The sequence below is a fragment of the Emydura macquarii genome, unplaced genomic scaffold (assembly GCF_026122565.2).
Source record: "Emydura macquarii macquarii isolate MOO-44397 ecotype Brisbane River unplaced genomic scaffold, CSIRO-AGI_Emac_v2 contig_2676, whole genome shotgun sequence".
Lineage (NCBI taxonomy): Eukaryota > Metazoa > Chordata > Testudines > Chelidae > Emydura > Emydura macquarii.
Window position 1 is genome coordinate 26,732,172 of NW_027132813.1, and position 144,179 is coordinate 26,876,350.

General features: G+C 42.8%; 4 protein-coding genes across 12 annotated transcripts; 2 read left to right on the top strand and 2 right to left on the bottom strand.

Moving 5' to 3' along the window:
* The first annotated feature begins 10,194 nt into the window (after positions 1-10,194).
* On the top strand, positions 10,195-44,714 carry RHOQ (ras homolog family member Q). Of its 3 annotated transcripts, none has more exons than XM_067565091.1 (6): positions 10,195-10,216; positions 11,551-11,926; positions 12,479-12,537; positions 34,528-34,692; positions 39,467-39,562; positions 40,251-44,714. In XM_067565091.1, the coding sequence occupies exons 2-6, from the start codon at positions 11,785-11,787 to the stop codon at positions 40,404-40,406; spliced, it is 618 nt and encodes a 205-aa protein (XP_067421192.1). In that variant the 5' UTR covers positions 10,195-10,216; positions 11,551-11,784; the 3' UTR covers positions 40,407-44,714. The 3 variants fall into 3 exon arrangements, with proteins under 3 accessions (XP_067421192.1, XP_067421191.1, XP_067421193.1); XM_067565090.1 differs by lacking the exon at positions 10,195-10,216 and adding an exon at positions 10,679-10,737; XM_067565092.1 differs by lacking the exons at positions 10,195-10,216; positions 39,467-39,562; positions 40,251-44,714 and adding an exon at positions 36,628-37,526 and having other exon boundaries at positions 11,377-11,926.
* Positions 40,598-73,989, bottom strand: PIGF (phosphatidylinositol glycan anchor biosynthesis class F). 7 transcript variants are annotated; one of them, XR_010922995.1, is made up of 6 exons: positions 72,672-72,817; positions 72,212-72,462; positions 70,712-70,748; positions 70,298-70,389; positions 69,428-69,544; positions 40,598-40,922 (listed from the first exon to the last, which is right to left on the bottom strand). XR_010922995.1 is itself a non-coding variant. In XM_067565088.1 (5 exons), the coding sequence occupies exons 2-5, from the start codon at positions 72,437-72,439 to the stop codon at positions 40,655-40,657; spliced, it is 705 nt and encodes a 234-aa protein (XP_067421189.1). In that variant the 5' UTR covers positions 72,440-72,462; positions 73,910-73,989; the 3' UTR covers positions 40,598-40,654. The 7 variants fall into 7 exon arrangements, 6 of the variants coding, with proteins under 6 accessions (XP_067421189.1, XP_067421187.1, XP_067421188.1 ...); XM_067565088.1 differs by lacking the exons at positions 70,712-70,748; positions 72,672-72,817 and adding an exon at positions 73,910-73,989; XM_067565086.1 differs by lacking the exons at positions 70,712-70,748; positions 72,672-72,817 and adding an exon at positions 73,820-73,989.
* Positions 73,990-74,096: 107 nt separating this feature from the next.
* On the top strand, positions 74,097-79,672 carry CRIPT (CXXC repeat containing interactor of PDZ3 domain). Its single transcript, XM_067565093.1, has 5 exons — positions 74,097-74,230; positions 74,746-74,811; positions 76,097-76,151; positions 77,003-77,106; positions 78,452-79,672. Exons 1-5 carry the CDS (start codon positions 74,215-74,217, stop codon positions 78,514-78,516), a joined length of 306 nt encoding a protein of 101 aa, XP_067421194.1. The 5' UTR covers positions 74,097-74,214; the 3' UTR covers positions 78,517-79,672.
* Positions 79,673-106,161: 26,489 nt separating this feature from the next.
* LOC137164312 (GTP cyclohydrolase 1-like) lies at positions 106,162-117,290 on the bottom strand. Its single transcript, XM_067565095.1, has 6 exons — positions 116,849-117,290; positions 114,821-114,930; positions 113,500-113,555; positions 111,898-111,929; positions 111,001-111,085; positions 106,162-107,815 (listed from the first exon to the last, which is right to left on the bottom strand). Exons 1-6 carry the CDS (start codon positions 117,141-117,143, stop codon positions 107,689-107,691), a joined length of 705 nt encoding a protein of 234 aa, XP_067421196.1. The 5' UTR covers positions 117,144-117,290; the 3' UTR covers positions 106,162-107,688.
* Between the last annotated feature and the right edge of the window lie 26,889 nt (positions 117,291-144,179).

Below are 144,179 nucleotides of genomic sequence, written 5' to 3' on the forward strand. Positions count from 1 at the left end.
ACTAAAAATAGGCATATAAACATTCCCAGTTGGGGTGGAATTCAGGCTCTGAAACTCAGCAAGAAAGGTGGGTCTCAGAGCCGGGTCTCCAGCGTCAGTAAGGACATCTACACAGCTATTTTTAGAGCAGTAGCACCAGCCCTGTGAGCCTGAGTCTGTAAATCTGGGCTCTAAGACACCCTGTAGCAGGTTATTTATTTTGCAGTGTAGACATACTCTTACATTCCAGCAGGGGAGCTTCATTCAGTTTCAGAGCCTTTCCGGCAGTATGGCCCTAGAAGACAGTAGGGAGCCCCCATGTGGACAGATTCCAGGCCATTTGGGACTTTTAAGGTTAAAACCAACACTTTAAAGTCCACCCAGAAGCCAAAAGGCAGCTAATACAGATCATGGAGCACTGATGTCCCTGTGTTTATGGCAAGACGCTCCCCTCAACACATGAGCTGCTTGTTGATCAGTGGTATAGTCAATTGCTTGACCACACTTTGGTTTGTTATGAAATGTACTTAAGACACCAAATAACCAACGTCAAGTCAGGTTTATTAATATGGTCCAGGAAAACGGTTCTATACATTGCCAGTTATGCAGAAGGTGTGCTTCCCAAAGTTACACCTTTAAAGCTATCATTTTATCCCTACTTGTTTACCAGTAAAAAGTACCATATGCGCCATTTGAAATGTCATTTGTTAGGATACAGTTATGTCTCAGAGGTCATGGAAGTCACGGATTCTGTGACTTTCAGAGACTTCCATGACATTTTCCACTTCAGCCCTGGGGAGGCTGGGGGCGGGGGCCCTGGAGCTCTGAGCTGCCGTGGGCGGCGGGGATCCCACATCTCTCAGCTGCCGCAGGCAGCGGGAGGCCCCAGAGCTCTGAGCTACCACGGGTGGTGGGGGAACCCTGGAGCCCCAAGCTGCCACGGGTGGTGGGGGGAACCCCAAAGCTGTCAGCCACTGCCACAGTGGGTGCTGGACCCCACTCCCCCTGCATCCCACAGTGGGGCTTGGGTTCTCATACCCACCCCTGCTCGGGCTTCAGTCATCCCCCTGTCAGCCCCATTTTGTCATTGTTATTTTTAGTAAAAATCATAGACAGGTCATGGGCGTCTGTGAATTTTTGTTTATTGCCCGCAACCTGTCTATGACTTTTACTAAAAATAACAGTGACAAAACCTTAACCATAGTCATTTGTAACCAATTAGCTTTTTATCTTATTTTTCTGGTATCATGGTGTACCGCTTATCTTTGTTCTGAACCCACCATGCATTTCAGGTCATGATGCACCCATATCTTTGTTCTGGGTACATGCATTCCAGGTACTAAGGGACATGGCCTGTGCCAGGATAAATAGGTTTATGAGGGTAACTCCCTTTCTGTGTGTATAAGGAAACAAATATATGTTCTGATACTGACAGTTTTCCTATCTACTTAAGCCAAAGTTTACCTCAGCTAACGCAAGGTACCATGGGATACATAGCATAAGTGAACAGGATTATAATAAAAGTACAGAGACAAAGTGAATGAGGTACTATCTTTTACTGGACCAACCTCTGTTGGCAAGAAAGACAATTTTTCTAGCTACACAGAACTCTTCTTCAGGTCTGGAAAAGTTACCAAGAGTGTCAGCTAAATACATGACTGAACAGATAGTTTAGCATAAATAGTTATGCTAAACTATCTGTTCAATGTATTTAGCAGATGTGCTAACTACTTATGTTAAACTATCTGTTTGATCCTGTATTTAGCTGTGAAACTCTTAGTACCTTGCCCAGAACTGAAGAAGAGCGCTGTGTAGCTCAAAAGTGTGTCCAATAAAAGATATTCCCTCACCCACCTTGTCTCTCTAAAATCCTGGGACCAACATGGCTACAACAACACTGCATACAATAAAAGTACAGGTCAGTTTGAGCTATATAACTGCGATAATATTTGTGCTTAATGCTTTATATATATATATATTGCAGATAATACCTATTGTCAGTGTAATGTATATGTTAGCCAGCATATATTGGTCAACAATATGCATTTTGAACTTACTTCAGCTTCCAAACTGATTTAAAATCTAGACTCACTCATAAAGTAATCTAATCTCAAAATGCCCAAAGCATGGATGACAGTAACAAAGTCTGCATCTAAAAGGAAAGGGTTAGACACATGGAAAAAAGCTGTTCTGGTCAGACCTGCTCTTTGATCATTGGAAAGCAGGTGGGGCCTGAAAGTTACAAGCAATGGGTGTTCAAGGCCCACATAAAACTCCATTTCTTTTGTGAGGCCCACAAGCAAAATTTTAAAAAGATGGTATTGTGACAATATTCTTGTTGGAATGGGTCAGCAGTACTCTAGATTACAACATAATAAAGGAGGAACATAGGTATCTTATCTCAAGGACTGATGTGACAGAAGATTTGCTGATACATATGAAAAAGTCATAAATTAGTGGTACCTTGATATCCTAGGTAGACGTTTCTCATCTTCTCTTCCCCAATTTCTTCTCTCCTTCCTCTTGCCTTTTTAAACTTCTGTTCCCCTCCCTGCTGCTATCCCTTCTTCACCTGCTGACATTGACCCACTTACATCTGAGGGTAGACCTACACTGCAAAGTAAGGTGTGACTGCAACTCAAGCAGGCATACCCACACTAGCTTTAATCTAGATTACAATAGCAGTGACAAGATGGAGGCATAGAACCCAGAGCAAGCTAGTGACCATAGTATGTACCCAGAGTCCCTAGTGGGCATGTACTCAGGCCACAAGCCTGTGCTGCCATGTCCTCTTCACCACCCTGTTACCCGTGCCAGCTATATTAAAGCCAGCATGGTATACCTACCCCTGCTGCAATCATAGTTTCATTGAAAGGTGATAGGACTGAGACATGATGGTTGATACACAAGCCCTTGCCTGCTTCTTTTAACGTCCTTTGTTTCCTCTTCTCAATTCATTTGCATACTGCAATCCAACAGGCTGAAATAAATAGGCTATCTCATTTGCATATAGCAGTCCTATAGGTTGAGATGGAATAAATCAGAGCTGGAATGACCCTGTGCCTGGAGTATGTCTATACTCAAATGTAGAGTTGTATTTTAAACTAACATGTTAAGTAACATGTTTTAACTAGCATGATAGTAAATTCTAGTGTAGATCAGTACAACATTTGTTGCTAGTGCTATTTAACTATAGGCTGTAGGCTAAAATTAAACATGACTAGGAACAAATGTTTGTGTCCAGGAACAAACATTTGTATAGTGTCTACACTAGGACATACAATCACATTAGCTAAGACCTGTTAACTAACAAGTGTTAAAACATGGCTAAACATTGAAGTGTAGACATACCCACAGAGGAGAGATAGGCCTAAGATGCAAAGCTTAGACTCAGAGCTGAACTTCCTCAAAACTCATCATGTTGTTTGCTTCTGGGGTTTTGGTTTGGCCCATTATAGCAGCAGAGGGGCAGCTGCAAAGCTTAGTTCTGAACCTAAATCCAGACATTCCCAAAGTCTGGGGGTGTCCAGTTCTGGGCTTTTGATTTGGGCTCATCTGCAATACAGAAAAGATAGAAAATAATCAGGGCTTCTTCACATAAAGAGGTTTAGGATTTTTCTTTCTTTCTTTATTTTTTTATTTTTTTGTGACAGAAGGGTATCTTTATTAGAATTTGTTAATAACAATAAACACTTAATTACATCCAAGGGAAACAATCTGCATTGGTACATAAAAAGAAAGCTGCTAAGATAAAGATCACTCAGACCATACAACAACCCTGTATATTAAAAATGGACTTTATGGCTTGTTAAAGTTTGGTTTTTTTAATTAAATGGCTGGGTGACTCATTCCTCCAAGAGCCACCGCTGAGATGATCCGTGGCATGCAGGAGCAGCTGGGATAAGAAACAGCTGGGAACTGGGCCTCCTTTGGCAGACTGAAGCACAGAGATGTAGGAAACAGGAGGCCTATAATCTTGAAGCCTAATCCTACAGGGTGCGGAGTGTCCTCAAGCAAAGTCAGTGGCATTGGAGGGTGCTCATCACCATCCAAGAGATGCTCAGCACCTTACAGGATCAGTCCCTTAATAGGATTAGCTTAATTCAAAAATGCATGTGAATGGGAAGGAGGGCAGCATTTTCCAGGTAAATGTTGTTCCATTGCTGTAACAAGAAATCCTCCTTTTCCTGTCTATTCTCAGTCTGGAGTCAAGACCCCCAGTACATTCTCCCCTGCTACATACGAAGATGCATAACAGCCAAGTTGGACTATAAAACCTTTGTGCACCAGAACAAGACAGAGAAGGGCATTTTCCTTAGTTAGACTATGGCAATTAAATGGATGCTACTCGGAGTCAGACCTGTATATTGAAGGGACAATATACTGAAACCCGACCGTATTTAATAAATTACCATACAGTTTTTCTCTCTCCAGAGGAAACTCATGCCAGGATGGGATGAATACCACTATACCAATTTATCCCCAGCATAAGGCTCTGTGGGCAGGAGCTGACCTCACAGGAGGACTTCTGCAGCCCTTCATGCCATGGAGAGGGACTGCCTGATGAAATCATTCTCAGAGAAATGCATCTTTTCACCATCCTGCTACCTGTTCCCTTATAGGACACACACTTACAGCCCTCTGCTGCAAGGGGCCAAGTGTCTCTTGCAAGGTGCTGACAGCTGTTAATATCCCCCAAAGCTAAAGAGACTAATGGTTAATCACTAGCTGCCTACTCAGAAGACTGGTGTTCAATTCCCAGCTCTGCCACAGATATCCTCTGTGAGCATAGGCAAGTCACCCCTGTACCTCTGGTCCCTTTCTATAAAAAGGCAGACACCGCAACATGTGTTGTGAGGATAATTACATTAAAGATTCTGAGGTGCTCAGACACTATGGTAATGAGGGCTCTATGTGTACTTTGGATAGAGGACATTAAGTGCTTTGGAGGAGGTGGTTGACACTTTTTCTGATTGGGTCTCTTCTCTGTGCCTTGGTAGTGTGGTATCTGGTGCATATAAATATCATAGTGAGACAGACATTTTTCCAATAAGATGTCCCATGAACTGTAAGAAATAACACGAACAAGTTGGCCTGAGGAAGAAAACTGCTATTAAAACTGGGATTTTCCAAGGAAGTTAGATATCCAAATCCCACCAAATTTCAAAAGGATTCAGGTGCCTAATTCCCTTTGTCTCCTTGGAAATGCCCAGACTAATTGTTTAACTTACTATGGCCCCGTTCAGGAAAGCACTTAAACACATGCTTAACTGTAAGTATGTGCCTAAGTCCCATTAAGTGCTTTCTTGAATCAAGGCCTCTGTCTCTGCTCCTTCTTTTTTCTCATCTTCCTTCCCCGCCCCCACTTCCTTCACTTCAGTTTTTCTTTCCTTACTTACATTTCTTCCTCTATCTTTCAGTATCTGTCATTCTCTCTTTCATTCTCTTTCCCTCCATTTTTCTCACTTCCTTTCCCTTCCATGTCTCCATGTTGCATTCTTCCCCCATTCTTTGCTTCTCCTCTTATGTCCTTTCTCTTTCATCTTCCCATCCCAAACAAACTCTTCTTCTCCCTAGCCATCTTTTCTTCCCTCATCCCCAATATTCCCTCTCATCTGCTACAAAATGAAGGGAACGCAATGGATGCAAACTATCTGGAATGTAATGAGACGTCTGATACAGCATCAGGCTATCTCAAAATTAATTCAAACCGGCTTGGTTATAAACACTGTCACATGAATTGACAACTGGCTGGTTTTGGACCATAGGCAAAGGGTAATGCTAAATGGGAATGCACAGAACTGGGGTGGAGAGTGCCCAGTAGAGTAGCATCTGAGTTCATTGTTAGGGCTTGTATTGTTTAACGTCTTCATTAATGATCTAGAAGTGGGGATAAAGATTATGTTAATGAAACTCACAAAAGATGCTCAGTTGAGAGGTGTTGTGAATGCCACCGAAGGCAGAGGAGGAAAAGGATCCAGAAAAGTTCAGTGTATGGACAGAAAATAACAAAATGAGGTTTGACCTGGAGAAATGAATCTGAGGAGAAATAATCCAAAGTATAGTTAATCAAAGGGAGAGAGAGGAACTTGGAAAGCGTAGTGCTGAAAAAGACCTGTGGCTAATAGAAGACAACACGAGTGGGACATGTAGCAACTGTGCATACCCTTGTGTTTCTATCACTTTTAGCCCTGTCCTCACTTTCTCCATTTGTTTATTGTGCCCCCTTCTTACATTTTCTCTTAAATTAGATTGTAAATGCTCCAAGACAGGGACTATCTTCTACTTTGTTTTTGAACAGCACTCAGTGAAATGGAGCCCTGATCCTGACTAGGGCTTCTAGGCTGTACTGGAATGCCATAATCCTTAATAGTGGAGCTTGCAGTACTTTATTGCTGCAAAAAAGTCCATGTACTTTTGGGCTGCATATTCAGAAGCATCATATCACAGAGCTGGAAGGTAATAAGCCCTCTGCACTCTGGTGTCACCACAGCTGGAGCAATGCATTCAATTCTGGGCACCTCACTACTAGAAGCATTTTGACAAATCCATGGAATGCAGCGACTAAAATGATCAAGGGCTGAAGGGACTGGCTTATGAGAAATGTTAAAGGAGCTAACTGTGCCTACTGTAGCTTGGATAAGCCATGACTAAAGTGAGGACCTGAAAACAGAGCTGTGCAGAGGAGGGAAATTCCATTTCATGAAGGATTTCTGCGTTTGGCTTCATTCTGATTAGGAACAAAACATGTACATTTCAAAATTCTCCCCAAAAGAAAGTTTTGGGTGGTGGAAATCATTTTGAGCTGATTGAAATGTTTCATTTTTGCAAAATCAAGATGTTTCATTTTGATTTCTCTTTTTAAATTTTATATTATTTTATAAAAGAGTCACAATGGAATGTCATTTCTAAATGAAAAATTGAAGCATTTCATGCCAAAAATGTCAAAACAGGACAGTTCAACATTGTCAGAATTTTTTGCTCTCGGTTTTTCGCTGACATTAAATTTTGGCAAAATGGACCCAAAGCATTTTGACTTCAGTGGAGCAGCATTCTCTAATAGAAAATGGTTCCATCACAGATTTTCCAACCAGCTTTACAATTATTAAATCACATAGGACCAGATCCAAAGCCCATTGAAGTCAACAGAAAGACTCCCACTGACTTTAGATCAGGCCCATCAATCAGCACCAAGGAGGGAAAGGAATTATTCAGGGTGGTAAACAGGGTATCATTAGGAATAATGGGATAAAATTACTAAAGAGATCATTTAAAATAGGTATCATGAAGCCTTCCTTACAGTGAACTCTGCTGATTGTGGAATAGGCACCCATCAGGAGTAAAAGCCCCATTGCTAGAAACCTTCAAAGTAGAGTGCAAAGAGAACTAGAAACAACACAGCCAAGACCAAGCCTGCTATGGCAGTGGGATAACTACTGTGAATGACCTAATATATTTCATCATCTCTCAACCTGATTTTATGTATCACAGGTGTTTAAACAGAAACCATTGCCATGGTGTCCCATGATACTGAAGTATGCCATGAGATCATACTTGGGGTCGCAAACACAGTCCAAAGCATTTGAACTGTGAGAAAACTGGAACCAAAAATCTTCCAAATAACGGAAAACATATTTGGAATGGTGTTGATTTTAATACCCAAAAAAATCACTTCTGCAGCTATTTTACTGTCTGAAGATCTCTGCACATTAGCACTACATCAGTTATTTCCTTTATATTTAGCAATAAATTAAAATAATTTTCTGAATTACATAATCTTGGCTAGAATAGCAGGATGATAATTGTTTGATTCATAATTTGTACAGTTTTCTCACCATTTATGACAACAGGAAATCCCTTTGATTGAATTCTAAACCTGCATCTGGTTCAGAGCTTGTAATTATGGTACTACCTTCTGGCATTTGCATAAGGCAAGGAGGGCTTTGTTTGAATGTGGGAGGTTCATTTGATGATGAGAAAAAATATAATATGCTGTAAACACTGCACATGGACAATGCTACTTTTTTGCTTGATTGATTCATAAATGATGTAACTCCTTTTGTAAGCTTAATTGTCCTTTAGAGAATAACAAATTATGGCCCCAGTCCTGCAAACACATGCATGTGCTTAACTGTAATCAAATTTGTAGTCCAAATGACTCAAATGGGAATTAGTCCTGTAAATAAAGTTAAGCATACATTTAAGCTTTCGCAGGATCAGGACTGAGTATACTCGTATGTATATAAGGTAGTGCTTGATCATGCATTCCTCAAATATTCAAAACTCCCATTAGGATCACTTCATCTACCATTGAAAGGCAATCACTTCTGTGATGGGACATGGCAGCTATTACCTATTGGTGCCAGAATCACTACACAAGAGTTCAGGGACAGGAAGTGATGAAGAATGTGTTATCCACCAAAAGGAATAAAGAGATTTAGACAGCTGGAATATAATTATCCACCATGGGATGTGCTTAGGACACTGGGAGGGGACAGCAGTAATAATAATGCATACATTATATTTAGAGATGTGCAAGCACAAGATTTGTAATGGATTAGACTGATTTTAGTATCTTTTTGAAACTCACTTGGTTTAGCCATATTGGCATAACAGAAAATAGTATTTGATGAAATCATTGTATATAAAATGTGTGTAAACATAATACACATACAAATGCACAAAATGGTAGCTTGTGCTACTAACATGTGAGAGTAACAAGAAAATTGTATGTAACTGAGAATGAAACACCCTTACAATTAAGTAGCCCAACATTTGAATTAATTTTATTTTTTTCTTACATCTCTTTGCATAATCTGTGTAATTCTTTGTATTTAAATAAATAAATAAATAAATAAGGCAAATTTTTTATGCCTAAAAGGAAAAATAAATGCTACTTTCTAGCGCTCATTTGCAACCTTACAATATCAACCCACTGCGGAAACTAGAGTGGGGCCAAAAATCTCTGTTGAAATGTAATTTCCATGAAAAACGGAAAACAATTTTCCTGAATTTTTTTGGAGAATCTGTTTTCCATTTTCCCACCAGCTCTAGTGCACACAGAATGGGTGGAACTTAAAGTTTACAAATCATGAAGAAAATGCCTTACCTTGCACTTTAAAACTTACAACTGTTTTACATTAGTAGCCTAAGACTGAAGAGAGGAAAAATCAACACAAATTTGTACCAATGGAGCTAATATCTTAAACATTAAGATTTTGAAATTCACATTTGCAATCGATGAGTAATAATTTTAGCATTGCTGCAAAATGGAAATATATTTACTGTAACTTCGGATTTTTGATATGTCTGAAAGAAGGATGTGATTTCTGATAAGGTAATGTTTTACCAGATTAAGACTTTGTTGAATTTTTCAGTGGAGCAGATTTACATCAGCTGAGGATCTGTCCTTTCCGGATACCAGGGAAAAAAATCTATTTAAAAGAGTTCCCAACTCTAATGTTTTCTTTATTGTTCTTCCCTCATTATTGCACTATTATTACCACTTGCATGAAAACAGGGTTTATAGATGGTGAGCGATTAGTGCTAGAAGTGCTAGATGCAGACTGTAATGCACTGAAGCAATTTGAGATCTTATTCTACATGGCCCTTTTCCTTTCTTTTTGGGAGACTCCAGAGAGCATTACTGGGCAATTGTTCATTTGCTATCAGGCTCTACAGGGTTTCATTCTATCAGCCACCATTCAACATGATTATGAGCCATTGGGCGTGTTGGCAAGGAGGCCTGTGGTTTGGGATTTCAGTATACTGAGGGCGCGCAGTTATGTATCTCCATGATTTTCTCCAACCCATTAGGTGCAGATGAATGATTTACCCAGAGTCTAGAAGAGATCGGGGCATGGATGAGAGCAAGCTGACTGAGTTTCAACCTGAAAAAGGCTGAAGCAATGCTTATAGAGTAGAGGAAGCAACTGTAAGGAATGGTGACATTTACATAAAGTGCCCGAGACCCATGGCATGCATATATGTAGGCCATTTGTTACTCAGGTTCACACCCTTGGGTCTTGTTGAAATACCTAGCTCCTCCTGGATATCTAGCTAGCAGCTGTTGCTAAGTGCACCTTTTTTATGGCAAGCTTGATAAAAGGGTTACGGACTTTTCTCTTGGATGTGAACCCCACCGTGATCACCCATGCCATTCTTACACCTAATCTCATCTATCTAGGAACTAACACCATGGAGTGCTGCGTGCATCTCAAAAGTTAAAAGTTACAAGGTCAGTTTACTACAATGTACCACACATGGAGCTACTCCCTAAATCCACTGAAACTGCCACTAGTGCATAATGTAGCTGCCTACCTATTCTGCAACACTTCTCTGAGAGAGCAGACAGCACCTGCGCTTTGGGATCTGCATTGGTTACCAACTGAATTCTGGTAATGTTTAAGGAGATGGCTTTGACTTTCAAAGGCCTAAACAATATATTTAGTTACCTGAGGAACCATCTCTTGCCCTGTGTGACACTACAGCAGTTTCTAGCAGCTCAGACACTTGAGCTCCCAGTCCCTGATTGAAACAGGGTGGGAATGGTACCAAAGTGTTCCAGAATGTGCTTCCACACTTCTGGGTCTGCCAAAGCTTGTATTTAATTCCTTCAAGATGTGCTTTGAGACTCATTTGCTATCCTAGCCTCTTTTAATGCTGGTGGATGGGGAATTGGGATTGGGGCAGAGGAATGGAAAGCAGATAATTTTGGATGATGAGGCCATCCATTTGTGCTCTGTGATGTATTAGGTGGTATGTTTTATTATGATTCTGTTGTGCTCAGGACTTTGGGAATAAATCTGAAAATAAATTAAAAAAATAAAAGTAGGCTTGGAAGGATTTGATTTTTATCAGTAAATTCCATAACTGAAATGTACACATAGGCAAAGTAAGAAAAACGCTGCTTGAGTACTTCTTAGAGTTTGAGGTCAGAATGTGTATTTTGACAGGTGAAGCTGACAATTTGTGTTTTAGTGCTCATAAAGCTTTAACCTTTTGAATCTCAATGTCTACTGCCATTACATAATTATTGTCTAACCCCTGCATAATCTCCTCCAGCTGTGAAAATTTAAACTGATAAAAAAAAATCCATCTAGCTAATCTAGCTATTTTAAAACTCCCTCTTTCAGACAGCCAGCTCACCCAGGAGACGAGCAGCTCCCAAATCAGCTGGCATGTGATGTGATGTGATGATTTTATCTGGGGAAGGGATTCCTCCTTTTGCTTTTTCGTTCCAGCAGGAAGCCCGGGGAGCACTTGCAGAGCCTTGCACGTTTCTAAGAGCGGCCGGCTCTTTGGAGAGGAGCCCTCAGTTGCTCTTCAGCAATTTGGCTTTGCTCCTCCTTTCCCCTCTCTGCCGGAGTCAAGCTAGTCTGAGATTGCAGGGTTCCGAAGTGGTGGCTGAAGCCTGGACAAGTTGGGGGAGGGAAGGAAAGTGCAGTGGGATCCTCACCCCACTGGGCTTGGGGGAGCGCTGCCCGGCCCCTCTCTCCGGGGCGGCCCCGGGCAGAAAAGTGTCGGGCTTTGCACTGCTTTTCCTGCTCAAAAGTTCCTGTTTTTTCGCAGCGCGGCCAGCCTCCTGCTTCATTGTGTCATCGCTGGGGGCGAGAGGAAGGCAAATCCCTCCGAGCCAAATTTGGGGCTGGCCGCGGGGGGAGACGCGCCCTCGTCGGCGAGGAGCTGCTGCTGCTGCTGCTGCTGCGGCGCCGGCCAGGCAGAGGCAGGGCGAAGATGCGGGCTCGCCCTTCGACCGGCAGCGCCGGGCGCTGAGCCCTGGACCATGACGGCTGGCTGGGGAAGATGGCCAATGGGAGCGGGGCGGTCATGCTGAAGTGCGTGGTGGTGGGGGACGGGGCGGTGGGGAAGACGTGCCTGCTGATGAGCTATGCCAACGACGCCTTCCCGGAGGAGTACGTGCCCACCGTCTTCGACCACTACGCAGGTAAGCGGGCTCGCCCCGGCTGAGAAGTGCTGAGTAACAGGCTCCGCCTCTGCCCCGAGAAGAACTTGAGCGGAACTTTGCTGGTTTTCCCACCCCGAGCCTCTCTCTCTCTCTCCCCCTGGCACCTGCCTGGGCTCGATCCCCTTCGCAAAGGCGGCTTTGACCCCTTCTTTGCCGGGCCTGCCCGCCCCCCTCCATCTCCTGCTGCGAAGCATCCTCCCGGGGAAAGTGCGTTCAGAGGATGGGGGGTGCTCGCTGCCCGCGGGTACACACATGTCCCAACAGGATTAAAAAGGGCCTGGAAAGGTCTCAGACGGGACTTCGGGGGGCTTGGCATGGAGCGCCATAAATATTCCACCCATTCTCTCTCTCCAAGTGCACTGCAGATGTGCTCCTCCACCAGCTTTTTTAGACCTGGGGTGGGGTTTGTTGTTGTTTCTTTAAAACGTTGAGTCTGCCTCTATCCTTGAAAACACTGGGCTGCCTTCGTGTCAAAGTGCTGCTTAGCTGACATGATGAGCGACACCTTTTCTTTTTTTCCCTCTTTTACAGTCACTGTTACAGTTGGGGGCAAGCAGTATCTGCTGGGGCTCTATGACACTGCAGGACAGGTGAGTACTGTCAGATCCAGCCAAAACACTCATCCAGCACGGGAGGGTTTGGTTTTTTTTAATGTTTATCAAAGCTTAAATAAAGTGTTTTCCAAAGCTTAGTTATTTTCATGGCTGTGTACAGACACTGAATAATTCAGAGATGTTTGTTTATGTTGGACTGTCTCACTGCACTGACTTGTAATAATCACCCTGTGTTGCCGTGTTTTTAAGACCTATGATAAACACAAGATGTTGGGTGTAAAAAAATTATTAATCAAACTTTTATTCCAATCAGCTGTGATAGACTTTATATTTAGTTTTAAATGGCCAGGTCCTCTTGAATTCTCTGTCTAGTTCCTTATTGGTGCCTGAAGTACATGACTATAGGGTTCTGATTGGTGGGTAATGGCATCATCTAATATTATGGGAAGGCATTTTGTCTGGTTATGTTTATTACAGCATTGCAACACATCACTTGAATTCCTGAAAGCATCATTCTGCGTCCAAACAATTGCAATGACTTCTGTAGTCTGTCTAGATTTGCAACCATCTTTCAATTTATATTCTGAATGGCTGTATGCAGTGTGAGTGTTTCTCTTCTGTTTCAAGCACTCTGCATCAGACAGAAACCCAGGTTATTGCAGTCTCTCTTGATCATGCTTAATTAACAACATTTAAATAACTAAAAAGTTTTCCAATTTAAAAAACCTGAAAAAAACACTTAAAATGACTCAGTGTCACTCTTCACCACCTCATTTGTAATAATTTATTTGGTCCCCCAACAAAACAAACTGAATAACTGTATTAGAAAGCCTCCAAATACAAATCCTGTTGTGAAAGGTGCTTTGTCCACCTATAGTGTTTTATTTATTTATTTTTTCAATTGCTTATGGCAAACAAAACCCGCTTTGAAGCCTTAGGGATCCGTGGCATTCTTGTATTGATATTTGTGGGTTCTGTTGTTAAGATGTCAAGAAAAGATATCAATAACTATTGAGGTTATATTAAAAACGCCTACTTTCTGTAGACGAAGAAACTGTCTCACTAGTTAAATTACATGGAGCTGCTTGTGTTTGCTTATCTAAAGCAAAATAACTCAGAAAGGGCCTGACGCTCCAATGTCTTGAGCCTCTCACAAGGAGGCGCTCTGCATACTGCAGGATTGAGGCCAAATTTATTTTTTAAATGGTCCAAAATTTCTCACTGCAAAACCTTTTGGGACATGACTCTGTTTTTCATTTCAAATATACATTTCATAATTTTTTTTATTAAGATAAAGTAGTCTGATCTGCATAAGACACGCCATAGATGTCACCCTGTGATTTCTATATCTAGCCCACCCAACTAATGTTTGAACTAGAGCATATGTTTCAGACAGACACCCATCTTAAGCAAAGTAAACCATGTTCACCCAATTATCTATAGTATGTTTTGATTGGGCATGAATTGAAGGTAAAACTGCTACTAGCAGAGGCAGCAGAATCCTAGTATTTGAACTGGCCTCATTTCCAGCTAGGGCAAAGTCAGGTCTGAAGGGTGTGGTTTTTTGTTTTGTTTTTAACCAGAAAGTCATGATTCACAACTGTGATGCCATTGATGCAAACACAGGCTAGTAGTGCACACGTAAACTAAAGTCATTTGCTGTTTCCTCTATCGTAGTCCTACTACCCAACATTCAACTTTCGGTAACTGTCTTGTTACTGTCAGACTGGAATGAAGCCTCTTCTATAATGCCAAAACTCGAATACATGGTACATTTAAAAAATACATTCAGGAAAATAGGGCATTTGATTTAATAAAATATTTTGTTAACATTCTAAAATCAATTTAAAACACAGTACAGAAAATATAGTAGTACTGGTTTTAGTGTTAGGTGACATCTGAAACCACTTGGTCTTGGCTTGTTATTATTATAGGGGGTTAACAGTGCACAATTTTCTCAGTCTTGCAGTATTCTATGTTTATGTATTGCAAGCATACAAATCTCGAAGCTGGGTGCCCTGTGTTCTCCTGTGTAACTAGTGGGATGCACCAGTTATACTAGCAGTCAGGCAGACTGAGTTACTCCTGATTTATCTCAGGCTGGCTAGTGTTAGGGGTTTAGACCTTGGAGTAGTAAGAAAAAGAAACTCAGATTTGTAGTCCTCAAAATTTAATCTTTAAAACTCTTGTAATGTGATGGGACTCCTCTGCAATCTGGGGACCAGATCATTGGCCTTTACTCGAGCAGGGTGACTCGCTTGTCTTAAGGTCACCGAATCTGGCCCTAGCTTTTTATGTGTACCAGCCCATTAAAAAAGTAGCATCTACAATATCCTGGTAAGGTGACTAACAGTGGGGGGAAGGAGGAAATTGTGTTTGGCTCCCCTTACCAGATCCATATGCAGATCTCCCCCCATCTCCCATTTGTGATGAGGGCTAAGTTGCCTTTACATCACTGTCCCCCATCTTCTTGTTCCTTTGCATCCTTGGAATGTGCCCACCAGATTCTGGATCTGCTCAAGGGAGAAGGGGGAGACGAAGTGGGCTGGGGACAGGGATGAGTCCTCCCACTACTCCTCTGGAGATTCTGAGGAAAAGGTCAGAAAGCCTCGGGGTGTGGTCCTTTTCTGCAGGGTTCCCTGTGTGGTGGGGAGCCCCATTTAAAGGGTGGGAGAGGGATCCCAGGGGCAACTGTAACTAGGGGGAGTACCTGATAGCACATTTCCACTTGTGCCTGGCTAGGAGGTGCTGGTGAACAGAGCTACAGCAGTACCATGTATCTCTTCATGGGTAGTAGCTCTGGCCTCCAGTGGCTTCTCCAAGGGTGTTTGGATGGGTGTCTTTGGCTTTCTCTAGGGTGGGGTGGCAGGAAGGGGAGCAAGCATCTCCCCCCTCTTCCCCCCCCGCCAGAACAATCAGAGAGGAACTCCGTGAGGGGAACCTTGCAGAGGCTTCTCTTCCTCTGTGCTCCCCTCCCAACCGATCCAGTGTGGTATTTTTGTACCGTCTGCTGGCTCATCAAAGCAGTTATCTGGCAAGCCCTTCTTCTCAGAGTTATGATGTCATCTGAGATTATGCTGGTGCATAAAGATGGAGATTTTGCTACGAGCTGCTGTATAAAGTGGAGGTTCTTAAGCCAAAATAGCCATTTTTATTTCAGTTCCTTGAAAACAGTAGTGGGGCTGTGATGAGGCCAGTGTTTTGCCAAATGGAACAGGAGAAACAGGCTGGGGACAGCAATGTTCCTTTAAAGCTTCTAAAATAATATTCTTGAAATAGAAAATAAAACTATTTTAAAGCAGTCTAGAGATTACTTGTGGCTGCCTTGTCTGTGTCAGTGTGATGGCAGGCTGCTTCCTAAATACGTCTGCTGCTGCCTGCTGATTTAACAAGATACTTTACAGGCTAGATCCTCAGCTGCTGTAAATAAGAGTAGTTCCATTTGCTGATTTACACCAGTGGAGGATCTCTCTCCATATTCTGACTTAGTGGTGCAGGTGATTTTTCTCCCACCCCTCACCCAAACTGGCTTGCTATAAAATACTGGGTCAGCCCCATAGCACCTATCTTCTCAGAGCTTTCTCACAGTATGGCAATTCATGTATGTTGCCCCTATTACCATCACATCTAAGCGTCTTACTATCTTTTGATGTCGTTATCCAGACAACACCCCTGTAAGGTGAGGACTATAGTATTTACCTATTATACAGATGGTGATCTGGGGCACCAGAGACTAGGTGATTTGCCCAAGGAAGTCTGTGGCAGATCAAGGAATTGAATTGAGGTCTCCTGCTAGAGCCCTAGCCACTGGGCCCGTCTCCCTTTACAGAGCATGAGTACATCAGGAGGCCTGAAATTTTTCTTGACAACCCATGTGTCTCTTTACTCAGTCCCACGCTTCTCCACCTGTGAGAGGTGTTGGATCGCTGGAAGGTTCAGTACGCTTTCAAGTTACTGGATGTGCTGTGAAGAAGCCAGTTGGAAATTAATAGTGGATTTCTTAATCGCAGCAAAGTACACAGATTACTTACTCCTTCAAAACCTAGTTTGAATTAAAATGGGTTGAAAGACTAACTCTGGTATCTTCATAAAACGATTAGAGGATAAAAGTTCCATTGGTTGGGAGAGGGAGAGGGGAGAGAGAGAGAGAGAGAGACACACACATACACACACACACACACACCCCTTGGAGGCTAGCTCCTATTCCCAGGAGGAGGGTGGAAACTGTGTGGCCATGCCATGCTAGATAAGACATTACATAGTCCGTTCCTCTCAGAGGTGCCCTGCCGTCTGTTGCTCCACCGAGCCCTGTTCCTGTATATAACAATTCTCCTCAGTGAAGCTGAAGAGAGAGATTTTTGACCATCTGAGTTGTATATCTGATCCTCAGAATTTGTAGCTAATGTTGCCCATTTTTAAGTTGCCTAGATTTTCTCCCTCATGTTTATCTTCCCTCATTTGCTAGCAGCCTCTCCCTTTCTGAGGGGATATGCCGGTGCAGAATGGACAAGTAACAGTGTGCTACAGTGGTGCTCATGGGTGGAAGGGTGTGCGGCACCATTTTCCAGGGTGGCTGGATTTCACCTAGAGTTTAATGTTAAAACCACCTCCATCTTGCAGCCAGTCTTTGAACTTTCCTTGCTGAGGTTCAGCCTGCTTCCAGAACACAGACTGCCCCCTCCCTTTTGAGTAAGGAGCAAGTTGAGTCCAAGGCTGTACGTTTCCGAGATCTTCAGCTCCCACTGAAATCCACAGAAGTTGAAGATGTTGAGCCCTTTGTTTACCCAGTTCAGATAATGATGGGGATTTATATTCTAGTAGCACCCAGCTGCCTTAAGCAGGATCTGGACACTATTGGACTAGGAGTACAAGCTAATAGAGAGTCTGCTCTCTTGCAAACACTTAGGCACATATTTAACTTTGAGTATTCTTATGGGAAGTCAAAGGCACTTTATACATTGTCTTACTGTAGGCCCTGATTCTGGAAATTCTTTTCTTTCTTGAAGTGAATATGACAAAGGGGCTAACAGTTAAGCATGTGTTCAAGTGTTTGCAAGACTGGGGCCTAAATTAAGACCAGGCACAAAATCAAGTGAGTTTAACTAAAAAGCTGAGGGCATGCATGAGGCAGAATGAGGGTAACGGTGACGGAAAGGCATGGTTAACATGGACTAGCTGGGTACACAACTTGCAGAATGAAATTTGTTGTTGCTTCTATAAATAAATCAAGAGATATTAGTGATATCTATAATCCTTGCTGGCCACCTGTCTAGCCATTATCGGGTTGTCTAGTTCAGCCATCATTTCTCCTTTCAACGTGATACTGAGTTGATGATAATGCAATACATTTTTTCTGGCTAATATACGTATGTGTGTTGAAATACAGTATTCCTCCCTTATGGCCCATTCATTCTTAGCTGGCCCTGAAATGGAGTCATAGGGCCAAACGCAATCCTGGAGAATGCAGGTGCAATGTAATTAAACACAGGGCCCATAACAGTTAACAGCTGACATCTCAATTATTGTCAAACTTGAAATAACTGGCAGTTTATTTTAGTAAATAAAAAAAAAAAAAGACCATTTCTCCCTTTCTAGTTATGCCAGTTGCAGCTGGAAAGCTGTGTCAACTGTGCCCATGTGTGTTTCTGCCCACTGCTATAAAGCACTGGACATGCTCCCTCGAGCGGTCGGTGTGTGCATGGGAATGATGTCCCCAGCCAGAGCCTATAGAGCTCTCCAGCAGCAGCTAGCATGTGAAAATGGGTGTGTGCAGCTGACATTAAAATGAAAACATGCCAAATGTGCTGTGTGCAATTTAAGCCCTGCAGTCTCTTCAGGGCCACACAGACTAATATCAACACAAATTTGTGACTTCTCTTGCTGGATCAGGCTGAGAATTATAGAGAAGAATGCTTAATGAAAGACTGATATCCTCAGTAATTGTAAAGTGAACACTAAAAACTACAGGTTGATTTTAAAATACTTTTTGAAGAATAATACTTGTACAGCACCTTCCATCTAATCTCAAAATGATTTGCAAACATCAATTCAGCAAGTCTCCCAGCACCCCCGTGAGGTAAGGTAGTATCACCATCCTCCGTATATAGAGGGGGAAATTGAGGATAAGAGATTCTAAGGCCTACATTTTCAAAAGTGCCTATTAATTTTGGGTGGCAAATTTGAGACACCTAAAGCATTTTTTCCCCCTCAATGTGTGCCAAGAAGTAAGGGTTTTTTTGAAAATCAGGCACTGGGTATCTTAAATTTGGATACCCAAATATAATGGATGCGTTTTGAAAATTACAGACCTAACTGATTTGACCAAAGTCAGTGGCGAAGCTGAATAAAGACCTCAGGGCAAATTAACCCAGTGTGAGAGACCCTTCTGTAAAATCTCTATAACTAAAGAATACAAATGAGATGTTTGAAATACATTTCTGGAATCTTTGCTAATTGAGACACCCCACTGCTAAACTGAGTATTTCACACTGACTGCACAGTCAAATAAAAATTCCAATTATTTTAGAATAGTAACCAGGTATCCTTGAATTTGAGACCAAGATCCATATGAACTCCATTCTTTATTATTTCTTTTAGGTTTTTGTGACACCATCTAATACTTATGCAGTTCCCATAAATTAAGACAATATTAAATACAAACAATATCATTGATCTGCCAGTACAACATTTGCACGTTTGTTTTTAATTGATTTTTAACTTTCACACATCTGCACTCATTTGACAAAGGATAATATGTACTTATATCAAATAAAGGGCCAATCTCATCCCTCTTACCTAGTTGAGTTGAGGTGGCAAAACTAGGTCCAGCTTTTCTGGTAGAGATTATACCAAACTTTGAGAATTTCAGGCAGGTTTGTAATTGATTTTCCTGATCTGAATCTCTCCTCACTTTGGTTCTAAAATAAAAAGGGACCCATTTTCTGGAGCCAACTTTGAACCCCAGCCTAAACCTAATATGGACCTGAATACAGCTTTTTCAATTTGCATCTACTTTCCATAGTTGAATACCTTAGATCAGTGTTTTTCAACCTTTTTGATACCAGGGACTGGCTTCCTATACTGTTTCAGGGAGATCTCAGGGACCGGTGCCATCCATGGATCAGTTGTTGCGAAACACTGCCTTAGATCATGTTACTTGTCGTCTTGATATCTATATGGGGGCTGACCCAAAGTTCTTTGAGGTCAACAGGGCTTTGTATGAGGTTCTAAATCAAGAGCACACTAACAAAATGGCTGTCAAAATTTAATTTGCCAAAATATTAACTGCCAATCCTAAACATTCAATAATCATGAGTCAGCCCTCCCCAAATCATGAGACTTTTGAAAAAGCCACTCAAGTTCTTTTCATTGGTCTTCTGATTTGAGCCTTAGGGTTAATGCTTTCAAGTTTTTCTCCACCTGTGAAGGCTAGAAACTCACCTTTGCCTTAAATTAAAGCTGTGAATCTTATGTAATCACAAGTCCAGCAGCTGGGGCTTTAAAGAAAAAAACAAAAACCTAAACACTAAATTTCATGAGACTTGCAATAAAATCACAAGAGTTGGCAATACTGTATTCTGAATATTACCATTCCTAGAATGCATTCTTTTGGACAGAGCCTCAAGACTATTCTTTCTAACTCAAATTTTGACACAAAACCCCATCATTACCATGTTTTTTATAACCTTTATTGAGAATCTGGAAAGAATGGGAGAGCAGTAAAAAGAGTCCATTTCATATTAGTTTGGGTTTGGAATTGAATGACCTGTTTTGAAAAAATGGATTTGAATATTAAAATAACACTTAACAGTTATGGAAAGGCTGTCATTTGACTCATGGAGCTGCTACAGTAATAATTCTTCTTTAATGTTCTATGCTGAATCCATTCTGTGGCAGTAAATGCAGTAATTCTTCTTGAAATAGCCAGCACTTGGTGGTTTGCCTATAACAAAACACTATTTATATTCCAGAACAAAGGAATCTTTCAGTATCATAGGTGAGCATAGTGCTTTATAGACAATGACAAAATCCTACCTCGAGCAGCTTGCAATCTAAATTAGACATAGCACAGCCAGAGATAAGAGTGAATGCTGAATGATCATCAGTGTTGCTTAGTGTTAAGTATCCATCTTGTTAGTTCCTCTTGGGTATTGGTTTTCATTGAAATTTGGATACAGTGTCTGGACTGAATGCTGGGGTGGAGATGAAGTGACCTAGGCTGTCTTTACTAGTAATACTAACTTAACACAGAGGCAGGACTGTGCAGAGATAGTGAGAAGGTTGCTAACAGTAGAGACCCATGGTAGGATTTTCACATGCACTCAATATTATGCTAACTCTGCTCCCACTCTTGACCAACCCACACCCCCAACACATAACATTGTGCAGAAGCATCAGGAAAACACATCCCCTTTAATTCCTGAAAGATAGTCACAATGCTGTATCATAAAATTTGCATGAGGTGGCACTGGTCTTACAACTTTAGTGCCATTCTAGATCTGCTGATATGCAGCAATGACAGGATTTAATCTTAAGGAATCTGTGTAAAGAATCATCTATCTTTACAAGAAGTGTTTTATTGTTAGAACAATCATTTTTGTCTTTATTTGAAATAGGTCCTTTCCCCCTGCTGGTCTATTAGATGACTGAGTCCATCTCCCGGCCTGTGGAGGATATAGTTCCCAAACAGAGGACGTGTACAATATTAGATAATACATCACCCGGCACACTTTTTTTTTTTTTTTGTTCCATTCCTTCTAGAAAAGGCTGATTGAGCTCCATATTCTACTACAAATTGTAATGAGTGCTGGTACAGTAAAGGGAGCTGTTAGACATCTGGAGTGCACCCAACTTCCCAGGAGAAAATAGCTGAGTTGAAAGTTAGGTTTTTGACCACCCCATAGTTCTCATCAGAATATAGCATTTTTGCATTACTGTTGAACTACTGGGTGAGTGTCAAATATTTTAATTTAAGTCCAAGGAGTAATGGTTGCTAGTTAGTGTGAGATTCTTACAGGGGATGTCACAGAATTCAGTGGGATCTTACTGCTTTTCCTTTCTTGGAAAAAATCTGCTTGGTACTTGAATGACTTTAGCAAGCATTGACCCCATGTATGACTCCCATTTATCTCAGTTTGGTGCCAGCATTGTTGGAAAGGCTGCAGATTCAAACATTATGTGAATCAAGCAGTGCTGGTCAGGAAGACATTAAGCATCACACATCACTGAGGCTAAGAGCTTGTTTGAGAAAGCTGCAGACTAATTCCACTTCATGCCAGATCCTCAGCTGGTGTAAATTGTCCTCTACCACCATAGTACTGGAGTGTCTTAGTACAAGTTTGATACTCAAATGTAGCCCCACCCATGGAGTACATGCTTGGGTGTTAGCCAGCCATGATGTGGAACATCTATAGAAGCATTAAACCGACCTCCTTTCTCAGCTATCCATGTTATGTTGAACAGGAACACTGAGTTGCTCTGTCATTTCTAACTCTCAGATAATGTAAGAGCTATTAGTGCTTGGGTCCAGATCCTCAACTGGTGAACATGGTCACAGCTCCTCTGAAATCCATGTGCATCTGGCCCCCTTTGGTCTTGCATTGTGTTGCAGTCTGCAACATAAGAGTCTGTCATTGTGGATTTCTGTTATGGTCATCTGTTATTTAGTGACTGTCTCTAATTCACAGTGGTGGAAATACATGCCACATTAGTGACATCCCCATGAAACTGTTATCCATGAAGGACCAAATCCTGAGCCCAGCACCTCCTCAGGCGGGGCAGAAGAAATCCTCCTTCAAGCTATAATGGCAGAGCAGTTCCATAGCTGCCATATGAAAGCTGCCTCTCCCCAAAGTAGACTTTGGTGGCTCCCCTTGAGGAAAGGCTGGAAAAAATCCACACAGGGAGCTCCCTCCCTCCTTGCTGAGCAAGAAGCACAGGCAGAAGCCATGCACAAAAGGCACGCCCTCATCCATTCCCCTTTTTCCCAAGAGAATCACGCCAGTTTCACTGCCAGGGGGATCTCCCTGGCTACAAAGGAGGTGGTTGGATTTGACCCAACACTTAAAATTTACCTCCCCCAACCCCCGTTCTATTCACAGTCCAAATAAACATCAGGGTTTGTTCTTGGGAGTATCCTGGGGGGTTGGGAGCAGAATCCACTTCTGAACATGGGGGTAGGGGCAGTTCTGCAAGCCACTCTATCACCCCATCGACCCGAAATAGTAGCCATGACCCTTGCACGCCTCCTGAGTGGAGATGTGTGGCTGTCGGCGCTGCATAATGGTGACTGCAGGGAGTGGTCCATCCCAGTGCTTCGTGGGGAGCTATGCACAGCAGATGCAAAGGTCAGCTACATCAAATAGAGATGGGAGCAGAGTGTTCCTAGATTCATGGCCATCCTACCCGCTTGTATGCTATGCAGCATCATGGCTCTTCCATTGCATTAGGGGAGCTTCTGTTGTCATGGTGTTGGTGGGTAAGTTTCTTATTACAAATGCCCCTGGTCTCTTCAACTACATTGAAACTAAGCTGAACAGGCTGCTTCTTCCTGCTGGATATTTGTCTTTTGTACAGGAGCTACTCAGGCATGTAACCAATCCTACTCTTACAATTTTATTCTGAAGCATTTGTATCAAATCATAATTTAACTAGCCTTTTTCAGTGTGTATTTCATACCTGCTCTAAACAATCCTGCTCATCCCAGTGTGGGGGTGGATTTGGATATACTTATTTCCTTCTATAATACAGTGAGCGAGCACTTATCCTGTGCTCTCAGGGTCTTTGCCATAAGTTATAAATACATGACGGACACAAACTGGCAGCCTCTCGCCTTCCCCATGAAGCTAATATTAACCGACCACAATCTGGGCAAACAGAACAACTCCACTTGCTCCATAAACACAACCAGAAACCTGTGAAATTACAGGGGATTTACAGTGTGATCTCTCCCCCAAACACTTGTCATAGGTCAGAGCTTGTTTTGCACATATAGAAAATAAAGTTTGAAGATTTCAGGAAGCAGGAAAATTAAGTGGAGCAGCCACAGCCAGCACAATGGGGCCTTGGACCAAATTGATGTCTCTGAGCGCTGCAATAAGAGGAATAATACAGGCTACCATCAGGGCAAATTCTGCTTTCATTTCAGGCCAGATTGGGACCTGCCTACTGAGTTCAACAGTTGGCTACTCTCCCTCTGGCAGTGCCTCCTGCAGCAGCTTCTCCCCTTCCATGCAGGTGGGCAGGGAGTAGGTCGAGCCGAGGTTGAACAAACTCAGATGAGCCTATGTACCAGGGGAAGACATTTGTGCTAGGTATAGAGCTACCACAGACTACTTTCCCCTCCCCTTCAGAACAAGTGGGGAACTGGAAACCAGATAGTGAGTGGTTGAAACACAATCCTGCTCCTAGGGCAGCACAAATATACACTGACCCTTATGCAGGGTTTGTAGCAAAACTGCAACTTAGCTCGAGTCTGGCTAACTCTGTTGAAGCCAGTGGAACTATCCTGGATTTATCCTGATGTTACTCACAGCCCAATTTTGCTGTCTGGTGTGCACACCAGATACTAGAGATAGTGCTGTCCACCGGCTTATTGTTTAACAGATCTAAAAATATCACACCAGCCCTTTTTTAAATGGAAATATACTTAGCCAGGAAGAAAGCTATCGGCGGTGTAATCTTTCCTTAGCTCTTCAAGGATAGCTTTGAAACGAGCACTGAAATGATAAAAGTAATACAAAGTGACTTGTATCAAGTGAGGATTTATAGACTGTCATTACCATGCCCTATTAGGGAAATGGATTATTATTTAGACTTGTAGCTGGTCTTCTTCAGAAGCCAGCTCTAGTACGTGTGTGTGCTTCTCTGATACCCTTTCAGCAGCAGTAACAGTTACCCTTCATTGGCTGAAGGTTGGATTCCTCCAGCAGCTTTGCCTGGTATCTATTTTTGGTTTGCCTGCTAAAAACAGATGGTTCTGATTGAGTGCCTCCTCCTCTGATTGCTGCTATAAGCCATGAAAGCAACAGATGATTACAAACAGAGATCACAAAACCGGAGTTGTCAAGTTGCAATTTTTCTCCCCAGCAATGCAAGTTTTTATGATCTTAAAAAAAAACTTCTCCACTCCACACTTTCTGCATTCCCATGGTATAAAAGAAATAGTCAAAGTAGACCCTGCATTAATGTTATTATAAATAACTGGAGACTTAACATTAAATTCCTCCCCTAGGCAGCAATATAGAGGAAGTGTAACGGGATGCACTCGCCTCTCGTGAGCGCCCCCTGTTGGGTTGGTGTGAACCTGCACTTTCTTTCTGCTTGTGGTGCCCCCTGTTGGCTGTTACCCTTGTCGGGCAGGCCTTCAGGGGCTCAGCGCTCTGGCTAAGTCATACACATTCTAAACACATGAAGGAACCCCTTCCAGGGTAAAAGGTCCAACAGGTCTTTCCCTGTGCCCTTGGTAATTCTGCAGCCCTATCTCTGGGCTCAGTTCTCAGCCCTTTTTGGGCTAGCTTTAAGTCTGTGTCTGCCCTGGTATAGAGCAGTGCCCCCAGGGCTTTCTCTTTAAGTTCTGCCCTCCACTTGGGCCTCTAAACCAAGCCTTATCCCCTTCTCAGGGCTTAGGCCACTTCCCCAGTGGCTGGTGGGAGGGTCCCGGGACCACCCACTACTCCAGGTCCCAACCCAGGGACCCTACAAATAACAGCCATGTGCTACTTTCTTTAATAGTTACTACAGCTATTCCCTGGCCCACTTCCCACATAGCCCCTTCCTTTTCACCCTTACCTCAGGGTCAAAGTTCTTTCTCATGGCATGCCAATGTCACTGGAACCTGTCTTCGGTTCTACCTTGTGCTCCAGCAAGGAGCGCCTTCCTTGCCCCTCTGGTCCTCACTAGGAACTGACCTACTCAGGCCCAGCAGCTCCTTTTAACTGAGCCTGCTACACGCTGATTGGCTGCTTCTCTGCAGCCTGTCTAGGCAGGTCTGGGGCACCCATCTTTACTGCTCCTTTTCTGGGGTGAGGTGTGATTAGGACTGCAAGGCCTCCAACAGGGGGTGTCAAAGGGCCTGATACACCCTGTCATAGGAAGGTATTAACTATTTTTCAGTGCCAAAAGAGAGATAGTAGATTGGATTAAGCCATAATCACTATGAGGCCTGTGCCTAGAGCTCCAGTTCCTGGAGTCATGTGATTACATCAGAAAATCAGCTTTCATTTAAAGTAAAGTTTCTCGCCATCAGTGTTGTGAAGAAAAACTTGGAAAAAGTTACCTAAATATAACCAGCTCAGTGACATCGGTCTGAGTCTGCAGCCAGCCTGAAACAATAGCTTTGAGAGGTGTGAACTATTCCATGCATCTCAATGAGGGGTTAACTGCAAGACTCTACTCAAGAAGGTTTCCCCAGTACCACCAGACAGTGTGCATGGGACAAGAGGAGATGAGCACAGCAGCCCAGACTCGCCCATCCAAGCAGATAAACCCTGGATGTTGGGGGAGAAATGTACTGGGGGGCGAGGCTTCCAGGGGAGTGCTGCTAACACCTCTTCTGGGGAAAAAGGGAGGAGGACCTCTAATGCCACTCCTGGGGCGAAGCAGGCACTGTGCTCTTGCCTCTCTGGAAGGGGAGTGGGTCCCACGACCACAACCACTCTAAGTTGAGCGCTGGGGCCATGGCATGGAGGAACCACAGGAGCCCAATGTCTTGGTTTGCCTCAGGTTCTCAGTCCAGCTGTGTAGTAGGTACTAGGAAATGCAATTTACTGCAGTCCTAGGGGACTGTCCAGATAAGCGTTAGTGGAAGTTTGTTTTTATTAAACAGATTAAACCTTCTAAGTATAACCTGCTGTCAATGAAATGTGTACTTCTATTGTTCCTTTCTTCAAAGGGTCTCCGAACACTTCACAAACCCTAATTCATTAACCTTTACATGCCCCTGTGATGCATCCTAATTTTACACGTGCACAAATTGAGGTACAGGGTAGATAGTGACTTGCTCCATCTTGCACAGCAAGTCAGTGGCAGAGGTGGAACAGAACTTGCATCTCCTGACTCCCAGACTGCTTGTTTTAACAGACCACCCCTCTCATCTCCCATCTGTCGAGTCAGGCAAAATATCAATTTAAAATCAACTTTACACAGTGTTAACAGATCTCCCCTGAAATCAAGCGTACAATCTAATTAGTCTGAGCTGACACCTGAAATATATTACACTGTTTCTGAATTGCAAGCCAGTCCCTCACAGTACACATTAAAAATTGACTGACACCTCTGCTTTGGGACAGTGAAAGGAGAGCAGGCTGTAGATAGGAGAAATAGTAAAGTTTTGGATGAGTCAAAACAAATCTATCCAAAATGTGAATGCACTGAAATGCTGCTTCAGTGCCTGCCTACAAGGGGACACAAAATCTCAGATGTGCAGATAGAGTAATTTCCAGCTACCATAAAGAAAAGGAGACCAGACACAAAGAAGAGCTACCCCAAAGTTAGAGCAGAAGAGAAGGTGAACTTCTTCTTTGAGTGATGGTCCCTATTGTATTCCAGAATTCACGTGGGGTTACACGTGTGCCCGGAGTTGGAGAATTTTAAAGTAATGTCCATTGGTCTGCACATGTGCCCTGGCTTGCCTCGTGCCTCCAACCAAGGTGATAAAGGGCAGTGTGGACCGACCACCTCTTCAGTTCCTTCTCATCGCCGCATGGTCCGGATTGGAACCTTTAGCATCCTCAACTCCGACATCATTCTGCAAAACAATATTAATCCAGTTGTAAATAGTTCATAGTTTTAATTGGACATGTCCCTGGTAGATTGAGGAGCCGATATAGGCAACCACATGGCACAAGGAACTTGGATGTCTCAAGAGTCCAAAATGCACATCAATATCATGGAATTACATGCAGTAAGAAAGGCATGCCAATCTTTTCTTCCATTCATCTGCTCTCACCAGGTCCTGAAGCAGTCAGACAACACTAAGATGACAGGCAAGGGGGGGGTGAGATCTGTGTGCAGAGGCACTCACACCAGTTCCAGAGATTATCAGAGCAATCAAATCACCCTAGATGCAGCCTACCTTCCAGGGACGCAGAATGTGCTCGCAGACTTCTTCAGCAGACACTTCCCAATCAACCTACGAGTGGGAACTTCACAACATGGTGTTGTATGACATTTTCATGCAATAGGGAACCCCAACCAGAGATCACAAGAAGTGTGCCACGTATTGCTCCAGAGAAGCCTTAGGTTACTGTTGTCAGGGTGATGCTCTTCTTTCCTGGTCAGACCTGTTCAGCTATGCCTTCCCTCCCCTGCCACTATTACCAGGAGTGCTACGCAAGATCTGGCAGGACAGGGCAATAGTCAATCTCATCTCCGAGACAGTTCTGGTTCCCCGGCCTCCTGCACATGGCATCTCGGCTGCCAATTATCCTCCTGACATTTCCCAAGCTCCTGACCCAATCCATGACTGTTCCACCTCAGGTTGTGATATTTGAATGTGCATGCTCCTCAGCTGTACAAGACATCCTCTCTAATAGCAGAAGGGACTCGACTAGAAAATGTTACCTAGCTCAATTAAATTGCTTCTTGTCCTGGGCACAACAAAGAGGAGTTCTACCAGAAGTTACAGATGTTTTTCTCATCTTAGACTCGATGTCTTCAAGGATAGGATATAGTCTATCAGTCTGCCCCTTGCGAGTCCACTTAGCAATAATCAGTGCATTCCATCCATCTACTCAGGGCTTATTCCATCTTCACACCCACACTAACCAATAAATTCTGGAAAGGCCTGATAAGAACTTTCCCACCTCCTCAAAAGATTGAATCCCAAAGGGACTTTAATTTTGTTCTTTTGGTACTGACAAGGTCCCACTAGGAACAAATACCTAAAGGTTCAATGTCCTTCCTCTCCATAAAGGTCACCTTTCTTGCAGCCCTCACATTAGGAGAGGAGGTCTGTGAACTCAAAGCAATGATGGCAGACTCTTCGTACACTGTGTTCCATAAAGACAAAGCTTCTTTACACCTACCCCCCATATTTATCCCTAAAATGGTTTTGGAATTTCACCTTAACCAATCCATTCACTTACCTGTATTCTTCCCAAAATCACACATATCGGCAGAATGTAGACGCCACTCCCTTGATGTTCAGCAAGCCTTGGCCTTTTACCTGAAGGGAACAAAACCAATCAGGAAGTCCCAGAGACTGGTGGTTGTTATAGCGGAGAGCGTCAGAGGGCACGCCATGTCCGTCCAGAGACTTTCCAAATGGATCTCTGGTTGCATTCTACTGTGTCAGCTTTCGAAATTCCCTTCCGCTACAGGGGTATGAGCTCACTCCATTAGAGCTCAAGCAATGCCCATAGCATCTCTTCAGGACGCACCTCTCCTAGATATCTGCAAAGCAGCCACATGGCGCTCCATCCACAGGTTTGCAAGGCATTACGCACTGGTACAAGATTTGGCTGCTGATGCCTTCTTTGGGAGGGTGGTTCTCCACTCAACTCTACCATCCTCATCCTTGCACCCTCCTCCTACTGAGGTACTCCTTTTCAATCACCCACAGTGGAGTACAATAGGGACCATCACTTGAAGAAGAAGAGGAGGTTACTTATCTGTAACTGGAGGTTCTTTGAGACGGGTGGTCTGTTTGTATTTCACTACCTGCCTTCCTTCCCTTCTGCTTCTGATCTTCTCGGATTGGCAGTGAAGAAGAAATTGAAGTAGTTGGTCTGCCCCGCCTTTTATCACCTCATTATAGATATTAGGTGAGCCAGGGTGCATACACAGACCAACAGATACTACTTTTAAATTCTCTAACTCTGGGCACATGGTGCGCGTGCGTAATCCCAAAGTGGAATACAGATAGAGACCACACATCTCAAAGAACCACCAGTAAGCAACCTACTCTTTCCTGGAACACATTAAAAACAACTGCAGGAGTATTTTCAATAAAGAACTATGCCTACACAATTTGTCACCATCAAAAACACGTGTCTGTAGTTGAGATGCTGAGATAGACTATTAGCAGCAGTTCCTTATATCCTGTGTCTTTTTATTCCTTTCACTTCCTATTGGCAGCCACTTCCTTTGGCTACCACAGTAACACCCAGGAAGGGATGGCAGTGTCTTACTGCAATTAATAACATAAAATACTTATCTAGTGCCTTCCACAAGAGGCATTCAAAGCACTTTACAGATATTAAACAAATAGGATGCAACTGTACTGGCTTAAAGTAATTATTTTTATTCTTTTCCTATCCTTTTTCTTCATTTATATTTGGCTGCTTTGGCAGATGACATATGGGTTTGCTTGCTTGTTTTGGTTTTTTTGGTTGTTTTAAGCTCATAATACATCTCTCTCCACTTAGAATGTCAAACAATTGTACTGCACCATGTTGGTCTTAGTCGTCTTCTTTCTTCTCATACTCTTGCTTCTTAAAATATTTCAGTCAAATTCTTCAAATGTTTTTTTAATGCCTAAATATACACACTGCCTCCCCCAAATTAGAATGAAAGTTTTAATTGATGCAGAGTGTGTGTGCATGAACTTAAACTGGAATTTATGTTGACTTTTGATTAGTATAATTAGATTTTGGAATAAAGTAAATTTCTCTCCTGTATACTGATGAATTCAAATAATAAAATTATAGTGTGGCACACTGATTTTTTTTCCATGCTTCTCAAATGATCAGTCTAAACACTGATAGTATTTCTAACTGGTCCCATGGAATTCAGACATTATTTAGGCTCCAATACAGCAGAAGTAATTTCTCACGGTTCCTAACATGGGTTTAGCTCCCTTGGTGTTAGCAATGTTGAGGGTCATAGTGTAGATGGGAACCTGCTGCTGTCAACATTGTAAGCACCATGTCATATTACCTTGCTTAGAGCTGGTCTAATTGACATGGTGCTGAAACTAGTGGAAGCAGCCCCAAATGTAGACCGATGGCCAGCTATCTATGTTGCTAATGCTGGTAGAGTTGAACCAGCGTTAGCAATAGTGGGACGTTTTTGAAGAATTTCCCTAGCATAGACAAGGCTCTAATATGGGATACATAACAACATTATGCTAGTTTCAAGCAGAGGACTATGTAAATATAGAACCAAATTCTCTGCTGATGTAAATGGGCAGAACTCCATTGAAGGCAATGGAACTGATACCATGTCAGCAGGCACTTGTAAAATATCCAGACAAATGTATTTTGTCTTTAGTTTAACACCTTAATTATACAGGGTGGATTTAGACATGTAGGCCTCCCTGTTGTAGAAGAAGCAGAGCATAAAGTTACATAAATAGATGCAGAGAGCAGAAAGGAGAAGTTTATCTGTGTAGGCTACTAAAGGAATAATAGTAGTGCTCACTTCTAAAACAACTACTAGCCAGTTTTTCAGAAGGAAGGCATGGTACCAAGATGTATCTAACTACAAGAGGAATACTGTCTAAGATTAAAAAAAAAAAAGTTAGTCTAAATTTTCATGACCACTGCAAGTTTTCCCACAGAGCATGCAAACGTAAGACAACTTTGTGATTGGAAAATGATTAATTCATCCAAGCTGCTCGCAAAAAAGAACTTGACTTAATTCTGTTTCAAGTGACCAGAATGCATGGCAATTCAATTAATTAATTATTTTATTGCAGTAGTGCTTCAGCAGGGATGGGCAACTGGCAGCCCAAGTGCTGCATCCAGCCTGCCAGATCATTTTATTTGGCTCGCCAACCAGGGGCATAGCCACAGGTAGGCGTGACTGGGCTGTGGCTCACCCAATTAGCACGCAGGGTCACCCAGATTTGAGCCTGAGAGTAGGCAGCTCTAGCACCCCACCCCCTGGAGTGAGGGAAGGGGCGAGAAGCTGTCACTGCAGCGCAGAGGGTGGTGAAAGGGGGCAAGAGGCAGCTTTTCCCACTGCCTGGAGGAGAGGAGGCTGTTTGTTCCCCAGCACCTGCTGGAGTAAGGGCAGGAGGCGGCAGCTCCTTGGTTAAAGCCAGCTCGCTCGAGGATGGCTCTGACGGACAGCACGGGGGGTTACTGAATAGAGTCAGCATGTCCCCAGCAGCAGGGACCAGAGCAGGGGTGGTGGCGGAGGGAGCAGGCTCATCTGACTTTCTGGAGATTGTGGAGTTGCAAATGTGGGCAGGCAATTGTGTGTGTCGCAGCACAGCACTGTGGTGTTGGTGTGGCACTTGCTGCTCTGGTGCATGTTCTCTCAGCAGCAGCTGGGCAAGCTGCGCCAAGACAGCAAGGATCACTTTTTCCTCAACTGCCATGGCTTCCTCTTCTGCTACATCCTGGAGCCTCTAAAAAAATAAATGCAAGGGCCGCCAAAGGGTTTCAGTGGATTCTGTGACCCTCTGTTACCTTAAAGTTGCCCATCTCTGGCTTAGAGGCCTCATCTACTGTCCAAACATGTAGTAAATGACTGTCCCAGTCCAAAAGATCTTCAGTGGAAAAAACAAGATGAAATAGCTGCATGATAAAACAAGTGGGCTGAGGGGAAGATAATAGGATGCTTAGCAGAGGCTAGCTGTGGGCCCTGTTCTTAGCTGACCACTAGCATTACTTGGTTACTATCACAGTAATATAAAGTGATCCACTATTTTAAAAATGAATTGATCAGTTTAAATATTTCTGTAATGTGATCAGGGATAGGATAATTCAAGAATATTCTGACTCAGCAAGCACATGCTAGTTACCCATTGTTGCTTTAAAATTTAGCTCTCTCTCCTCCTCGGCAGGGTTTTTAGAAGCCAGTACACTAAAAATGCAAGTAAGCAATCTCTTGTATCTTAAGTACAATCTAAATATATGGCTATTCCCCCTTTCCTACACAAGCCTGGGCAAACATGACTGAGTTGCGCCCTTAAAGCAGCACACAAGACAACCGTACATCAAGCCCTGTTTGTGCATCCACATCTCCCTTATTGCCGAATTGTTCATATCAGTGCATTGTGGGAAATTCTGGGCTGTTGTCTTAATCTGCCTCAGCATGGAGCAGAGAGCAGAACATGGGGCAATGTAGCCTGGGATGTCATCCAGAGAGCGAGGATGAATGAGGACCAGCCAAATGGGCTAAACAGTGGTTAGCAGGTCCTCTCCACACAGCAGTAAATGCTAAACCAGTAACTGGAAGATAGTTATATGGCAGCCTAGGCCACTGAACACTGCTAGCTAAAGTGTGTGGACATCAACCATATGTAGAGTTAAGTGTGCACTAGCTGGTTAGAAGCCTTAGTGTATGCGGATATGGAGATATGACAGGCCTTGTTACCTTTACAGTGAGGAAACCATTCTCATCCAGCTTGAGAACATGCACAGGAAACCGTATGTGGAAAGTAGCATTTTAGGAGTGAGCAAAACTGGGTTTATGATGGAAATCTAGTTACAACCTTAACCTTAACTCAATGGGGCACCGTAGCTAGCTTCTGGCAGATATGTGGCCAGAGTTGCATGCATTCTGGCAGTCGAAGACACCTGCCTACAAAATGCATGTCAGTCACAGATATTCCATTCAGTTCTGCAGCCCTAGCATCTCCTAGAATCTTGGTGTTTTTGCAAAATTATGAAGCAATATATGGTAGGAGTGAAGTGCCTGCATCCCTTAGCTGTTCATTTCCAGACTTCTGAGGGAGACAGGCTTGGTAGAACTATTCAGTGGCAACTCACACATTCTCTGGGACTCCATTGACACACTTTTAACTATAACTGTTTGCTAATGCTTTTTTTTTTTTTTTGTTTACAAGTAAATATGTACAATCTGGCAGTTACAGTTGCCAGGGAAACTATAGCTGAATTTCCCAACATGTATGTAGTGTTGAATTGCATCAGAATGTTTTCCTTGAATGAATACATAGTTCTGTTTGCAGGATTTAATTCAGATGGGAGTTTTTATCAAGAAGCTTGCAGCAGACTCTGGTCAACCTTGCCTTGGTACTCATTGTAGAGAGAGGGGATCAAGAGTCTTCCTTGTGCAGTGCACGCACAGTACCAATTCTCAGTGCAAAGGCTCTGAGGCTAGTGATACTGAGCGCACTAAAGTCTCTAAAATAGGAATGGCACCAGCATGGCCTGCTCTCTTCAATGCCATCTAGCAGAACAAGTCTCAGAGCGTTAGGGAACAGGGAGGGAGGAAGCATGCTGTAATCTATCAAAATGTGTAACTGCAGCCACATTCCCCCTAAATGGCTGGCGGTACTGTGTCTATTTTACAGTGGGCACAACGATCTATGAGTGCTTCTGATTGGCGCCTTCCAAATATGGCCAAGCAGCTTCGATGCTATGGCTGTAAAAAACTCAGGTGTGGATGGACCCAGCTGTTAGAAGGCCTCTAAAGGAGCGTCTGTCTTTTGGGTGGTCTTTTTCCTCTAGAAAACGTTAGTGCTCCTTAATGCCAAATTATCCCTGGTGTTTGGTGGGTGCACTGTGGTAAAGGAGAGTTTGGATAAAAGAACTTCGTTCTGATCCCACCCTGTCCCCCAGGAGGAGAGAATCACCAGTAATAGGATATAATTTTCAGCTGCCACCTCAGAATGCTAGGACAGGGCTCAGATATCACTCACACCCAAGGTCCAAGAGGGAGTGGTTTCTTGATTAGGTGTATAGTCACAAGCAGCATTATAGACTTCTCTGATTTGCCCCACCCATTTTGCTTTGTGCAGGCAGAATCATGGCTCTGGAATCAGTATGTGTCTGCTTATTTCCCCTCAGCATCCCAGGGCAAAAGCTAGCCTTTATGTTTAAAATGAGGCTTTAAAGAAGTTTAACTTTCCATAAATATTGTATTGCATAAATAAACAATGTAACTACTGGGAGCAACCTTGCCATGGTTTTCCACTTGCCTTCATGTGTGTGGATTTTGATCTAACAGTCATGTTAATTGACAGGATGTAGCTCTAAACCAGCCAAGTAAACGGAGTCAGTTTAAATGAGCTTTCTATTTGTCAGATATTTGAGCACAGTCTCTGAATGTAACTGTTACAATAAACAAAATACGAGCCTCGGAATTGCCGATAACAACATTTTTCTTCCTCAGGAAGACTATGATCGTCTGAGACCTTTATCTTATCCTATGACCGATGTCTTCCTTATCTGCTTCTCAGTGGTAAATCCAGCCTCATTTCAAAATGTGAAGGAGGAATGGGTACCGGAGCTAAAGGAATATGCACCTAATGTACCCTTTTTATTAGTAGGAACCCAGGTATGTCTGGTTTTACTTTGCTTGTTTTATTTAAATAATCCAGATCATCTAACGTGCTTTTTTTGGGCCCAAGGCCCCTGTAGCAGGATCCAAATAACTCCCTTTCTCTGACTTCAACTGGAAAAGTTAGACCTAGTTTACACCTCTCACTTGGGTAGACCCCGCTATGGCACTCGGGCCATGAAAAATTTCAATCCCTGAACACTGTAGGTAGGACACAAGTACATAAGAATGGTCCACCTAGCTCGGTATCCTGGCTTTTGACGATGGCTGCTATCAGGTGCTTCAGAGGGAATGAACGCTACAGGGCAATTATTGAGTGATCCAGCCCTTGTTGTACAGTTCCATCTTTTGGCAGTCAGAAGTTTGGGGACACCCAGAGCATGGAGTTGTGGCCCTGACCATCTTGGCTAATAGCCATTGATGGACCTAGCCTCCATGAACTTATCTATCATGAACTTTTTTTGAACCCACTTATATTTTGGCCTTCACAGCCACCCTGTCAGAGTTCCCCAGGTTGACTGTGCTTTGTGTGAAGTACTTCTTTATGGTAATTGAATAGGCAGCAGGTTTAAACTAATTGTGTGACCTCTGGTTCTTGTGGTATGTGAAGGGATAAGTAACATTTCCCTATTTACTTTTTTTTTTATCCATACCATTTATGATTTTATAGACCTCTATCACAGTTCTCTCTCTTTTCTAAGCTGAACAGTCCTAGTATTTAACTTCTTTGCATATGGAAGGTGTTCTATAGCCTAATCCAGGGGTGTCAAACAGCCGGCCCCTGGGCTGGATACAGCCCACCAACCTTTTTGGTCCGGCCCCTGGAGGCAGCACTCGCTGCCACGAGATCTCGCGGCGTTGTACTCGGGCAGCAGCGCGCGCTGCTGCGAGATGTCGTGGTGTTACGTGCTGCCGTGAGATGTCGCAGCGTTGTACTCTCCGGAGGCAGTGCGTGCTGCCGTGAGGCATCGCACACTGCCACCAGAGAGTACAACGCTGCAAGAGCTCACGGCAGCACACGCTGCCACCAGAGAGTACAACGTCATGCGCTGCTGCCACAGATTACAATGCCGCGAGATCTCGCAGCATCACGTGCTGCCACGAGATGTGTGCGCTCTGGTGGCAACGCGTGGAGCGCTGTGTGCACGAGACTGCGCTCCAAAAGGCAGGAGAGGAGAGAGTGTGGTCTTGGGGCATCGCAGGGGGCAGAACTGCTTCTTCGCAGCCCACTCACTTCAAAACACACACTACTTTCAGCTGCAGAAAAACCTTCCTACTGCTGCTCACAGTTTACCATTTTCTCCCACTTCAGTTGCTATTGCCACCCATACATCTTTCCAGAAGAACTGTCCCAAAAATACATTGGCAAATAGCTTAGGAAAGACAGAAGCCAATTGTTATATTAGATTTGTTCAGACTGAAAGAGAGATGCTCCTTCTCCCTCTGGTGCCTAGTAAAGGGACATCTCTTCCACTGCATAATTTTGGGGTTACTCAATTCTCCCATAGAACAAGAAGTCTTCAAAATATCACTGTAGCCCTGCAAAGTAAAATACCATCAAATTGTGATAGTTCCACACACAGTTCTACAGATGGAGCACCACAAATGGTGGGTAGAAAAGCTGGAGTTGCTGCAAAGTTAAAGGAAAAAGTGCTTGCTGTCAATCTGCAATATCAGTTTTGTAATTTACATTGCATTTTACACCAAGAAGCACTGTGCAGTAAAACACTGAAACTGGATAATGTGGTTATAAAAACGGTTACTTTTATATGAGCAAGAGGCCTTAACCCCAGACAGTTCAACTGCCTTTTGGAAGTAACTGAGAAACCCCATGGGTTACCATATCACACTGATGTTCGTTGGCTAAGTCGGGGGGCTGTACTGAAACGCTTTTATGAATTGCATGGTGAAATACAATTGTTTTTGAATCAGAAAGGAAAGGTTATGCCTGAACTGCAGGATAATGAATGGCTTCAAGATCTGGCTTTTATGGTGGACATCACGGAACACCCGAACTGCCTCAACACAAAGATGCAGGGGCGCAACAAATTGGTGCCAGATGTTTTTGACAGTCAGTGCTTTCGAGATTAAGCTTCAGCTTTGGGAAAAGCAACTTTCAGATGATAATCCCGCACACTTTCCAACTTTAAAATCTCGACGCAACACAGCTGAGTTTCATTGTGATGCTCTCCACAAAAAAGTACAGCAGCAACATTTCCAACTTAAGAAATTAATTCCAAGCCAGGTTTTCTGACTTCACATACCTTGAGAGAGATTTTGCAATTTTCCATAACCCATTTTCTGTCAATGTGCACGAGGTCTCAGAGGAGCTTCAGATGGAAATAATCAAACTGCAGTGTGATTCTGTTCTGAGGGATACGTTTTTCAGTGTTGAAGTTGGAACATTTTTCAGTATGTAGGACCAAATTATCCCAGGCTGAAGTCTTTTGCTTCAAAAATTCTGTCTATGTATGTCTGATCAGCTCTTTTCTGTAATGAACATCAACAAGTCAAGATTTCATTCTCAATTTACTGACGCACACCTGAACGCAATACTCAAGCTTGCCACAGCCCAGTTCCTTGCTCCAGACTTTGATGCAGTGGTCCAAAGTAAGAAGTGTCAGGCATCAGGAAGCAGCAGTAGCAGTAAATAAAGTACTATAATTCTTAATCATTGATCGATTCTTTTAATCGTAAAATAGCAGTAGTTGTAGAAGTGAATTTACTGCAGCCTTTATATCACTGATATCTAGCAAATAAAATATACTACTACATAAAAATGGCTGTGCCTAGTATTTCGATTTATGGTATGTATGGTCCACTTGAAGTACATTTAATTCAAATCTGGCCCGCATAGCAAATGGGTTTGACACACCTGGTCTAATAATTTTTGCTGTCCTTCTTGGTCCTTTTTCCAATTCTAGTACTGTACATCTCTTTTGAGATGGGGTGACCAGCACTGTATGAAGCATTCAAGGTGCGGTTATACCATAAATTTATATAGTGGCATTATGCTATTTTCTGTCTGACCTGCCCTCTTATTAGACAACCTAACCCCTGATGTAGACACTGCTAGGGTGATGGAAGTATTCTTCCACTGACCTAGCTATTGTCTTTCGGAGAGGTGGATCAGTTAAGTCGATGGAAAAACCTCTTCCACTGATGTAGGTAGCATCTATACTGTGATACTGTAGTGATTGTAGTATAGACATGACCTTACTCACATCCGGCAGCAGGAAAACAGGGTCACTTGTGTTCTAAGTACACCTGCATAGTGCTATGTGAATAATCAAGTCTTCAGTTTGTTGGCCATACTGAAAAATTTAAAATTACATTGAGTAGATTTTAAATGAATTTTTTTCTAAATTTTTGGTGAACTAAAAGTCGAAGAAAATATTGCTTCAGGGTCATACAAAATGTTTAGTTTGACCTTTTAAAATCTTTTTTTTTTAAATAAAACAAGTACATTTCAAAACAAACTTTAGATTGTATGCAGTTCATTTAGAAAATGCCAAAACAAAACGTTTCAAATGTTTGGGAATATTTTTAGGCTTTTTTCCCCCAAATACCGCATGAATTTGCAAAATGTTTCCATCAAACTGGATCTGCATTTTTCAGTGAAAAGTTTTCAATGAAAAATTTCACCTACCTCGAGAGTTACCTTCATTCTCTTAAAACACAAAATGCAGCGTGTTCCATAAGCACTTGGGCCTGTTGAGCAGAGGTCTGGGTTTATAAACATTCTTCCAGGTAATCTCACTGAAATCAATAGGACTACTGGTGTGAGTAAAGACTACTCATGCCAGTAAGCATTGCAGGATTGGCCCCCACTTACTAGCATAACCCTGGGCCTTGACTAACAGTCCTATCCAATAACCATTGAAACTAATGACTTGATTTCAATGGGCATTGGATTTATAAGGAACCAGGGCATAGGCAGTCTGGCTAAGCGGTCATGGGTGGAGTGGTGTCTACACATCAAGGATGGCCATGAGGCAGTAATCAGAGAGCAGGGATCAGAGTAGTTGCTAGAGCTGGTATCAACAGGCAAGAGTCAGGCTCAGTCAGGATGGGGTTGGAGGCCAGAGATCAGAAAGCAAGGTGAGGTTTGGAGTCACAGCATGTCAGAAGTCTGCATGGTTGCCTAGATAACTTCCTGAGGAACCCTCCAAGGTTACACAGTGAGCATGGGCCAAATCAAAAGGCCACAGGGTGCTGTCACTCTGGACCCTGTGAGCAGTATTTTCTGTGGTACCTAATCTCCACAGTGCTCCTTGGATATGACTCTGCATGGCCTCACAGTGGTTGATGTGGGAATGTCAGATGTCCTAGGCTCTGCAGACCCAGGTACTAAATTCCACCGATTCTTAAAGGATTCTGGTCTAAGCAGAAGCAGTTCAAGCTTCCCCAGTATGTACTGAACTAATCCTGCCACTCCTGGATGTGCACTTTTGTTTATTGGTGATTTTGGAGCGGACATGGTGAAGTTAAGGAAAAAGAGCTGGGAATAAATACTTCACCTACCCTTCCTCGTGGATAATCACACAATCAGGAATTAGGGACTTGATCCACATCTTCAAAGGGCTTTGGATAAGACCCTAAGCAAGAATCCACACTCTGGGCCATAGATCTACCTCAGTGTTTTGTAAGTGGCTCAACCCATCAAAACCGGTAAAGTGTTATGCTTAAAAACTGAGGACATGAGATGGCTCAACGTTTTCTATTTGATGTGAGTGTAATCATGCAATATTATTGCCATCTTTCCTCCTAGATTGATCTTCGTGATGATCCAAAAACTTTAGCAAGATTGAATGATATGAAGGAGAAGCCTATATGTATGGAGCAGGGACAGAAGTTAGCAAAAGAGGTAAATCAGACATTTAAAAAAAATTACTGCTCCTACCTAACTTATTCTTGACTGCATTTTTTCCCCTCATTTTCTATTTTCATACTTATTTCACCAGTCTAGATAACCAGCTTTTTATAAAACCACTATGTTAAATACTGCTAACAAGCAGACTCACTTAAGTGTTTCCCTTCCAATAACAGTGTAAATCTTTTCAGGATGGAAGTCAACAATGAACATGAGTCAGATAATTAATTAAAACGTGGAATATAGCTTTAGGCCATTAATCAATACAAAACAAACTTTTTTTTTTAAATAGGTATATGTTAGGCGTTTTTATTAACTCATTTTTCAGAAACTAATCTCTAGAAGTTGGCTATATAATTATTTCTTCCTGTTAAGTTGTTTAGCTGAAGCACATAATACTATACAGTCAACCCAAAACAAGCTGCTTGTAACATGCTTTCTTCAGAAACAGAACCTAATGAAATGACTTCCCAAACTATCATCAAAAGACAAAGGAAAGGAATAATTTGCTTTACGGGACAGGGAACACATTGGGATGATTTTTGTAGGTCAAAGACAAGACTTTGGGGTGTTTCTATAAAAATAAAAAAATCCAATCACTAACTAATAGATCTGAATATATATACACATACATAGCTATTAAATTCATTTGGTTTTTTTTTTTTTTTTTTTTTTTTGACAGATAGGAGCCTGCTGCTATGTGGAGTGTTCAGCTTTAACACAGAAAGGACTGAAGACTGTTTTTGATGAAGCTATAATAGCCATTTTAACTCCAAAGAAACACACAGTGAAAAAAAGAATAGGATCAAGATGCATAAACTGCTGTTTGATCACGTGAGATGCAATTGACAATGGCCAGGCCTACTGTGAAATTCTATCAAACGTAAATGATACAGTGCATAAGTATACAGAACTTGTTACAGATCATAAGTTTGTAAACTAAACTTAGGAATCCAACATCTGAAATCAGTGTAATCCAGAAGAACAAAACAAAGCAGATCAACAAAACTCTAATAAGAAGCAGCCATCGTCTTTTACAAATCCTTTATTTGGACTGGAAGGTAAAATCTCTCAGGGTTATATAGGTTAGAGCAGGCAACAACAGCATAGAAACAACACTGTAAGTGGCGATGCTTGACCCAAAACCACTTCAAAAGATCGTCTTTTGCTTTGATCACATAAAAGTTTCTGCCCAGTCTGTATGGAATCTGCACAAAGAAATACCTTCTCTTTGCCCCAGTTATCTGCTTTTGTATGTAAGCTGCTTCCTATTCCAGTATATCCACAGAGGTGCAATAATGAGGCCAGCCACATAGCCAAAGGTAGCTCCGAGGGAACAGGAAATGGGCCATATCTGAAGGAAGAAAACATACAGTAAAAACAGAGAAACAAGGAAAATATTGTTTGAGCACAAATTCTCAGTGTAATCTAAACGCTGAAAGGCGGTACAACCTCTTATTTAAAGCTTGACGTGCTTTCCTAAAGAATGCAAAATGTGTAACAATCATACATGCATTTATCATGAACACTAAGTATTGTACAGTTTTTAAATAATATACATTAAAATCTAACCAGACTTCTGGCTACTGCAGACTTAGTGTGATATTCACAAAATCATCAGAGAAACTTAGGTATTTGTGTTACCTGAAGTTTGGACCAGATTTATTTTTTTTTAAAAATTATTCAGTTTTTCTGCACATTTTGAGATTTAAACAAAAAACCCTGCATATTTTACAACATACACATCTCCCTTCTGCATTCTTTCTCTCCATGGACCTTCTAAGAATACCAAATGAACATAAATACTAAGATGGGGACAGGGTTTGGTTGACTACACATACTAGCATGGACCTGAAAAACAGGCACAGGAATTTCACAGTTCCCCTTTGACTAGCACTAGGAAGGAAGTCTTGATGCTGACTTCACATTTTACACACAGTCAGCAATCAAGAAGCAGACCCAGTTAAAGGCAGGCCCCACTAGGGTTTAAATTCTTAGAAAAATGTTCTAGTACAAGGACAGAATTGTCTCAATATGATCAACTCGTTCTCACACTGCCTCAGGTAATGGGGCAAGTAGTAGAGTGGATTTTTTTCATATTTGAAGATGGCGGGGGACGGGTAGAAATAAAAAAAGTTAAATTTGAAGCCCTAATCTAGCCTAGGATGTGGTGGTTAGAGCATCATTACCACCCACTTACATCCCATCAATGAAAGGCCGCATTATGTTGGTGACAAAAATCCTTACTTTAAGATGAATTTAATTCCTATTGCTCTTATAATGATTCCTCCATCTTTGCAAGGGCAACCCTTACTATGCCTGCTGACCAATGGTCTGCATTTTGAGGCAAGTATACATTATATTGTTCTTCTCCTGTCTTCAAGGTGATGACTGAGGAGAAAACTTGGCATCATAGAAACGATAAGTGCCTCGCTGTCTAGCTTTTCGCTCCTGCTCTATGTCTTGGCTTGTGATTCATGAGCAGCAAAAAGTGAACTTGCTCTTTATGGTATTATTCTTCCTTCTGAAGCCAGCTTTTCCAAGCTTTGAACCTGGTCCCTTGCATCCTTCTGGTTTGGGGAAGCATATTTCCCTCCTATCCTCTGATCCTGGGAAATTTAACTGCAAATAAGTGTGCTTTGGTCCTCTGCTGTTTCACCTTCACATTCCTTATTGTATGCAGTTTTGTAAGTATTACTTGTAGGTCTTTAGGAGTGTAGCAAAGATGACAATACCTGTAAATGAGGTGCCTTAGGCACTCTTTCTGACCTTGATTCACTTTCCATTCATGGCCACTAGTTCTGCTATTTGGTACTTTTGTTCAACAATGTTGTGGCTGCTGCCTCTTTTAAACCAAAGACTTGCTCATTTTCACTCATTATCATCATCACTGCATCTCTTTTGTAAAAAGTTTTGATGTTCTCACACAATAAGGTATTACATACACAAGGCCACAAAACATTTTTAAATGTAAGATCATGCTTCTACTGAATCTTTGCATTTCCACTATCAGATTGAAATCAACTGGAAAATCCTCTATCCAGGACTTTATAGGTCATTATATACGTTTACAAAGGACAAAGCAAAAATCTCTGCAATGATATAATAAATGTGTTACCTTCTGTATATAAGCGCCACTTGCAATGCCACTAATGATAAGAAGAAACCATTTCTATTTCAGCCAAACCAAACACCTGTCTATCGACAATGGCTTGATTAACTTGGCAGTTTTCTCTTGCATCTAGTTCACTAACTGTGAGTGATCTGTAATCCTTTATTCAAAATCTCTTACCTACATTAGGTGAATTCAAGTCTGTAGGTCCTCATCTGCTTTTCACAAGTACAAGCTGATGCTGCAGGTGTTCTTTGGAATTTTTTATATTTCCTCTTATGAATCATTATCCTTCACAATCTACAGCAACTTTTCTTTGCCCTATACAAGCTCTTTCTGGGTCATTCAACTGCTACGATGACTTCAGGAATTTTTGGTGATTGTTATAGCTTCTCCTGGTCAAACTGCAACCCGGTGTAAAACTCTACATTAAAAATCCTCCTGCATTCTCAATTTTTTTTTTTTTTTTTAAATACTGCTTTCACTTTCTTTAACTTCAAGAGCATTCTTCCGGGTTTCCTTTTAAACTTGTGCTATTGTCTTGCAGAAGTTTGCAATATATGCCATCGATATGCAATCCAGGGCTCTTTTGATTTGACCTCTGGAATCCTACCCTGGCTTCTAGCAGCTGGCAGCAATGAGGGAGGAGAGAAGGAAAAAACCAAACTTTTCCTAGCAATTAAATGGAAGGGGACAAAAAGAGAGAGAAGGAACACCATCCACTCCCCTTTCAGGGGCACAGAAGGGAATGACACTGGGCCAGATCATCAGCCTCACTGCAGTCCCTTTGTACTGCTCCAATGGCAAAAAAGAACTGAAAAGCCAGCTTTACTTGACCTCCTGAGGATTCCCCAAATGCAAGGGGAAGATCCCCAGCATGTTCAGATTGAGCATAGTTACATTGTGCTCACCTTCCTCAGAGCCGCCAGGGGCACAGCTGGGGGTTGGGAATATTGTCAGAGCCCCTCTGCACCCTTTTGACCCTTATCTGATGGAATGGCCCTGTAGGGCCAACATGCAGCCAGGTGCAACTTATAGGAGCCCTAAGGCTGTTTTAGGTTGTATTAGCTGCTGGCTGGCCCCAGGACTGAGAAACTGCAAAAGTGACACAGTGACGTCTGTCCCCCTGGACTACTGTGTTAATTGGAGCCACAAAAAACAATCACAGAGCAATTTCCTCTAATTGTGATATCTATTCATGGCATAAGTGACACACAACACCACAGTCATGACACAACACACACAGCAACTGTAACTTCACTGATTCCATAAGGGTTTTTCTGGTCTTTCAGGCTGGGTATCACTGCTCTGGATTGTTTCCTGCACCCTTTGTCCCATGGGTTCCAATCATTTTCTGTTTTGCCTTTTTTAATCAATTTAAGTTTCTTGGTCAGGTTGGATTCCCCCTGATTTTTGCATTTGCCTCCTGTATTTGAGCTGCTGTCCCTTTACTTTCCCATGCCATGTACCATATCTCTTTGGTTACATGACAAAAAAAAGCTAAGCAATAAATACTTCTGTCTAGTTAAATAAAATATTTTGTTCCATTTATTCTAAAATGTTTGCAAGTATTAAGCTTGTGCAGGTTCCAATTCCCTCTCAAAGTTCCTAGCCCTTAGAAGATTGTACACAATTTAGTTTATTTTCTACTCCCTGCCCAACAGGAGTTAGGCACCAGTTTCTGCAGCCCCTATCTACACCCCCCTCCCCCCCACTGGTTCCCACATGAAGGTTGGGTGAGGAACAGGTAGATGGTAAGGAAGGTAGGCTGCATCAGGACTTCAAGTCAGTGAGGGGGCAAGTTTCTGGTTGAGAGGTGAGGAAAGCTAGGACTTCCTTCAGACAACTATCACAAACTGTTCTGCTTCTCAGCTGCCAGAACAAACACCAACCAGCACCCTCCCAAAACCCATGAAAACAGCCAGTTCCCTTATGATATACATGTGGAAGATGGCCAGTTCTAAGGTGTGTGTAATTATGAATCTGCATTGAACAGTAGCTTGAAAAAAAAAATCTAACATCTACCCACCCAATTATTAGCACATAAGCAGCATTGTTAGGGAGGGAGCATTGTCCAGTTGTTAAGCGCACAAGACAGGTGTTCTGAATTCTATTCCTGGCCTGGTCACTGCTTTGCTCTGTGACTTTGGGCCAGTAACAATTTCTCTGTGCCTCTCTACTTTCCCATCTGTAAAAGGAAGATAGTACTTGCCCTTCTATTCAGTTAAGACTCAAGAAACCCCTGTGAGAAGGCACTATAGGAATGCAAGGTTACTAACTGATAGGTTTTTATCTTAATGAGTCTATTACTAAGTATATTATATTTTGGATTGTATGGTGTGCTTGCATTACACTGCCTTGCTTGTGGATTTGGGCTAATCCAAAGGTGTGTTTAGGTTCCCTGGGACCGTTAGCAGGCAGCATATAGTTGCTCTGACTTACACTGGGTACCTGGCCCTGCACTCAGAAGCCCCAGGATTTGGGGAGAGCAAGGTAAGCATTATTCCCCTCATGCCCCTGAGTTGCACTGCATGCTCGTTGGCTGTAGCTGGGGCACAAGGGGTAAACATTTCATGGTGGTGATTAGCGTCTCTTGCTTATATTAGGTCTTCTACAAAAACATGCAATCATTCAGATCCTGAGCCAGGGTCCTGTCTTGTAGGGTGCTAGGCACCTGTCAACTTCCACTGCCTTCAGTGAGAGAAGAGGGTGCCCGGTATCTCCCAGGGAATGCTTAGCAGTTTGTAGGATTATATCGAAGTAAGTAGCTCTGCAGAACCACATATCTGGATAATAAAAATGGAACTCTGACTTTACGGTTATTGTGCCTGTTGTTAACATGTAACTCATCACAGGCAATTGGAGTTGCACAGCAGCAGTGCTGGCAGCAATACCTATAGTTAAAGTGCTCAATGTAGTGGATATAAAGTGGGCAGCTATCTACTAGGAAAATAGGTGTTTAATTTTAAAGATGCAAACCGTAGACCATGATCTACTGTAAGCGGTACTTACACTTTTTAATAAATTAAGCCCGTTCTTTAGACATTGTATAAGTGCACTTTGATTCCTGAGCTATAACTTTCATTTTTGTGCTTACTATTTTACAAGATGCGGTCTACAGCTGTCAATTAGGAACCTATGTAAGTAATTTGATTACATAGGTTTCAATTAAAATTGATTGAATAAATGTGCACAATGATTCCCCCCCACCCTTTGGCTCCTAATATGCCTTAAATGCTTTATGTTTAACTTGTAATGTTGTTTCAATATATGCTTTAATTAATTTTTTTTTTTTGGCGGGGAGTGGGGAAGGGTTTTGCATGCATTTCTTCACTAGACCATGCGTCTGGTCACATTCTGTATGTACAGGATGTATATATATTGACAAGTGCATGATGAGCTGTCAAGAACTTTTTATTTAGAAATTGTGGCTATTAAGCAGTTATTTTTAGTGCACAGAAAGTTTAATTGGTTCTACAAAGTTCTCCAGATCCCATTATTAAAGACTGACATTAGTTAAGGAAATATAGCCATTAAAAAACAAACCCAACCCATTTAAGGGAAACACGGTCCACACCTCCTACTGCATCTCAAAGTACATTTGGATCCTGCCTTTCACTCTTTCTATCCAATGCCCTTTTAAAACAGACTCTATGCCAGGTAGCAAACCCAAAAGTAAACACAATAAGGCAACCCCCTGAGCTCAGCAGAATTGTGCGAAGAACTAGAGTACGTCTAGTCTAGAGTTTGTGGTCCCGTTTTAACTCAATTTAACTGATTGCCTCTTAGCTTGAGTTAACAAACACAGCTGTGCTCAAGATACTCCACAGAGGTTTGTATCAGATGGCATCTAGGCATATTTACAGTCAAGTTAGTTAAATCAAGCTTGGTGGCAATCACTTCACTTGAATTAAAGCAGCATCACAAACTCAAGATGTACCCAAAAAGGCATACTGTATAAACAGGAGTAGCATGAAGTTCTCCACACTCCTTTCTGGTGTTTCTATGATAGATCTCGCTTACTATGGTTATTTCTATTTCAACATCATTTATTAGTGATAGTCAACTTAGATAAAGACTATACTAGGTAAAACCAGATGTGTGTTAACTCAGGAACAGATCTGACAGCTTCACAGTTTGGTGTTGAAAAACATCATAAAACCAAGACTGTCACTTTCAAAATCCAATCTCTGTCAGGATATGTCTATGCTTAGACCTGATCTACATTTAAAAGTGATGTTGACTCAGCTGCATCGCTCAGGGGTGTGAAAAATCCACACACCCCTGAGCAATACAGTTAAGTCAAGCTAGCTACTGCCTCTCAGGGAAGATGTATTACCTACTCAGATGGGAAGATGTATTACCTACTCAGATGGGAAGATGTATTACCTACTCAGATGGGAGAAGTCTTCCCATTAGCATAGGTAGCATGTATGCTGTAGTGTTTCAAGTGTGGACAAATCCCATAAACACTACAGCTGTGCCTCTGTAGTGCTTCAGTATAGACACTCTACTGTAGTGATGGGAAGGGTTCTTCTGTTGCTGTAGTTAATCTGTCTCCTTGAGAAGCAGTAGCTACATTGACAGAACTGAGCTAGTGCTGCCTACAATGGGGCTTAAGTCAGTATAGCTATCTCTCTCAGGGATGTGGATTTTTCACATCTGAGACACACCGCTATGCCGAGAGCAAGTTTTCGGTGTAGACCAGCTCTTGGTGAAGTATGGGCTGCTACGAATACTAGCTGTATGGCATTTAGAATGTGCCTGGGATGTTGGTCTGTAGCCACACCACATTGTGCAGCCACTGTCAGATCTCACAAGCTCTTCAGCATAGGGTTAGCTCAATAAGGTATCCAAGTAACATCTAGGTGCGGCAAGAAGTCATGCTGGTGCTTGAAATGGAACTCTTCCCTTTGAACTGGTATTGAATCTAGAGTCTATTGTGCTAGAGAGCACTGTGCTCCTCTAGATGTCCTCTTTCAAGTGAAACCTAAACAGAGGGCCTACCCTCTGTGGGGTCCTTCTAATAATGAGTAACTTGAAACGTAAAAATTAAAAGTAGCTTTGGGTACTAAATCTTTCTCCTGCCAATTTGTTTTTAATCCCATTTTCCTATTTTTAAATATTTTCTCCCCCTCTCCCATGTTGCTGTGTAAGACTACAAACAGACTATACCCAATGTGCTGTCAAAGACACAAAGTAAAACTAAGAAAATATTGAAGTAATTTTGTCTTTAGCTTTAACTATTTCTTGTAGCAGGTACAAAAAAAAAAAAAGCCAGGCACCAGTGAGATTATTTTAAGATGACTGTATCCTTTTAAAGATCTCACAGAAGTTTTTATAAGATGAAATATGTTAACCCCAAATGCCCGGCCAAATTCCAAATACACTAATTATTTTGCCTATTTAAATTCTACCTATTCCACCAGTCTACACTGTCCATCACCATACTTGATGCTTGTGTACAACTGCTATGTGTTAACAGCTACCACACTGCACCTCAGAGGTGGTATTTCCATAGTGGGTAAAAGTGTTTCCCCTACCTCTAGCAGGAGGGTTTTGTGAGGTTCAGCGTAATTAACCAGTGTTTGTAATACACCTTGAAATCCTGGGATGGAAAGTATTGTGTGTCCCCTAAAACTATTGTCAACTGTAGAAAAGGAAGTTCTTTCCATTTTTGGTAGAGCTATCACTATATTACCATCTTGTATAATGGAGCTTAGAGGCAACTAGATTTTGCATACACAATTCTTTGGATCTTTTAAAAACCTAGGGTAGCTTTACTTAAAGGAATACAACTCACAGAAACACTGCACCATATAATTCTTAATATAAAGTTTAAAAATACTTGTGATGTATGTCAAACACTTAATCTACTATTCTGGCAGTCTTGTAATGTGCTTAAAGATTTATCCTGAGAAACATATTGCAAATATCTTTGGCTTTTATAGAAATTAAGTTTACAAAATAATGGCCTGATGTGCAATCCTTGCATCTATGGAAATTTTGCTCGAGTTAGTACTGCAAGATTGGGCCCTAAGCCTATGACTAAACCTTGCTATTTTCATACATAAAAGATACGTTTATTTGAAAATATTGGAAAGGCACTAGGCACCAAATCACACAAGAATTTGGTTAAGCTTTATTTCTGATTAACAGAGGGTGTAATGGAAAAACATTTAATCATTAGGACCCCAATTTTGATTTTCCACCATATATTCTGTCCCACTAAGAGTGCTTTACATGAATAATTTTTCATTTCCATTTTGAAAAATTGTTCAGACAGTGAAAGAATGTTGACGCTTTATTTTTAAAACCATATTCTGTTCCTGCTAGTGAAACTGATGAAAAATTGCTTAGAATATAATGTATACTCTTTTTTAAAAAAAAGCATTTTCATGTATTTTTTCAGATATAAATAGGCCCACTAGTCTGCACATCCCCTTATATGCAATACTTTTTCAAAATGTAAATCTGAAAAATAAAGTGGAGATTTTTTTGAGACACTTGTATTCTGTTTTTATTTTAAAATTTTGGTTTTGCTGTCCAGATGACACAAGCAGAGCAAGGCAAAGAACTAATTTGTTTGTCTAAGAGCAATGATGCATCCAGCTTTCCAGTTTTAGCTAATAACATGGGAATCTGGACTTTGAGAATACAAATCTTTCCTATTTAAATCCACTGTGTAAAAGTTTGTAGTATTTAAAAAGCATTAATTCTGGTGAAATACCAGAAAAACATCCAATCTTGATTTAAAAATATCTCAGTCATGGACTTCCTTTGTGACTTATCTTTTCTTTGCTTCCATTCCCCATCTGTAAAATGGAAACACTTACTTCATAGGGGTATTGTGAGGATAAATACCCTTAAAGATTATGAAACACTTTTGAGATCTATTGATGAAGCACTATAAGAAACATGCCTTATTATTTATTTATTAAATCTTAGTCACTGCACAGGTGAGACAAACAGTGACAATACAAACTTCCTCCACACAGCCCCTGGCAGATCTAAAGAAAACCTCTCTAGCCATTCATTCCTCAGCCTTTCTACTGAGATTGCTGATTGAGGGTGGCAATGTTGACGTGGACCAGTGTTCACAATGAATCAGACTGACCACCAACTCACTTAATATAGTCACTTTAAAAAAGTATCGATGGAACTGATCTTTCAGTGGTAGCATGAGCATCCCCGTTTTGACTGCAGAAGCACACCCGTGTGTGTGACAGAGAAAACGAAGGGAGAGTATTCTACTCAAATGAGGTACACTGGAATCTTCTATTTAAACAATAAGGATGAAGAAAGAAGGAAAAAAGATGGAATTAACTGCCCACTCATACTGGCTAACTTGACTTGAGGTCACTTCCGTAGGCAAATGATGGATGGGAACTTCAGAGATAAAGCTGGAGATGATATACTGTGGCTCGCAAGTCCAGATAGTCTAGAAGAGGAACATGGACTCGAAGTATTTTCAAAATCCTTAGCTAATGGAAACACACATCTGTCAATTATACAAGGTTTATTTTGGTATGTACATCTGCTTATGTTTAACTGCTCTAACTTCGCTAAATAGATACCATTTAATCCCAGGACTGTGACAGAGCCAAAGGTCAGCACTTAAATTCCGCTTGCGATGCCTCTCCGCAGCCCTAGTTAAACACTATCTTACTATTAATGTACAGTTTGGCCCTGCCTGCAACACCCATTAAAGAAAGAATGGTCTGAATCCTAATGTATGACTACAGTGCTGTACGCCATTTTATAATGCAGACCGGCCTCTACACTAGCCAATGGAAATCTGTTAGCACCTTTTTGCAACAGCCAAGTTTAAACGCAGTTCACTGGAAAGGTACTAGCAGTGTGTCAAGTCTTGCTGTGGACAAGCCAAATAAGTAATGTTTCTGATAATCCTAAGACTGAATTAAATTTAAGATGAGCAGAATTTACCAAATTCTTGTATAAGGGTCATAGTATGGCAACTTTCACAAGGAGTGAGTTTTCGCTATCAAAGTGTTTGGATTTATGACTTTCTTGTTTATATAACTAAGCCTAATGATTGCAATTCCATAAAGCTGAAGTACACAGATAGTCTAGATGTGTACAGTAGTTGAGGAACAGGTTTTAACCACCAACCTACTACTGCAAAACAGACTGATATTTAGTATGATGTATCTATATATGGAAAGCTATTTATATTTTTAGCGGATTTAATTTTATTACCACTTATTTCATAGCTCATCTTGCATTATAAATAGCCCTCTCTCTACAGAAAATACTCTTTGCTGAAGATTGCATTTTTAAAATTTTTAAATGCAGTTCACTGGCAAGCTACTAACAGTGTGTCAAATCTAGCTGTGGACAAGCCAAACAAATAATGTTTTATTTAAATATGGGGCTTTTTGCTTGAGTGACACAACTAATCTCATTTGTTGTGGTGTCACAGTGGGAGAGAGGTGATCCCCAACATCTTAAATTGTACCTGGAAACAAACTGAAAGCTTGTGCTCCTCATGGAGCACAGGTATAATATTGTTCAGAAAGCTCTGAAACAGAATCAGATGGAACTGAAAGATACATAGGTCATTTTCATTAACAGACCATAAAATATAGCATGAAAAGCACCAGTCAGCCCTTAATTGGCCTATTATGTAGGTTTTAGGTCAGGGGTAGATACCAGTCCTGGAAATGAAGATCATCACCATGTTCACTTCAACACTGAAACCCAAGTTTGCTGTATAGCAGTGCAAGTGCTATCATTTTACTGCTAATCATACACGAACTATAAACCACTTACATCATTTCTGTGTACAAGCTGTTTTGCATTAAAAAGGCTTCTTTCACTTTCCCCTATAAAAGGGGAACATTAACATTTAAAAACCTTGTTCCCCAAGCAGTTTCTTATCTATGGCGTACAGGGTTGATAAGCTGCCTGCTGTATGGTTACTCCATGAACTTCCCAGGAAGAGATGATTTAATGGGATAGTCAAGTACTTTAAGACGCAAATTTCAGGTGAGATTCTCACCCCTGCTCAGGCTGCCATATACTGGGTAAATGGGCCAGAGTGATAAAGGAGCTCTGGAAGCCCTAGATTACAGCCATGGGAGAATTCCCCTGGCACAGGAACTGCGGAAGGTAGCCTCAGACTGAGTTCTGTGGACCACCTCACAAGCCGCAGCGTAAGGAGCATACCAGAGGGGAGGGTGGAAGTGGGAGGTGAGTGTCAGGAAGAGGGAAGTGTGCAGCCACTGTGCAGAATGCTGCAGAGGTTCTGGACAGTACTGCTGACCAAAGACATTCAGTGACAAGCTACTGTAACTTAGATAACTGCAGATATTCAGTGTCTCAGTTTCAGGGCAATTGCACCTGTATTCTCTCCTATTTCCTGGGGTCCATTCCAGGAGTGCTCAGTAAGATCTCAGGCCTCCGGCCATCACCAGTCTCTGGGCAGGGACCCTTGTCCCACCCCTTATGATAAGGGGGGAAGGGAGATGGGCAAGATTGCAGAGCTCCCTGCCCAGCCTGTGATATCACTAGCAAATCAGTCCGCCTAACCCCACCCCCCACTGCATACAATCCCTGGCCTACAGCAATCATTCACAACCTTAATACAATATGTTCACCCAAAGATACTATATGTAGTTGCGATATTTGTCACACTCAGCATCTCTGAATAGCTGCCAACATCTATCAGAATAGATTCAGGAGTTCGACTTCAGTCACTCGTGTTTGAAAATTCTGGCCCAAGTCTCTATTACCTCTCTCCCTTCCCTCCCAGTTGCTGCCAAACTTGGGTCTCCCACATGTCAACATGTGGAGCTGTATAATCAAGAATTATATTTATTTACAATAGCTGTCTTATCTAATTAATAGGTGTGTCTTGTTCATCAGAATCTATTCTTTTTTATGTTTCAGCTCATACTATATAAGACAGACAGTTGTGTATATAATTTATTAGTAAAGTCTTCAAGCCATACATTATCTAATGTAGGCTCTCTATTCTGACTTAGATTGTGTGCAATACTGTATTAATGAAGTATTTTTCAAGTACACAACAACTTTAATCCCACAATAGACCAAAGTATATTGCTGGGGTCAGAGTCTTTGTTGCATTCCACCTTGCAAACTTGGTTATACCAATTCAAAGTGGATGTAAACTGTTACCATACTGATTTGGTAGCAATTTACACTCTTTGCATGGGTGTAAACAACCTAAAGATCAGAGAAATGCAAAATCTGCCCCAATACATACAATACACACAGTGAAATGCAGTTTTCTCTGGGGTGGAGAGCTTTATACGCACAGATTGGTGCACACTATGACAGATATAGCAATATGCTGTACGATCTTTGGGAGCGCTAACTGAATTAAGTTTAAATAGCTTTGGAGTCCATGGTATTATAAGTGCAAAGTTTTGTACTGTTATGGGATTGTATGCAACTTCTGTAGAAGTGAAACATGGCCAAGGTAAACCCTGGGAAGTGTTATGAATTTCAAAAGGACTATTTTAAAAAAATGTGTCAGACAAGAAAGACAAAGTTAAAAAGGGTTTCCCAGGAAATCTCTAGGCAAAGGGGCATGCAAACGTACCCCCGCCAGTAATGCAAGAACTCTGCTTTTTTGAAGGATTAACCATCTGCCAGAACCCTAGTTGGAGTGGGGTGCGGGCAAGAGGGTGATCTCTGGTAAGTTAATCAGTCTGCATGCAAGTTTTTATTGTTTTCAATATATTTTCTCTGTAATACTTTCACCTTAAGAATAAATATGCTTGCTTAGAAAGAGCTATGTGGCAATTTATAGTTGTGGGCAATTATTCTGTTCACAGCCTCTGAGGAGAAAGTAAAGTAGGCCTGCGTAGGCAGTCTGTCTTGCTGGGAAACTCATAGTGTAGGCAAGGAACCATGCAGCCTGGAAAAACCCTGGTCACGAGGGTGACACTAGGATCTCTAGGCTGGGGTGCATTCTAACCCAGGGTACTAGGACATGACTTCTAGAAAATGACAGCAGAATGTTAATTAATGTCAAACAGGGAAGGCAAAATCTCCTTACTTATTCCTGCAAGATGCCAAGCATTCTCAATCTCCACTAATGTCAGCAGGAAAGGAGGGTGCCCACATGACACACTTCACAGGATTAAGCCCTTCGATTTTAAGGTCTCATCAAAGAAGCCCCATAAACAATACACTAAATGGTGCTACCCTCAGGAGGAGGGAAGGATGAGATATGCTGCAAGGCTTAGAATATGTGGTTGCAGGGAGTCAAGTCAAACTTTATTCTTAAACTACTAAACCACTCAACTGCTATTCTGACTTCTTAGGATATTTAAGACATTTTAATAAAGATGTAATGATACTGATGTAAAGGAAGGTTTCTGACACAAAAGTAATCTGCTATGCTGCTGCTGGAGAAAAACCTCCAGTATGAGCATAAATCACCAGGCTTCAGGAGGATCAGAGAGACTGGAGTGCTGGCTGCCCTACTAGCTCTGGAAGAAGAGACTTCTGAACTCCACTGGTCAATAGCATTATGGGGTTGGCAAATACTGATGGATTTAGTGGAAACCGTTAGCACCTTACTAGGATGGAATGCAGCAGTGTTTTCTTTCTAATTACACCAACAACTATCACTAAGAATCATCTCAGAGAATTTACATATTTAGATAACAACTAGAGAGATCATTTCCCCATGTCAATTCAAGTCAAATGGAATAGTGCAGACTGCTGAATTTACAGATTTTTCTGCAGTGCCAGCTTCCGATTTTTTATTGTGCAACAAAGTAGCTGCTACTTGCCAGTGCTTCCTTTGAAATCAGAAGGTAAATTTTCAAACAGGGGTATTTGGCCACACAAACTCCACAAATCAATATTAAGCCAACAGCAATTTTAAATGCATTTTGTTAAGTGCTTTAATGGAAGGTGCAGGAAAGCTAAAACATTTGGAAAGCATCTCTCCTTCCCTCCCCGTACACAATAAAAGCAGTGCTTTCTACCCACAAACTGAACTTGGATACACTCCCTGCCATATACGTCATGGTGCTCTTCTCTTCCTGCTTGTGTAACTCCCCAATATCAAACTCTTTAAATATTTCCAGAGGGGTAGCTGTGTTAGTCTGTATACAGCAAAGACAATGAGAGATCTGTGGCACTTTAAAGACTAACAAATTAATGGACATAAATTTAACAAATTTAAAGACTAACAAATGAAATGGACACAAATCAGACATAAAAAATAACATCCATAAACCAGTGGGAGAACACTAATTCCCCAGGGCATTCTGTCTCTGACCTGAAAGTTATTGTACTTCTCCAAAAAACTCCAAAAACAGACTGCAAAGAGAAACTGCTGAATTAAAAATGATCTGCAAACTTGACACATTCAAACTGGGTTTAAACAGAGACTTGGAATGGCTCTCACACTACCGAAGGTAAATTACTTTGCTCACCCATTCTCACCTCCTACTCAATGGTCGTCATTAGGTCTTAAGTACTGGACTCCACCTCCCCCCTTGTTCTCAATGCACCTTGATACCTATAAGATACCAACTCTGTGTTAACTATTTTCTATATTACTGCATCTGAAGAAGAGAGCTAAGTCTCTTGAAAGCTTATGTCTACAAATATTAAATTTGTTAGTCTTTAAATGCCACAGATCTCTCATTGTCTTTAAATATTAGCTTTCAGTGCTATTTTCTGAAAGAATCTACTCATAAAATCTGTACATGAACAATCACACACACACACACACACACACACACACACACACACTTCAAACCTATTTAAAAAGGTGGTAAAAACCACTGCATGATACCTCTTTTCAAGTACACAAGATGTATTTATAATAAAGTTCTTAAATGGGATTCAGCTACATTACATAAATAGCTCCATGACAGCACCTCTAATGTACTTTGTCTGCCTGTTTTTTTTCAGTTCTCACATTGCAACCAACAAATGTGTCTACCATAATAAAAGGGATGGAGACTAACCTGCCAAGGCCGATCCCAATCCAGAGGGATAGGAAATGCTCCAAGCCATGCTCCCACAATGCTACACATCGTGGTAATCTGTAGACTATTATCCCAGATGGACATAGCTCTGTAAGATTAGCACATATTACAAGATTTCAACAGCAGAAAAGTCATCCTTTCATGGCTTTATACCTACTGAACTGATTTCTGCCAAGCTCTGCAAGTCAAACAGCAGATATAAAATGTCAATTGTATTTTTTTTTTAAATATAAATAACGTATAGATTACCTGACTCACTGTACCAACCTTTTCCCCACCCCTGGCATTTTCCATGGTTTTCAAGAGGTTTGTTAGTAAGGGACATGTGTCACTTTTCCCTTTCCCCACCTTAACCACACACCTTACAGAGAGGGGCAGAATGTACTATCTCCATACCACTCCCAGCCCCTCACAACATGAGAAGTTACGTATCAGGCACCCAATCTGGGGCTTCAGCATTCACAGCTTACTTAAGGTTTTATATTTTAAATATAGTGTACAAAACTGCTATAATGTTAAAACTAACAATTCCACTAATGCCACTGCCTACATTCAACTCAAATCCCTGGGGAAATGTGACAGACAAAAACATTCAAACTACTAGCAGATGTTACTGAACGCTGCACCATTTAGTCTTCTGATGGAGGCATAACAATGAAATATGGAAGTTATTTAATAAAGCTTTATGGACCTAAAACAAGTTTTATTTTTTCCAAAGGATGCTTAATTACTCCTTGCGGCAACAACAAAGAGGTTACTTGGATTTTTGCATTCAAACTGAAGCGTATCATTATAGGTAGGCTGAAGATGTGGAACACAGATTTGTATTAGGTTTTGGCTAGGATTCAGATTTTAGGTTTGAAGCTGATGGAGCTAAAAATCCTGTGAGCTTACTGAGTTATTTCCACTATCTTGAGCCAAATCCAAACCAGATCTGTGGTTCACCCTAGACCAGCTGGTGCTACGGTACATACAATATTCTCTGTCTATGCGGAGTTCCCTGTTGTGTTTAAAACTGTGTTAGTTACCACAACTCCCAGGGTCCTAACATGCTGTAGTTTCCCAGAACAGATAAGCCCTAAGAGTCTGCTTAGCAGCCTCATATATTTCATCCTTTTGTTAACAGATCAAAGATAGATACCTCTTCTGCAGTTGCTGTCACTGGAATTATGAAAGGCCTCTTGCATTTGACAGCTGTGCTGAAAAAGCCTCCATGTGTCAAAAATTAATGTTGTTTTAACCTTTTGAGCTTGTGACCCTTAGGGTGAGCCATGACTAAGGATAAGATTTGGTCACAGAGGTCATGGAAGTCACGGATTCTACGATTTGATGTGACTTTGGGGCAGGGCCCAAGTAGCTGTCAGCCCAGGGACTGCCGATGAACAGCTGATCAGCCAGCCAGCCTGCTGGAGCAGTTGTAAGCCCTGGCAGCTCTGTTTTTGTCCCTTCCCTAAGGTAACTGTCAAGGACAGGTCACGGCTTTTGACAATTTTTGTTTATTGCCCATGACTTGTCCCTGAGTTTTACTAAAAATACCCATGACAAAAATCGCAATCTTAGCTATGACTAGCTGACACAACACGACAGTCCCTGCGTGCATAGAGTGTTTTACACTATGTCATTTACCATGATTCCTAAGGGTTGTAGTCTAATATGAGTAATTTCCCTGGGTAGAAAAGCCCTTAGGAAGTTATTTTTAACCCAAGCTGAAACAGGAAGAAACAGAAGTTGAGCAGATTTTGTACAGAAGCTGTAAGAAAATATAAAAGGGACTTTTCACATCAGTCAGCAAACTTCTTCCTTTGTAAGTGTAGGTCTTTCTAGCACGCAACTTTCAATCACATAGGAGGACTCAGGTTAATGCCATTGTATCAAATACTAATGGGGGCATGCTAATGTTGGGGGTAGGGTGGGGGGAGGGTTAGCCAGTTAGCTAGTTCTGGCTTCAGCTATAGTAATCTCAACAATTGGTCTATCATGGGTTTATGGGGAGAAATAGCTGGAGGTATAGGCAAAGGATATTTTCTATCATAGAATCACAGAAGTGTAGGACTGGAAGGGACCTCAGTAGGTCATCTAGTCCAGTCCTCTACATGCACAGAAGAACTAAATAATAATTCCTGACAGGTGTTTGTCCAACCTGTTCTTAAAAACCTCCAATGACGGAGATTCTATAATCTCCCTAGGCAATTTGTTCCAATGCTTGTCTACCCTGACAGTTCAGAAGTTTTTCCTAAATGTCCAACTTAAACCTCCCTTGCTGCAATGTAAGCCCAGTGCTTGTCTTATCCTCAGAGGTTAAGGAAAACAATTGTTTACTATCCTCCTTGTAACAACCTTTTATGCTCTTGAAAAATGTTATGTTCCACCTCAGTCTTTTCTCTAGACTAAACAAACCCAATTTTTTCAATATTCTCTCATAGGTCATGTTTTCTAGACCTTTAATCATTTTTGTTGCTCTACTCTGGATTTCCTCCAATTGGTCCACATCTTTCTTGAAATGTGTCACCCAGAACTGGACACAATACTCCAGTTGAGGTCTTATCAGTGTGGAGTAGAGTGGAAGTATTACTCCTCATGTCTCGCTTACAACACTGCTGCTAATACACGCTAGAATAACGTTCACTTGTCCGCAACACTTACACTGTTGACATATTTAGTTTGTGATCTGCTATGATCCCCAGATCCCTTTCTGGAGTACTCCTTCTTAGGCAGTCATTTCCATGTTGTGTGTGCGCGCAACTGATTGTTCCTTCTTAAGTGGATTTACTTTGCATTTGTCCTTATTTCTTCACATTGTCCAGCTCATTTGAATTTTATTCCTATCCTCCAAAGCACTTGCAATCTCTCCCAGCTTGGTATTGGTTGCAAACTTTATAAGTGTACTCTCTAAATTGTTTATAAAGTTATTGAACAGAACTGATCCCAGGACCGATCCATGCAGGAACTCACTCAATACGCCCTTTCAGCCTGACTGTGAACCAGTGTTAACTACTCTCTGGGAATAGTTTTCCAATCAGTTATGCACCCACCCTACACTAGCTCCATCTAGACTATATTTCCTTAGTTTGTTTATGAGAAAGTCATGCGGGACAGTATCAAAAGCCTTAGTGAAGTCAAAATATATCCCATCTACTGCTTCCCCACAACCACAGGACTAGTTACCTTATCAAGGAAAGCTATTAGGTTTGATTGATGTGATTTGTTCTTGTCAAATCCATGTTACTGTTACTTATCACCTTATCTTCTAAGTGTTTGCAAATTGGTTGCTTGATTATTTGCTCCATTATCTTTCTGGGTACTAAAGTTAAGTTTACTAGTCTGTAATTGCCCAGGTTGTCCTTATTCCCCTTTTCATAGATTGGCACTATATTTGCCCTCTGGAATCTCTTGTCTTCGATGAGTTTTGGAAAATAATTGCTAACGGCTCATATCTCCTCAGTCATCTCCTGCAGTATTCTTGGATGTATTTCATCAGGCTCTGGTGACTCAAAGACATCTAACTCGTCTAAGTAATTTTATACTTGTTCTTTCCCTATTTTAGCCCCATGTCCTACCTCATTTTCACTGGCGTTCACCATGGCAGATAGCCGATCGATACTAACCTTTTTGATGAAAACAAACAAAAAAGTCATTTAGAACTTCCACCATTTCCACATTTTCTGTTATTGTCTTTCCTCACTCACTAAACAATGGGCCTACCACCCTGTCCTTGGTTTTCCTCATGCATCTAATGTATTTGTAGAATGTTTTCTTGTTACATTTTGTGTCTCTAGCTAGTTTAATTTCATTTTCTGCCTTGGCCTTTCTAATTTTGTCCCTACATGCTTTTTTTTTTTTTTTTTTTTTTTAATTTTCATCCTTTGTAATTTGAGCTAGTTTCCACTTTTTGTAGGACTCTTTTTTGAGTTTCAGATCATTGAAGATCTCCTGGTTAAGGTAGGTGGTCTCTTGCCATAGTTCCTATCTTTCCTATGGAGTGGGATAGTCTGCTCTTGTGCCCTTAATAATGTCTTTGAAAAATTGCCAACACTCTCAAACTGTTTTTGCCCTTAGGCTCGCTTCCCATGGGATCTTACCTACCAACTCAGAGTGTGATAAAATCTGCCTTCTTGAAATCTACTGTCTTTATTCTGCATGTTTCCCCTCCACCCATTCCTTAGAATCATGAACTCTTATTTTGTGATCACTTTTACACAAGCTGCATTCTACTTTGAAATTCTCAAGCAGTTCCTTTGCATCTGTCAAAATCAAATCTAGAACAGCCTCTCCCCAGTAGCTTTCTCCATCTTCTGAAATAAAAAAATGTCTCCAATGCATTTCAATAACTTTTTGGATAATCTGTGCCCTGCTGTATTATTTTCCCAACAGATGTCTGGGTAGCTGAAGTTCACCATCACCACAAAGTCCTCCTGTGCTTTCAATGACTGTTAGTTGTATTGACCACCTTAGAGACAGCTGGGACTGTACGAACCCACTTCTTTCACTGACTATTCCATAAGGGCACTGCTACCATACCTGTGGAAGCACCCATTTCAGATACCTTGAAATAAAATCCCTTGGGTTTTCCTGGACAGTCTCCAAATCAAAAGGAAAAACCTTAGCATCTTCTTCATAAAATGGGAAAAGATTAAATAATCCTGGGGAGAATCACCTTTCTTCACCTTCCCAATGGAAGCACACTTTACTTATAAACAATGAGATTCCCCTGAAGTAATGGTCCTGTTCCTTTCCCTCAGCAATACCTCCACCCTCCCAGGCAAGTTTTCATCATGTGCGGAATCAGTTTTGGGGCTGGAAGGATCAATGCTGCTAATATATGTACATACACTGGTTGTGCTGAAGGCACCAGTATGCAGATCATCTAAAAGCTGCATACAGGATTCCAGAGCATGGATTTGATACCAACTCTCTCAAAAACTCCACCCTGACAAGGATACCAATAAATGTACATGTTAGTACAGTATCTTGCTTCGGTGCATTAAGATCAGTGAAAAGACCATCACACTGATGCAAATTTCTGAAGAGATAGCATCATGACTATTAATGAAGTATGTCTTGCTGCATCTGAGGATCCATTATATAGCCCAGCGGTTCTCAACCGGTGGTACTTACCGGACGGCTGGGTGGTACGCGCGCCGTTGAATCCGCCGCATGTGCCCTTCCACCCGCCCCTGCGAAACCCTGCCGCCGAAAATGGGGAAACGGCGGAAGGGTTTCGGCGGCGGGTATTGTTTCCGCCGTGAAACCCCGCCGCCCGTCTCTCCCCGCCACGGTGAAACCCTGCTGGAAAATCCTCCCGCCACCGCCGCAAAACCCTGCCGCAAGTCCCCTCCCTTTTTTTTCCCCGAGTGGTACTCGGGGGAAAAAAAGATTGAGAACCACTGATATAGCCCATCTGTGCCAGCATTCCTGAATTTCTGGGAGTGGAATAGCCAGTAACAATGTGCGGGTGTTTTAGGAGCTGACAGTCAGCTGCAAATGGGGAATTGTCTGGTTCCCTCCTAGCACAGGCAGAAGATGATGCTGATGTGGCTTGGCCCCATAACTAGACTAGGAAAATAGGTTGTGTTTGAAAACTTGCTAGCCAACCCATTCTTAAACATGACTTTGCACCTAATGTAGACACAGTTTAACACCCTGACAAATATTTTTTACTGGTCATGACTGATCTTAGGGGGAAAAATGTGATCTGCTTTCCTTGTCTACACATACCCTTTGAGGAATCATGTTGAACATCACTAGTTGGGTTACTTGAGCACTTGAGTCTGGTAACAGTCCTATTAGGTCTAGCAGGCTGGCTTCATGGCAATCTTAACAGACCAATTAGAAAAGGCCAGAAAGACTTTGAGGTGTTCACTCTAGGACACAGCGATCTTTGTGAAAATACATCACACGCTGGCCAGTGATGGTGCTTTTTGGGGCATAAAGCACAGTAGTCATGGATGATGCACCAATGCCAATAATGAGAATTTCAAAAGCAGCATGAAGAGAGACACTGAAGTGTCCACAAGTGTTCCAATAATGCCCAAGGACTCTGTTCAGAGATATATGTCACTCTGAAGAATGCAAGGCAAGTGGGCACAAGGCCCTCAGTATGCTGATGATACAAATGACCCTCCATAAGGTGCTCAAGAGGGAGTGGATGAAGGAGGCAAGAATCTCCAAAGTGTGTTGACAATGCAACTGAAAGTCCATACATTGTTTGAGAGGAGAAGGTGAAGAGTGTATGTAGCCCCATGAGGATAAACACTGGTAACATCCCCAAACTCTGCCAGCTATTCAATCAAAGAGGTTGGGTTGTGGTTGTTTGTTTGTTTTTTTCTAAAACTGAACACACCAGTGAGACAAGAGGATGGATTTAAACAGCCACTGTGGCCCCACATGAGCTCCTTCACCAACCAGAGAATAGAACTGATCACCAGGGTACCTCAGTAGACAGCATGCCCCTCTGGGTAGCACAGCTTAGACTTTTTAGTTTAGGCAGTTCCCACCAAACCTGTGCTCTGGCACACCCTCCGTTGGGTTTCTATCTGTTAAGACGGGCATCTTAGAAGAATCTCTCATGTTCCATTGCAGTTTTCCTTTAGCATTATGCAGTTCTCATCTGCCATATACTTTTCTTAATGAACCTCAACAGGACACAGAAAGGATCACAGCTAAATAATTCTAACAAAGGAAAAAAACTAAGGTTTTTAATATCTTAGAACTTGAATCTAATCAAGGTTCTTGTGTAATAGCTACAATAATAGTGCCTTGACAGGTTGCAGTGCTAAGTGAGGAAACATCAAGGCTCTTGCTCTCTGGAATGGGAGCCAGATGTATCTGGAGTGAGCTCTGCTGGAATTAATTTTTATTTACTTCTTACTTGCTGGATTTTTATTAAAAAGTTCTTTGATTTCTTGTTAAGAAAACATGCTGAAAACAAAAAGACTGATGTGACAAACTGCAGCAATTCTCTCAACCTACACCAACAAAGCCAAAGAGTTGGTACTATTACTTGGTGTACCTTGCCATATGAGACATGTGAATGATCCCACTTTTCACAAGTTACATGGTATCAACAAGGCTAACAAAAATAAAAAAGGCTGGATACTTTACAAAACACTATTCCCCCCACAAAGCCCAATTTTGAGACTTATCTGGGGATAAGAAGATTCTTCTGCTCAAAGCATCCTTGAGGACACTTTCTCTTATTACTGCTACTAATTGGTTCATATGCAGGAACACTATTCCCCATATAGTAAGTTTATGTATTTTGTTATGAAGCATATCAATCGACACACAAACATTAACAACCCCTGCAAGAGCTCTTATGATGGCAGTACAACTGGATATTTTCCTTAGATAATTTATATAAAACAAAGTGTGGAATAACACACCAAATATACAATGTGTATTTTGGCTATATTCTGGTTCTTTTTGTACTGTACATCCTGAAAATTTTTCTCTTGGGAAGCCTACTGCAAAGTCTGGTTTACTTTATTCAGGAACATGCTCTTTTAGCTTGGAGTGTGGTTTAATTTGGCAGTGATTGTGGTATGGTTTTTTTCTTTTAATTTGTGTAAGAGAACACAAGTAAAGCTGCAACAAAGTACTCTACTCTGTTGGTGATTAATTTGATGACTGAAATGGAATTTGAAATTTAAAAAAAAGACTGCCATGTGAATATCCCAAAGCAAACTTTCATTAATTAAAGAATGCTGCGACAAGGTGAATGGATCTGGCATGTTGCCAGTCAAACTAAGGACTGAAACCAGTCTGAGGCACCTAGAAGTCCAACAGCTGTCTCTTATGAGGATTGCCAACATTCCTTAAGAAACAACTGCTGGTTTATTAGGACTAATTGCCAGCAGAAACCTGAATCTCTTGAAGTGTGGTGATATAAACCTTAACAGGGGCAAGTGGTGAAAGATGGTGTAAAAGCCATGCTGGCTCACTGGCTTTGTCCCTTAATGAAGGCTCACAAAGCCCCTTACCTGTAGGAAAACTTAGTTCTTTCAATTATATTTGGACACTGGCTGAAGGATGCATTTATTGTGTGTAAAGGAATAAAAAGTTGCAGAGTCTCGTTTTCTTCTTTCCCTATACAACCAGCTGCTACAATGACCTGAGGCTCTGGGTTCACTTAACTAGGATTCAGATGATTTGACATTTGGCTCCAAAATCTTGAAGATAGTCTTTTAACACAACTGTTTGAGACATCGAGCCTACTGAATAGCACCAAGACTGTTACCACTTTAGAAGACAGACGATCAAAAGACAGCAAGCATTTTGTTTAATGTATACAGCTTATGCAGATCTCAGCACATGCAACAATTTTTAAGGATTTATGGTCTGTGGTTTCCTACCATACAATTTCATCCCAAGTGACAGATTGCATCCACAAAAAATATGTTGTGGATGAATCTTAACAGGTCTGAGGCAGGATTTCATACTTCTGATACCTGTTATGGAAGGATATCTTCAAGAAGAAATGACTACAAGTATTTTTTTTGCCACTTAACTATACAACAGTAACTTTTTGAACTGGAAGGCAGACAAGAGTCTGGATAGCTGAAACAACTAAATGAGAGTCTAGCACACCTTTCTAGGATTATGATTCTGCAATGTCAGACCACTTGTTATAGCAACAGTATAGTGTTAACGATTTTCAGCTACACATCTGTTTCCCTTATAATGCTCTGCTTTCACATACAATTCAGGCTGAATGTATCTTGCTAGGTCTCTAAGCAAAGAGGGTTTTACTGTTTTTTTTTTTTTTAAAGTTTTTTTGGTAAATTTATGGAACTGTGTGTGGGAGGGAGGGGACTCTGGTAAAAGAACAAGCCTAACTACACTTCTTTGAACTAGGATGGAATACAAAAGTCTGAAACTCTTGTGCATATGCATTATAATACACTCTTTAATTACATGATCATGTATTTTTTTCCACAAGACTCCTGCCTCATTCAGTACACAGGATGGAAGGTACTCATGGAATGAATTGGGGTTATGTAGTGAATGACACGTTTTGTAGAATCCCTGTCTCATTTGTTGGAGAAAATAGGAGGTAAGTAGAGAACCACAGTAACGGGGAAGGAGGTCTTCTGCTTAAGGCACGTGAATACCTCAAAGGGAACTCCGTTTTATTTCTGCCTTTGCCAAAGAGTTACTATGTGATGCTCAGCAAGTCACAAACTAAAACTGACAAGCAGACACTAAGAGCATGTTCCACAAACTCTGGTTGCCCAGCTTGAGTCACCAGGGCATAACTTGCTGAAGTACTGAGCACTTGCAATTGCAGCTAAAGTCAACAGAAGCGGCGTATTCTCAGCACCTCTGGCTGTAAGGCATTGTGGTCTGAAGGAATGAGCACAAGATTGGAAATCAGGAGATCTTTCATTCCAATTCTGGCTCTGCCACAGGTTTTAAGCGTGGCTTCAGGAAAACTCTTATGAAGCAGAAACAAATTCATTAATGTCCGTGAGATGCTCAGATACCAGGGTGATGACTGCCCTAGAAAAGGCCGTAAGGAATTAATAATTCTGTATTCATTGCAGGCTTTGAAGGGCATGCAGTAAGACAGGCCGTGGCCAATAAGGCTAAACATTTTGAATAGCAGCCTCATTCTCTGAGCATCATCTATCCTATGCACTGAATGAGGAGGGAGAGTCCTGGGGAGGACATAATATATGATCACATATCAATGGCTACAGACAAGGGGCAGGGTTAAGGTTGCACAGGCAATCTACATTCTGGAATTTCCTACCTTTTTTGAATGCTTGATTCTACAGCCTAAATAATGTATTCTAACAAAATTTGTTTATGTAATTGCCTCACGTTTTTAGAAAGGAAAATATAAAAACAAAGTCTATTATGTGCAATAGTAACAACCTCACATCATCAGTAGGGTTCAAATCCTGAACCTGCAGCAGCAGGTGGCAGCACAAGAAAGCTCCAAGGGCCATTTCCCTCCCACCATGATAACAGCTATGGGCTGGAGTCTGGGACAATATGACATGGTGAGCTCTTTCCCCATGTAGTGCCTCCAGAGAGGGATGAGACACTGTGGCCGTGTGCTGGGTTGGGTCTGGTGTAGGGACTAACAGGGTGACTCTAGCTCTCTCCCCACAACTCTGGGCCAGTGTAGTATGCGCTGCTGCACCTTTCATAGCAGCAGGGGCCCCAGCCTAATGTAGAATGCTCATGTGCAATTACAGTTTTGGCATGCTCTAATGTAGTACATCTGCAAGAAGGACACTTCCAAGTCTCAAGGACATACCACACCATATAACTGAGTAATTAAGTTACTTCTTACAGGAAACTAAGTACTTTTGTTTTCAGAATCAGCACCAAATAAAATCTCCTTCTCTCTACTCACTTTCTATAGTATCATATGTCAACAATGCAACTAATGCCAGCTAGGGAGTTTCAACATAATCATTCAGACTAGTGGCTTGAAACAAACAAGATTCACAGCAGTAAGAATCAGCAATTGCCAGCTGATTCCTAAAGTATTTTACTCCGGCTGCTATTTTAGCCAACAATTACTGAAAAGCCTTTTAAATAGCAGTTTCCTATCTCCATTAATGCTGACAACCTTTTTATAGTTCTTCTTTCCCACTATCAGCTTGTGACAGCACATGACAGCATGTGATTAGCTTAGTGACACTAGTTGCAATACTAGATGTGCACACAGAGTTCAGAAGCAACTGGCATAGGTAACCCGCTCTGTGAATGCAGAATTAGAGAAAACTGGAGCCCGGATTATAGGTTATTTAAAATTTGGAAAAGGATGCCATGAAGTAGAATACAGTAACTTATTCACATATCTCAAAGAGACCCCTTGCATATGTATACTATAAATACTGTGCTAACACTGAAGTGTTCCAACTCTTAAAGTATCACTTTATATTCAATTTTAAATCAAATACTAGAAGGCTAAAACAAACATTTTTCCATAATTTTAAACTCTAGATTTGACAATTACAATCCAATGTCACATTTTTTATTTGAGAACATTGTGTCCACAATTTTTCACTGTGCACTACACAATGAATTTTATGCATAATGGAAAATTCTAAAGCAACTTTTGATTATTTTATAATACACAGATCTGACCTATGTGATTCTTATAATTTTTGAAGCCATTACAAAAGGGAAACATTCTTCTAAAAGGAGAGACCTTAAATTAAAAATTGATGCTGTAATAATTTAATTCACAAGTGATCTTGTAAAGTGGTGAATGCTGGTGGAAGCGCTACCAATAGCAATTGAGGCTGGTACTGCTAAGCACCCGAGGAAATATTAAAAATCTTGCAGGATCAGGCTCAAATATGTAAGTAAGTAGTAAGGGACTGATTCAACTGTAACTATACCAATACAATATAAAGCATTACATGTGATAAGAAGTCACTTGGAAGGCCCTTTTAGCCCTGTGGTGGGTCATACTGAACATGTTATAATAGTTATGTGAAAAGATATTCACCTCACAATCTTTATTTTAGGAGACCACTAAAAATAGTGGAAAGATTTCACAAAGATCCAAAGTGAATAATTTAGCAATATGAATGCATAACACAACTCTAACCCTTTTCAGGCTAGATATCTGTATCCATTAAACTAGACTTCTATAGCTTTCTAATTTCAAGTAGACTTCTTTTTCTGTCACTGCTATAATTAATATCCTCTTGCATTCACATTACAAACACATGCACCTTCTCCAGAGCTTCATATATTGATTTTTAAAAATCACATTGGTGGATGAGGGTTACAAAAATAAGGTCACATGGTTATTTAGGGCCTGATGCACTGAACTCAATGAAAAGATTACCTCTCCTGTTCTAAAATACATTCCTAGTATGTACAATTCTCTCCCTTTCCCCTCCCTCCACAACTCAACATACTACACTTTTTAAGGCAAAAGTATCCCATCCTTCCTCACTATTCAACCTTCCACTCTCCCTCACCATCCAATCACCCACTCTTCGCTCCACATGGTAAACCAAGTAAATCAACCTGAGAATACAATGCACCTACAATCAGCCCCTTCCTCTGTATAAGTCCCTCTGCCTTCCACCTCACTCCTGGTGTCAGAGGCTCCCAGGCTGTGAGCCTGCATAGTCCCAGTTAATAAACTGAAAACTAAGGAATTCATTACCGGAAAGGAGAACCACTGAGATACTAGCTGACTACAGATTATTACAGTAGTTCTTTGTAATGGATTTGCAACCAGTGGATAATGAGTCAAATCAGCTGCATTATGTTGAATGAAACATGTATTTTACTTTAAAATATTGTGAGACTGAAAAGGAGATATGAACGGATGTGATCTGGCCAAGTAAAACTGCCAAGACAAGGCAAGGCTGCCTCCTACAGCATAATCCAGCCATACAAGTAATTATGCTCAAAACAACATTAAAAAGCTAGACTGAATCCTAGAAAAGAATGTAACTGAGTTAAAGCTGAAATTTAACCTAGCAGAACAGAGGAAGTTACTGTACAATATGTGCCACAAACTCACCAATTGTTTGGAGAGCTAAAACCTCTCAGCATAATGAGGTGGATTGATAACATTTTTAGTACTTAGTCTCTCTTTATTTCGGCTAAAAATATTCCATATTTTTTATTAAATCTTTCAGAGGTTTAATTTCTGTTCCCCCATCTACACTTTAGAGTGAAAGAAAAAGGTCTATGCAGCTGATGTGAATAGGATGGTTAATGACTGCCAAAACCCATACACAGCTTATATGCTAATATTAATACAAAGGTCACTACATGGTAACTATTACACACATTTGGTCTAATTTTGATTTTCTCTACACTAGTATAAATCAGAAGTAATGCCACTTAAGTCAATCGTGAGTCACTTAAATTTAAAAACGTGTGTGATCAGACTTCACAGCCTTATGAACCTATAATGTGATATGCAAAGTAAAAAATCTTTGTGTAAAGAATTACTACGTTTGCAGTTTTTAAACTTCAATGTCTCCATCTTCTAATTGAAGTTATTGGTTATCTGGGCGCAGGTTGGCGGGTTAAGTGTTTTTAAACTGAATAAAAAAAAGAACTCTGTGCTCAATACAGCCAAATGTAATGACCTACAGTATTTTATTATGCAACAAAGCTGATTTTATTTTCATTATTTAAACTAATCAAGAATGACACCAGAACATTTGAGTTTTCCTACAATGAAACAGTTTTCTTTAAAAAATTGAAAGATTATTGATAGGCAAAAATTATGTGCACCAAATTTCTGCCTAGGGTCAATTACATTTTTCCACAGTTAAGTTATAAATACTTTAGAAGCAGGTGGTGGGAAGTGTTACTTTAAAGTTGTGTAACTGCAACACTTACCAAGTGAGGAAATGTCAGGTGATGTGCAAGATTATCCCACAGAGCTCTGTCATGGGCCTCTTCTATAAAGGATGATGATCATGCAAATGGTACAATGGTTTTGCACTGTGGACAAATGTCCACTTAGAACCAAACTATTTTAAATGTGTGCAAAACTAGATTTTGAACTCTGGAGGCCAGAAATGAAAAGTTAGCTCACTAATCAACTATACCATGCAGATGCTTTATCAGGGAAACAATGACAACCCTAAATTATGGATGTGATAAGTTTGACTGTTAGAATAATGACCTTGTACATTCATTGGGGAAACCTTATCTTCTTCATGAGAGACTCCAGGACATGTTACTTATTGCAATCACATCAATTTACATTACTGTAAATAAAGAAGGAAAATGAAAACAACTTACCCATTTTTACTGAATACTCTTATCCATGCTTGGATGTTTGGTCCCAGCATACACAAACAGTGTAAAGTAGTAAATGTAGACAGCAGGACTGCAAACAAAAATGTCTCAAGCACTGACCTATAAAAGAGGGACATAATGTAAAATTAACTAAAATAGACTCATTGCTCTTAAAAGTCTTAAGTTTTAAAAAAATGCCAGCTCCATTAGCAAATGTGCACACCTTCTTAAAACTAGTGTAGCAAGAGCAGTTTCTCCACTTCAGCCTCTGGGAATAAAGGGAAAGGACTACAATATCCCCAGATAGCCCCCATTCCCTAAACAAAATAAAAAATGTAGTAATTCATGTTTGGTTCCTACACAATTTTAACAGACATTGGTAATTTGTATGGACAATCGCTTTTTGAAGTATAGTGCCCACTGATTTTTACTTTACCAGGCCTTTCATCCCTCTAGTTTGACTTTGTGGAAGCAGATGAGATTGACCTGCCTGATGTCATCGTTACTCAGCATTTCAGTGCCGCTTCCAAACAGTAGCCATGATAGATACAAAGCAGGTTTTCCCCCTCTAACATACATCCCAAATGCTAATATGACAAGGAGAGACAGGAGGATATGGGATACAACTACTGCAACTTTCCCATGCAATTTTTTCCTTGATCAAAAAGTGAAGTGGTCAGTTGTCTGTTTTTAATTCCTACTAGTGCCTGCCTTAAAATATATAGACAATAAGCAGGGTTCTGGCTCTATTGAAATCAATGGGAGTTTTGCCATTGACTTCATTTGGAACAGGATTTAATTCAAAGTCTTTTTTACCAATATTTGTAAGGAGCTTTTAAAGCTTTTAGGTGAAGATAGGATTTTCAGACTTACTCTATTAGTGGTGCTCCATAGAGAACAATAATTCCATGAAACAGTATACATGATATGAAGAAGTACACACAGCATTTTAGAAATCGGGTTACCTAAAAAAACCCAACATTAAAATATCAGAATAATGCTCAATAAATAGTACATTAAGCAATATACATTCTTCATTTTATCAACAGTGTCCCACTATACTTGTCTTGGAAACATGCAATGAAGTTATTACATCGGGCTATGGTTGAAACTAATTATTTAATATGCAAGTTTTCCTGTGTTTAGTGTTTTAAAGCAACATCAGCTTAAAAAATAAAATTACACTTCAGGTTGAAAACATGTTCTATGTATTGTATTACTATTACAGGTAATACCTAGGATGACTATAACTGAGAAGGATAACATGAAAAAATACTTGTTTCTCACTTTGCTTCCTGTGCACCTTTGACAGCACTTCATGAATCTTTCAAAAAGTACCAGGGGAGATTAAAAAAGACGTTTTTTAAAAAGGAAAATGTGATTGTAATAACACAAAGACTGGCAGAGAGACTCAGACATCATAGTATATAAAACTACATCTGACTCCATCAATTACATTTTAAAACCAACTAGACTTCAAGATGGTAGTGCCACTCTCAGAAATGGGTGTCTACCTTTCTACAACCCTTTAAATATATAAAATATATCAGTTTAGATGGTACTCATTTGTTACCTGTTTTTGTACTGTAGTATAGGAGTTTGATGAGCAGTTTTGATTAAAGAAGCACCACCCAAAGCTGAATGGTTCTATTCAAAAGAAGTCACAAAGGAAAACTGCCTATATTAATTAAGTTTCAAGCTCCATGTAAGTTTTTTAGTTTTTTGTTTTTGAAGTCACAAACTCTAAAAAGGGTTTTTTTAAATAATTTTTGTATAATTTTTTTGCCCTTATCAACAGTAGAATGGAGGAATCCATCAAATAGATCAATGCCACCCGACCCACTATATGTGCAAAATTATTGCTTTCAAGATGTTTGGATTGTCAAGCTACTTGAACATTACCAAGTTCTTAGTAATAGTGGTCTAACTGCTTGGCTCAGCAATGCAGGTGCAGCAGAATGGTGGTTTCAAGCTGCCTTTGTGCTTCCCCAATCCTGGGTTTGCTGGGTACTGATCCAGAGCTCCAATGCTAAAACTAATTTCTTGGGATTCACATTCCCAACATCCCACATGCAAAATGTAACATTATAGTGTCTTCGATGAAATTGCAGTGCCTGTGGGAGCTGGCTTGGTTGTTCAAGTGACCTTACCAATCCATTCCAATACTTTCCTGCTACACTTTACCTTTATTTAAATTTCCATGGGTTTGATCTTTTTTTTAAAAAAACACTTCAAAGTTATTTTACTGTTTTTCTTTCTTAAATTATGTATTAACAACTATTAACTGCAGAGGAGAACATACCTCTCCATAGGCCCTGATCCTGCAGTGACCTTTAAGTCCCACTGACTTCTGCCAGTCTTCTACCAAGGTCTTAGGCTATAAACCACCAGTTCTTGAAAACATGCTAGGACACCTCAGCCAGGATTCTTGGGTTTGCTGACAGTGTCAGAGGTTTTTTTTTTTAAAAAAAAAAAGCCCAGCTGGGGTGGAGCTAGCAGCATCAGGACTCCTGGGTCTTTTCCTGGCTCTGGGAGAGGAGTGGGGTCTAGTAGTTAGAGTACAGTAATGCTCTCCGCTGAAAACTTCAGTGGAAGAGAAAGTTTAACACTCATGAAGATACAGAAAAACTCATTTCAAAAAGTAATGTACACTTACTCAGCTCATTTACAAAAGCCAAGCACATGAATGTATTTTGTCCTTTCACCTTCCTAGTTCATTCCTTCAGTAAAAGATAGTCAACCCTTCCTCAGTGCTACTAGCATTAAGTTAATTATACAAAGTCTTACCTTGTGAGCAAATGAAATTCTCTTAGAAGATGGATTGGGCTTAAGTATTATATACAAGATTATATTTACAGTAGTTACAGAAATAGAACATATACACAACCAGATAAGGTGTGTTCCCAAAACCGAAAAGTTCTCCAAGAAGAAAGATGGAACAACAGTTGTTAGGATAATGGAAAATACACAGAAAACGTGGGCAGACAGCAGTCTCTTTATTTCTGTATCTTTCATGGTGTTCTGTCCTGAAGATCCACCTACAACAAAGCAAAGTACATTCATTTAGTTAATTACTGAAAGGTTTAAGAAGGAGTAAAAAATATTACTTTTCCTGGCTAGAATACATAGCAAGATAAATAATGTGTTGTTCTAAAACAGAAAACTCAGTTTAGGAGCAATTACGATGCTTCAGTCCAAAAAAGTTTCATAATAAAAAAGCCAGTGATAAAATACTTTAATTGATTACCCAATGGTTCAAAAGCTAGCTGAACTGAACACTTGCACAGACTAGATGATGCTGATCCACTGCTGATTAATTTGATTTTGAGACAACAGGAACAGTTTGATGACTTTCTAATGTATAATGTTCCCCTGCAGTGTTCTAACATTGTGATATACTGCTTCCCACAGCTGAACACAAAGAGAAAATACATTTAAACAAAAATGAAATCAAGCATTTTCATTCTCCAGGGGAACAAAAGCGCACACACAGTAAACAAAAAGTTAACAAATAGCATAAATAATGAAAGCAGGCTTAAAGTGTTATAACATGGAGACATTGAAAAATATATATAATTTTTAAGTTGATGGAAACCCTTTAAAGAGGAGGTGCAATTTTCAACCTTAACTATATTCTTCTATGGATTAGTATATTCAACATAAATTTGTAACTGTTCGGGAGATAGGGCATTCAAATACTTTTAACCTTACATCAAGGCAAAAAGAAATTCAAGAAGCTAACACTTTATGCCACCCTCTTATGATTTCCTCAGAGATCTGGAGAATCCTGATTTTGTTCGCCAAGACAAGACAAGACAAGACAATTAAAGAGTCTCTTATGATACACGGGGGAGGGAAGGGCTCTTGCTCAATATCATTCAGTAACGCTCACTGTAACTTGCCATTGGCAACAGATCACTGTTTCCTGCTACAACATCTGACATATGGGCCACGCCGACAGTGATGGTCTGCACCACATGCTTTGTGCCTTCGGACAGTTTGCAGAGGGGCAAAATGTGATGGATACGCAACAGTACTTGCAGGGGGACGAAAGCCCGCGGGCTGAAGTGGGGGAGGGAGAAGGGGAATAAAGCCTGACTCGCTTATTTGGGAAATGCATAGAAATAACGCCAGGCCAGGTGGTGGGGAGGGAAGCACAACCTGGAAGAAGAGGGGCAGCAGAAGAGCAAGGGGAAAGAGGCACCCGGTGGGGGAAGGGGCAGTGGAACGGAGGGCGCGGGGCAGAGTAATGGGGGGGGGGCGCAGGGGGGCAGCCTGTAACGGGCAGTGGGCGGGGCGGGGCAGCCTGCGGGGGGAGCTGAGCCGAGCAGAGGGTGGGGGAGGGGACACCAATGGGGAGGGGGGGAGGTCAGACCGCCTCGGCCGTTTTCTTACCTGAGCCGTATCCATAAGGCGGGTGGGGGCGGGGCGGGGCGCACTGCACCGAACGCGGCGCGAGGTCAGAGGTCACAGGGCTCCGCTCACCTGCCGCTCCGCTCTAGTCCCCGCTCCCTGCCTACGTAGCCGGCAGCGGCGCGCGCGTTGCTCAATGCGCAGGAGAGGAGGCCAAGAGCCGAGACTGACGGGAGGCGGCAGCCAATCAGACCAACGGGGGCCGCGATTGGGACAAGCCGATAGGCTGGCTGCGAAGGGCGGGACAAACGGGGGGAGGCCGGAAGAGGAAGCGGATAGCCGGAAGTGGTGGTTTGTTTACATTTTTTTTTTTGACAGCCGCTGTTGTCGCCCTGCTCAGGCGCCCGGGAGCCGAGCCTGGACGCTGCTGGCTCACGATGGTCTGCGAGAAGTGTGAGTACTCGCGGGCGCCGGGCCGGGACAGAACCAAACCCGCCCTCCCCCCTCCCCGCCGGGGCGCGTCACGTCACGTCTCCCGGCAGCGCCTCAGAACCGAGGCTCTGCGGTGGGGAGTCGCGCATTGATCTGAGTCACGAGGCCGGCCCCGGCCCCCTGCCGTCTAGTGACCGAGACGGGCATAGCTATGGGCTGGAAGGCCCGGGCTGGGCAGGTGTGGAGCACCTGTTGCTGGAAGCCCACTCAATGTGTGCAGCGCTGGTTTCTTCGCTCTCCCTGCTCTCCTTGCCTTATGTCCTGATCCCCATGTCATTGCGTCTGTCGGTGACTTGGCATTTGTCACACAGCGGATCTGTGGATCCGGAGCACAGCTTGGCTTCTGATAGGGAGCTTGCTGAGCCCTGACTCGAGAAATATGTATTCAGTGACATTTGCAGTCATCAGCATTTGCTCAGAAGCCTTAATGAACACTAGGTTTAGTTTCCCCCCCCCCCTTGTATGTTCTGTTATAGGTGAGAAGAAACTTGGCACTGTGATTACACCTGACACATGGAAAGATGGAGCAAGAAACACTACAGGTACTGCATTTGATAAAGAGTTACTTAATTGAGGAAGATGTTACACTCTTATTACACAGAGACTTTTAAACCAATTCCATACCAAAAAAGGGAAAGCAGCCTTAAAGCTGAAAATGTCAGTAGATAACAGGTCTCCCACTGCTTTCCTTCCCTTTAGTCTACTGCGGATTCTTTCCCATGATAATTCAATCTATTGGGAATGAAACTACTATGATCTTCTGCAGTACTGTATGTGTTTCTGCTATGTCCCAGTATGGAATAACAACGTGTAAACATGAGAAGTCCTGTAGTCTCGGACCTTAATCCTCAGGGTACCATATATTCATTTTTTCCACCCATTTATTTGCTTTAGTTTGCTCACTCTTAGCAGTTTACTTTGCACCCACCTTCAGGCTAATAGTCCTGGTCGGTATTTTATTTGGTTATTCTTGGGTATTTATAAGTATTGAACATATTTTATATTATATTGTACTATTGCATATTTAGCAGCTAAATGGAACCAGAACACCAAACTAAAAAACAGTAGATTTAAAATGGGATATTGGAGTGTAATCAAATATGACTGTTCATCCTTTTGGGAGGAAGAGAGAAAGGAAAGGATTTCCTGGTGGTTAAGGCACAGGACTGGGAGTCAGAAAACCTAGGTTCCATTTCCAGTTCTGCCACAGATTTTTCTGTCTATTATTGGGCAAGTAATTAAGGCCCCAATTGTGCAATGAGCTCTGTGTAATGCAGTAGTCCATCCATCTGGGGCTTTACATACCAATTCTTGAAGTCAGTAGAAAAAGGAGTCAGATCTTTACCTATTTTGTCTTCCTTGATCAACACCTGTAGCCAATTAACTGTACAATACAAATTCATATATTGAGACCAAATTATAGTTTGTAGAAATTCTCTAAATGTTTCTGTAAATGTTCAAAATATTGAGTATGCAGCCTCTAAGAGTTATGTTTTAATATACTTTCTGGGCAAGCTGATTGAACTGAGTCTTCAGTTAGTCACAATTGTTCGAGTCCAGTAGATAACTTTTCATTGTTTATAATATAGTGCACTTCTTTGTCATTTAGTGTATAGTAGGAGTAATATGAGAACTTAGTGTGTTCTATTGGACTTTCAAGATTTATGATGTTCCTGGGCTCTTGTTTTGAATTAACTATTTCCCCCTTATTTGACCAAACCTGGCAGGGACATATGGGTGTGGCTTTTGTCTTTAATTTGTCAAATAAGCTTTTTACAAATGACTTTTATATTGGTCAGTACATTGGTTTATTTTTCCTCTATAAAGAAAGTGGCGGACGAAAATTAAATGAAAATAAGGCACTGACTTCAAAGAAGGCAAGGTTAGTATTGCAATTTTACTTTACTTAGATAAGAATAAAGGTCTCACAAAGTTTGTACTGGGGCCAAAGCTTGTTTCATGTATCGTTGAGTAATTTTTAAAACTGATATACAATTCTCATTCTATTTGTCTGACAGAATGCAAGCTATCTGAGGCAAGGACCATGCAATATTATCATGCTATAAATATTTGTAAAGCAAACATATGCATCTTCAGACTCCCCTGGTATTGCTGTATTCTAGGGAGAACACAGGAATATCATGCCCCAAACTTTGCAGTGCTCAAGTCCTCCCTAAACTTTCATATATCTACCTAGTTGTACGCTACTGTCTGATTTTAGATTTGGAGAGGAAGAGTTGGATATTGTTTAGGAATTGGGAGATCTGGGTTCTATTATTGCCTCTGACAAGACTTCCTGTGAGACCGTCACTGAGAAACCTCTCAGTGCCTGTTTGTCCACTTGTAAAATAGTGTGATAGTGTTGACCTCACGGAAGTGTTGAGCCTTAATTCACTTTTTCAAAGTGCTTAGAGACCATGAGGTGAAACATATGAAAGTGCAACATTTTTTATCATTGCTAGTTTACAAATAAAGACTTGCAGTGAATCAGCTTTGTCTACACAGTGCAGGGGTGTGCAGTGGGCCATATTATTAGCTTCCATATGCCATACGTGGCCTTTAAGACTTTTTGAATGACTCTCCTAGACTATAATCTCTCTCAACATTTCTTTATTCATAGTCATTCTAAGTTCAATGATTTTGCAGTTATCATGATGAGGCAGATGGAAGTATTTTCTCCTATGGCTTTTACATGAACATCTAGTGTGTGGAATATTTTATTTTTCGTTCTAGATTTGATCCTTATGGGAAGAACAAATTTGCAATATGTCGGATTTGTAAGAGTTCTGTTCATCAGCCAGGGTCTCACTACTGCCAGGGATGTGCTTATAAAAAAGGTGAGATTTATGTGACATAACTTTTCCTTCCCCATCCAGTTCGAATTTACTGCACAAATGGAACTCCCTTTTTTTAATTTGGAGCATCAGAAATAGTAGATCTGAAGAATAATTCAAACTTACCTTGGTAGGTCTATGAAAAACTTAATTGAAATTAAAGGTTGCTGTTGCTGAGCAACTTCATGCTCTTTCCCAGTATAAAATAATTTGATTGTGTGAAATTCATTTAGATTCATAGATTCCAAGGCCAAGAAGGGACCGTAATGATCATCTAGTTTGACTTCCTGTTTAGCACATGCCATAAATTTCCACCCCAAAATTCCTAGAGCATATATGCAGTCTTAATTTAAAAATTCCCAGTGATGGAGAATCCACCATGACCATTGTTAAAGTGCGCCAATGGTTAATTGCTGTTAAGAACATGTACCTTATTTCCAGTCTGAATTTGTCTAGCTTCAATTTCCAGCTATTGGATCTTGTTACACCTTTGCTGCAGTTTTCCCATATAGTCTTAAATTTTAGTTTATATTTAATAGTCTCACTCCTCAAGAAGTTATCTTTAGGTGCCTGTAGCATACAAGCCTCAGAAGGCCTCTGATTCTGGCTGTGTAGCACAATAAGCAGAGAGGGGAGCCCAGTTTGTGAGATAATTGAATGATGGTGGTTCTTGAAGAGCGCATACGTCAGTGGCTGTCTTTGGCTGACTCTGACTTCCAATGAACTCAGTTGCAATTTGTAGCAACCATATGCCACTGTCAGTAGAAAGATAATGCAAATTTTATTGGCAGAGACTTACTGGTCTAGTTATACAAGTACTTGATTATAAACCAAACTTGCGCTAAGCTAAAACTGAGAGGTGAAAGGTAATGATCAAATCAGCAGCAGAAAGAAGCAGAGTATTGCAATGCATCCATTATGATGTATACAATAGTGTTTCATACCCTTGAGGTGGGCACACACAGGGGTGAGTTATATTCCATTGCTGATTCTAAACTTCCTAGCTCTTGTTGATTTACAGCAGACCTTTAATATAATTAAAGTTATATATGTTAATATTTTAAATGTTAGTGATATACTCTTAGTGCAGCTCTATCACTGAGACAAACTGGTTTAGCAGCCATAATATCACTGCTGCATGATTTGCCACTTCGTATAAAAATCAAGAGAGTGCACAAACAACTTGAGAATGATAGCTCATTCTAGTTATCTGTCAATTTTCCTGTTTGAGAACTTTTTGGAAGAGATGCTCTTTATAAGAAGACTTGCAGCCATGAAAATTGTTGAAAAGACATTTACCCAAAAAAGATTCTGAATATGACTTGCACATCTTTTTCTTCATTTTTAGGCATCTGCTCAATGTGCGGGAAAAAAGTGTTGGATACTAAGAACTACAAGCAAACATCTGTCTAATTACGTTGAATGAGGTTTTAATGGACTTGTTTCTGAAAATCTTTGTACAGTTTAACTTCTAATCTAAAATAGCTTGTGAATATTATTAGAGAGTAACATGTCTGAAGAAACAACTGAAAGACATATTTGACCAGAAGTCTAAGAGATCTGAATTTTATTATTTTAGTATTAAACTTACTGATGTTTAAAAATAATGGTTTTATAGATATTGATAGAGTACTGAATTGGAGTGAGATGTCTACTTAATGGGCAGATCAAGTACCACCATCATAGCTCAGATCCTCAGACTTTGTATTCCTGCTATTCCACTGTTATGTTTTGACTGGATCACTGACTTAATGGTGTAAACGTTTTGTAGATGCTTAAAATAGAAGATCATGTCAACTCATTAAAGTTGTTCCTGTTCAGTTTTCATTTATTTTATTTTCTGATAACTTTATGTATTTGTCACATTCCACATTCAGAAATGGTGGTTACAGTTTTGTCCTGCCCTGAGGAATGTTGCTGTATAGATAAAAACAATGCTTTAGTCTTATGGAGACTTCTCATTGGCTTCCCAACTATAGTAATGTTGGTCAAATTGCATTTATTTACATTTAGTATTTATTTGAATACTAAAAAAATAAACCTATGTTACTACTTTTAAATTAATAACTGCCAATTTACTTCAATTGATATATTACTTTTGCAGCTGAGGATAGATAGTGGAATGCTTTAGAAATAACTTATCAAGTCTCCTCTTTGAGATTAGTTATTACACCATTTTGCACAGGGGTGTCTATGCTCAAGACTATAAAATGAATCCTAATGCTAGTCCCCCTCTTATTCCTCATGTCCTACTGTAGTTGGAGTTTGGTCTGAAACAGCTATTTTGAAACTAAGGTATTTGAATGCTGTGCTAGTATAAATGCTTCAATAGAACTAGTAAGAGTGACCTTTACAAACTGAGTAGGAGGGATTGAAACTATGTCAGCTCTCCTGGGAAGGAGGGTGTTCTTGTGAGAGAGAACCTAGAAGTGGTAAAGTTTGTAAAGGTGAGCACACATGTCTGAACTTTAGCTGGTGCTATTCATTATTACAGTATTCTTACTGTTCTGTGGCTAATCTCCATCATGTGCAAGAAATAATGTTAATAAAAGTACTACAAATACCCTGAGCCAAAGGACTGTTAACTATTTGTGCGGCCTAAATCAGGAGACTGCTATTCCAAGGCTGCTAGGATTTAAAGGCTTTTAAGTCTTTAGAATCCTTCTTCCTGCTCCCACTGAAGTATCATTTAAGCACTGCTAGTATCATGTGCTCCATGGACAGCTACACAAAGATCTGTTTTTGTTTTCTTTACGTCATGTAAATATTTTAAACCTGTATTTTTTTCTAGGGGTCTGTGAATATTCCCCTTCAGGGATGTTTCCTCTGGAAACCCTGGCTGGGAAACCCTCCTTTTGAATTAAGCAGTGCACACAGTCCACCAGAATACCTCCATCAAGGGTCTTTATTATTGTTTATGTTCTAAATATGTCACAGCATAGGGACTCCACATAAGTGGTGCTTTCTTGCTCCCTAGTTCAGCCTTTTATACTGCTTGCTTGCTTCTCAGTGCTATACAGCTGGTAAGCTAATTCCCTTATTAGCTCATCAGGATTCTACAGGTGCAAGTGATCCCTTCTGCCTTTCAATCCCAAACTACTTCAGTCCCTCCTACTTGAACCATACTCAGTGCCCTGGGTGTTCTATGTGATCAGGGTGCTGGTTTCTAATGGGCTCAGATTATGGCTGCTAACAGCAAGCACCCCATCACAGGGTCCATTCTGTTACCTCACTATCTCATTTTGCCTTATTTGCAACTCCAATCATCATTCAAATGTTGTTTCTTAAAATTCTGTGAATAGATGTCCTTGATTGAGATTTCTTCTTGCTGTCACAACTATTGCTGAAATAGCTTCATGACTCTCACAAGAAATACTGTGAACTGGTGGTGGTGGTATTTCCTGATGGGAGGTGGAGAAAACTGAGCTATGAAGAAAATATTAGGTGTGGCAAGCCATTCTGTTTGCAGCCTTTCTCTCCAATTGTCCTGCTGCAGCAGAGCTAGATGCAGGTTTTGTGGGGAGCTGTATTGATATAAGTCCCTACTGACCATCCATATTCAGTATAGTGCAGTTGCAGGGGAAGGGTTTGGCAACTGGGCCAGGCATTAAGGAACTCTTTTAATGAGTGGGATAGGGAAGAGGGAAAATCGAAAGTGTCAACTTCGGGGATGGAGTATAACAGGCAAATGGATCATATGCCTTGACAGTGACCTCAAGTAAGTTTCTGGTGCTGGGGACATTTTCCCCACAGAGGCTGGCCCAGTGCTTCAGTTTGCTGCCTCTTACTGGCTCTTGTATGGTAAATTGGAAATGTGTCACTCAGAGCAGCAGTATCTGCCACTGTCACGTTTCATACACCCAGTAAAAAGGCCATGGTGATGGCTGCAATAGTGGTTCTGTGTCTCACCAAGTTGCCTTTTGGCAAAGACCTAAAGAAATAAGGAAAATGTTTCAAGTTCCTTTCTATCCCAGGTAGGGAAGTGGCAATAACATTGCTATGCTTAGCTGCTAGTCACTGGTTCAGATACACTACTTTTACCTCCTCAGGTGCGTTTCTGCTTCTGTGTAAGCTACCAGGCTAAAAACTAAGTACTCTAATATGACCATTTTAAAACTTCTGTTTGCCTTGTTTGCACAGAGCTGATGTCATCATCATCATCATGTTTCTAAAGACTGTTGTGTTTTATCTGAGAGTGATTTTTCAAAGGTAGGGAAAACATTTTAACCTTTCAAAAGCTGATTGGAAGATTGGAGCATTATAAGCACAGTAATTTCTTTAAATGCTCTAATTTCTTCCTTTGCCTCTGTCAAACCATGCCTTGACTATCTTTGGAGGCAGTCTTGGATCTTCCCTCTTGCTGTTTTAGGGAGAGCCTGGCAGAGGCATGGCTATTAAATTCAGTGGAGCTCTGCTGATTTACACCAGAAGAAAATCAGGTCCAATGGAAGAACAGTGTAAAATCAAGTCCATCAAGACATTTAGGTTGCATCTTTTTAATTGGGTAACACTCAAAGTATCTCCCATTTCACACTCTGGTCAATAACTTCACCCATGTAAAAGCTCGGATTAACAGTGGATAAGGAAAGACCTCTTTCTGTGTAGCCAACTCCAGACTTAAGTCTCTAACCTGAAAAAAAATCTTGTATGTCAAGAAATGTATGTTTTCTCTATCCAATGTTAGAGAGGAAGCTACAGTGGCATAGTCTGAAAACTAGGATGTGATATGATATCTGCTCTACACAGGTGAACAAAGGGTTAACAGGAGCCTGAGCTCTGTTATCCAATTTTGCTGCATCTGGATGATTTGTCAGGCTTGATTTGTTGTTGGATCCAGCTGGAAAGGAGATGGGTCTCCATAAAAGAAATCAGTGAAGGCCACAGGTGAAGTCTAGGGGAGAGAAGTTTCCCCTCTGAGGAAAGCCAATAGATGAAGGCTATAGGGATGGAGTTGATCTCTCTGGTGGGCCTTGGAAAGAGCACAAGGACCAGAGAGGCAGTCCTGAGGGGTTGGTGTTTCGGTAAAGAGAGTAGGAAGGGGGAGGACCTACAGAGAAACCAAAGGCCTGTGAATTAGAGGAAATGTTGGGATAAGCAGGGAAGTGCCATAAGGGACTTGGAAGTGGCCCAGGGAAACAGTAGTATATCTGAAAGCAGACCTAGCTACTTAATACCCACTCCTCTGGGCCCACATACCCTGTAAGAGTGGATTCCCCTATTTTCCCTGAGGAAGGGGCATGCAAGCCTGATGTAAGAACTATTGAGCCCAGAGTGAGGCTGAAGACAGCCTCAAGGATGGGCTGAGGAATCTCTTGTATTGGGATTTTTTTTAGACTTCTGGGTGTGCTTTTCTTACCCCAGACAGGGTGGGATTAAAATGTGATCTGGCCAGAGGGCTGAGTTGTAAGAAGAAAGAACACAACAGGACTGGAGCAACTGTCAGCAGGGAGTGCTAGAGTGGAAAAAGCTACTACACCTGTCTAGCTATGGGGGTGCATGCTGTGGTGAGTCAACTTTTCCACATAATACGAATCTTTTACCTGGATGAGGTAAAACCAGTGATGTTAAGAGGCATTACACTCATAGAGCAAGAGGAAACTATAGGATGCTCATTTCCAGTTTTCTGTCTGTAAAGGCTCATACATCTATTACTGGCCATACCATTTATTTTCTAAATCTAATAATGTAATTCTTATTTTCTGTGCTCTCCCCAGGTTAAAAGGTATTTTTATATAATTGCTCTATTCCTCTGTGTTTAATGATCGCCCTAGTGCCATTCAGTGTGTTGATGAGATCTGATTACATATCTGATTGCTCAGGAGTGGGGCTTGCAAACCCAGTAATGCTAATCACAATGAAGAATTAAACTGGATTTATACTGTGTATTTGCACAAATAAGCTTTATGCTAATATAGAAGCATTTAAAAATGATTGCAAAAAACCAGTTTGTACATATTAAGTTAAACCCTATAGTTTGGTGTACTCTGGTATTTATAAACCAGTTTGCAAGGCAATGGTAGGATTTCCCATGTGCTGAAGAAGTGATTCCCACGTTTTTTTCTTTTAATTGGGTCAGAATGTGTGCAGTATGTTTCCAAATTAGCCTTTTTCACATATATTTTGATTTCCAGCCAGATTTTCTAAAAAGAAATTTCAGGCAACATGGGGAGTTAGTTGATTGATTCAACTTCTGGACTCTGTGGATATGTACTAAAAGGGTGTTTTCATTACCCTGTATAAATATCCTCTTTTGTCTTCCTAATACTTACCTATATCTTTATTTCCAAAATGTGATTGTCCATAGCTTTTTGCTCATTCATACAAACTGAATGGGTTTTTTTGCATTTTGTGATTGCTGGTATTATTCTTATTTTAAAGTGTTTTACTCTGTTTGTATCTGATTTGTGACTAATGTCTAACCATAACTACATGTGAACAATATGCTGCTGTGTGGGTAACATGCATCTTAGGATAAGTAGGAGTATTCCTCTTTTGTACTGCATATATTCAATGCTGTGTTGCACTAAATAACTGGTGCTTGCATGGTATCATTTATTTGAGGTTCTCAAAGCTCTTTAACCTCAGCAGCCTTTTGAGCTAAGTAAGGTATTTTACAAATGTGCTTCATTATTCCAGAGGGTTCACACAGGAAGACCAGGTCAAAGTTAGGAAAATAATCCAGGAGTCCTAAGATTCAGTCCCCTTTTCTCACCACTTGGGAACATTGCCTTTAGGTTTAGTATCTTCAGTGTCATTTCCGTTTTGTTCAGGTCTTGTCCTGGTTTTGGCATACTTGAGGAGTGGTGGTGGTTGTGGTAGATTATTTCCTACTATTTGCTCCACTCCAGATTCTCCATTTCTTCCCTGCACCCACCCATTCCATTCCCTATTTCCTCACCACATTTTTACCAACCCTTTGTTCTTCCCTACTACTTCCCCTTTCTCATTTTACCAATATCTACTCCTTATAATCCCGCCCTTGTTGATTCCGCTAATGTTCTACATATTTCTTCTCTTTATCTATTTTAGAGATTTACAGTTTCCTATCACTGTCGTATCTGAGTGCTTTCTACATAAAATCAGTAGCATATTCCCTAATAGACTTTATGCTTTCTCTGACACTTCCCCTTTTATCAGCATCAAAACTGCTTTGGATAGGGTTTTTTAGTATTTGATTTGTTGGTAGAGGTTTGGGAAAGAAAAGCAGGGAAGGGAGTCTGTGTTAAGAAAAGGTATTGACATGGTGGAAAGGCATTTTTGAAGATAAAGGTTTTGTAGCATTTCCTGACAATGGTTTCACACTGTAGTTGCCTGATCTTTTGAAGTTAGTGCTTGCTTTTTTCCCCCCCAGGTCTCACATCTTTGTCCCCTTTCATGCTCTTTCCATCTCTATTCTTTGGCCCAAGTTTTATAGCAATACCTTCTTACTGCATCCACCTTTCATCTGATCCCAAAAATCTAACTTACCACATCCTCACTATCCTGACTTCGATCTTCTGATGTAGTGTGTTTGGACCTCCTTTGCTTTACTGAAATGTCAGTTTCCATAAGGGGATCCTCATAGAGTGTTCCACCCACAGACCCCACAGGTTTGGTCACAGAAGCAACTAGCTTCCTGGTGTTACAAACATCTACTTTCTAATTTCTCTTGCCATAGATAGTCTGCCAAGAACTTACGGAGTTGCTGCTATTTATTTGTAAACAAAAAACTGACAGCGATGTGTGATTGATCAGACTCTGAATGGCTGTCTATTCATTATATACTTACAGTTTTAAGTTGCTCAGGACAGGTCCATGCCACAGAGCAGCTACCACACAGTTAAAATGTAAATTACTACAGGAGTCAGTAGGAGAGAAAGTTCCCAAGCATCAAGGAGAGATGCAGTGATGAGTTCTCACTGATTTCATGTAGGCAGTGAAGAGGTTAAAAGATAATGAAACCATTCAGAACAAGCATTTTTTTGAATATTTAAGGTTTTTGTTTTTCCTTAGCACGTTGTCTTTCCCAAGACATTGTATAATGGAGAATAAAAGAACACCAGTAATGAAATTTTGCTGTTTGTGTTTAATATACTCTTTCCTGTGATGATCAGCCTATTATATAATCCCTTAAGGTTATATAAGAGATTTGTATTGACAGATTTAGTGGGATTAGCGCTTTCCAGGGCTGCTGAATTTCTACACTGTTCTGCTACTTGTGTACTCCATGATCATTTGATAGAGCTACTTTTGAGCCAAGTGTAAATCATGGCTTGATAGAGATTAGTGGGAGAAAAGAAAGGACAAACTATAAATGCAAGAAGTGTTACTCTGACTGCATCAGATAATCAAATGATAACCTAATAGGAAATGTTAACTGAAGTGTATTTACTCAATCCACAGTGTGTTCTTAGCTCCTTCACATAATTGTCATGGTTTGCAGCTGACGTGCCTTTCATCCCAAAGCATCTCAAGGGACTTCACAGACTATATGAAGAAATCACTTCCCCTGCCACTGAGCTGTCCTGTGGCAGGACAGCATGCTACCTAATAGCTGAAGGCAGTAAGTGAAGAAGCAGCTATAAGCAACTGAAATTGCAGTGGGAATTTATCTAGGCAGAATGTAGTTTCCAAAATAGATTATGGCCAGGGCATGAGGACTTCTTGTATTTATTTACTTATAGTTAGGATTTTTTTTCAGAGCAGCTTCATCCCTGTCCTTTATAAAAGGACAGAGAGGAGGTAGTTTGATTTCCCTGTTCAGGGACTGGGGGGGGGCAGCAGGACATCCCTGAGAACTGTCCTGACCTTTGCCCATGCTTCAGTGACCTCTGTTGAGCTTTGTAGGGTGCGAAATTGCCAGAGCACACACCCAATTGACTTCTTTCCTCCTCCAGCCCATCCACACCTGGCCCCTGAATGAGTTTGGCTTTTGCAAGTGCTGCAGTGGCAGCATAAGGTTCATTAAACGAGCTCTAAGCCTGATATAGGGTCCTTCTGCGCTTGAGGTATTCGCTAAGGGCTCCTAGCCTTGTAGACTGGCTATGCCAGCTTTGCTGGTACAAAGAGCCCAAAGCAAAGATGAGTTGAGCCCTTTATATATACATCACCGGGTGTGTGCTCATCAGAGTTTCTATACAAAATTAAAGCAGTGGATTAAATTGAACTGTCCACAGTTGGTGTAACAAAGGCTTGACTCACTACACCCCTCCAAACCATATACAAATCAACTCCTAGTGTACAGCCAAAGAAACACTTAACCAAAAAGATGGGCCTTGCATTTTGCTATTAAGGAGACTAAGCCAGAGAGCCTTGAGAGGAAATAAGTTCCAACGACCTTCTACTGAAAATACTCTGCTTCTAGGTACCAAGAGTACAAATGAAGAGTCTGCCAGCAAACTGAGCATAGGTAAAGCACGCAGAAAAGTATCATGGGAACTTGGGATGCAGTGAAATGTACCACAAGAACTCCACAGCAAACTTGCAGGCATTGCTAATGTTTCCAAAACTTTGTATTGCAACTGGGTCACTTCAATGATAACAAATTTATTCTGATGCATTCTTCTAATGCAGTAGTCTTGTGTGGGTAGCAGTTTATTAAATGAAACCATTTAAAATGATTGATTTGACACCAAGACTACTTGTTCTGGGTGACTTCAGTGTGTGTCTGGATGAAGGCTTTTCTATGTTGGTTCAGGATTTTATATTCTCCATGCCAACGTTTAGTTTGGACTCAACCTTCACTAATGAACACTTAGAATCTGATTTTTGGGTGTGGGATCAGAATTGGGGGGTGTTCAGTTGAGTCATCACCTTCCCTGGGCTGAAGTCAGGGTTTTTTTTCACTTCTGTAAATTTTTTTGTCTGATGTTTGTTTCCTTGATTTTGCTTTTGGAAAGTGACAAACCGGTGAGGATCCAGATGCTTTTGGGGATGTTACTGTTCAGTCATTGGGTCACAATGCTAATGGCCTAGCAGAGTGCTATAACTATCTGTTATTTATGAGCATTGGCTCATTGGCATCTGGATACTTACTTTCTCTATATTGGCCTAGCAGAGCTTTACAGAGAAAGTAGCAGGAGTAAAACTGAAGGGTGGATGGCAGAGAACTCCCTCTGAATGATGGCAGAATTGCTGCATTTGGCACAATATGGCTGTGGAGAATGCAAAGAGAATTTCTGATGAGTAATCGTATCCTTGAAATCCCAGTCAGCAGAACTGGCCCAGGCTGTGGACCATCTGATTAAGCAGATTGCCAGCTCTTCATAACAGAGCCAAGTGTTTTTGCTTGTGAGGAACTGTTAAGGTTTTATTTCACAGTGAGGTGCGATAGGGTTTGGAATAGCCTGAACACTTAAGTTATAGAAATATCAGAGTGGGAGGCAAGAAATGCACCCCCTGAACGGGCTGATATATATATATTTAATCTACTTTTGCTGCCTGGGGTTTAGGGTGTACTTAGAGAACTGCCACCAAGCGTGTGTGTGGTGTACTCATGTTCTTCATGACTGGTGAAGGCCAGCAGAGAGAATCTGGGTGCATTGTTAACAGCTCCTTGTGGAGGGCAGGGTGCAGTGATGTGGTGGAGGGGGCTCCTAAAACTCCTGTTTAAAATGCTGCCACAGACTTAAGGAGGTGTCCCAGATCCTAGTGAAGAACTCCTCCTGCCCACCCATTAGTACTGCTGTCAAGGGAATCCAAGCCTCTGTGCTCTGGATCCCCTGGGGTATGCAAACTTCTGGAGCCTCAGCAGGATACAGCCCTGGTTCCTCTCTGGCACACTTTCTGGGCATTGTCAGTCAGTCTGTACCACTTCTTGGAAATGGGGCTCCTTAGCCCTCCTGCCCTGGGCCCTAGGGCAAGCGCTAACTCCCATACCCCAGTTACTTAAACACACCCCTTTCCCAGAACTCCACCCAAAAAATGTGAAGCTGCTTGTTTACAGTTCAGCTCCCCCAAGGGCATCCAATAGTAGTAAAGCAGTCAACACACACTCACTTTGCACAATCTGAGACCTATCTGAGACCAGCGAAAGAACAGATCATACAAAACCCACATCTCTGACTCAGGTTCCTCTTCACTTTAGGACCTTCTCTGAGTTTGGGTCTGAGGCCTTGTGTTGTCCAGAGTCCTTGGGCCATCTGAGCTCAGGAAAGCAGTCAGGGCTCGCCGAGGAGGTGCTACATGCTGGATATGACTCTCAGCTGAAGTCCCTTCCCCAGCTTTTGTGATCTTGCTCTCTTCTATTCCACTTCTGGTTCGTGTGTTTCTCTTTTTAAACCCCTCCTGGTCACCTGGCTTCCTTTGTTTTACTCCTGGTAGATTTCCACTGCTTCTACCTTCCCCCTCTCTTCAAGGGCTCAAATAAATTAGATATCCAAGGCTTGAGCTGCTTCATAATTTTAATGACAATACTTAGGTTTGATCTACACTTACCCGGTGATTTGGCGGCAGTTGACGGGAATTACACAAGCTACGCAGAGTAGCTTGCGTAACTCCCATCGACTGCTGTACTTCTGTTCTGCATGGTGTCTTCACTGCACTGCACCACTTGAAGAGGCGGTTTTAGTACGTCAACTTCCTGATCGATTGAGTGGGGCCACACTGACCGCTCAGTCAATCCAGATAAGTTGATCTGACGGCGGTGACTTTGCCACTGTCAGTGTAGACGTACCCTTAGATCTCATGAATCTTAAGTATTTCCCTTTGTATTTTTCTGGTGTGTAGATGTTACAGGTCCTGTCAGCAATTGTGGATCCACATACCTAGTGGCACTCTAAATACAGCAGTTTCTTACAACAGAACTTATATCAATCAGAAATTAAGTTATACAGATAAAGCACCGGCTCATCACGAGAGTTGGGGTGATTCCACTGGGTGATGGAGTCAGTCCCTCTGTGGATACTGTCAGATGACTTTTTTTCCTTGGGGCTTATAAAAATACTTGAGCAGACAGGGGTGGAGGGTCGGCCTTTGCTATAGATCAGATTGCAATAAATGCTATGTAGATGCTGAGATACTACAGTGGTAGAGGCCAGCTATCTACCTACTTCGATAGCTCCACAATAGCTTTCACATGGGAGGAAAACCCCAGAAGCCCTTACTCCCCAGCCCCATTTCCAGAGGCACAAGCTTAGCTCTTTGTATATTATCAATATTCTTAGCATAGTTTTCAGAAATAAAGCATAAGCACTTGTGGCAAATGCACTTAATATATGTTTGTTTGCCAAGTTGTGGTGGGAAAGCAAATGGACAAATTCCCCACTCTCTCTTTCCACTGGGCACGTATGCCATTGGTGCATGGGTCCTATCACAGGATTTTTGTCATGTTCTGTGTTAAACTATTGACAAAACATCAAAAGCAAGATGCTTCCGGCCTCTAAAATAGGCAGTGGTTAGGCCCTTGCTCAGGAAATAATCTTTGGGCATTATTTGTCTAATATTTGTTTTATAAAATTAAATGGCAAAAAGCTTTAAGGCTGCCTTGTGACAACTCATGCCTTTCCAGAAGTTAAATTCAAATTTCTGAAATCCAGGAAATAGAGGGGGGAAGGTAAACACCCATGCAACCATAACTCTGCTCCCCTGTGGCTGTCAAGAGCCACTGGGAATTACCTGCATGCATGCTAGTGGCTTTCAGTGTTTTAGGTGTAGCTTTACTGAATGGTGGCGGCAGTAGGTGGTGCAAGTTAGTGGAGGTATGTTAGTGATGTGAGGAGATCTGGGGATTAGCTCGAGCAGCGTCTGAGCTGTGATTGATATGAGGAGGTCTGGGGGTAGGTCTGCTTGTGTTATCAAAGGAAAGAGGTGTGTATCTCGAGGTTGCACTCTGCATCATTTCGGTACAGAATTGTGTAAGTTGTGTTAGTAGCAGAGCATTAGGGTTTTATTGACATGGGTATGGTCAGTAGTGGGATGAGATACGAGAACAGTCTGAATGTAATGATGACTAAAGCAAAATAAAGGTTGAGATGGTATCCTGTGTGAAGGAGTTAAATTTTACAAGGGGTATTCTGTTGGGGGAAGTAGGCTTAGAGTTGGGGTATAGGGCAATGCCAGGTAGCACCTAAGGTGACCAGGTAGCAAGTGTGAAAAATTGGAATGGGGTGGGGGTAATAGGCGCCTGTGTAAGAGAGCCCCGAATTGGGACATGTGCTCACCCTAGTAGCACCTGCCCATTACAGTGAAAAGGCAGAATGCAACTGTGTGTATTGTGAGGCATTGCTCAAAGAACAGACACAAAAAGGCATCCTTTAAAAATTGGAAGTCAAGTCCTACTGAGGAAAATAGAAATGAACATAAACTCTGGCAAGTCAAGTCTGAAAGTATAATTAGGTGGGCCAAAATAAGAATTTGAAGACCAACTAGCAAAAGATACAATCACTAATAGCAAAAAAGTTTGTAGGTACATCAGATGCAGGAAGCAGTCATAGGATAGGACGGAAGGTCCTCTCCTGGATCAGTAAGTTGTTAAAAGATAGGAAACAAAGGGTAGGACTAAGTGGTCAGTTTTCAGAATGGAGAGAGGTAAATAGTGGTGTTCCCCAGGGGACTGTACTGCGATCAGATTGTTCAACATATTCATAAATGATCTGGAAAAAGGGGTAAACAGTGAGGTGGCAAAATTTTCAGATGACACAAGCCTACTCAAAATAGTTAAGGCCAAAAGCTGTCTGCAAAGAGTTACAAAGGAATCTCTCAAAATTGGGTGAGCGGGCAACAAAATGGCAGATGAAATTCAATGTTGATAAATGCAGACTAATGCACCTTGGAAAACATCATCCCAAGTATACATATAAAATAATGGGGTCTAAATTAGCTCTCAAGAAAGATCTTGGAGTCACTCTAGATAGTGCTCTGCAAACATCCACTCAATATGCAGCGGCAGCCAAAAAAGCTAACAATGTTGGGAATCATTAGGAAAGGGATAGATAATAAGACAGACCATATTGAATTGCCTCTATATAAATCCATAGTATGCCCACATATTGAATACTGCATGCAGATCTGGTCACCCCATCTCAAAAAATATATATTGGAATGGGAAAAGGTGCAGAAAAGGGCAACAAAAATTATTAAGGGCATGGAACAGCTTCCATATGAGGAGAGATTAATAAAACTGGGACTTTTTAGCTTGGAAAAGACGACTAGGGGGATATGATAAAGGTCTATAAAATCATTACTGTTGTGAAGAAAATAGATAAGGAAGTGTAATTTACTCATTCTCATAACACACGAACTAGGAATCATCAAATGAAATTAATAGACAGCAGGTGTAAAGCAAACAAAAGGAAGTATTTCTTCACACAATGCAGTCAACCTGTGGGACTCCTTGCCTGAGGATGTTTTGAAAGCCAAGACTATAATGGCATTCAAAAAATTAATAGATAAATACACGGAGGATCAGTCCATCAATGGCTATTAGCTAGGATGAGTAGGGATTGCTATTTGCCAGAAGCTGGGAATGGGTGATGGGATGGATCATTCAATGATTACCTGTTCTCTCTTCGAGTGATTGCTCATATGCATTCCAATTTAGGTGTGTGCGCGCCCCGTGCACAGATTCCCGGAACCTTTTTCCCTTAGCCTGCCCGCAGGGCCAGCTCAGGCGCCCCCTGGAGTGCCACGCTTATGTCGCGGTATAAAGGGCACTGCTGGCCCCGCGGGTCCCCAGTTCCTTCTTTCCATCTCTGACGGTTGCTGGAACTTCTGCCCTTGCTATTGCAAGCAGCAGTCCTTAGCCTTCTTACTATAGTCTAGCTTCTAGCTTCAGTTCGTTGTTGTTATTCAGATTTAGTTGAATCGTCGACAGTTCATTACTGTCAATTGCCCTTAGGGGTTCTTCGCTGAGAACCATGCCGGGCTCGGCTGGTTTCAAGAGCTGTTCCATCTGCTCCAAGCAATTTGCGGTGAGTGACCCTCATGACCGCTGCCTCCGGTGCCTCGGAGAGCAGCACCGCAAAGAGAAATGCAAGATCTGCAAGTCCTTCAAGCCCCGCACCCAGAAGGAAAGGGAAGCCAGGCTGAAGGTCTTGCTCATGGAGTCGGCGCTCTGTCCGGCCTCAGAACCATCAAGGTCACCGGCACCGAGCGGACGCTTGGTGCAGAGCGCACCGCCGGCACCGACAGCGGCACCAAAGCCTTTGGTGCCGAAGAAAGCGAAGCGGTCCGGCACCGCCTCCATGGACTCCTCCCTGTGACCACAGAAGCAGGGAGAAGCTCAGGAGACACCCCAGCCACGTGCCGTGGAGGTTCCTCCGGCACCGGTGTCTCCTCACAGGGAGCCTCCCCCGACTCCTGGAAGTGGGGGAATGCCCTTGCAAGGGCCGTCGACGCCGGAGGCGTTCGTCGCGGCAAAGGCTCTCTTAGCTTTGCCCATGCCTCCGTTCCCCCCTCGGCCAAGGGGTGCGGGACTAGCGTCTCGGGGCAAACCCGTGCTGGGTAGCCCCGGTGGGTGGAGGAAACATCGTTCCCCATCCTCACCCAGACGGCCACGGAGGGTGGAGAGTGCATCCCCTCCGGGCTCCGACTCCAAGTCGTCGAGCGCCTCGGCACCGCGGCACCGGGGGCGGTCAGGAGGCACCAAGGGCCGGCGCAGAAGTGTTCGCGCAGACTCTGACACCATCCACAGCTCGGGCTCGAGCTCTCTGGTGCGGGGCAGGTCACGGCACCGCTCTTCGAGCAACACTCGGGTGGCACCGAGTAAGGTCCAACCCGAGGCCCCCTTAATCCCGGCTGCAACGGCACCGTCTCCTCCGGCACCGACTGTGGCTCAGACCATGCCGGCACCGGTTGCCATGCCACCCTTGTCAATGGCGTCATATGTCTCCTTGCCGTGGTCCGCCTTAATGGGCCAGTTCACGGTACCTCCAGGGCTACCGGCACCGGCGTACCCACCGGCACCAATGTATGCGGCTCAGCCATCAGCATATGCGCCATCGATGGCACCGCCCTACGCGGCACTGGGGCTTCCGGCACTGGGGCTTCCGGCACTGCTGACTTCGGCACTGGGTAAACCAGTGCGCTCCCGTTCCGCTTCGACGGCATGCAGCAGAAGGAGCCATCACTCCCGGTCCCGTAGTGGGAAGCGCCGCTTCAAACGGTCGGGTCGCCGACGCAGGAGGTCAACCAGCTCCTCCAGCCGATCCTCCTCGAGGGGACATCGTAGACGTCGGCACCGGTCCTACTCCTCGTCCCAGAGCCGTTCCCCGACTAAAGGTCGCAAGAGACGGTCTGGGGGCTCAAGTCACAAGAGACAACACGGGGACACCCAGCAGCCACCTATGCCAGCGTGGCCGCAGGGGCCGTGGCAGTGGCCATATTGGGGACCTTGGTCCGCTCAGCCTGGTCAGGTTGCTGAGTCGCTCCATTCTGGGGTGGTACAGCCCCCACCTCTCCCGACGCAGCTGCCCCCTCAACTCCCTTCTGACAGGGAGTCAGACCCGGAGGAGGGCCCCTCCACAGGGCCTGTCCCCCTGTCCTCCTCTTCATCTCCGGATGAGGGGACGTCCAGGGACCACAGGGCGCCCCTGTTCGATTTTCGGGTGCATCAAGACCTCCTTAAGCGGGTAGCCTCCAATTTGGGGATACCGCTTAAGGAGATGTCAGAGGAGGATGACCCTCTCTTTGGCCCTTTGGGCTCCTCAGGCCCCTCTCGAGTGGCCTTCCCGGTCCATGAAAGGGTTATGAAAATTGTAAAGGCCCTTTGGCAAACGCCTTCCTCTGTTTCCCCCAACATCAAAGGGAACAGAAAGGAAATACTATGTGCCGAAGGAAAACTTTGAGTTCCTGTATAACCATCCCCTCCCAGGAACTCTAGTTGTGGATGCGGCAAACCAAAGAGATCACCAGGGGGGTCAAGGTAGTACCCCCAAGGATAAGGAAGGGGAAGAAGTTAGATCTCTTTGGCTGCAAGGTTTATTCCACGGCGGCTTTGCAACTAAGAGTGGCGAACCATCAGGCCCTCTTAGGAAAATATAATCAGAACCTGTGGGTGTCAATGCAGTGTCTGATCTCAGCACTTCCTGCTGATCAAGCAGCTGACCTGGCCACACTGGCTCAGGAGGGGGAGACGGTGGCCCGAGCAGCCCTGCAATCCACCAGCGATGCGGCAGATACCGCAGGTAGGGCAATGGCCTCTGCCATAGTAATGTGCCGATGTTCCTGGCTGCAGGCATCAGGGTTGTCGGTTGAGGTCCAGCAAGCCATCCAGGACCTCTCCTTTGAAGGTTCTGCCCTTTTTTCAGAAAGGACGGATGATAAGCTACATGGCCTTAAAGATTCGAGGGCTACCCTGAGGTCGCTAGGGTTATACACCCCTCAGGCATCGAGACGCCAGTCTCACCCCCAGCCGCAAAGGCAGCCACTTCCCCCGCCAAGACAAGCCCCCAGGGCCGCTCAGCAGAGACGGGGGCGGGAGCGCTTCAGGGGCCCTAACCGCCGTGGTCGGCAGGGCTCTTCGGCGCGGGCGCAGCATGGCGCAAAAACCGGGAGTGGCAACGGTAATAAACGTTTTTGACGGTGACTGTGAGGGTGGCACTCTTCCTTTTCCCCGGGAGCTCGACCCACCCTTTCGAAATAGGCTTCAGCCTTACTACCAGGCTTGGGAATCGATTGCTATGGACCGTTGGATCCTAGGGGTGGTCCTTAGGGGTTACGCCCTTCAGCTTACGGCCCGTCCCCCAGACTTCCCTCCTATTCTATCCCCTATGAGGGACCCCGCGCATAAGCAGCTACTCAACCAGGAGGCACATTCACTCCTGAGCCTCGGTGCAATTGAGGAGGTCCCGGGGAGGGAAAAAGGAAAGGGATTTTATTCCAGATATTTCCTGATCCCCAAGGGCGGCCTAAAACCGATCCTGGACCTCCGCTGTCTGAATAGATATATCAGACGTATCAAATTTCGTATGGTTTCCCTAGCCTCCATAATTCCGGCATTAGACCCAGGGGATTGGTACGCGGCCCTTGATCTAAAGGATGCCTATTTTCATATCTCCATTTTGCCAAGGCATAGGAGATTCTTGAGATTCATGATAGGAGGTCACTATCAATTTGCGGCCCTCCCGTTTGGCCTGTCATCAGCCCCGAGGGTTTTCACAAAGTGTATGGCTGTAGTGGCGGCCTACTTACGACGTAGGGGAGTTCAGCTCTTCCCATACCTGGATGACTGGCTCATTAAGGGCAGATCCAGGTCTCAAGTGCAAGACAGCCTGGAGTTGGTCTGCGCCACATGCACCAGACTGGGGCTAGTCATTAATGAACAAAAGTCCAATCTTACCCCGGTACAGCGCATTGACTTTATTGGGGCTACGCTTGATGCGGTTCAGGCTAGAGCCTTCCTGCCACGATCGCGTTTCGAGGCAATGGGTTCCATTATTGCAGAGTTGCATAGGTCCCCCATGACGACAGCTAGGCGCTGCCTACAGCTGTTGGGACATATGGCAGCCTCCACCTATGTGGTGAGGCTAGCTCGCCTCAAACTCAGACCCTTACAGGTCTGGTTAGCTTTGGTCTATGTTCCCTCTACTCATGTACTGACCAAGGTGGTCACGATTCCCCCACAGGTGCTGTCCTCCCTTCATTGGTGGATGATCCCGAGGGAGGTGCTCAAAGGAGTCCCATTCAGAGATCTGGCTCCGTCAGTAACCCTTATCACGGATGCCTCGGATGTGGGATGGGGAGCCCACATCAGCGGCAATCTGGGCACCCAAGGGTTATGGTCACCGATGGAGAGATCCCTACACATCAACGTCCGCGAGCTCAGAGCGGTCCGTTTGGCCTGCAAAACCTTCCTCAGATTCCTGAAGGGCAGGGCGGTACAGGTCCTCACAGACAATACGGCAGCCATGTTCTATATGAACAGGCAGGGGGGAGCACGTTCCTCGGCCCTGTGCCAGGAAGCCACGCGCCTCTGGGAATTTGCAGTGAGGCACGACTTTCAATTGTTTGCCTATCACCTCCCGGGGAACAGGAACGACGAGGCGGACCGCCTCAGTCGGTCGTTCTCACCCAAGCACGAGTGGTCGCTGCACCAGGAGGTGGCAGCTTTAATCTTCCAAAAGTGGGGAGTTCCCCAACTGGACCTGTTAGCGTCGTCGTGGAACAAGAAGTGCCCCATTTACTGCTCACTTCGAGGTCGAGAGCCGGGCTCCCTTTCCGACGCGTTCCTAGTGGAATGGGGAGGGGCCCTGATGTATGCATTTCCCCCCATTCCGCTCCTCCCTCAGGTCCTTCTCAAGATCAAGAGGGACAAAGCGAATGTCATATTGATTGCCCCAGCGTGGCCAAGACAGTATTGGTACAGTACACTGCTTCACCTCTCTATCGCCACACCGATTACACTCCCCAGGCGATACGACCTGCTCTCCCAGGACCAGGGGCGCCTTCTGCACCTGGACCTGGATTCCCTCCATCTAACAGCCTGGAGACTCTCTGGCTGATGGAAAGTGAAAGGGCCTGTTCTTTACAGGTCCAGCAGATTCTGCTTGGTAGCAGAAAACCCTCCACACAGGTTACATACCGAGCTAAGTGGAGGCGCTTTACGGGTTGGGCAGAAGCTAGGGGTATCGCACCAGCCTGCTCACCAATACAGGTGATCCTGGAGTACCTCCTATATCTTAAAACCCAGGGCTTAGCCCTGGCATCCCTGAAGGTTCACCTGGCAGCTATTTCGGCTTTTCACCAGCCGCTGCAAGGGAGGTCACTGTTTTCCCACCCCATGTCGGTTAGATTTTTGAAAGGGGTGGAGAAGATGTTTCCTCAGGTCCGAGATCCAATCCCCCCCTGGGATTTAAACCTGGTACTCACCATGCCGACAGGACCTCCCTTTGAACCCATGGCCACATGCTCCCTGTTACTCCTCTCCTGGAAGGTAGCGTTCCTGGTGGCCATCACTTCCACCAGAAGGGTCTCTGAGATAAGAGCCCTAACTTCGGAGCCCCCCTATACGGTCTTTTACAAAGATAAGGTTAGGCTGAGGCTCCACCCAGCCTTCCTTCCTAAGGTGGTGTCCCAATTCCACTGTAACCAAGACATTTTCCTCCCTGTGTTTTTCCCAAAACCCCATGGGTCGGAAGAGGAACGGAGATGGCATTCGCTGGATGTCAGGAGGGCCCTGGCACACTACCTGGAGAGGACCAGACCCTTTCGTAAATCGTCACAGCTGTTCATAGCTGTGGCAGACAGGATGAAGGGCTCTCCCGTCTCCGCCCAGCAGATCTCTTCTTGGATCACGTCTTGCATTAAGGCATGTTATGAGCAGACGAAAGTGCCTTTACCAGGAATGGTGACGGCACATTCCACTAGGGCCCAGGCCTCTTCGGCAGCCTTCCTGGAGAACGTGCCACTGCAGGACATCTGCAGGGCTACCACCTGGTCATCAGTTCACACTTTTACGACCCATTATGCCATTGTTCAACAGGCTAGAGACGACGCAGCTGTTGGCAGAGCCGTATTGAGTAGAGCTGCTCGTCAGTGACTCCTACCCGCCTCCATGGGTATGGCTACTCAATCACCTAAATTGGAATGCATATGAGCAATCACTCGAAGAGAGAAAACAAGGTTACTTACCAGTAACTCTTGTTCTTCGAGATGTGTTGCTCATATCCATTCCAACCCACCCCCCGTCCCCGCTGTCGGAGTCGGCAGAAAGAAGGAACTGGGGACCCGCGGGGCCAGCAGTTCCCTTTATACCGCGACATAAGCGCGGCACTCCAGGGGGTGCCTGAGCTGGCCCTGCGGGCAGGCTAAGGGAAAAAGGTTCTGGGAATCTGTGCACAGGGCGCGCGCACGCCTAAATTGGAATGCATATGAGCAACACATCTCGAAGAACAACAGTTACTGGTAAGTAACCTTGTTTTCTCTGAAAATATCTGCTCAATGTGCAGTGGCCGTCAAAAAAGATAATGCAATGTTAGGAACCATTAGGAATGGAATAGATAAGACCAAAAATATCATCATGCCCCTACCTAAATTCATGATATACCCACACCTTGAATACTGTATGCAGTTCTGGCTGGCCCATCTCAAGAATAGATTGGTGCTGTCTGAATACTCTGTTGTACTCCTATTACATTTCCCTCTTATAAAAATTCTGCCTTTGTGAGATCAATGTTGGAGCAATATGCCTACTTTTTTTTTATTTCAGATTTCTTCCCTGGATTGGATTTAAAATCACAATGTCTGGGGTGGTGCTTGAATTCAATGATTGTAACAATCCCTTGGAGCCACCCAGATCCTGTGATGTAGAAGTGGTTTTCCAGATAGTTAGCCTCTCTCTCCACACATGCTCAGTGTAATCCATTAGGCGCATGAATAGGCATGTGAGTTTTAGCATGCCTAACTGGAGAAGCAAACTCTTTTTCAAATAAGATTTTAATTTGATTTCCTACATAGGGCTGGTGGGTGCCATGCACTCTGTTGGGGTAACCCTTGAGCATTTGTGACCTTGGTGCAATGATCTGAGCCCTGGATTGATCTGTCTGTGAGCAAAAATACATTGCCAGAATGTGTTAACTTTTAAGAAAAGCTGTTTTATTTCCAGGGGCTGTATCTCAGGAGCCCTTTGGTCAAATGACTCCAAATTTGGATCACTTATGAGGAATATCAAATTTGAAGGCAGTTTGGTTACCTTTGTGGATTTTAGAGCACTCGGAACAGTCACGCTTTAAACAGAAAGCTGGTGTGACCCATCCGTGCCTAGGATAGGCACCTGAAAATGCCAAGATCAGAGCAGGCTGCAAAAGGAGAGCAGATTCTCCCAGCCCTGGTGGTTAACAATGAAGTTAGACTTCCTAACTAGCCACAAACAGTGCTTCTGATTCCCAGTGCTGGTTATCAAGAAGCTAAACCAAAATATACACAGCCTCTTTTACTGCATTTCAGTCTCTGGCTCCCAATCAGCCACTAGGTCCAGTAAAGAGATCAGTTATTTAAACTCTAGGGTCAGGAGAGCTTTTGATAAAGAGCATAAAGAATCAGCCACAGTACCAGACCAATATAAGTTTGGATCTTACACAAAATACCATGCTGCCAGCCAATCCTTTAGTAACTAAAACTAAAGGTTTATTATAAAAGGAAAGAAACAAACTATAAGAGAAATATTAAATGATTAAAGCAATCGGATACATACAATTGATTTGAAGTCCATATAGACTAGATTTTCATTAGAATTGTGGAGTTTGCAGGCTTGTGTTTACCTTCTGGTATACATCCAGTACCTGAATGGGTCTCAGTCCTTTGTTTCACAGCTTCAGTTGCAGATGAGTTGATCCAGAGGTAGGTGAAGACTAGACTGACTGAAGACAACATGAATGTGGTGCAGCTGCTTTTTATAGTGGATTGCCATTGCCCTGTGGCTTTTTTCAAATAAGCCCTCAGCACATGGCATGGAAAAGCCTCAGAGACCACATAGGGCTACACCTGATGAGTCACCAGGACATATAAGAACACGCCCATCTTCTCTCTCAGGGCCCATTGTACCTGCGAGTTTCCTTAATGGGCCATTAAGCAAGCCAGTGATACTGCCCCTTGTCTGGGGTGTTGCCCAGAAATACAGCAGGAGTTGAAATACGGATACATCAAAATACCCATAACTTGCAAAACAAACATGACACATACACATAACCATAAACAATATAATCTTACTTAGCAGATTATAACCTTTCTTATGGTACCTGACATGGCATATCTCCTATGAATTGTTGTACATTTTGAAATATTGATGTTAAATAATATCATAAATGGTCTGCCTAATCCAGACCGCATCACAGCTGTCTTATCTGTAACAATAGCAGAAATGTTGCTCTGCTATAATTCATAAAAATGTAAGATTTTTAGTTTGATAAATACTGTTAAATCATGTGATGGTCACTTATTAAAGACCAGATTCTGATATCTTTCTTCTGCTGAATAATATCTTACTCCAGGAGTAATCCTCTTGATTTCAGTGAGACTATTCACACACTAAAATATCTGTGACAAATAGGCCCCTAACACAGAACCACCAAATCTTGGCAGGTCTGACATACTCACTACTCCTAATACACTTATGATATATACCTAGAAGGTGGCAAGTAATATATCATTGGAAAACTCATAAGTCACTGATCAATGAATATTATTGTGTGGTGTATGTATGCGTAACATCTTCAAAATTACAAACACATGCTAAAATTATATTCTTTAAATGTGTGCCAGGCAGGACCTAAGGTATCCCACCCTAAACAGAGGAATGTGGATCCACCTGTGTGAATGTGTGTCTAATGTAAATGAGGCAAGTTGTGAACAAAGACCAAGAAACACTCTTACATGCAATGTAAACAAAGCCATCGGGCGAGCAAGCGGGGAAAGATGAATACTTAACAGTGTTGATAGGGGATGGAAACTGCACTCCCAGGGAGCCTTCATGCCTCTTGAAGCAGGGTCAATGAAGTTTGGAAGTCTGCATGGCATTTTCACTCCAGCAGGAGAGAAGATTGGTCTGGGCTTACTTTTATAAGAATACATTTCAAAGGTTTACTGGACTATAAAGACGGGCTCTGAACCTCAAATAATAAGAAATTGAATCAACTGATAGCACACAATATTACTGTATTCTAAAAGGGTATTGAATAAGATCTTTTATGAAAGCCTGTGACACTGGTGATTGATATCAGAGTGAAATGTGTGCATTAACGTGATATGAGGAATTTTGAATACTCACTAATGATATGCTTTAACGTCTGTGACCAACCACAGGGAGAAACAGGTTTTCTCCCAGAGAGGAAGGCAGGCAGCTATTTACATGTCTCTAATGTAAATTAAGCATTATGAGATCAAAACAATGGAAACCCCATTTACATACCAATCAGCAGGGGGATGGGAAGCCCATAGGAAGGGAAGAACAGCAGAAAGCCTTCCTAACTCTTGAAACAGACACAATGAATTCTCAGGTGAAATAAGGGGGATAAATAAACATTATTCCTCACCTGAGGGATTGCAGGTAGGGTTGCTAGATGTCCAGTTTGTTGACTGGACAGACTGATCGAAAAGAGCACCTAGCGGTGTCAGGTCAGCAGTCCACTAAAAGTCCAGTTGCCTGCAGTAACCAACCTCCGCCACTGCAGGGAGGGAAGAGCAGCTGCTGCTGCTGCTGAAGCCTGGAGGAGCTGCTCTGCTCAACTGCTACACCTGATGGAGTGAAAAGGTTGGCTCCCGGACCTGATTCCAAACTAGGTACTGCTGCTGCCTGGAGGGGGGGAGGAATCCTGTCTGCCTCCCCTGTCCTTATTGCCCCGCCCCAGCCCCTCACTCCAGGGACCGATCCCCCTGCCCTAATGGCCCCAGCCCCATGCTCCAATGACTGCCTGCCCACTATGCCCCCATTTCCCCACCTCACCCCTCGCTCCGAGGACTTACTCCTGCTGTGCCCTGATTGCTTTGGCCCCTCGATCTGGGGACCAAGCCCCACCACGCCCCAGTTTCCCCACTGCAGTCCCTCGCTGTGGGAATGGACCCCCCCACACACTCTACTGTGTTCCAATTTCCCCACCCTGGCCTCTCACCCCAGAGACTGACCCCTGCTATGTCCCACTGTGCCCCAATGGGGCAGGTAGGCTCTGTGTCAGCTTCTCCCAGCCCGGCGCTGCAGGCAGCAGGTGAGTCCTTTGGGGAGGGCCACATGAGTGATGGGGGGTAGGCCAGGGGGTGGGGCCTCGGGAAATGACAGGGCAGGGGCCTTGAGGGCAGATGTGGGGCAGGGGTGTTTGGTTTTCAGCAATTAGAAAGTTGGCAACCATAATTCCAGGGCCCAGAGCTCTTAAAATCACAGAATGTTGGAGCCTTCCAACCAAGCGGATTGAAGTCTCTGGCAACTTAGTGTAGGTGAGAAAGCTGCTTCGGCAAAGACCGTAACTTGCTGATGTTAAGTTTTAGTCTTAGAAGTATATTTTTACTTCCATTTGCTTGTAACACTTTCTATCTTTATTCCTTCTACTCGGTATCACCTTGTCCTTTTGTTAAATAAATGTTTTACTTTTGCTATAAACCAGTGCAGTGCTGTGATTGACAGAAGAGTGTTTACCAAATCCCAGTTAAATGAATGAGCTACAGTGTATTGTTCCTCTAAAGGAGCAACTAACTTAGTAACTTCTGGGAGTGTTCCAGACATCATCTGTGGGGAACTCAGGTGTTGGGATTCACTGTTTGTTACCTGCAAGGCAAGGTTTGGACTGGCAGAGTCCTGAAGAGTTTGCTGGCCAGGCAGAGAAGTTGGTGTGTCAGGGAGTTGGCACGCAGGTTAGCAGTAGCAAAACTCTCACTTGCTGAGGCTCAGAAGAGTAATACAGTAACTCACAATTCTGGGAACCTCGGCAGACTGTCACAGTGGCAGATGAGTTCAGCTGAATTCAGGACTGGGAGGACATTGTGATCACTCTGCAAAACATGAGTGGGTGGTGGAACCCAGGGTGCGACCTTCATGCTTGTATGCAAGCTTTTGGTATCAGTGCTGTGAACCACAACAGCATAGCATTGAAGACATCCAGAATCACAGGGCAGGCAGTGACACACCCTCTTACTGGTATGGGTTGAATCCCAAAGCATCAGAGTATCAGACTCTGGTTATCATTCTTTTTATTCATCAGAATAAACAAATGATAAATAGAATAAACAAGGACTTTTCCAATTACTTTCCTGTCTCAAACCTCTGTTTTTATGGCAGTTTATCGAGAAAGTGGCGATAGGGCAACAGCTTCAACAACACTTGGCTTCCACCAGTTTCCTAAATCATTGTTTTCTAAAGTATGGGACATTCCCCCATGGGGTGTACAGCGTAGACCTTGCAGTTGTTCTCCAGAGTCTGTTTTTATTATTTGTTTAAGGTTAGTCTGCAGTTGTTACAGTTGCAGAAAAAGTCTTCAAAATACGAAGAGAGCGTTAACAATTCAATGATGTGTGCCTGAGTTTGCAGAGGGCATGAAACAATAGCTCTGAGGTGTAATTGTCCCATTTGTCCAGAGGGTGCTAGCTCAGATTCTTATGATGATAAATGTCAATATAGCTAACTATTTCAGTTCTCATCAAAACACATAAGAAAGCAGATCTATAATCAGCATTTGCCAAAGTGTGGGGCACACTCCTCTGGGAATGTATGCAGGGTTACTTGGGTGAGCGAGTGTGGGAGATCTATAAATTGACATTGATGGACCTCTAACAACACGTGGCAGGGCTGCAAGGGGGGGTGAGTGAAAGAGGGCTCAGCTTTCCAAAGTGTGGGAGACACTGTCCTAAATCCCTACCCATCTGCTTTCAGAGCTGGCTAGGGAATGGAGACAGTTTCCTGTTGAAGACTGACTAATTATCTCCCAGTGATGGACAGAGCTAGGAAAAGTGCCCATTTTGCTTTCATTATTTGTCAGAAGCCTGTGATGTCAGCCATCGTGAGATACTAACTCGTGGTGGTGGTGGTGGTGTAGGGTGGCCCTTTCAAGCTGATTCACGCCTTCCCCACAGAGAGATCCCAGGCACTGCTGCTGGACAACTGCTCACCCTTCCCAAGAGCAGCATCCCATTACATCTACCTTACTATTCAGTGCGTACGTGTACCCCACACGCATTCAGCATGGTGCTGGGTCACCCTCTAATGATGGCTGGGCCACATAGATGGTGTCATGAGCCTGCCTCAGCCCTGGCTAACAGAGAGGAGTCTTTTCGCTCAGGCTGCAGCAGCTCATGCTCTAAGGTGCAGAGGTCCCAGCTTTGATGACTACTGCTGATGAGTTACCCAGGGGTGTGGTATTACCAGTGATGGTTTGTATGGGGGACTGTGCTGGGTGAACCTCCTGAAACTCACTTCCCTGTATGTGGGGCCACCATAAGGGGTATTGAGAGAGGCTGTGCTCTTGTCATGTTGCTTATAGTACTCAGCTTTACTACTTTTTAAACAAATCCAATTTTTCCATTATCACTGCTTCCTTAGCAGCTGGCTCAGAAAGGGATGTGTTAATGGGGGACTTTGACTAAGACCATGGTAGCTGCATAGAAAAGAAGTGGACAACTCAGCATTATGGTAGAGAAAGTGTATTTTTTTAAAGACTGTTACAGACATTGTAAAACTTGAAACCACTTTTTGGATATTGAGTTCAGATTGTTTTTTAACCTATCACACATGCTAATGTAAAAGTACATAAAATCATTTAAAAACCCCAAACCCTTGTGTTAATTTCCATTTCGTTTTGGTCTCTAGAAAGATTAGGTGAAGGCCTTCAATATCATGGAAGTGGGGGTCACTGTATTTAAATGGGGTGATCACTAGGGTTCTGTATTTATGCAAATATTTGTAAAAGTATCAGATCATTTGAAACGTAGACCCCAATACTGCAGGATCATTTAGATCTGATTTTATGGGTTACCCATTTTTTTGCATAAATACCACACACTGCTGGAGTTGAGGTGTACTTAATTAAAAAAAAAAAAAAAAAAAAAGCATTTCCATCCCACAGTACCATGCGTTGTAGTGGCATTTTGTTTCCTGTTCTATTTGTACTGTAAAATCAGGGCTCACAGAGGAAATAGAGCAGACTAACAACACTTAGCACTGAATAACTATTTTCATCTTCAGAGCACTTTGTAAACACTAATTTATCCTCACAACACTCCTGTGAGGTAGGTAAATAGTAGCATTGAATCCATTTTACAGAAAGGGAACCTGAGGCAGAGTGACTTGTTCAAGGCTACAAAGGAAGTTAGTATTTTCCTTTTTGGATTAAAATTCATGGAAAATTCATGGCTCCCAGATTGCTAGACAAACGTGTGTCTCTCTCTGTCTTCTGTTAATGCAAAATAGCATAGAGACACAAGATGGATGAGGTAATGTCATTTATTGGACAATCTTCTGTTGGAGAGAGAGACAAGCTTTTGAGTTTACACACGTCTGTCCAGACCTGAAGAAGAGAGCAGTGTAAACTCGAAAGCTTGTCTCTCTCACCAACAGAAGTTGGCCCAATAAACAATATAACTTCACCGACCTCATCTCTCCAATACCCTAGTACCAACCTGGCTGCAACAATATTGCATATGTGAGAATAGGATACATAAAAAGGAGAGTTTGCCACACAATCCCTATGTAACAAAGCAAAAAGCTAATAAAATGTGTGTGTATAAAATATAATTTTATGCTCCAAAAGATTTTTGAAATCCACTAATGCAATTTCCCCAAAACACTCATATGTTTTAGCACCATTATTGAACAAAGTTATGCAGTTCTTATGATTATAAAATTTTCCTCTCCCCCACTGTTCAACATTTAGCTTTAAATAAAGTGAGCGGCAAGATGTCTCTCTATTGAACATTTAATTTATAAAGACACAAATTACTAGTTTAACTTATTGCTAATATTTCAGATACATGCTGCTTTTGATATTTTGTCAAAGATTAAGGCACATTCCCATTAAGGCAAGAAGATAGTACAATACCGTTATGGTACAGTGAGGATTTATCTCAAAATACATTTGCTTGTAAAATGATACTATTCCAATACTGAAAAGTAGACATTAAAATCAGTTACCAATCTGATGAGGGGGGTGGTGGGGAAACATTTAAAGTAAACAAACCTTTATTTCAAACTCCGTTATGGCCATATTCTGCTAACCCTACTCAAACTTAGTAGTTGTGTCTCACTCCACCAGTGGTCCTATTGAAGTGAAGAGGACTAACTGCACAGTAAGGTAGTACTCAATGTGAATAAGGGTAGCAGAATATGTGTTCTATACTTATGATCTCCAGGAGGAAATTCCATAGCTACATCTTTGTTCTGACTGGTTTAGTAATGCTGTGAGGCTTATTGTCAAAACAAAGGTCAGTGCCATTGCAGGGTTAATTACAATAAAGCCTTTCTAAGAATTCAGTACTCCAGCATTAACATACACTGCAGTTTAAAAGGGGCTGATCTTTTCTGTTTGCAGTGGGATCTGGAAAACTACTCCATCCCAGAGATATAATTCTTGACTCATATTGTGGTGTAAAAAATTGTATTATGACCTTAAGAAACAATCCTAGTGCCACATCACCTCTGCTTTTTCTTCAGATGGGATCAAAGCAAGATTTAGAGTGAGCTGGACTGGAGACCCAGCCATAAACAATAGACCTTTTTGGCTTGTGGGCCACAGGTCTCATTTTTACAACCCTGAAGGGCTACCAGTCTCTGCTGCAGCCCTCACCCCTACTGCAGCCAGACAGAAGAAGGTCAGCAAGAACGCTGCCTCCTTGCTGATTTCCCGTCCCTCTGGCTGCAGCAGGGAAACCACACTTGTCCTGTAGCCTGGATGCTCCACCTGGGTCCCTCAACAGTGGCTCCCTTTTGCAGCCAGGGGGACGGGAGGTCAGTGCTCCCCTCCCTCTGGCTCCAGTAGGGACCCCAGCACCTAGAGACCCAGGCAGAGCACTTTGCTCTCTGCTGAAGCCGGGGCTCATCTCCCCTTCCTCTGGCTCCAGCAGGACTCCAGCGCCTATGGACCCTGGTGGAGTGCTTTGGCATGCTCCCTGCTACAGCCAAGGGGAGGGGAGTGGTGGGCCACTTTGAAAGACCCCATGGGCCACAGGCTGGGAACCACTGCAATAGACCTTTGTGGTAGATGAAAGGCAGCTCACCTCACTGGTGTTGGGACATTATGCATATATTGAAACAAGCTGCTGGAGCACTAATGAGGTGCTAAGATCCAATGAAAGCCCATTTTTTGGCAATGACAAACCTAGGCCTTCTGGGAGCCTGTTTTACGTTGGGGGAAAGAATCAGGAAATTCTCTCGGGGAGGAATGCTGACCAAGTACAACCTTAGCCCCCTCTTCTAACCCTGCAGAAGCCACTCCTTAAAAATGCTCCTTGGGGACTTTCAGATTTCAGGGCATGGGTGCTTAGCTGCACAGGAAAGAGGCAAAGCTAAAGAAGTGCCACTCCACACCAATCACCTCCAAGCACATCCATGGAGATTGTCTGCCTCCCATGCATATCCCTAGTGGTGGCTGTGGGGATCAGCCAGGCCTTGGGCTCCCTGCTACTCCAACCTGCACTCAGCTGGCTATGGCCATTCACCAGATAGGAACTGCTGGAGCACAGTGGAACTCTGGTCATGCCCCCTCCCATCTGGGAATTCTTTTCTCATGCCTCCTACCCTCAGGGCCAAAAGAGGATGGCATTGGATCAGATTACACCAGGTGAATCCCTGGCTTGGGAAGTCTGCTGGCTTTCTAACTCCTTTGCCTCATACAAGGGGCTGAAGATTGAATCCTTAAGGTCATAGGATTTTGTGCCTTTTTTTTTTTTTTTGTTTTTTTGTTTGGAAAGGCTTGATTTAGCACCCACTTAGCAACATGTTTTTATGGCACTCTAAAGTTAGCATTGAGAAGCAGCTCATCTCTTTTCAGTTCAGTAATTGTGATTTAGGCACTTGCCTTCTCTGCCAAATATCTGACACATTACAAGGTATTACTGAGAAGTGAGACCCAAGCTGTCACACAGCTATTTCTACTACAACAGACTCTCCCAACAGTCCTGCATCACATGTAGTAATTAGTGTCTGGCAATTGGTTGTCTGTTAGTGCCAACAAACAGTGAGTGGGAAGCTGTTTCCCTTTAATTCTTGATCAGTGTAAGAAATTCCTCTCGGGTTTTTGGATCTTCTCGCAAGACTCCGAGCATGGTGCTGGTGACAGTCCTGCTGTTCATTTTCTGAACTCCTCGCATAACCATGCACATGTGCCTAGAAGGCAATTAGTTAAATAGTCAACCTTAGTTTAATATGTTGATAACCTATACCCTGCGATAACTGGATCTAGTTACCATTAGAATAATCAGCATACATGCTGTGTGCCATATTGTGTCTTTAATTAAAGCATGACCACATATTATTTATCGGGAGCCAACAGTTCACTCTGAGCTAGTGATGGAATTTAAGAATGATTCCTCTAGGCTCTTTAAATGTTGTAGTATTTCAAAACAACATTCAGTGGGGGTTTGTTTGCTTACAGCTATATTTGTTGACTGAAGTTGAAATAAAGGAATAAATATTGACAAGACACTTTAAGCCAAAGGTGTCTGAACTATTCAGTCTGCATGCACCACTTTTGCTCTGTGGAATAGCATAAGCCAGGCCAATAAGGGTATGTCTACACTGCAATGAAACACCCACAGCCCACTTGTGTGAGCTGACGTGGGCTCATGGGGCTAGGGCTACAGGGCTGTAAAACTGAAGTGTAGACATTCAGGCTTGGGGACCCGTGAGGGGGAGAGGGTGCCAGAGCTCAGGCTCCAGCCCGTGCGTAAATGTCTATACTACCATTAAACAGCAGGGTAGTCATACCCTGAATGTATTGGTACCAGATGTGACTAGGCCATATGTTGTTAGAATACACTTGGACAAGTTTTAGGGTGAGATACATGCCTGCATCTGTGCAAATGGCTAAGCATCAGCAAAGGATGAATATAAACAAATCACAGAAGTATGTAGGGACAAAATTAGAAAGGTCAAGGCACAAAATGAGATTCAAATAGCTAGAGGCATAAAAGGTAACAAGAAAACATTCTACAAATACATTAGAAGCAAGAAGACGACCCAGGACAGGGTAGGCTGGTTGCTAAATGTGGGAGGGGTGAGGTGGGTGGCAAACAATAACAGAAAATGTGGAAATGGCAGAAGTACCTTTTTGTTTCAGTTTTCACCAAAAAGTTTAGTAGCGACTGGACATCTAACTTAATGAATGCCAGTGAAAATGAGGTAAGATCAGAGACTAAAATAGGGAAAGAACAAGTTAAAAATTACTTAGACAAGTTAGATGTCTTCAAGCCACCAGGGCCTGATGAAATGCAACCTAGAATACTCAAGGAACTGGCTGAGGAGATATAGGAGCCATTAGCGATTATCTTCAAAAAGTCATGGAAGATGGGAGAGATTCCAGAGGACTGGCACTGTATTTGCCCATTTATAAAAAGGGAAATAAGAACAACCCGAGGAATTATAGACCAGTCAGCTTAACTTCAGTATCCAGAAAGATAATGGAGCAAATAATTAAGCAATCAATTTGCAAATACTTATCTTCTAGGGTAACAGTCAACATGGATTTGTCAAGAACAAATCATGTCAAACCAAGCTGGTGGCTTTCTTTGACAACCTAACAAGCCTTGTGTATGAGGGGGAGAAATGGTACATGTGGAATAACTTTATTTTAGTAAGGCTTTTGATACTCTTTTACATGACCTTCACATAAACAAACTAGGGAAACCACCTAGATGGAGCTACTAGAAGGTGGGTGCATAACTGGTTGGAAAACCATTCTCAGAGAGTAGTTATTAGTGGTTCACAGTCAAGCTGGAAAGGCATGTTGAGTGGAGTCCTGCAGGGATCAGTTCTGGATCTGCTTCTGTTCATCATAAATTATTTAGATAATGGCATAGAGTGTACATTTATAAAGTTTGTGGATGATACCGAGCTGAGCAGGGTTGCAAGTGCTTTGGAATTAAAATAGAATTCAAAATGATCTGGAAAAATCGTAGAAATGGTCTAAAGTATATAGGATGAAATTCAATAAGGACAAATGCAAAGTGCTCCACTTAGGAAGGAACAATCAGTTGTACACATATGAAATGGGAAATGAATGCTTAGGAAGGAGTACCGCGGAAAGTGATCTGAAGGTCATAGTGGATCACAAGCTAAATATGAGTCAACAGGCTAACAGTGTTGCAAAAAAAGCAAACATCATTATGTATTAGCAAGAGTGTGGTAAATGAGATACGAGAAGCAATGCTTCTGCTCTACTCCATGCTGATAAGATCTCAAATGGAGTATTGTGTCCAGTTTTGGGCGCCACATTTCAGGAAAGATGTGGACAAATTGGAGGAAATCCAGAGGAAAGCAACAAAAATGATTAAAGGTCTAGAAAATATGACCTATAAGGGAAGATCGAAAAAATTGGGTTTGTTGAGTCTGGAGAAGAAAACTGTTACCATGTCCCCCCTCAATCTTCTCAAGTACATAAAAGGTTGTTACAAGGAGAAGAGAGAAAAACTGTTCTCTTTAACCTCTGAGGATAGGACAAGAAGCAATGGGCTTAAATTGCAGCAAGATCAGTTTGGGTTGGATATTAGGAAAAACTTCCTAACTGTCAGGGTAGTTAAGCAGTGGAATAAATTGCCTAGGGAGGATGTGGAATCTCCATCATTGGAGATTTTTAAGAGCAGGTGGACAGACACCTGACAGGGATAGTCTAGATAATACTTAGTCCTGCCTTGAGTGCAGGAGACTGGACTAGAAAGCTTCTCGAGGTCCCTTCCAGTCTTGCACTTCTGTGATTCTATGCACAAGTATTAAAATTGTACCAATTTGAGCACACAAAGTGACAGACAATGGGATATAAGTGCCCAAATCTTTATATCCCACTTTTAGTTGCTTTCACTTTAACTGTCAACTGAAGTCAAGTTTCTCATACATACACTCCAACAGTTGTTGGAGTGTATGAGAAAAGGATGATGTAGACAGAGGTCACAATTTCCCAGAATGCGATTACTGAGATACTGTAATATTTCTCTATACTTAAAAGTTATCTATCCATGTACTTAAATGGCTCCTCATTGTGGCATCTGAATACCTCACAATCATTATGAAGGCATCCTGACATGTGCCCAGTGAAGAATAGTAGTATTAGGATCTCCATTTTACAGATGGAGAACTGAGCTACAGAGATTAAATGACTTGTCCAAGGTCCCACAGGAAGCCCGTGGTAGAGCCAGGAACCGAAACCCAGCTCACCCAAGTCTCAGTGTAGTGTCTTAACTACAGAACCAAACTCAATAGGTGGGTAACAATGACACCTCAATACTGTGGTGTGGTAGCTGTTTATACACGTTGACTTTAACAGCAGTCATTATGATTAACAATATTGAACAACTTACGATGCTTCTACAATCACAGCCACTCCAGCAGGTTTCAGAGCCTCTGTAATTGCCAGGGCGATCTGTCTGGTAAGTCGCTCCTGAACTAGAACAAGAACAGTAGGATTTTCTACACATAATAGCCACTCTTGGTACTACTTACAAATTCTTAAAGAAAATACATTCCTAACGTGATCTAAATACAGTCCATCAAATTCTCCCACCAGCTAACTAAAATAAATGAGTCCCTGTGCTAGAAATGGTTTTTTACATTATTTTTTCAATGTGAACTTAGTGTTGGTAAAAAGTGCTGGAATGACTGTACTGGAGCCCGGAAATCTGCTCTTTACCCAGTGACCAGATATGAATCCACCTTGAGTGCTCACAACATTTTTAATAGTTAACAAAACCTCCCTTACCTCCTGTGAAATACATTAGCCAAAGTCAATTTTTTCCCCACACTATGCTCCTGGGCTACCTATCAGATGTGGCCTATGTACTGAGTATGCTTCCTCATTCTTTCAGAAAAGGGGACTGTACACATTCCTATTCCATACACATACCTTCCCTGTAATACCCATCGCGCTGTTGATTGTAAAGTCTGAGGCTTTGGACTTAGGCCACCATACTGCCATGGGATAGACACCTCAAGCTTCCAATAAAGCCAATAGAGATTTGAGGTTTAGTTTGATATTTGCTGCTTGGTCCCTTGACAACTTTAACAAATACGCCACACTGATTATGGACCCAGTTCAAGAGAGTACTCAGGCCTATGCCTAACTTTAAATAAGTGTACTTCAACAGGACTAGTGACAGAATTAAAATTAGGCATACACATAAGTACTTTCTTCAGCTGGGCATCCTCTAGCTGCAATATAGTTCAGCAGAACAAAGATTTATTCTGGAAAGGATACAAACCTTGCAGTCTTCGACTAAAGATTTCAACAATTCTGGGGGGGGAAAAATGAAGAAAGAATAAAAAATAGTTCTTCCTGATTTAAACGCAATTTCAGTTTGGCTCAGTAGACTCTCTGGGTATCACAGGTGTTCAAGTAGGATAACATTATCTTGGCTATTAGAAGGCTAAATATATTTAATGTAAAATCACTTATACTACACAGTATGTAACATGATTTAAATACAGCTGATATTCAGGCCATTTTAGAATATCTTCTATACCGAATATCATGAATATATTCTACTCTGTAGACTATTCTACTTTGAAGCACTTATTTTAACCCAAATACTTTGTAACTGTATTTATAGAAAGCATTTTTTAAAAATTAAGTACTCCTCAAAAAGATCCTATTTAACCATATTATAATCTATTTTCAATTTGTGGATTATCAACCTTAGTGTCACATTTGTAAAGCAGTCTCTGATTGATCATAAACATGCTGGTGCTCAGAATGCAGAACAGATCATGGACTATAACAGGACCACTACTAGACAATTATATTCTGTAATTGACATACGGATCGTTCTTTTAAGATGTATAGGACATCAACTTTTACTTAAGAAACTCAGCCGGTTAAATAGAAAAGTGACTTTCGTTTATAAAAAGAGTTCCTATACAAAAAGAGACATATATCTGAAAACTCTGTAGGCAACCCTGATATATGCTAACAAAAAAATCAATTAAATCCAAAACCTAAGGAAGCACCCCCCCTTCCAGCAGCTTTCAATAAAACATAAAACTGAGCTCTTCACACAAGTCCTTAGCCCTGGTCAAGCCCTCCTTCCCGAGAAGCACTGTAGCATGCCCACAAGGCTAACACACCAAGGCTATTTCAGGCCAAAAGTGGAGAGCCAGTGCTAAAGTTCAGGGCCCCTCACAGAGAATGCTTTCCCACTAGTCCCCTTCTATTAGCAGATGATCAGGAGTGCTCTGTATGCACAGACTGCGGGGACTGAGTGGTCAGGGGAGGTTGGAAAGTCAGCACAATGATGGCATAAAAGGTTTATATTGGCCTTAAACACTTAAGGATGATTTCTCATGCAGAAGCTACATTAAGAGTCACAGGGGGGAAATCCAGATTTTCTATTAAGAGTCCTTCTCAGCTCCCTTTCATAATCCTGGTTCCTGGTTTACATGAACAAGTTTTACACCTGCCCCCTGTAGCCAGAGAGGACCTGCCCCCCTGTGAAAGGGAGATCAGAATGTCAGAACCCCATACAGGAGTTCCACAGCCCTCTGTGCACTCTTCAGCACCTCCACAGTAGACTCCTTGCACTTCAGTGTGCAGGGCAAGTGGGGACAGGGGATCTGCTCCTGCAGAGCCACCGGCCCAAAGGAGCCCCAGGTGTTCCTGCAGCCCTAAAGCTTCAGTAGTGGCTATGGAACAATAACCGTGTTGCTGCTGTACATCTCGGAGGAAGGATTCCTGTCCCTTTCCCTCTGCAGAGTGCCCCAGTACATGGCACCCTCACTTGCGCAGTGCACCAAGGACAGGATTTGGCCCTTACACCTTCACCATAGCATTGCACAGAGTATTTAGTTATGTGCATAGATGCACTTACCTTGCAAGTTTGCTTAGTCCAACCACTTTCTTTGTAGGTAAGTATCCAATATGCACCTGCAAACATGAACAGGAATCTAAGTGCTGAATGACTATTACACACCTGATTCTGCAGGAAAGTTGAAAGGCTGAATAAACTCAGGGCTCTGAGGTGCAATGTACAATTTATAGTGACTGTGGAGTCCCCATTGACTTGGCTAGGGCTTCACACAGGCACAGCAGTCTGCCCACCTGGTGGAAATTAACAGGATCAGGGCTCTTAAAGCCTAAATCTGTTGTCTTCAAGCCTGCTCTTTCCTCTAGTGATGTCAATGGGAGTTTCAATGCTGCTTTTAAATGGGAGAGGGACTGGATCCTTAATGCAGACAAAGTGCCCTCTGAAGTCAGAACTGCATGGTGTAGTAGCTGTAATTAAAGGTGCAGGAGGTGTATATATATAGATGCTGTGTGGCATATGTAGAGCAAGTAGGTTTATTAGTAAGGCAGAAAACAGGCATTCATATCGCTGTACGTTCCAAACAGTTTGAGCTCTCAAAAATTCAGTCTTCATGGAACAAGTGTTAGAGAAAGGCACAAGGAGGGAAAGCAGCAAATAGGAGAAGAGGTGTATTGAGAGAGAGTGAAGCAGGCAACAGGAAAGGAGACTGTTATAGGAGAAAAAACAGAGTGGGGAAAGGAGGAAGAGGGAGCTGGAGAGAGGCGGGAGTAGGGTACAAGGAAGTATTTATTTGTTTAGATCTTCATTCTACCAGGCCCATGCAGGGGGAGCTTGGGATGTACAATGATTGCCAGAGCGGGATGCTGAGTGCAACCACTTTTAAGGAGTTTAAGTTTTTTGTCTGGAAGAGACTTCAGGAAAAAACTTCCCTCCCCATACTCCCCAAGCTTGATCCAATACACCTTACGCAGGCAACCAACCCCTCCCCCCCGCCTGTCCCCCTCTCCCCATTGGCTTCCTCTGAGATTGTCTGCCTAAGGAGCCTCTCAGAGGGTAAATAATTTCCTGTTACATACTTGTAGAAAATGTGGCTCTTCATTCCTGCAGGGCAGTGTACAGCTACCTCTAAAATGCTTTATGCTGCAGATGCAGTTAGTTCACAAAAATAAGTCCTCTACTTATCCCCTCAAAATCCCCACGTCATAGTTAGCATGTTTTAAAACTCTTCCTAAGAATGATTACTCTGGATTCTTCAGCCTTGAATGGGGCATGAGCAACAACTCACCCTAGTTTTTCGAAACACATTTTATTTCTTTTTATTCAGTATAACAGCCTAGAACTCTGAATAACAAAATTTTTTTTTATAAGGCAGATGACTGACTACCTTGCCAAAGAAGGGTACCAAGTGGTGCTCACAAAGGGAAAACATATCAATATCCTTAACGATCACCATTTCATTATGATCTTCATCAAAGATTGCATCATTGAGTATATCTGAAAGGACAAGATGAGAAGTTAATGGAAGGTTCTACACAGGATTCGATCCTGAGTAGGATTATGTATGTACTACAATGGATAAGTCCTTCCCTAAGCACAAAACAAAATCTGATGTGTCAAGGAGAAAAGCACAATCCCAAACACTTTAAAAATAGTTTTAATGTGGGCATATTCTTAGCTGCAATTCAATGGTTGTATGGAACTGTAAGCATATTTAAAAGAATCCATTCTAAGCACAGATGGAATCCTACATTCCACACATCATCTTACATGCATGTAAGTAACTTTATACACAGGTGTCGTCCATGGACTTCAGCCCTACCAAACAGTGCTAAACTACATTTCATGAAACTCTTACTTGTGGGGCCTATTGAATGGTTCCAGTTCCCCGTTACAGGCAGAGTGAAGGGAGCACTGATCACAGTGCATGCCTATAAGGAGGACAGCACTCATTACTTAGGTGTTTCAGAATTTATTTCCTACTAGACTAATATAATAATATACAGTATATATAATAATTTTGTCTGGAGAAAATGGATCCCCACTACACATTATTTATCATATATATATATATACACACACACACACACACTGGAAACTGCAAAGCCTTATTTTTGAAATGACTCCATTTTATATAGACTCATTTGAAAGAGAAAAGTCTAAATACTGAAGATGAGAAAAATGGATTTGTCATCATAGAGGCCAGCTCCTCTTGTGTATATTAAGATACAGCATAGAGAACCAGAAAAATACAAAATGGGGGAAAATATAACTCATCTAAATGGCAACAGCTGACAAAAAAGTTGTTCATGATAAAAAGCCCTGAAGTGTAAAATTGCAATTGATTCTTATGCAAATACTTATATCCATGAGTAACTTTATTCCTGTGAATAGTACCCCTGAACTTACTTGCAAGCACAAATAAATGGTTGCAGGCTCAAGGCCTTATTTTACAAAATTAAGTTAACAAAAGTACTATTTAAGTTTAAACTTTATTAATATGCCTCCAGGCATAATTCCCACACAACCCTTGAGCCTGCTGCCACTGGCCTTCCCATCCCTCTTTTAACTGATGCTCAAGCTGAAATTCTTTTGTTTCCTGTTTATTATTTGTACCATGGTAACGCAAAGGAGCCTCAGTCAGGGACCAAGACCCCATGGTGCTAGGAGCTGTACAAACATAGAACAAAATAACAAATTACTTTTCTATGGGTGACACATCTGACTGAGCACAGATTCATTTACTTGGAAATTACCCCCCCCCCCCATCCCATCCCATCCCATCCCATCCCGCATGCCACTTACACATGAGATCCTCAGTCTACAGCTGCAGAGTAAAATGGAGAAGATTCCCTGTTTGTAATTCCCCTTCCTTGTAGCCCATTTCACTGACAGGGCATTTCATCCCCTCAAGTCAGTGAGAGTGGGAAGGCTATTGAAGGCTTATGGAAGTGAAGTCTGTTAAGTGCAAGAACTGAGCCACAAAGCACCTGCCGGGAATGTAAGAATCTGCCCTCCTAATTAAGTGGGGCTTCCCCCTGCCTCCACCCCCACCCCAGACTGGAGGGGTGTTAACGTGCCGCTTTCCCCCGTGACTGAGCCCTGGACCTATGTGTTAACGTCTTATGCTAAACAATCTGTACCACCCCTTGTAGGTACCCGGGACCCTGAGTAACTTTCCCAGCCCCAACGCAGCGATCTGTCTCTTTCTACCACCAGCGGTGGGTCCAATGCAAGCGCCATGTCGCCGGGGTGGCAGGCAAGGACTCTGCACGCAGCTGGGGGAAGGGACCAACTGAGCCCCTGCCTCCAGCGCGGGGAAATAGCATCTCTGCCCGGGGCGCTTGGGTGGCCGGCCGGGGAGAGGCGGAGAGCGGGCGCTCGCCCAGCGCCGCCCGCGGCCAGCAGGACTCACCCTCGGTGGTTTCTCGGTAGCCTTTGGTGAGAAACTGCATGGCTTTGGCGGCCCTCCTGGGCGTCAGGAGCAGCCCCTGCCTGGCGGGGTTCTCCCCCAGCCCCTTCAGGATGCTCAGGTAGGCGTCCTCCAGCGCGGGCAGCTCGGCCCCCTCCGCCTCCGCCGCCGCCTCCTCCTCCCGGCTGCGCTTCTCCCGGTGGTGCTGCCCCAGCGCCCGGCGCACGTCGGCGGCCAGCTCGCCGTAGCCATTGCGGCAGAGGCGCGGGGACTCCTCGCCGCCCGCCAGGCGCTCCATGCTGCGGGGGCTGGCCGCGGGGAGGCGCCGTGCGGTGCCGGCCCGGGGGGCGGCCGGGCTCTATTTATCCCCGCTGCCTCGCCACGGCTATTTCCCCCCAGCTCGGCGGGTGACGTCCTCGGGGCTGTCAGCTGGGGCCGGCTCCTCTGAGCGGCCTTTGTCCCCGGCTGCCCCTGGGCCCCGCGGCCAGAACCCACCTGACCTGCGGGCAGTAATCGGAGGTGACACGGCTGCTTGTCACGCTGCACCCGCCCCGCTTATGCGCCTGCATTCCCGGGCTGCGGCTTCCAGAGCGGCCCCACCCCAAGGGCGTGACCCCGGCCGGGTGAGCGGGACAGAGAACAGAGCAGCCCACCCGCCCCCTCTTCCCGATCCCGCTGCAGCTCCCTGCTTGGGGGGGGGGGGGGGGGCGCTTTTCTAGGCGGCTGGCCCCGCTTCCTGGCCGAGGATGCTGCAGACTAGAGTGGGGGGTTGAAGGTGGTTCCTTATCCGCCTCCGACCCCTGCCCAGCTCCTGAGCTGTGGTTCCTAGGTCCTGATTCCAAGGCCAAAACTATTTACAAATGCAGCCGGCTGGGCTCCTAGAAATCTGATGGGATGGGATCGAACGTGGTGAACATTTAATTCCGACTCACTTCAGTTATGTATCCATTGACTAATCAAGGAGCTGGGGTGTGTCTGACTGTACCTGGAATGTGTCACTCCGGTCACCCCAAGCGACAGGTCCCCACAACTGTCAGATTTTTCTGAAGGAGCTGGGACACGCCACTCCAGGACCCGAAGCTTGGTTCCTGCACAATATGCTGCCCCATGTCACACCCCGCGGAGGGCTTGAATAAGAAGCTGGGATTTGACAGACTACATGTGACACATTGTGTCTTGGATCGCCCCAGCTGCAACGTCCCGCGACCTGCAGGTTGTTCGTAGGGGCTGGGACACGCCACTCACCAACCCAAAGCTTTGTCCCCCGCCACATATCACATCCCCATCCCACTTGTGTAAGGAGCTGGGCTTTGACAGACTGTACGTGACAAAATACACATTGTGTCACTACAAGGGACATGTTCCTGTGACTGTTATTTCATTTTGAAGGGAGGAGGGATATGCCACTCAAAGAGGTGAACCTTTATTTCTGGTCTGCCCCAACGTTTATTTTGTGTTTTCTTTGTTCCTTAACATACAATAGGCATGTAAAAACCAATCAAAAGCAATATGCAGCCAATGCCTTGGAAATCTAGCTGTAACGTTTTCACAGAAACTATAAGATAGTTACAAATGAAGAAGTCTGTAGGAATGTTGCTTTGTTGTTAGATGAATTAACAACAGGAAAAGTGGCTGTTTATCAACATTTGTTTAATTCTGTTACATATATAAAAACGTAGTATGATTAATGTGGTGTCTTTTGCTCATTACACAACAAATTAGTAAGATGACTCTACTTGGCCATAGTTGGCTCCCAGATAATCATTTTTATTAAATATGCAAACATACAATTCCTAGCTTAATGAATGCTGCTGCTCTGAATGGTTTCTGATGGCTTCTAAAATAGAGAAAACAGTGAACCCCATTAGAGTGCTCACACACTAGTTTTAAAGGAATACAGGTGTTCCTATCTACTACAATTAATTGAATCAGCTAGTGTCTTTAGTGTTGCTGTGAGATTTATACAGCAGCAATATGGCTTGGTACACTTTAGTACAACTTGGAGAACTCCATCTGTGGCTAGAATATCTCCATCTTGTTTCCTTTTTAATTCCAAAATTCCATCCTAGGAATGCCAGCCCTCAGTATGACTAAGTTTGTGGAACCATACAAAATGGGTCCCAGTGTTATATGTTATCCCAACATCTTTGTCTCTATAATGACAACACCTTTGCTTTAATAAACACTACTGTTTATTCAAATTATTTTGATGACTTCTATTGAACGAATGAATATTTGAAACATTATTTTAACTATTAATGCTATATTCAAGTTACATGGAAAAGTGCTACAGAGAATGCAGATAAAGTATTTTTCCGGGGGGCATTTCACGTTTGTCTGAATAGTCAGCAAATACTATTTCAAGAAATGCCAGTCACTATTTTGAGATGCATCCACCAAAATGCATCTTGTTTTCTTTCAACTTACTTACTATCATGCACAGAAATCTCTGATGGAAAAAGCTGAGGGTCAAACTTATGAATCTTTTTGTGATCAGACTTTACTGCAAGTGTAATGAATAAGATTTATGGTTCACCACTAATGAACTGACATGTACTTAACTGACATAATCCATTGCATTTGTTCACTTTAACTCTGAAATTGTACAATAAGTAAAGAAATTGCTATTTCGTATAATAAAAAAAAAATTGAACAAATAACTGAGCAATTGTTGCTGTTGTAAATGGTGTTGCCCACTGGTGATATCCCGAGGGATAGAAGTATGTGCAGTGGAATGTCTTATTTAGGCTGGTTTATAGATTTGTTTTTTATTATTTAAATATACCTGTTTATGTGTTTATGTTAGAGAAGTCAAGACCAAAGAAATGAGCCTTGCAGGTAGTGAGATTTGTGATGGTCCTTAGTTCCTGAAGAGGTATTGCCATAGTTTGGGACCAGCCCCCCAGAAAGTTTGTTTCCCACGCAGATGAGCTTTGCCCTTATTGTCCAGAGTTTTATTGTGCCTGAGAAGCAGTGATGTAGACCATGGTCTTTGTTCCAGAGCTTGGGAAGTCTTTTAGATATCCCGGGCCCAGGCCATTGAGTACCTTGGAGATAAGGACCGAAACCTGGAACTTGATTTGAACTTCTACATGAAGCCAGCATAAAGAGTGGAGGCTTATGTACTGAGGCCATGTCATTGTTCACTGGGATGATATGGAGTCTCCTAATAAACAAAAGAAACATTACTCACAGCTTCTCCTATGGGAGAGTTCAGCATCAAAGAGGAATACAAGAGTAGGCCTAAACTGTGGATTCAATTGGCTAATTGTGGATGTGCACCTTTAACCAAAGGAGACTATACTGTGCCTGCAAACTCTTACGTTACCAACCAAACTTGTAATGTCATCAAATAATATAATGTCATAAAATAATAATGACAAGATTTATTTTCCATAAAACCATGTTCACTGGAATTAACTATATTCCTATTCTTTAATTTTATAGCAATTGAATCCTGTATCTGCTTTTTCATTTTTTTGCCCACGATTGATCTCAAGCTAACTGGCCTATTGTTACACACGTCATACTGCTTGCATTCTCTGAATAATGGTCTTTATGCTCTTCCTGTTTTCTGGAATTTCCCTGGGACAGAGATCTCCTTAGCCAATTCTTTAAGGACTCTTGGGTACAAGTTATTAGGGCCTGTTGATGGGCTGGAAAGTAGTTCATCAACCTCATATTCTATGAATATATCATATTGCTTCTTTTCAAATATAGAACAGAAATATTTATCAGACACTTTCTGCATCATTTTTAACAATTTTACCATTTCCATCTAGTAAAGTGCCAATAGCTGTATACTATTGCTAGGATTTTTGTAGTTCCTAATATACTTTAAAAACTCCCTTTTCTTCCCTTTAGCCTTGCCACACATGGCTTCTTTCTTTATGTTTTTAGCTTCCCTTACCGATTTTCTACACTTCAGAACTTCTAATTTGCATTGATCTCTATATCCCCTTTTTTCCATATATCATGTATTGTTTTTTTATTTCTAACTGCTGCCACCACTTTGACTCTGAAACAGGATGAATTTACAATCTAAGTTGTCTTCATTCTTCCATATGCATTCAAGATCCTATGGCTCTTCTTCAAGTGATAGTCCCTATATATATTCCACACATGGGAATGCACACACATCATGCACCTGAGTATGGAATTTTTTTACAAACAGTTGTCCATTGGCCCTCATATGCCCCATAGTGCTCCTCGTGCTCTGAGTAAAGGGAATAAAGGATGGTATGGGCCAATGCCTGTCCAGTTCCTTCTTACCACTGCATGCTCTGAGTCAGAATCTTCAGTGTCCTCAACTCCGTTGTACTGCGTTATGGCTGTAAAGATGTTGTATAGTTTTTAGCAGTTTTGTAGTTTTTATAGTATAGTCTAGCATAGTATAGTTAGATAGAGTGTTTCCCCCCTTTTCTTCCCTACCTGGGGACTTTTTCCCACTGAGAAGTCTGGGATTATCCCCAGGGTGACTGGGCAACAAATTGGCAGATGAAATTCAGTGTTGATAAATGCAAAGTAATGCACATTGGCAAACATAATCCCAACTATATATACAAAATGATGGGGCTCTAAGCTCTTGAGATCTTGAGAGCTCTAAGAGATCTTGGAGTTATCGTAGATCGCTCTCTGAAAACATCTGCTCAATGTGCAACGGCAGTCAAAAAAAACAACAGAATTTTAGGAACCATTAGGAAAGGGATAAGTAATAAGGTGTCATACTGCCACTATACAAAGCCATCTTGAATACTGCATGCAGTTCTTGTTGCCCCATTACAAAAATATACATTAGAAATGGAAAAGATACAGAGAAGGGCAACAAAAATGATTTAGGATATGGAACAGCTTTCATAGAATCAGAGACTCGTAGGACTGGAAGGGATCTGAAGAGGTCTTCTAGTTCAGTTCCCTGCACTCATGGCAGAACCAAGCATTATCTAGACCATTCCAGACAGGTGTCTGTCCAACCTACTCTTATAAATCTCCAATGATGGAGATTCCACAACCTCCCTAGGCAATTTATTCCAGTGCTTAACCACCCTGACAGTTAGGATGCCAACTTCAGCATCTGCCACTCTTTTGCCCCCAGAACTCGTGAGGGTTGGAAACTGAGACTTAGAAAATATCTGATGGAGAAGGCAGGGAGACTCCAATCAGATCTAGGCTCGAGACCCGTCCAATACATCAGTCTCAGCAAGTGGCCAGCAACCCTCTGAGCATGAGCTCAGGAACAGAGGCTGAGATTACTAAGCCTAAGGAGAAGGCTTCACGTGAGAGCAAAGGGCACTCTCATAGACATAAGGACAAGCCATCTTCATCTAAAACTGCCCCAAAGAGAAAGGATCCCTTCCCAATCCCATCAAAGCTGGGAGAGCCAGTGCACATGGACACTAAGGACTTAGGGCCTGAGCAAATCTTCTCAGCAGAAGAAGGAGACATGCAAAGGCTGGTTCCGACAGCTCTAACATCAGCTCTGATGGTGAAGATTTAGGATAAACAGCTCCTTGTGTTTCCATCCATTTCTAGAGCCAGTGCAGTACTGGGAGTGACACAGCCCCGGAGGGAACTTCCATGGCTTCCAGGGAAGCTCTGGCTCTACCAATGAACTCTCCTTGTACCCCAGGGCAGCCTGAGACTTACATCTCCCCAGAAGATATCTTTGTTATCTCCTATCTGCATTCACTCCTCCTGTTGGGACCATCTCTATTCCGGGACATTGTTACACCAGAGGAAGATACTACCTTGATGAGGCAGCATCATTTTCCCATCCCACTTGCCAGCCTCAAAGTGCAGCCATCAGTACCATCAGTATTACAGGATCTCTTTGGATGAGTTGGAGGCCCTACAGGAGTCTCTGTGGCACCGGGTGGAGGTGACACGGGGATAGAAGCTCTAGAAGATCAGGCTTCTGTCCTCAGACCACACACAACTGGCCAAGAGACAAGTGGTACTCCATGCTAAAGAGTCCTCCTCCACCGATTGATCTATCCTGCTAGCTATACTGGGGACCATAAGGGCCCTATCCTAGACACCCAGGATTGGTGCATGAGCCCTTTTGTGCTGTTGCCTGACCAGCCACAACTGGCCCCATTGGAGTGGACAGAAGAGGAAGATGAGCCAGATCGGCTGGATCCAGGAGCAATTTTGTCATGTTTGCTGGATGAGGCGGTTACTCCATCTTCTCCATGTCCGTTGAATGACTTTAAACAAACTCAAGAGTTTCGTGCACTGGGTAGCTTGAGGAGCCTCAACACAGGTTACTGAACATTGCGCAGCCTTCCAGTCCCAGTCAAGTAGCCCTCCCTATCAATGAAGCCCAGCAAAAATGGTTTGGCACATTCCTGCTTCTCATACTCCCACCCTTAAGAGGGCTGAGAAGTGTTACTTTGTTCCATCCAAGGGGGGAGGGAGAGCTTTTGTTCTCTTCTCCATCACCTAACTTCTTGGTGGTGCAGGCAGCTATGGAGCAGTCCAAACAACAACACCCAAAGGCTACTCCCTTTGATAAAAAACACAAGAGGCTTGACCTCCAGGGGAAAAAGGTCTTCTCTTCCACCTGCCTCCAGTTCAGGCTCTCAAACTATCAGGCCCTTTTGACTAAAGAGGCAGCCACCTTCTGGAATTGGTGCATCAGCCCTTTGATAACCCTATCAGCAGCATACTTACCAGGAGTGCAAAACTCTCTAGCGGACAGCCCAAGCAGACATTTTTCTGCAAATTACAAATAGGTGATTCACAATTTTATTCTCAACGAAGCCTTCACCCCATGGAGAACATCAGCCTGAGACTTTTTCACCTTACAGGCAAACAGGTAACTTCCTCAGTACTGTTCCTGGGCAAGAGTTCAATGGGAGATGCCTTCTTGAAGTCATGCCTGGGATATGTCTTCCCTCCCATTCCACTGATACCACAAATTCAAAGGAAGATTAGCCAAAACAGAGCTCGAGTCATCCTGATTGCACCCAGTTGGCTGAGATAGTTCTCATTTACAGTTTTACTGAAGCTCTTAGTTCAACCACTCCTGAACATCCTTCCCCCTCTCCACCCTTGCTGGACCTTCTAACACTGCACAGGGGCAGGTTCAGGCTTCTCAATTCTGGACCGCTGCAACTCAGACCTGATATTTGGATGGAGATCGGAAATAGATGTTCATGTTCCAAAAGGGTTTGATCCATTCTTACCCAAAGCAGAAAAGACTCGACAAGGAGCTGTTATTCAGCAAAACAGAAATGTTTCTTGCTTTGGGCTTACCAATGCCACTGTTCTCTGGAATCTACCTGGGTCCCAGCTATCTTAGAGTATCTATTTACCCTGAAGACTTTGAATCTCACACTCAGTTCTCTGCAAGTGCATTTAGCAGTAATCAGTGCTTTCCATCCTCAAGTGGATAACCATATGGTCTTCACCCATCTTTCGCAACTAGATTTCTCAGATTCTTTCCACCATTGGTGAAGTTTGCATCTCAGTGGGATCTCAGCTTGGTTCTGTCATTTCTCACTAAACCACCCTTTGAGCCTTAAGCTGCATGCTGTATGGCCCATCTGTCTATGAAGGTGGCCTTTCTAACAACTATAACATCACCCACAGTCAGTGAGCTGGGGCCACTCACAGCAGACCCACCATATACTATCATCTATAAAGAAAAGATCTCATTACACTCCCTCCCCAAATTCATCCCTAAAGTAGTTTCTGAATTTCAGATGAGTCAGGTCATCCACTTACCAGTATTTTTTCTTGAACTGCATGCCTCCAGGGAAGAGAAAAGGCTGCATTCTCTGGACAGCCAAAGGGCTTTGACCTTTAATCTACAGAGAACAATGGACATTAGGAAGACATGTAAACTATTTTTTTCCATAGCAGAGTGATCAAGGGGTCAAGCTATATTGGCGCAGAGACTTTCTAAGTGGATCTCAGGTTGTATTACTCTTTGTTACCAACTAGCTCACATTTACCGCCCCATACCACCCCAGAAGGAGTGAGGGCTCATTCCACCAGAGGGCAAGCTGCTTCAGGTGCTTCTCTGAGAAATGTACCCCTACTAGAGATACATAGGGCAGCTACTTGGAACTCTTTGCATGCCTTCACAGGACATTACTCTCTGGTCCAGCATGGGGACAAGGGTACTACAGTCAGCTATCACTTCTGTGTCCTCAAACCCACCTGCCGTTTGGCTACTGCTCATTAATTTCGCATGTGTGGAATACACATTGGGACCATCACTTGGAGAGGAAATGAAAGTAACTTACCTATAACTAGAGGATCTTCGAGATGTGTGGTCCCTATCTGTATTCCACTACCCACCCTCCATCCCCTCTGCTGCAGATCATTTGGATGTGGTAAGAATGGGAAACTGAAGGGGCGTCGGCCCACACCACCCTTTATGCCTCTGCTTCAGAGCATGAGGAGAGCTATGATGAATGTGTGGGCCAACAAACACTGCTTGTAAAAAAATGTACGGACTGAGGCACATGGTGCATATGCATATCCCATGTGTGGAATACAGATAGGGATGACACATCTCGAAGAATCTCCGGTTACAGATAAATAATCTCTATTTCTGAATTATCAATAACTCTAATATAGGTAATGGAGTCTTTAACATGAAGTGCCAATAGCCCTCATTGATCTACCCGGTGCTTCCTAAACAAGTTACAACTAAGGCTGCGAGTCTGTCATGGAGGTTGCGGAAGTCACGGATTCTGTGACTTTCCATGACTTCCGCAGCTGCAGAGGCGGGTGTGGCTGACCTCAGGGTCAGCCACACCAGCTGCTGCTGGAGTGGCCCCGGGGACTGCCCAAGCCACGGCCCTGGGGGCAGTCCAGGGGACTGCCAGGTCAGCAGTGCGCCTGGGACAGCCAGAGCAGTGGCCTCGGGGGCAGCCCCAGAGGCCAGTGGAGAGTGGTCCCTGGTGGCCTCAGAGCAGCAGGTGGCCGGTGGCAGTCAGCCACCGCTGCCGGAGCAGGGGCCAGCCATCTGCCTCTGGGGCCCCCCAGAGCAGCAGTGCCCTGGGAGCAGCTAAGATTTAGTCGGGGGAATTTAAAGTAAAAGTCATAGACAGGTCACAGGCCATGAACTTTTGTGTATTGCCTGTGACCTGTCCATGACTTTTACTAAAAATACCTATGACTAAATTTTAGCCTTAGTTATAACCAATAATGTGAATTGTCTCACCAGGTTTCAGTAATGCCAATTATATATTTTTTCTCATCAATGAGAATTTCTCATTTCTCTTCCTTGTTACCCAGACACTTACTATTGGTATACAAGCCACTGAAAAACATCTTCTCTTCGTGTTTTTTGCCACATTGGTTCAACTTATTCAAGGCATCTTCAGCTTGAGTTTTGTACTGCATGTGCCTCCTTCGTCCCCTCCTAGTTTAATGCTCCTGCTAGTCTCAAACCGAGAAGGTTCACCCCCTGCCTGTGAGATGCATGCTGTCCTGTTGATACAGCCCCCGTTCCCACTGCAATGGGGCCTGATGGTCCACAAAAACAAAACCTTCAGCCTCACATCAGCCATCTAGGCAATAGTTCACTTTCAATATTTTCTGCTTTCCACCTTCTCTCACTCATTGTACTGGCATGATCTCTGAGAAGATCACTTGGAGACTTTCCTTTTCTTCTGCTCCCTTTCAAAATGCCTGGAAGAGGGGTGGGAGCATGCTGTGTGGCAGTATATTGCTCAAGAATGACATTTCGGGTCAGCGAGTGGCATGTCCCAGCTCCTTCAAAGCCATCTGACAGTCACAGGGAAGTGTCACTTGGGGTGAGCCAAGACTGATTTTATTCCATACAACCACCCAAACCCAGTTTCTTATTCAAGCCCTATGTACAGCATAGAAGTGGGGTTGCAGGGAGGAAAGAGGGACATCTTGCAGCTTATTGCCAGGAACAAAGCTTTAGGTTGGCAAGTGGCATGTTCCAGCTCTTTCACAAGAGTCTGACGGTTGCTGGGATGTTTCACTTGGATGATCCAAGACTTATTTTGTCATTGGCTTATTTTGTACAGTAGGCTCAAAATCCAGCTCCTTATTTGATAATTTAAATAATAAATAATTAAGTAATTAGTCATTTACATTTTTATCACATTCATTTGGTTACATTTCTAAAAAATTAATCTTATATTGCTCTATTTGTATATATTTTTGGCATTTGAATAAGGAACTGGGAACCACAAATAAGGAGTTGGTATCATGAATAAAGAACTGGAAATAAGAAACAAACTTTAACCTTTCTGGCAACAGAAACTTCCTGATCAGGGCACAGTCTCCCTTTTATCAGGATACACCCATGAAAGGGAGGATATTTCCTGCTTTATCAGATGGACCTTTTAGAGGAGATAAACTGTGACTTTAATTTAGCAGGGTTTGCCCAGCTTTTCAACAGTTATATTATTCACACCAAAAATAGTTAATCCTTGATGAAAGAGTGATTCATTTGTCAGATTGATAAAATGTATCATTACACATCTAGGGTTGTGTGGGGATGCATAGTCATCCCTCCCCATCAATCTCAGAGGGAAGCCCAACTGCCTCACTGTCATGTACTTGAAAAAGGCAAACTGTAATGGGAAATTAGCCATCTTTGGAGCTCAGGCCTCCTGGCCAGGGCAGAGCAGTAAGCTCTGGGCTCAGGTCCTCAGGAAGGGAGGAGCACCAAACAATCTAGGGTTCTGGCTTTCTGGCAGTGCAGAGTTATAGCAGTCTTTTCCTGACACCCTGGTTCAGGCAGATGGCAGGCCTCTTGGCCTAAATTGGGGAGGCTGCCACCTCTGATGGGTTTGGCAGCAGAGGATAGGGGAGCCCGCCCCCCGCCTGAACTCCACCGGGTCCCAGCCCAGGGCCCTAACAGTGCCCACACAACTGGCTTAGAGTCTGGCTTCCCTGGACTACTTCCTACGATCTTCTTGTTGGATATCTGGGTCTCAGTGTCATTGTCCGTCTCCCCAGGGTACACCGCCAGTGGCAACCCCAGTAGCTCCTCGGCACTCTGGCTGGCTGGCAGCTCTCACGATCCTGGCAAATCCTCAGTGTCATATAGGTCCTCTTCAGTCTCCTGCTCTAGCATCAGGCAGGAAGTGTCTATCTCCCTCAGCAGCTCCAGCCCAACTGAGCTGCAGGACCCACCTTTTATATTTCCTGTCCATTCCTTCTGCTTCTGGCGGGGTGGGCGTGGACCTCTTGGCTCCACCCAACAGGCGGTGGATGGTGGTCCCTCCCCATCAATCTAAAAGGGAAGGTATGCTCCCTCGCTACAGGTTGTTTTAACTGCACATATGTATTTTACTTTGTTGTATTTTTAAATCAATTTTGTATCTTTTAAAAATGAAGTTCACTGCTAACGTATTTTCATGGCTAAAGGGCCAGCTGGTCTAAATCCCTATAATTCCTCTGAAATCAGTGAAGCAATGAAGATTTATATCAGTTAAACATCTGACGCAACCAGTCTCTCTGATTTGGTCATCACCAAACATTTGACAATATTGGTTAATAAGTAAAATATTGGCTTTAATAAAATCAGAAATATACCTCTTTGAATTCCATGCCCTTGAAAAAATTCCCAGATTCAGTACAAATTAACACAACATATAGTATACAACAGAAGTGTTCCTTCAGTGGTTACTCTACACAAGAGATGTTAATTGGAAGGTTTGTCAGGTGAAATGGAAAGCTCTTTCAGTGGCAAAGTTAGAGTTTGCAATGAATGGGGTCCCTATATAACTAAATAACCATATGCAAATATAGTTATATAACTTAGCTTCATTTTTGTGAATGAATGACTTGCACAGTATCTAATGTGTTGCACACAAGAGTCTTTGAGATCCTTGCAGTTTTGCAGAGTAATCCGTTGTATTTTCTATCAATTTGTAAATGTCTGGGATCAACTCTCTATGACTGAAGCTAGTCCATTCAGACAGGCCTCAATCACTGTAACAAGTCAATAACCTTTCATGTAAACACAAGTTTTGTTCTATTCTATACAGGTTCTTATACCACTCTCATCATTAAGTACCTGAGCACCTTCCAACAGTAAATTAAGTGATGTGGCTAAAATCTGTCACCTGTAGTTTTTTCTCTCATCTCATCTGGGATAACATCTGTCATCTGTAGTTTGTTCTCTCTCTCAGTGGGAGAACTCTGTGTGTGATGGAGTGATTTATTTTGGTTTTATTTTGTTTTTAGAAGAGGGAAAAATGAGGAAAGTGAAAGTGGAAAGAGAATGTAACCCAGTAGTTGCAGTTGCAGGCAGAATAGCTTTAGCAATATGTGGATATTGTTTAAAAAACCAAACATGACTGGTTCGTGTTGAGGCAGAGTTCTGTAATGTTATTAGAAATGGACTCCTTTCCTTGCCAATATCTCTTTCTCTGCTGGTACTTAAAACGGTTTTGTTGTTTATCATTAGGTAAATATGGCAAGTAGTGGCTAAATAACTGAATACGTTCACTATAATTTTATTTGTTGGAATATTTAGGCAGCAAACCAATAAAACAGATGCACTTTTACTGTAAGTTCCAAATCTGTCATATAGCTACATGAGGAAATCTTCCAGAAACTGAATAAATAGTGTAGTTCTGTGATTTTGATGAACAGGGTGTGATGGTACATTCTATTTGTGTCGTTATCACTTGACAATTGGGGGCATTGAAAACCCTAGGCTAATATCACTTTGCATTTCTTTTGCTTTTGAAGCGTTTGTTGAATACGTCCTCATTTTGACATCAGACTTGAAAGATCTGATCCATCGTTTTAACATGGTTGTCGGCTACAAATAAATCTGTAGCAGTGCACTGTTGTCTGGTGCTCTCTCTCAGAAACTACTTGAAGAATCTTGAGTAGCATTATACATTCTATGTCCTGTAAAGCATGCATCTCCTGATGCGTTCCAACCTTACATGTGGAGCTGGTCAAAAATAGGAGGGAATACTGCAAAATGTTTCCCCTGTTTTGACCAGTTCTCCCTGCATATCCTCCAAAGTATCCAAAACGCTTGGATAAAAGTATAGGAAATAATGACAGCCCCCTGCTGATCATCCCACTGAGTGTCAATAAATATGTGGAACCATTCACTCTTGACATGATGCTCCAGACAGGGTATTCTTTTGACAGAGATGAATGCTATTGTGGTTGCAATGTTACCCTATAACTTCTGAGTTGAAGGAATCTCATTCTGCATACTGATCACTGAGTTTATACAATGATTTAAACAATGGTAATATTGTGCAACTCCCTCCGCTAAGTGCTTGAGCTCCAGAAAAGCATCCACTCAATGCACAAGCTCCACCAAAACCCAAACCCAGATGTCTACTGAGATCATCCCACATGGTTCTGAGCTCAGTCATTGCTTTTTCTGCTCTGCCTCTTCCAGTCATACCAATGATCTCTGTAAACTGGGGAAAACTCCCCCTGATAATATTTCTGTGCAAGAACCTTAAGCAAAGGGTCATTTGTTCCTTTTCCCATTGTCCATAGTTTTAATGGCAATCATGCTCTTAGACAGTGAATTGCTGAAAGTGTTTCTTAAACGTATCTCTTATTTCTTGACTAATATGCTAATAATATACGATTTTGACCAACTTTGCTTATGTACTGCATATGTTTGGAGCCATATTTTAGGTGGTTTCTCAACTACTTGTCACCAGTGTGAAAAAAATATATGAAAAATATCTTCATTCTGAGCTGGCTTATTCCCTAAGACAGGACTGTTATCTCTGTGACAACGTAACAGTGCCACACAGACTCCAACACTGTGTCGACAGTACTGAAATGTAGAGTCATCCTCACTCTCTGGCCCAATGCCTATTTAAGTATTTATGCACAATGCAAAGCTTCAACAGCAGAGAATAAGAGCCATCTGTCACAGCGTATCCATAGCCCAATGATTAGAAACATTCCTGAGAGGGCAGGGCCATTCAAATCCGTTTGCTGCAGTGGGGGGAATTAACCCCAGTTCCACACATCATGGGTGTGTGCTCTAACCATTGGCATAAAAATCTTACTCCAGCGTTGTTTGTGGGGGCCCTGATCTGGTAGGCAGCTTCTGAGAACTCCTACCTGCCTTGCAAGCAAGATAAGCTGTGAAATGCCTAGTTTGAGGGTCCCAAAGAGGTTTAGGTGGGAGCTAGGAGCCTAGACTGAGATGGCTGTGCCTATGCCCAGTGGCAGATTTTTAGATGCCTAAGGGACTTTACCAGCAGAAATTTAGGCACCCAGGGACATTAGGCTCCTAGAGAGTGAGACGGAAGCTGAGCAGGCATGCTGAGGATCTAAATTTTGGATTTAGTCACTTGAAGTGGCATTTAGATCCCTCTGTGGATCTTGCCCCATGCTGATAAAACCTCTGGCTGAAATGGATAACTACAAGACTGCAAAAATGAAAGTTTAAGAATCCTCTGAAATCAACTGTGAAGACTGACAATCTATGTGCAGCAGTAGTTATACTGGATTGTTCTGAAATCTCTGAAACAAGATGGAGTCATAGACTACAAAGCCACAGGCTGTAGAACTTCTCCAAAACAATTTCTGGTGCACGTATTTTAGAAAAACATCCAATCTTGATTTAAAAATTGTCAGAGATGGAGAATCCACCATGAGCCCTGGTAAATTGTTCCAATGGCTAATTACTCTCAATGTTAAAAATGTACCATTTATTTCCAGTCTGAGTTTGTCTAGCTTCAACTTCCAGCAATTGGATCATGTTATACCTTTCTTGGCTAGACTGAAGAGCCCATTTTTAAACATTTGTTCCCCATGTAGATACTTATGGACTGTAATCAAGTCACCCCTTAACCTTCTCTTTGTTGAGCTAAATAGATTGAGCTCTTTGAATCTATCACTGTAAGGCATGTTTTCTAATCCTTTAATCATTCTCATGGATTTTGTCTGAATCTCTCCAATTTATCAGCATCCTTTTTGAACTGTGGGCACCAGAACTGGACACAGTATTCCAGCAGCAGTCACAGCACTGTTAAATATAGAGGTAAAATAATCTCTCTGCTCCTACTTGAGATTCCCTTGTTTATGCATCCCATGATAGCATTAGCTCTTTTGGCCACAGCATCACACTGAAGCTCATGTTCAGCTGATTATCTACCATGACCCCCAAATCTTTTCAGAGTGACTGTTTCTCAGGATAGAGTCCCCCAGCCTATAAGTATGGCATATATTCTTTGTTTCTAGATGTATATATTTATATTTATCTATATTAAATCATATAGTGTTTGTTTGAATTCTGTTTGCCAAATGATCCAGATTACTCTGACTCAGTGACTTGTCCACCTCATTATTTACCACTCACCCAATTTTTGTGTCATCTGAAAACTATGTCAGGGATGATTTTATGTTTTCTTCTAGGTCATTGATAAAAATGTTAAATAGCAAAGAGCCAAGAACTGAGCCCTGTGGGACCTCACCGGAAACACACCAGCCTGATGATGATTCCCCACTTACAATCACATTTTAAGACCTATCAGCTAGCCAGCTTTTAATCCATTTAACGCATGGCATATTAATTTTATATCGTTCTATTTTAAAATCAAAATGTAGTGTGGTGCCAAGTCAAATGCTTTTCGGAAGTCTAAGTATTTTACCAGATTTGTAATTTACCAAACTTCTAAACCCATCAAAACAGATATCAATTTAGTTTGATAGGATCTACTTTCCTTAAACCCATGGTGATTTGCATTAATTCTGTTGCCTTCCTTTAATTCTTTACTAATCAAATCCAATATTAACCTCTCCGTTATCTTGCCTGGTATCAATGTCAGACTGACAGGCCTATTATTACCCAAGTCATCCCATTTACCCTTTTTAAAAACTGGCACAATCAGTTCCTCTTTATCTGTTAGGACAAAGTCCAGTAAAGAATTCCCCCATATTGGCTGCAACACTTTTTGAGGTAGGAAACTATCATCTATAACATTAAAAAATTCCAAAGATGTTTTAATACTGGCAGCGTGAGACCTCCAGCATATGTCACTCAAACTGAAGTTCCCCATGATCATTCAACATTTTTTCCTACACATTATAGAAGGGTGCGTAAGGAGGTGATCATCCTGCTCTGTGATTTGGTGGTCTATAGCAGACACCAGCTAATATCCTATCTTGTGCTTTATCTGTTAGGACATTGATCCATAAGCATTCAAGATCATTTTCTTTTGAGTTATCAGAGAGTTGGAAACAGGTTAAGGCCTGGACTAACACATGCCGTGATTATTAATGTGCTGAAGAAGATAAGAGAAATTCGCCTAGTACGGTGTAATAATCTTTGTACAAAATATGTCTTGTGAGGTATCATTTGAAAACTAATAACTTGCTGGTGAATAATAGCCTGGTAAAATGTATGTAACATCAAATATATATATATAATTTATGAATCCCAAGACCAGACAACCTGGCCTAGATAAAAGTGTTAAACAGGTCTGTCCTAAACAAAGGTATGTGAGTTTACCTCAACTTACTTATAAGCAGTAAACAGCAGCATCATGCTAACAAGGGGGGGTGATTACATGCCCAGGTAATCTCCACACCTGATTTTAACATTGAGAGGGAGGAAAATGAAATAGGAAAGGATATAGCAGTGGGTAGGAGAATAGACATTAAGAGGAAGAGTGGTGTAGATACCAGTATAATAGGTGATACAGGCAGTAGAATGACTGTGCTGAATTGTGTAAGGAATGTGAGCAAAGCCAAACAGCAAAAATTAAGATGTTTGTATACCAATGTGAGAGCTTGGGTAACAAAATGGAGGAATTAGAGCTACTGGTGCAGGAAGTGAAACCAGATATTATAGGGATAACAGAAACATGGTGGAATAGTAGTCATGACTGGAGTACAGGTATTGAAGAGTATGTGCTGTTTAGGAGAGGAAGATAGAAAGGCAAAGGTGGTGAAGTAGCATTGTATATCAATGATGAAGTAGACTGTAAAGAAATTAGAAGTGATGCAATGGAGAAGACAGAGTCTATGTGGACAAAAATCACACTGGGGAAGAAAGCTACTAGAGCTTCCCCTGGGATAGTGCTTGAGGTGTGCTACATACCACCGGGATCCAATTTGGATATGGATAGAGACCGCCTTAATGTTTTTAATGAAGTAAATACTACTGGGAACTCTGTGATTATGGGAGACTTTAATTTCCCAGATATAGACTAAAAGACTAGTGCTAGTAATAATAATAGGGCCCAGATTTTCCTGGAAGTGATATCTGACAGATTCCTTCACCAAATAGTTGCTAAACCAACAAGAGCGGATGCCATTTCAGATTTGGTATTGGTGAGTAGTGAGGACCTGGTAGAAGAACTGGTTGTAGGGGACAACCTTGGTTTGAGCGACCATGAGCTAATTCAGTTCAAACGAAATGGAAGGATAAACAAAAATAGATCTGTGACTTAGGTCTTTGATTTCAAAAGGACTAACTTTAAAAAATTAAGGGAATTAGCGAGAGAAGTGGAGTGGACTGAAGAACTCATGGATCTAAAGGTGAAGGAGGCTTAGAATTACTTCAAGTCAAAGTTGCAGATTCTATCTGAAGCTTGCATCCCAAGGAAAGGGAAAAAATTCATAGGCAAGAGTTGTAGAACAAGCTGGATGAGCAAACATCTCAGACAGATGATTAAGAGAAAGCAGAAAGCCTACAAGGAGTGGAAGATGGGAGGGATCAGCAAGGAATGCTATCTTTTGGAGGTCAGAACATGTAGAGATAAAGTGAAAAATGCCAAAAGCCAAGTAGAGTTGGACCTTGCAAAGGGAATTAAAACCAATAGTAAAAGGTTCCATAGCCATATAAACAGGAAGAAAACCAAGAAAGAAGTGGGACTGCTAAATACTGAGGATGAGGTGGAGATTAAGGATAATCTAGGCATGGTGCAATATCTAAACAAATACTTTGCCTCAATTTTTAATGAAGCTAATGAAGAATTTAGGGATAGTGGCAGGGGGGCTAATGGGATTGAGGGTATGGAGGTAGAAATTACCACGTCTGAGGTAGAAGCCAAACTCAAACTGCTTAATGGGACTAAATTGGGAGGCCCGGATAATCTCCATCCAAGAATATTAAAGGAACTGGCACATTAAATTGCAAGCCCATTAGCAAGGATTTTTAATGAAACTGTATGAAACTATGGGGTTGTACTGTATGACTGGAGAATTGCTAACATAGTTCCTATTTTTAAGAAAGGGAAAAAAAGTGATCTGGATAATTATAGGCCTGTTAGTTTGACCTCAGTAGTATGCAAGGTGTTGGAAAAAATTTTGAAAGAGAAAGTAGTTAAGGACATGGAGGTTAACGGTAACTGGGACAAAATACAACATGGTTTTACAAAAGGTAGATCGTGCCAGACCACCCAGATTTCCTTTTTTTGAGAGGATAACAGATTTTTTAGACAAAGGCATTTGGTACAGTTCCACATGGGGAACTATTAGTTAAATTGGAAAAGATGGGGATTAATATGAAAATTAGAAGGTGGATAAGGAACTTGTTCAAGGGGAGACTTCAATGGGTCATACTGAAAGGTGAACTGTTAGGCTGGACGGAGGTTACTAGTGGAGTTCCTCAGGGACTGATCTTGGGACCAATATTATTTAACCTTTTTATTACTGACCTTGGCACAAAAAGTGGGAATGTGCTAATAAAGTTTCTGGATGACAGAAAATTGGGAGATATTGCTAATACAGAGAAAGACCGGGATGCCATACAACAAGATCTGGATGACCTTGTAAACTGGAATAATAGAAATAGGATGAAATGTAATAGTGGAAAGTGCAAGGTCATGCACTTATTGACTAATAAAAGGAACTTTTGCTATAAGCTGGGGACGCATGACTGGGAAGTGAGAGAGGAATAGAAGGACCTGGGTATATTGGTTGATCAGAGGATGACTATGAGCTGCCAATGTGATGAGGCCATGAAAAAAGCTAAAGGATCCTAGGATGCATCAGATGAGATATTTCCAGTAGAGATAGGGAGATGTTAGTACCGTTATACAAGGCGTTAGTGAGACCTCATCTGGAATACTGTGTGCATTTCTGGTCTTCCATGTTTAAGAAAGATGAATTGAAATTGGAACAGGTGCAGAGAAGGGCTATGAGGAAGATCCATGGAATGGAAAACCTGCCTTATGGGAGGAGACTCAAAGAGCTTGGCTTGTTTAGCCTAACCAAAAGAAGGTTGAGGGGAGATATGATTGTTCTCTATCAATACATCAGAGGGATAAATACCAGGGAGGGAGAGGACTTATTTAAGTTCAGCCTCAATGTGGACACAAGAATTAATGGATATAAACAGGCCATCAGGAAGTTTAGACTTGAAATTAGATGAAGGTTTTTAACCTTCAGAAGAGTGAAGTTATGGAACAGCCTTCCAAAGGGAGCAGTGAGGGTAAGAAACTTATCTGGCTTCAAGACTGAGTTTGATAAATGTATGGAGGGGATGGGATGATGGAACAGCCTAATTTGGCAATTGACTGATCTTTGACTACTAGCGTTAAATATGCCCAATGGCCTGTGATAGGATGTTAGACGGGGTGGATTCTGAGTTACTACAGAGAATTCTTTCTGGGTGTCTGGCTGGTGAGTCTTGCCCACATGCTCAGGGTTTAGCTGATTGCCATATTTAGGGTCGGGAAGGAATTTTCCCCCAGGGCAGATTGGCATAGGTCCTATGGGTTTTTCACTTTCCTCTGCAGCATGGGGCATGGGTCACTTTCTGGTGGATTCACTGTACCTTGAAGTCTTTAAATCATTATTTGAGGACTTCAATAATTCGGTCTTAGGTTGTGGTCTATTCAGGAGTGGGTGGGTGAAGATCTGTGACCTGCGTTGTGCAGGAGGTCAGACCGGATGATCATAATGGTCCCTTCTGACCTTATGGTCTATCAATTTATAAAGTAGGGGTACCAGTCAGTCAGGAAAGGAGGCTACAGGGAGAGGAGGTGCAGAAACTCTCTCTTGGGTGTGACGGCAGATGTGGATCCAGGTATAAGGGAATGTTAGGAATAGCTATGGGGCCACGATTAGTTCCGTTAGTAGGTCTCAGTGAATAAGGCAAGACTCAAAGGAGACAACTCTATGGGTTAGCATCTGGAGAAAAGGATGGAAGGAGGAGAAAGAGTTTGGAACCTTAACATGAGGGATGGGAGGGGCTCAGGAGCATTTCTTTCTTTCAGACAGGCCCCTACTCCGAAGGAATGCAGACGCTCCTCTTTCCTGCCTTCCAAAAAGTTAAACATGACACAACAGGCTCATAAGGGACTTGTACATTTTCCTCTCCATGGAAAGTCTGGAGGATATAGTTCGTTTGCAAAATAAGCAAACAAAATATGAAAGAAATCACATGGTATCAGTAAACATCTACTGCTCACAGCTGATTTTTCAAACCAGGTGCTCTCTAGCACCACCCGTTGTGATTAGTAGCCAGCAATGCCACCCATAACACACTCAACAGCGTGGTGGACAGCTACAGAAAGAATGGGGGGGAGCACATGCTAGAGGGAACACGGGGTAGGGCCCACCTCCTCCAAAGGCTCTCTGTCCCTATTGGCCAGCCAGCTGGAGAAGGCACTGATTGGCCCCATCATCTCCTCCAACTTCCATTAATTTAAACTTCAACCCACATTTTTATGAGCCTCTTGCTCTGTTTTGGTGTGAACAGGATTACTTCAGTTCCCAGCTCCACGATGCACTGAAGGAGAAGACATGTGGGGGCTTCTGCCCCGGCTTCAGACAGCAGGGAAGCAGCTGGTTCTGAGCCCAGCCAGGAGAAGCAGTGGCTAAATGGAAAGCAGGAGCTCAGGGACTGGGCTGCACGCCGACGGATGGGTCTCTATCCCGTTCTAGGGTCACCTCAGCCCGGCTGCCTCGCTTGCAGGAGTGGGAACTCTCCCAAGGGGCGGCTGAGTCGGTGAGTTCTCAGAGCTGCTTGACTGCATGCAGCAGGGGAGATATGAGGAGCTGTGATTTTAGCAGGAGGCTGGAGGCCCATGTGGGGAAGGTGCTGCAGCAGCTTGATCCCAGGGCCATTCTGCTGGGGCCTGGCATGATGCCGCAGCTCCCCTGATCACCAGGAGGAGGGATGAGACAATGTGCAGGAAATGCTGCTGTGTCCGGCTCCCAGGACTGTTCTTCTGGGGACCAGCATGGTGCCACAGCCCTGCCCCATTCCCCTGTTCTTCAGGTGGAGAGGGCAAAGCCGACATGATGAAGGAGCTACAATGGGGGCCACACCTGCGCTGGGCACCATGTCTACCCTGAGCCCTCCCCGCTCATGGGAGGGGGTCAGCCCATGGCTGCCAGGGTCAGGCATAGGGTTACCATCTGCCCAGTATTTGACCAGCCAGGCTGGGTTTTTTATGGATTTGCCAATTGCCAGAAAAATAATTTAATCTGCCAGGTATTTTAAGTGGATCTAAAGATTTTCATTATTATCACAGCACACTGTGATATCTAAGGTTAAAAGTTCCCGTGTCAGCTAAAGACGCTGCAGTGTTCCCACTTCTGCAGTTTAAGCGACACCAGATCAAAACTGTTGAAAATACAGCTGCTGTCAGCCCACCAACACGCAAGTGCATCGTGCCTGTGTGCGTGAAAGAGGGTTTGAGTCACGCGAGAGCAAGGAGACATGCAGGGCATATTAAATAATGGAAGATCAGCATGCTGGTGTGAGTGATCCTACGACACCCCAAAAAAGAAAGTTTGCATCAGAAAGTGCACATTCAATGATAACCGGCTAAACAAAACAGACTACAAAGACTGGCTGGCAAAATGTGCTGAGAAAACAAATGCCCGTCTTTTATCAGTGATGTTATGTAACCCATATGTAACCCTTCTGCCAGTCGGAGTCGGCAGCAACAAGGGCCGGGTTCCATATCTAGGGGTTCCTTTCAACGATATAATACAAAACCGGTTTGAGCCCTTACCCAGTAACCTGGGACAATTACACACTACCCCTTGGGACCTCTAGAGGCAATTCTTCCCCTCTCGCAAACACAGAGACTGAGTGTAGAAAAGAGACTTTTAATAAAAAGGGGAAAAGTAACCCAGCATTAACTTGGGAAAACGTCACAAGCAGGATTCAGAGGCATAAAACCATGAACAAAACACCCACCCCAGAGTACATGGGGCAGTTTCCTTTTGCTTCAGGTTCTTAAATCCAGCAACAAGAAATTCCTTTAATGCATCCCTCCTTTCACAGCACCCCACTCATAGGTATTGTCCTTAGTCAGAGCCAACCCAAAGTCTAGAGGTGCAGCTGCAGAGTTCATCCCCACCCTGGTTGGGGGAAAGAAGTCATCTTACTCATTCCACCATCCAGCCTTCCAGCCAGCCACCCTGCTGGCTGCTTGTTGTTCCGCAGGCCATGCCGCCAATCTCCCGCTAGCTGCCCTGCCAGCCGCTCTGCTGCACACCATCACCTTCTGCTACCACCTGCTTCTCCACTGACACCTTGGTGGGTCGGTCTCTTGAGATCCTACCCAGCTCTCTGATTCTCAGCTCTCAGGGACGTCAGCTCTCAGCGGGTGATCTCAGTGCTGAAGCTGGGCAGGAAGCTGTCCCAGAGCAGATGATTTCAGCTCTAGCGAGCCCGTAACAAAACACTCCTAACGGAATCGTAATGAGCGCCATCTTGGAGCTGTGGGAGGCTAAACCACGCCGGGGGGACTCTGAGGCAAAGTCTACGCTTTCAGGTAGAAATACCTGTCCCGCCTGCCTTCTTACATCAACCTTCATAGGCTCTGGCATCAGAGCCGCTTGCCTAGCCAGTTCAGTTCAGATGATAGTGACCCTTCAATCAGAACAGGCTACGCACAGTTCTGCTGCCCTTTGCTCATACAATAAGGGGAACAACATTTCGTTACCCCTGCATTTATCACCCAACACCAGCCAAAGGGATAATTTGGGCAAAACAGCCCCGTCACGCTGAGCACCTAAGCAGGGTGGGTGTGCTCATGCAAATACCAGCTCGGCAGGAGAGTCCCTACTGCCCTCTATCTGTATGTATTCTCTCTCTACCTACTATAAGTGGCTGTTGAAAGGGGAAGGAGTTGCGGAGTTGCCTTGTGGTTGGGGTTGCAGTGGGCTTGTCTTGTGGGGTGTTTTGCATTTCAAAGGTGGTAAACCTAGGACTCAGGCAGCTGGGGGTAGAAGGAATGCAGCAGCAGCTGCTGCTTTTGTAACAGCTGCTTCTGCCCCAGCAGTTATGGACTGGAGTGGAGCCGTTAGGGAAAGAAGGTCTGTAGGGGCAGCAGAGGGGGTCACCCCCCTTGCAGGACCTCAGCCTTGCCCTACTGAGGACTTTAAGAATGGTGGCTTTCAAGGTGGGTGACGACTCCTTTGCGCAGCTGTGCTTGAGAATTGTGGCCCTTGGAAGGCCTCTCCTTTTCCACAGGCAGTTGGAGCGGATGAGGAGCAGCGAGGAGCAGAGGGAGGCGTTCCTGAAGTGGCAGGCTGAGGCTACAGGCCAGCTTCCAAGCCAGCATCAGGGACCAAGCTATCCCACCTGTGGAGGAGGAGGGAAATTAAATGTCCACTTACAGTTTTACTGAACAAATGAAAACACAGAATGATTCGCTTCTTGCGTTTGCGCGTGGTTATTTGTCTGTTAATTAAATTAGTTCTCTTTCTCTGCTCCTTCCCCCAGGGGCTGCACCTTGGGGCAGCGGGAAAACTTGTGCATTCCAGTGACCCTGAGAGCTAGGCTGGAGGGATTTTAACTCCTTGTTGGGCCATCCATTCCAGATAGGTTAAAGGCTAGGGGTCAGACAGAACAGTCCTCTGGCACTACGCATTGAGGGTTGAGTGATAGGCCCACCCCCATCCTCGAAAAAAGGTAAATTATAGAAACAGCAAGCTAGCTATTCCAGCAAACAGCACGATAGGCAGACATGGCAGAACCTTGTTTGTACCCTAAGAGCCATCTGAGAGCATGGGAAAGATTCAGAAATGTCTCGGTCATTTGTGGGGTTGGGGCTTATACCACCACAGCCTTTCCCAGTGCACGATGCTGGTTCTCAAACACGCTTAATGCACACTTGTGTGTGTTATGTTACTGACACCCACAACACAACAACTGTGCTGTGCTTAGCATCTCTTTCCCTTCCTGCTTTGGAGGCGTCCCTGATCAGCACTCCTTTGTAATACTCCTAAACGCATTCTAAAGAAACTGAATCAATAATCATTTTCAACAACCATTTGTTTTATTTAGGGAAAAACACATGGGAAATGTACTATTGAGTTGTGGGCTAGGTTAGCATTACCATACAGCTCATCTAAACTCTTCCCAATAGTCTCCCTTTGGATTCACCCAACACCCCCTTCATACACTCCGTCCACCTGCCCAATGGCTTTTACAGTGAAATGAGAGCCAGACCAAACGAGAGAAATTCTGAAAAATCGCAGTGTGGAGTTGTTCTGTGGGCATGAAACACATAATGCTAAACAACCCAAATGTGGTGCCAGGTCAGTTGCTGTGCCACATTATTTGTGAAGAATGGGTCAGAGGAGTTTGTGTCCTCCTGAGTCCTTATCCAATTCCTCCCACGTTATCTTCTCCCAAATTGCAGCAAAGAAAACAGCACAGACAGCACCAATATTGCTTGTGTGAACAGGAACATGCTGAGTAAACCAGCTATAATAAAAATACCAATTACTCTTTCCACATTATCTGGAATTAAACAGATAAAGGGAGAAGAGAGAGATGCGTTTCTTTACTCAGCTCCTCCCAAATACATCCTTCCCCCAATGTCAACGCCAATGTCAGTACAACAGCAATATTTGTTCTGTGACTGCAGCGTATTCACACACAGAAAAGTAAGGTTATCAGTGATCACTCAAGGGCTGCCGGCGGGGGTAATTGCTGCTCTGTCCACATTGTTTTATCATGCCTGTTGTCCCCACCCTTTGGGGGGTCACAGCCCAGACTGACTGTACATCTGTATAACTGGCAAATGGCAATGGTTCTGTCTCCAGCATCAAGTTGGAAGTGGTTTCAAACCCAGGAAGCTGGCAGAAAGGGGACTGGGGATTGTTGCTGGAAACAGTTGCTGCTGAGTTAAATGTGGTGGGGGAATACTGCCTAGTTTCTCCCTAGTTTTCCCACCTAAACCATGTCCAGCAAAAATGGAGGCAGTGACCTTTCCCCCCACCCCGGAGTTGTGACAAACAACCACATCCTTTCCAGAACTGAAAACATGGAGCAAAGTTTTTCAGGGAGCAGATGTCTCTGGACTCTAGCCTGGGGCTGTGATGTCTCAAGAGAACCAGCCTCATGTGGTGCTGGGCTAGCTGGAGATGCACTAACCACCACCTCCTCCTCCTCACTAATATCAGCACTGCCTCCTGCACCCAGAGCGGTTGGCTATGCCCCAGGGTCTCCTTCAGATGAGCTGTGTGCCTCAGGCAAAGTCATATCTGCTGGTTCCCCTACCTTCACTTCCTGGGGTTCATGCTGAAGAACTTCCACAACAGCTTCTCTAGTTAGCAAGTGTTGCGCTGTCTGAATAAGGGGGGCCTTGAGGTGTATTCAGGAGCTCTGATTACTCCTTTCTACACCAATCTCACCTTGGCGGTGTCATGCTGGGTAGATGGGGGGGAGAGCATTTGTTATATTGTTTGACCTCAGTATGTCAAAATCATCATAATTCACATAAGATATGCCATGTCAGGTACTGTTAGAAAGGATGTAATGTGCTGAGTAAGATGACAATACTTATGTTCATGTGTAATATATGTGAAATGGAAGTTATAGGTATATTTGAGATATCTGTATTTCAAATTGTGCTGCCTGGGCAACACCCCAGATAGGATGGCGGCAGGATGATAGTCTGCTTAATGGCCCATTAAGACAGGCATGGATGCAAGGGCCCAGGAAGAAACTAAAGGCATATCTGAAGAGTTACCAGGATTGGCCCATGTGACTCTGGACTCCATTTTAGTTCCTGTAAGTTTCCACAGTCCGCATGGCCAGGGACAGAGGGTATATAAGACCAAACCACAGAAACCATTTTGTCTACTATCCTGAGCTTCAGCCACCTACTTACCTCTGGATCAGGTCATCTGCAACTGAAGCTGTGTAACAAAGGACTGAGATCCATCCAGGTACTAGATGTATACCAGAGGGGACTATACAAGCCTGCAACTCCACATTTCTTCTAGAAACCTGATGTATATGGACTTTCAATCATTTGTATGTGTCTGATTTGCTTTGACCCTTTAACATTTCTCTCACAGTTTGTTTCTTTCCTTTTGCAATAAACCTTTAGTTTTAGTTACTAAAGGATTGGCTGGCAGAGTGGTAGTTTAGGTAAGATCCAAACTTATATTGAACTGGCACTGTGGCTGACCCCTTGGGTCAGAGGGAACCTTTGTAATAAAGAGCATAGAGTTTAAACAACTGGTCTCTTTACTGCACCTAGCGCTGATTTGGGAGCCAGAAGCGGAAATGCAGTAAAGGGGGCTGTGTGTATTTGTATACTGGCTTCTGTGGGGATTCAGAAGTGCAGTTTGTGGCTGGTTGGGACGTCTGGCTTCAGTGTCACCCACCAGTGTTGGGAGAATCTGCTCTCCCTTTGCAGCCTGCCCTAACCTTGGTATTATCAGTTGGCTACCCTGGGTCACAGCAAGTTTCCAGAAGAAGGGGTCTTCTTTCTTTTCCCACCCTAAAGTGCTCCATAAAAAAATGTAGCATGCTAGCACCCTCACATTGCACTCTCCCAGATCCATTAACACAGCTGTCAGACTGCAGCTGTGGAAGCAATGGGGGAGATATTGCTGCTTGAACTGGCAGTATCATCAGAAACAGATCTTTATCTTTTTGGGGGCTGGAGACAACTGCTGTGTTACAGTCCGCTTCCTCATCTTGCAAAATGGTGGGGTGAGGGGAGAGAGGCAGGCTTTGTGGGGTGAGATGAAATCAATGAATAACAGCATAGACAGCCAGCCCAGGAATTTTGGGGGGGTGTGGAGTCAGAGAAAGAGAATACCTTACTGTCCTGCTATACTGGGAGAATCGTCTTCAAAAGTTGTTGCTTCCTATGTTTCTTTCACCGAAGATTCAGTCTGCTGTGCTCTGCTTCAGGGCTGCAGAAAGTCACTGCATCAACTGACCCAATGAACCCTCAGCCACAAGGAGGGGCTGACGTTAAATGTGACTTCAGGTGGCTACACTGAATCAATCGGAAACAACATGGATTCACCCAATGAAAGAACACATAGGCAACATTAACAAAAGTGGAATTTTCCTACATCAGGTTGAAACAAAATGCCAAAACAAAACAAAATGGTCAAAAAAATGTCCACGTTGCCCTGATAATGTTTTGTCAAAACGTTCAACAAA

Coding starts and splice junctions, on each gene's coding strand:
- RHOQ (XM_067565091.1), top strand. CDS start 11,785: ATGGCCAATGGGAGCGGGGCGGTCATGCTGAAGTGCGTGGTGGTGGGG. Junction 11,927..12,478: donor CGTCTTCGACCACTACGCAG/GTAAGCGGGCTC, acceptor CCTCTTTTACAG/TCACTGTTACAGTTGGGGGC. Junction 34,693..39,466: donor TTTTATTAGTAGGAACCCAG/GTATGTCTGGTT, acceptor CTTTCCTCCTAG/ATTGATCTTCGTGATGATCC.
- PIGF (XM_067565088.1), bottom strand. CDS start 72,439: ATGAAAGATACAGAAATAAAGAGACTGCTGTCTGCCCACGTTTTCTGT. Junction 70,390..72,211: donor GAATTTCATTTGCTCACAAG/GTAAGACTTTGT, acceptor GGGTTTTTTTAG/GTAACCCGATTTCTAAAATG. Junction 40,923..69,427: donor AGAGTATTCAGTAAAAATGG/GTAAGTTGTTTT, acceptor TTCTTCCTTCAG/ATATGGCCCATTTCCTGTTC.
- CRIPT (XM_067565093.1), top strand. Junction 74,812..76,096: donor TGGAGCAAGAAACACTACAG/GTACTGCATTTG, acceptor TCCTCTATAAAG/AAAGTGGCGGACGAAAATTA. Junction 77,107..78,451: donor GGGATGTGCTTATAAAAAAG/GTGAGATTTATG, acceptor CTTCATTTTTAG/GCATCTGCTCAATGTGCGGG.
- LOC137164312 (XM_067565095.1), bottom strand. CDS start 117,143: ATGGAGCGCCTGGCGGGCGGCGAGGAGTCCCCGCGCCTCTGCCGCAAT. Junction 114,931..116,848: donor CTACCGAGAAACCACCGAGG/GTGAGTCCTGCT, acceptor TTGTCCTTTCAG/ATATACTCAATGATGCAATC. Junction 111,930..113,499: donor GGACTAAGCAAACTTGCAAG/GTAAGTGCATCT, acceptor TTCCCCCCCCAG/AATTGTTGAAATCTTTAGTC.